Source organism: Leguminivora glycinivorella, chromosome 22 (genome assembly GCF_023078275.1).
Source record: "Leguminivora glycinivorella isolate SPB_JAAS2020 chromosome 22, LegGlyc_1.1, whole genome shotgun sequence".
Lineage (NCBI taxonomy): Eukaryota > Metazoa > Arthropoda > Insecta > Lepidoptera > Tortricidae > Leguminivora > Leguminivora glycinivorella.
In genome coordinates, this window is record NC_062992.1 from 13,995,256 (window position 1) to 14,139,434 (window position 144,179).

The window sequence follows — 144,179 nt, forward strand, 5'->3', positions numbered from 1 at the left end:
CTTTTTAGAGAAATTTTCTCGGAAACTAGGCAACATATAGAAAAACGGAAAAAAGTGGTCGATGCAGCTTAACCTGTACATTACGAATATTACAATAAGTCAATTTCGGCAAAATGTCGAATAGCTGCCTTTTACCTTAGGACGGCAGATTAGCTTTCTGGCGCGGGAAATATATTCACCCATCCGAGGTCATACTCCAACCAAAGAGGATCGAGATTATAGGGAGTTGCTGTCGAAGTAAAATGTGTATTCACAGTGACTTCTTGACACAGGATTAAAACTTATGAACCTCAGTTTTGACAATGTGGCCCATATTCTTAGCTTGATATGTTTTAAAATGTCAAATATTACTATTAGCGCCATCTCGCGCGTACCCCAAAGGTGGTAATGCCATCTAGGCCACCGTACCTTTTTCTGTATGGTAGGTACTGAGGTACGTTTTCTTCTTAGACTTTATCTGTCTATACGAAGTTATACAGAGTGGGGCCTGTAACAAAGGCGAAGAATTGAACTGTAGGCTATTCTCCTTATACTGATCAACATTTGTTCAGTGACTTTTAAAAATTATGAAGTCTTTAAATTTTTAATTTTTCATACAAAATAAATATTAGCTTCAATGTACGCCATTATTGTTGTCATTGACGTTGTCTGTCACACTTTAGACTTAACAGAATTCGCAATACATTACCTCTTAGAAAAAACTTTCAAGGGTGATAAAAATCAAAATACAAGTTATTTTTAAAAGTCGCCGAACAAATGTTGATCAGTATAAGGAGAATAGCCTAGAGTTCAATTCTTCACCTTTGTTACAGGCTCCACTCTGTATATGTCTTTGCTCCAACCAACAAGGTTCCATAAAATGAGGGAGGGGAGGGCGGGGGGGGGGGGGGGGGGGGGGGGGTTGTATTTGAAATCCTGCAAATAGCGATTTTTAGTTTGTGATTTAGGCTGATTTTAGTAATTATTTTATGTCCATACATTTCATCATATGGGTTTCACAAATAGTGTAACCTTAAAACCTTTCTAATAGTAGTAAAATTTTTCATAAAAAATTTCATAATATATTTCTATAAAATATAAGATTCAGCATATTTAACTCCAGTGTTAAAATCGATGTCAAATATTTTCTTTAATTATTTTTCCTAAAGTCAGAAACCCATTGTATATCACATAATAATTAATTCTCGAAGAAAAAAGCAGACATTTAAGGGTTTAATATATAATTACCTATATGCATGTGCAAAATTTTAGATTTAAGAGCTGTGCCATACAAATTAAAGACAGATGAATGGAGACTGCCTAAGTCGAGCGGTATGCATTTTACCACCGATGTAGTACTGTAGCACTGCACGGACGAGAAGTTTCCAAAGTTGCACAACTTTCCTCATGAGAATTTTCGGTAACTTCTGAGAATGTTTTCCAGAACGAGAATTTAGCAGAATACTTAGTAACTTCGTAGTTTATACCATGATTTCGTCGGACTCAGCAAGTCAAGACGTAGTCCCGTGGTAGTGCGCTGGCTTCGTATGCCGATGTTCTCAGGTTCGATCCTGACAGCGATCTTTTTGTTTTTTTTATTTTATATTTTGACATGACCAAAGACAGGCATCACGAAATAATAGTTTGGTATCTAATTTAAAAAAGTCAGGACTAAAACTGTGAAGTCTGAAAGTCAAAATGTTCCCTGAAGTATAGTGAGAATTTAAGCAACTTATTGGTAACTTATCACTTATCAACAAAATAGCTAACTGTAATAGACAAGACAATATTATATGTATTATAACATATAGTTTTATATGATGCCCATTTAAACTTTATTTCAAGTATATTCTCTCGTTTAAACAATAAATTTCATGTTGCAGGAATGTTTTGCGAACATTCTCAAGAATGTTTCCGCTTTTTGGGAATGTTCTGCAATTTCTACATTACTATGTAGTATATATTTTTTAAACCCTCGTCGATAGCAAAAAGCATACAACCCTCCTGATAGTAACAAATTTATGTAGTACATATATGCATGTCTGCAACGGGTCGTAGGTACCAATGAGTTTTTCGGAACTTATGTGCAAAATGTCATTTGATATTTGCCAGTCGCACGAAAACATTGTGAGGAAACCTGACTAATTCCAATAAGGCCTAGTTACCCTTCGGGTTGCAAGGTCAGATGGCAGTCGCTTTCGTAAAAACTAGTGCCTATGCCAAATCTTGGGATTAGTTGTCAAAAGCGGACCCCAGGCTTCCATGAGCCGCGGCGAATGCCGGTTTAACGCAAGGAGGATGATGATGAACTCCAGAGGCAGAAAAAAAAAGAAATTTAACCGTCTTTTTCGCCCGGACTATACTTAAACTGGCCATATATAAAAAGTTAGAGTACAATAAAACAAAAGTTAATCCATTTGAATGCGGATACGAGGAATCCAAATTGCCCCGCTGTTCAGTTACAACTCGATTTTCGTACCTTGCGTTATCCCGGCATTTGCCACGGCTCATGGGAGCCTGGCGTCCGCTTTGACAACTAATCCCAAGATTTAGCGTAGGCACTAGTTTTACGAAAGCGACTGCCATTCTGCATGACCTTCCAACCCGAAGGGTAACTAGGCCTTATTGGAATTAGTCCAGTTTCCTCACGATGTTTTCCTTCACCGAAAAGCGACTAGCAAATATCAAATGACATTTTACACATAAGTTCCGAAAAACTCATTGGTACGAGCCGGGGTTCAAACCCGCGACCTCCGGATCGAAAGTAGCACGCTCTTACCGCTACGCCACCAGCGCTTGCGGCTCAACCCAAGCGGTTCAAGTCAAGTTATTGACGTACGTGTATTACATAAATTGTATAATTTGAACTTTACCGCAATTCAAATTGTGAAGACATTTTAATAGTTAGGTATTTGTTTTACACGGGGGCAAAGTTGTTTAACCACACTTAAATAAATAAATATTATAGGACATTCTTACACAGATTGACTCAGGCCCACGGTAAGCTCAAGAAGGCTTGTGTTGTGGGTACTCAGACAACGATATACATAATATATAAATACTTATATACACAGAAAACATCCATGACTCAGGAACAAATATCTGGCCCCGTAGCCGAATGGCATTTCTCCGACGCCAAACGAAAGCGATACGCCGCTGGCTCTGTCGCGCCAATACGCAAGCGCGATAGAGATAGATATCTACTAGCGCTTCGTTTCGTGAGCGTTTCGTGAGCGATTGTGCCATTCGGCAAGCCACCCTGTGCTCATCACACAAATAAATGCCCTTACCGGGATTCGAACCCGGGATCGCGGCGTAGCAGGCAGGGTCACTAATACCGACGGCGCCAGACCGGTCGTCGACTTGCCAATATTGATGCCCGAGCAAGCGAAAGATTACATTATTGAACCGCGAGCGTAGCGAGTGTTTCAAGAGGTGGAATCTTGAGCATTGGAAGGGTTACAAGGCATGAAGGTTGAACAGACTTTGCCACCGAGTGAAACCCAACATTTTCCACCAGACAACAGCACGGATTGACTAGCACGTTATTTTATTCGCGGATTTACAAAGTAATCTTCTATTTGATTGCATTTTCCGTAGTCAACTAAACCCCTTATAATTTCGCCATGTCTGTCTGTCCGTCCGTCCGTCCGTACGCGGATAATCATATGTTTATCAATCACGCCGACAAAGTGGTAAAATAAAAAGTGGAAAAAAATGTTTTGTTAGGTCTAGGCTGTTTGTCATGACTCACTGTCATAATAAATGTAACACCTACCTATTATGTACATGACAATGCAATACTGAATAAATGGAATGAAATGAAATGAAATAAAAAAGTTATGGCTTTCGGACGCATCTTAATCTAATAGTTATTTGTTATACAAGGGGGCAAAGTTGTATTTTAACGCCGCCGAGTGTGGAATTGAAAAACGAGCAAGTGAAAGGATTCTATAGTTGAACCACGAGCGAAGCGAGTGGTTAGAGAATAGAATCCTGAACTTGCGAGTTTTTTAACACACGAGAAGTAAAATACATTTGCACCCGAGTGTAACACAAAACTTTTCCCCTCACTATAGCGAGGAAACTACAACGCAAAAAATGCGTTTATCACTGCTTCCAGTAGTTCCACAGGTGGTAAATCATCTTTATTACTAGATTCACCTACTTTTATCAATTTTAAAGCAGTTAATTTGACTTTATTCAAGGTCAAATTACTTTACCCACTAGTGGATAAAATGCGTTTTTACCCGCTGGTATTAAAGGACAAAACACGTGTTTCCGAGCTAGTGAGGAGAAAAAGATGTTTGCGGTTAGGTAGATTGTGTATGTATGTAGGGTAGTCATAAAACTGTATTATAATTATGTATAACGTATTTATTTATATGATATAACGTCTATATTGCTTTAATTTGTAGGTTAGGTATAGGTTTAGCTTAGGAAAGTCTACCATCTCCAATTCTCCTTTAACTGCTCTAAGGTTAACTGGAAGAAATCCCTTAATGGGATAAGTTCGCCTTTGTACAAATGATGTGTGTGTTCTTTTTTCTTTACTGTATGTGTTCTTATCTTTGTAGGTACAATAAAGTGTATTACTACTACTACTACTAAATACATAACTTCCGGTTATATTCAGATTGTAATCAAACTTTAATTAATAATACTCCAATCGAAGTAAAACAATGCAAACCCAAGTCGCCCAAGTCAAGTTATTGGTAAAGTTCTATGTAAATACCGATATTAATTCACAGTCAATTTTCGACGACTGGGCTGGCATAGCGCGTTCCTGGGTTCGAATCCCGATAAGGGCATTTATTTGTGTGATGAATACAGATAGTTCCTGAGTCATAGATGTTTTCTATATAAGTATTTCTAATATTTCTTAACACGTTCGCGGACGCTCAGTCACCCCTCTGGGACACCAATATTTTGTATGGGAATTTTTCGACTGCTATAGCATACCTGTCCTTAGACACCTTATATTAGGGTTATTATGTGACGAGGAACGCTATAGCATTCGGATGCTATAGCATACCTGACAAAATACAGAGTTAAAATGTGATCTTATGTGACACCGTATGCTATAGCATACGATGCTATAGCATACCGTGACACAATACTGAGTCAAAATGTGATCTTATATGACACCGTATGCTATAGCATACGATCCATAGATGGTGATACAGCAGATTCATTCTGTAGAATCATATCAAATAAAACATTTAGTGTTTCTGGCTGCGGGGATGATGCCCACAAATAAAAGTATAAAGCTTGTTCACGAATACAGAGTTTTTTGGTACAAGAAGAATTGTCTAAATGTGTATCTCCTACAGACTCTTTTGGAGTACCTAACTTTCGTCAGAACTGTAGTCACCCGTTTCGTCATTGAGACTAGAATAATGTTTGTTAAAACCTGCTGTTGTATAGGTGCTAAAGGCCTTCATTTGGTGTGATGATTTCTGGGTAGAACTTATCCACTACCTCTCACTACGCGATGATTCGCCCAGCTTTATATGCTATTTTACAAGCATCTAAACCAAGTTCAAGTAGTTAAACACCAACAAAATTCACTCAAAAAGATATAATTTAACGTAAACAGTCAGTATCAACCAGAAATAGGGTTTATTCACAATTATATGAGCAAAGCAATGATTAAGTACGAAGGAAATTACTCAAATAATAGGTGTAAACATGCTTCGGTTTTCTTAATTTATCGTAACCAAAATCACGGTGTATTATTATAAAACGACAGTGGACATGTTTGTTAACAAAACCGCAACACAAAAATATATATAAACTGTAAAAATAATTACTTATGATTTTTTAAACAAACCGTAAAATTGCGTTTGCGCTCGAAATTTGGCCACATTTCACGGGCCAACTCCCGGTGACACTCGCGGGGCTACTGCGCAAATTTCCATACAAAGAGGTATTCTATAGCATACGCGTCACAAAAAGGTGAACTCGATCTGTGACGCCACAGCATATTTTTTAACTGCGATAAAACTATGTAATGTTGCAGTATGCATACTATGATTCTAGTGAATGGTAGAGGAAATGTTGGTGAATAATATTATACTGTGAACAAGAAGATTACTAAGCAAACAGACGCAGAAATTCAAACCAAATAACGTATTCTATAGCATACGCGTCACCAGAAGGAGTACAAAAACGTATGCTATAGAATACGCGTCCGCGAACGTGTTAATATACGATATCCATACTAATGTTATAAATGGGAAATTGTGTGTGTCTGTTTGTTTGTCCGTCCTTCACGGAAAAACGGAGCGACGAAACGCCGTGATTTTTTAAGTGAAGATAGTTAAAGGGATGGAGAGTGACATAGGCTACTTTTTGTCTCTTTCTAACGCGAGCGAAGCCGCGCGAAAGAGCTAGTATATTATATATCGTTGTCTGAGTACCTGCAACACAAGCCATCTTAACCTTAGTGCGTTTTCACATTATCCGATCCGATATCGGATATCGGAAGGATTTCAAAGGCAACAATCAAAGATGGCGGCTTAAAAGTATGGGATATCGGTCCTACATCCGATATCGGATCGGATAATGTGAAAACGCACTAACAATGGGACTCAGTCAATCTGTTCAAGTTAATTAGTATGTTTTGACCGTATATTAACTATCTTGTCCTAATACTCTTAATTTTGCATGTAAACATTGTGAACCTACCTATCGATCTTATGTAATTAGAACTTATCACTTCGGATAGATGGCGTTACGGGTCTCAAAAATCATAATGTGTAGTTGTTTACTTGAATAAATTGTCTTGCACTACCTATCTGCATGAACGGTGCGTTTTTAATTCTCCCACACCTCTCATCGAACGGTACACAATCTGTGTAAGAATGTCCTATAATATTTATTTATTTTTATTTATTTATACAGTCCAAAATCGCGTATATTTTCCAATTAAGCCAGAAGCATACAAGAAGCATTCATTTCCATACAAGAAAACCAATTTCCCAAAATAACCTTTAAAACATCCATAAGATATTGCTCACAACCGAAAGGTAGCAACTTTTAGAGCCGTCGCTTCGCCTACGATGTTCGTAATGTAAGGCCTGAGCGCATGCTCATAGCGGAGCGGGGCGGAGCGTGCGGCGTGCATGTCAAACAATGGGCGAGACGACTAAAAAAACTAATTAGTCCGTCAATTAGATTATCAAAGAATATTAGACACGTATTTTTTTCTTTTTTCTGTAAACGAAAAATTACGACGGTACAGTGCGTTGAAGTTCGTGACGTCACAAGCCATCACTCCGGAACTTTGATGATCTATATCTTTGTATTTTTTTATTAATTAGAAAAAGCGAAAAATATGTGTTCAGTATTTTTGGACGATCTAACTGACGTACTAAACAGAATGCCATTTTTAGGGTTCCGTAGTCAACTAGGAACCCTTATAGTTTCGCCATGTCTGTCTGTCTGTCTGTCCGTCCGTCCGTCCGTCCGTCCGTCCGTCCGTCCGTCCGTCCGTGCGTCCGTCCGTCCGTCCGTCCGTCCGTCCGTCCGTCCGTCCGTCCGTCCGTCCGTCCGTCCGTCCGTCCGTCCGTCCGTCCGTCCGTCCGTCCGTCCGTCCGTTCGCAGATAATCTCAGTAACCGTTAGCACTAGAAAGCTGAAATTTGGTACCAATATGTATATCAATCACGCCAACAAAGTGCAAAAATAAAAAATGGAAAAAAATGTTTTATTAGGGTACCCCCTTTACATGTAAAGTGGGGGCTGATATTTTTTGTCATTCCAATCCCAACGTGTGATATATTGTTGGATAGGTATTAAAAAATGAATAAGGCTTTACTACAATAGTTTTTTGATAATATTAATATTTTCGGAAATAATCGCTCCTAAAGGAAAAAAAAGTGCGTCCCCCCCATCGATCTAAACTACCTAGATGCACCATCATGGCTTAGAATGTGTCCGCAGCAAATTGTGCTTGAAAATGTTCTAAGCACAATTGGGCGGTCAGTAGCGCTTCATCCGCCGTGTCGGCAACATGCCTAAGTGCTCCGTAAAAAAGTGCAAAAATAACACCTTATATACGTTAAAAAAGGATGACGTATCGTATTTCCGGTAAGTAATTGTTAATAATTTTATAATGTTATGCATTTGTGGCCAAAATGGCTTCCTAACTTACTAAAAACATTTATTTTCTAGAATAATTAAAGTAAATTCCTTGATTTGGTCTTACGCAGTTTGTCTCTTTCTCTCGCGCTATACTAGTAATGAGCGGACGGCGACAAAAGATGGATGAAGTGGAACATAGTTAAAAATGGAATGATGGAGTCGCTAATTTATATTTTTTGTAAAAGAAGCCTATTTCATATTATTAGTGTATGTATTTATTTATTATTATGGACCAATAAGTCTGAAATAAATGATTTCAATTCAATAATATTAATACATATCTTATAAATTACTTTAATTATAAAAAGAAACAACCCGGGAATAGCAAATTCGTTTTTAAGTAATAAAAAAGGTTTTTATTCCAGATTCCCAAAACAAGACGTTGAAAGGGAAAAATGGCGCAAGATTATAGCTGAGGAGCGGAGAGAAGATTTACCCACACAAAGCTTTGAAAGAAATTACGTAGAATAATAAATTAATGTCATCATTCAATTCTTCTTTGTTTTAATAGCTACTTAATTCATATTCTCCAAGTGCACCATCCCTCACACACACCACATACAATACCTCAACTGTTTACCTTCACATAATTGCTACACATACACTCACTACACGCACACACACACATATGTTATATATATTAGACGATCGGTCTGGCTCAGTCGGTAGTGACCCTGCCTGCTAAGCCGCGGTCCTGGGTTCGAATCCCGGTAAGGGCATTTATTTGTGTGATGAGCACAGATATTTGTTCCTGAGTCATGGATGTATCCTATGTATATAAGTATGTATTTATCTATTTAAGTATGTATATCGTCGTTTAGTACCCATAGTACAAGCTTTGCTTAGTTTGGGGCTAAGTTGATCTGTGTAAGGTGTCCCCAATATCTATTTATTTATTTATAAAGATACATAAACACACACACACACACACACACACACACACACATATATATATATATATATATATATATATATTTAAACAGTTTTTCACAAAAATACCGCAAATTTCCTCATTCTCGCCTTTCATCTCATAGCGCGACTCCCATGATGCCTCTGTCCATCCTCGTTCCCAATTTAAAAATGGCGTTTAGATTGTTGCAGCGCGAACGAAATTAAACTTATGTTGGTTGCAATAAGACGTAGATTTGTTTAAAAATATGCACACCTGCGATCTGCGGTCATAAAATTTTATGGCTTTCGCGATGATCACATTCATTAATGTCATAACCGCCAATTGCTTGCATTTGAGATTGAACTCTAAGTACTAAGAAATAACGTTGTTTTTGTAAAAAAATTAAAGTAGTTTTTACTACATTGCGAAGTTTTCGTTTCTCAACTAGACGCACACATTTGCAACTAAGCGATCGGACACTTTTGAGTGTCGAATTTGTAGGCGATAGTGTATCTAGGGAAGTTTAAATCGATGGTCCCCCCCCTCAAACGTTTGAACCATATGTTTAAAAAATATGAAAAAAATCACAAAAGTAGAACTTTATAAATACTTTCTAGGAAAATTGTTTAGAACTTGATCGGTTCAGTAGTTTTTGAGAAAAATACGGAAAACTACGGAACCCTACACTGAGCGTCGCCCGACACGCTCTTGGCCGGTTTTTTTTACGTAGTCGTCACTATTGAAGCTCATTCAAGTGTCCTGCCGACCTAGCCGAAATGACAACCGCTGACGCTAGACGCCGATCAAAACGCAGTCACAGTATAATAAAGAGCACCTTCTATCGTACAGTATGGCCACTCCCGCTCCCCGCTGAAAGTGCCGCCCACCCCTCTCGGTTACCTCACAGTTAGTATCAAAAACGCGAACAGTCGACCTGTCATATCTCACTCATAATACTAGCACGGTACGCGTTCACCTACACGAGCTTAGGCCGTTTTCACATTATCCGATCCGATATCAGACTTCGGAAGGTTTTCAATAGAAAAAATCCAAGATGGCGCCTGTAATGTATGGAATATCGGTCTGATATCCGATATCGGATCGGATAATGTGAAAACGCACTTTGACTGTGCTAAGGAACGCACCTCTTTCATGTATGATCGCCAGTGTCCGAGATGTGACGCAGTCTAGCTCTGTCGCGCCAACACGGGAGAACGCTAGCTACGATACCGATATTATCGTCAGCGTTTGTGCATTTGGCTACGTACAATGAGTCGACGCTGCATACGTTGAACCAAAGACATATGTAACTCCGTATAGACAGATAAAGTCTAAGAAAAAAACGTACCTCAAAGCCCTAGAGAAAAAGGTACGGTGGCCTAGATGGCTTTATATCTTTGGGGAACGCTCGGCTAGATGCCGCTAATATTAAGACGATACGGTAGGGGTCAATTCTCCATACAAACGCTCTCGACTATTTCCTCCCTGGTTTTTGAAGATAGAGCAATGATTTTTTTATTTTTTTATTTATTTTAGTTTATGGAGATCCAACAGCTACTATTACAATATAACACTACTGAATAAGAGATAGAAAGCCAATTACAGGATCACACTTATAGAAGCAATACATATTAATACATTTGAGTACATATTACTCAAAGAAAAGCATGAACGCACGGACACAAACACATTGACGTAGTGGTATTTCAATAGTGGTGGAGTTTTAACACAGATTGTTGTTATTTTTATCTGTGTCGGACCGTTTTGATTTTTTTGATATTTTGCTTTTTAAAGACTCTAGAGCCAATCAAAAATTTCCAAAAACGGCCTTTTTAATTGTGGCGCAAAAAAAGGTGTGATACTCAAGATTGGTTACAATTAACCAAAAAAGCTAAACGGTCCGACATAGATTATTTTATTGTTATTCAGATTCTCAAATTTTGTTCCGATTAATTAAGTTCTGAAGGAGGAAAGAGTCGAGAGCGGAACCTCGATTTGAAAGATTTTTTTGAAATATCTTTTGACTGAGTTGTTCTTAATGGACAATTTTTTTTTCGATAAATCTAATTAATAACACTTGTATATTTAACTAAAATTCCCAAGTTGAAAGGGGAGCCCCCTTTCCATTTTAGCATTTTCGCTACCGTATCCTCTTAATATTTGACAGTTTAACACATATCAAGCTGACAATATGAGCTAAATTGTCAAAACTGAGGTTCAAAAGTTTTTAGCTTGTGTCGAGAGATGGCAGTCTATGCACTGTGATTACACATTTTACTTTGACAGTAACTCTCTATAATACTCGATCCTCTTTGGTTGAACTCACGCCCGCCCGCTCCGCTACACGCCCCGCCGAACGCTCCGCTCACAGCGTCCACTCAGACCTTACACTATGAAAGTCGTTTCCCCAGAGTGGCATCCCTTATCGCTACAAAGTCTACATTACGCGAAGTAAACGATCAATTAGCTTTAATGCCGTGCTTTGGAAGTATAAACATTTTGGTAAATTTTTAACGAATACCCGTGGGTGTTTTAGAAGTCGACTGTGATTGAACCTATATATTCAATTATGGCGTAGGAGAGATGAGCAACCAGTTGCTATTATACCAGTAAAGTTGCTATAATAATCGTAATTCCGTTTTCTGTCCACACTTTAGTTTTTTGTTTTTTTAATTTATCAGAAAAGTTAGTATAGTATGGATGGAGGTGGGTATTGATAAATTATAGTACATAAGCACCTAAAACATAATAAATAATAAACTAAAACTAACACTAGTATATTTAACTGAAATTCCCAAATTGAAAGGGAGACTCCTTTCCATTTTAGCATTTTCGCTCCCGTAGCGTCTTAGCTACAACCTAACTTAAATTATAAATGTTTCAAAAGTACTTACACACTAAAAAAACTACCGCAACTCAATCATAAAAAACGCCCCATCTGTTCTGCCCTTTAATTGCTAAGCGTTGTGCCTGACTGCCTGTGTCCGCGGATTTCATGTCACGTCCGAAACGTCGGGCCAAATATAACGTAATTGTTAAGCGATTAAGTCCCGTTTGGCTTCAAATGGCTTCAGTCCATTGGGACTATTTCGCCAGTGTCAAGGTGATATGAGCTAATTATTAACAATTTTTGTACGGTAAGTACGACAGTGTACGGTGAGTTAGCACTTGTAAATTGATAGCTAGATTTTACGAGAGCACGTGGACTACCGGCCGTTGACGACAAAAAAGAGGCTAAACGCGTTTCGAGATTAATTATTCATCAGCTTCTCACTACAATATTAGTTTATTGCATAATAAGCTATCGATATTACACTTTAAACAATATTAATGAGTAAAAGAAAAATAAATTATTCACGACACGAGACCGCTAAGATGGCGTTCGCACCGGAAGACCCCCCATAAACCAGTAAATGTGGGTTATTTGTAGTGACATCTAGCGACAATCACGCGTCAATTATGCGTCAAATAGCGTAAATTATCAGTACCACTACTCGATACTAGGTGTCAACAGTGTCTCGTCTGCCAAAAATGTAATATAAGAACAGTTTACAACTTATATTACAATCAGAAGGAATTGAAAACAGAATACTGATTAATACTATTGTATAATATTAGCTAAAAATTAGTGAGCACCGTTCGTTCGTCGCGACATCTATTGACAAGTAGCAGTACTGATAATTTACGCTAGTTGACTTGTGATTGTCGCTAGATGTCACTACAAATAACCCGCATTTACTGATATATGGAGTTACAACTTCACTTATTCCTCTATGGTTTTAATTTAATTTTCCCCTCACTAGCTCGGAAACACGTGTTTTGTCCTTTAATACCAGCGGGTAAAAACGCATTTTATCCACTAGTGGGTAAAGTAATTTGACCTTGAATAAAGTCAAATTAACTGCTTTAAAATTGATAAAAGTAGGTGAATCTAGTAATAAAGATGATTTACCACCTGTGGAACTACTGGAAGCAGTGATAAACGCATTTTTTGCGTTGTAGTTTCCTCGCTATAGTGAGGGGAAAAGTTTTGTGTTACACTCGGGTACAAATGTATTTTTCACCACACCAACTGATAAAGGCGTTCTTTGCTATTCGAAAGCAGATAGCAAAATTGAATTTTATCCACAAGAGTGCAAAGTAATTTCATACAAATTTTAACTTGATTTCTAAAGCTGAGTGTTGGAATTCACGTATAATTATGATGATTTTGAATCATAAACGTTAAATAAATTGAAGTATTTTATTTATTTTGATGTTTTACAGTTCATATTTTCATAGTGTTGGTGAAAAATGTTGTGTTTCACTCGGTGGCAAAGTTTGTTTAACCTTCGTGCCTTGATATCCTCGCAACGCTCAAGATTCCACTTTTTGAACCACTCGCTACGCTCGCGGTTCAATATTGGAATCTTTCGCTTGCTCGGGTATCAATATTGGCACGTGCGGTTAAACAACAACTTTGCCCCCTTGTAAAACAAATAACTATTACTTCACGTGTGTTAAAAAACTCGCAAGTTCAGGATTCTATTCTTCCTTTCACTTGCGCCTTTTTCAATTCCACACTCGGCGTTAAAATACAACTTTGCCCCCTTGTATAACAATAGTTATTTGTTATACAAGGGGGCAAAGTTGTATTTTAACGCCGAGTGTGGAATTGAAAAACGAGCAAGTGAAAGGATTCTATAGTTGAACCACGAGCGAAGCGAGTGGTTCGAGAATAGAATCCTGAACTTGCGAGTTTTTTAACACACGAGAAGTAAAATACATTTGCACCCGAGTGTAACACAAAACTTTTCCCCTCACTATAGCGAGGAAACTACAACGCAAAAAATGCGTTTATCACTGCTTCCAGTAGTTCCACAGGTGGTAAATCATCATTATTACTAGATTCACCTACTTTTATCAATATTAAAGCAGTTGATTTGACTTTATTCAAGGTCAAATTACTTTACCCACTAGTGGATAAAATGCGTTTTTACCCGCTGGTATTAACACTTTCGCTACCAAGAACCCGACTGTCGGGTACACCGCTCGTAGAAGCGTAGCCGATTACATGGGTTTCCCCGTATGTAGCGAAAATGTCGTAGCGCCGCGTAGAGCCCGGTTTCGAAAGTGTTAAAGGACAAAGCACGTGTTTCCGAGCTAGTGAGGGGAAAATAACTATTAATAATACCTATGTGGCGTTGAACCTTGAGCAATTTCATGCGCGTCTCTGGAATTCCCTGATGCTAATTGCACGTTGTTAACATTAATTATGCTTAGCCAAGCACATTCAATTTCGGGATGTGTGATATGAATATGAACATACGGTGAGTAAGGCTTATACGGGGAATAAATCAAACCAGACATAATTGTTTAGTGTTATCATTAATTAGGTATGAGGTATTTGGTGTTTTTGTTACTCTTAATTTTCATTTAATTTTTAAATATACATACATACATACATACAATCACGCCTGTATCCCATAAAGGGGTAGGCAGAACACATGAAACTACTAAAGCTTCAGTGCCACTCTTGGCAAATAAGGGGTTGAAAGTTGAAAGAAAATGAAACTGTGACATTGCAGTGACAGGTTGCCAGCCTCTCGCCTACGCTACAATTTAACCCATATCCCAAAGTCGCCTTCTACGACACCCACGAGAAGAAAGGGGGTGGTGAAATTCTTAACCCGTCACCACACAGGCTTTTAAATATACGTATATAATGTATATAATTATGTAATCTAACCATAAAATTGAAATTTTGAAATAACCCCCGATATAGTGGACTGATTTTCATGAAACATGGCTAAGAACACTCCCGACTAACTCAGCTTTCAAACAAAAAAAAAATCTAAACCGGTTCATCCGTTCGGGAGCTACGATGCCACAGACAGACACACAGACAAACCGTCGTTTTTGCTTCGGGGGTTAATTATCGTAAAATATATCCCTGCATTCCTGAATAGGGCAAACATTTTAGTAAGTATATCAGGGATCGTCAACATTTTCTTTCTCGGAATAAGTTATAATAACAGTGGCACGCATTCTTCCGTTAAGCAAATATATTGAACGCCAGCTAAGAGAACATGGGCGGTTCTCCATAGAAACGTGGTATCTGTTATCCTTTCTGTGTAAATAAATAAAATAAAACAACCTACTATAGCTATATATAATATATACTCTGACAAACAAGTCTGTCAGTTAATAAGAACAAAGAAAACTATATCCATCCTTTTCTTTAGGGTGCTAGAGAAAAGGATACCTATAGTTTTCTTTGTTCTTATTTACTGACAGACTTGTTTGACAGAGTATAATATATTTGTATATGTATCCATGATTCGGGGACAAATATCTGTGCTTATCACACAAATAAACGATTTAAAAAAGACGTAAATAAAAAAAACGAAAGAGCCCAGCTATGGTCAATATAGACGGTCAAACAAGTGTCCCAAATTGAAAATTTTCTATACCCTGTTTTTATTGAATTCCGTTAACTTTAAGGGAAGGTTCTTTAGGTCAAATACTATTTAATTTCTTAAAGAAACAAGTGTCTTGACTTTTACGGTTATCGAGTTATTAAAAAAAAATAAGATAATTACTGAACACGTGTGTGACAGACTTTACCGATTCCTAATGTTATTTGTTTTGACATGTGCCGTCAGTCACTTGACACTAACTTGAATGTAATTGTTAATGGTCTCTCACACTAATAAGTTTATTTATTATGTATGAAAATATGAAAACGTTTTTTTGCGAATTTCACTAAAATACAGGGTGGTTCTTGATAAATGAACCTAACTACGTGTCGAATTTAACGGAAAACAAAAAAAAACGGTGTAAAGGACGATAAACATTCGCAACTACATTTTTTTTAATTTGCCGCATTTTTCTAGTGACTGTAGGTAATGTTTTGATACTCTTGATAGACCTTATTACAAATTTATAAACAAACACCAAAGGGGAAAAGCGGATCTAAGTTCTTACACAGTAGCCGCTTCCTTTTTCCTCCTAAGGCAGGGGTGCTCGACATTCCCAGTTTGTAATAACTTGTATGACAGGGGTCGGCAACATTTCCCCATTGTTATAGATAATATTACGCCAGCTGAAGTTATCTGCTAAGTAAGCTGGTTTTGTGCTCAGGGGTCCTCAAGAGCGAATTGTATTGAAAAAGTAGACAGCGCCTCAAACGGTTCGGTTTTTACTTACTTTTAGATTTAAGAACAAATCAAATAGTTTTTATGAATTTTTGAGTAGTTACACTAATATTTATAAATTATAAACTAAAATAGATTCCATAAACTAAAGAAAACCTCCTAGAAAACTCGAGCTTTGTTATAAAAAGTAGGTACTTATTTTAAAAACGTGAAATATAAAAAAAACAACCATCTGGATGGAGTCACAAAAATATTGAATCCGGTATAAAAATGAGTTCATAAAAAAACTTTTAATAAAACCAACAGGGGTGCTCAACATTTTTGTAACGCAAACTGATTTTGTAACCGCTGATTCAGCTTCCTCGGATTAAGTTGGGGGCATTTGAATTCCAATATTTTGTGAACTGGAATTCATACATTATATGTATTAGTTTTTGCGCGCGACTTCGTTCGCGTTAGAAAGAGACAAGAAGTAGCCTATGTCACTCTCCATCCCTTCAACTATTTCCACTTAAAAAATCACGACAATTATTAATATTAGTATGGATTCCATACTGTCAGGAGAGTCGGTTATATTAGGATATAGAACTGCGACCTCAACAAATACTGAATGCTGTCAACAATATCGATTGTGTTAGGTTAATAATGCAACATCAATATAATAGTAGTATTGTGATAAAAAAATCTGCATGGTTCGAATAAGCTATGTTATGCATAAAATCATTCTGCGAATAACCTTTATGCATAACATATATTCGGACAAAACTTGCTTAAACAATTTTATGCGTAACTATACTATGCCATAACAGATTATGCGAAATGTGAATGATGCCAATATAGATATGCTAAATAGAATTTTTCGTTATAAAATTACTAACTTTTGCCCGCGGCTTCGCTCACGTTAAATTCGAATATTGCGAATGACTCCATACAACCCCCCCCCCCCCCTATTTTAGAGAAGTGAGGGGTTATAAAGAGACAAAAAGCAGTTTATGTAACTCTTCATCCCTTTAACTATCACTACGTGAAAAATCACGTAAATTCGTCGCTCCGTTTTGCCGTGAAAGACGGACAAACAAACACACACACTTTCCCATTTATGATTAAGTAAGTATGGATGCCAAAACAAGGGGAACCGTATAAGATAGCACACATCGAATCAACATGAGCTTTCTGAATATCGAATACCGCTTCAGGGGTGCAGAACATTTTTTACCGAGTCCGGACATCGCTTTGGCAAACCGCTAAACTATCAGATTTTTCCAACGATACCTTTACTGCCGCTTCAAGGAGAAAAACCATAACTGACAAAAAGTAAGTTTCGAAAAAGGCCAAAAAACTTTGCCCTCTTTTTAAAATAGGATAGATTCAAAAGACAAAGTTGAAACTTTTGTGTATTAACGTATCAATAGGGCACATATTTTCTGCTTTGTGAATAATTCGAATATCTATTTATTTAAATTAATTATTTAGAAAAAACTGTTTCTGCCTCGTAACATAAAATAATAAAAAATATATTTACTATTATAAAAGACACAAGTGCACACCTTGCTTTTCGTATTCATTTTACACTGCGATATCTAAGAAATAAAAACACAAGTGCACAGTTGTGGCTCTGTCAGTGATCGACCTCGAAGCTGAAAAAGCACAATTGGGTTAGTTGTGTTTTTTTCTCTTCGTTAAAGTTTGGTTCATCTCGTTATAGGGATTGATAAAGAACATGTAAATATATATATAATTATTTAAAATTATAATATAAATCTCATCTCATCTCTTCGTGCATGACTACACAAAACTAAAATTAACCACATTTAGATTGCACTTACTTATAAAATAATAATCAAAATGCAAGTACAGGTTGTAACGGGTGTACTTACAGGCCATTACGGGGTGAAACTAATCTAGGCTGATTGTCGTACGTGTAGCAAAGAAAGAGGGAATGTTAGATAGCTAAAGAGAGAATGTTATGCCCTCAGCAGACAAAGTGTAAAGAATTTTAGAGCAGGTTACCTGGGACCAAAAGGAATTCAGAACTAGCCATGACCCTCATCATTTAACAAGAAGCTCTCGAACAGCTGAAAAATCTTAAGATTCTAGGGGATAATTGCATAGAAGATCCTCATTGGTCAAAGAGTATCCGAAATAAACCCCACAGATATAAACTAAAAGAAAACACCTCACTGATCTCACTGAATAATAAGAATTGAACCGTACCAAGATTGCCCTGCCGCATCATTTTCATTATTTTTTATCATCCGTTTGGTAGTATAATTATATAACAAACTATATATTTTTGTAAACGACATAAATGTGGCTTTTTGCTGCTGTGTTGTGTGGCTGTTGCACATAAAGAAAAAGATAAGTTATTTGACAAAAAAGTATCCCCTTTTTAGGGTTCCGTAGTCAACTAGGAACCCTTATAGTTTCGCCATGTCTGTCTGACCGTCCGTCCGTCCGTCCGTCCGTCCGTCCGTCCGCGGATAATCTCAGTAACCGTTAGCACTAGAAAGCTGAAATTTGGTATCAATATGTATATCAATCACGCCAACAAAGTGCAAAAAAAAAATGGAAAAAAATGTTTTATTAGGGTACCCCCCCTACATGTAAAGTGGGGGCTGATATTTTTTTTCATTCCAACCCCAACATGTGATATATTTTTGGATAGGTATTTTTTATTGCGGTAATTTGTTTACGTTTAGAATAGGTACAATAAGTCCTTAATTTATGCGAAAATTATAACTTTATTACTTGCAAAGGCTCTCGATGCCTCCCGGTTCGAATCTACGCAAAACTATAACGCTACAGTCCCGGGTTCGAATCCCGATAAGGGCATTTATTTGTGTGATGATATTAGTTCATAGTTATTTATTCATTAACAAAATGATTGTGTATGAAACAAATACTTATACAAAAGAAAATCACATACAATATTTACATTACTTAACAATAAAATATCTGAAGATTATTCATATTTACAATTCTATTAATATTATACATAATGCCAAAATAATTATAAATCGTGATAAAGAATCGTGTAATTTAAACAATTTAATTATTAAACTAAAAAGTATTAAATTATTATTTGTTCCTGTCATGGGTGTTTTCTATGTATATGTATAAGCGTATATATTATACATATAGTTGCCTGCCCACAAGACAATCTATCTTGGGCTTACCGTGGGACTCCATCAATCTTTGTAAGAATGTCCTATAATATTTATTATTTTATTTTATTTTTTTCTATTTTAACACCAACCAAAGAACAACTATGCCAAGTTTCAGAGCTTAATAAAAAAGTGCTTTGCAATAGCATCCCTACTAATACGAAGCAGACAGGAGTAATAAATACGTGCGACGTACGCGCTACTTACTCCTGCAGACGAAAGTAATCGATCGAGCCTCGCGCGCCGAAAAATCCGACCAAAATCTGCACTTGAGGGGCGCGGAGGGGGCTACCTACTAGCTTGATAAAGCAGAAATGACTGTCGCTTTTAAGAAATAAACCACAACTTCCCGTTTTTGAAACCGTCGCTAAGCAGGAAAAGCATAAAAAAGAGTCAAACGAGTTAGAAAAGACATAACGTGCAAGTTGTGTTTTTTTACATTCCGAGAGGTAAATACAAATAGAAATTTCTTTACCAAACTGACCCTTTGTTTTGTTCCGTAGGTTGTCAACAAGGCGACCCTCTCGGTCCAGCAATATTCAGCCTCGCCATTCATCCCATAATTAAAAATCTAAATTCTAAATTGAACATATATGGTACCTAGATGATGGCACCCTCGGTGGTGAAGCGATTTCAGTTCTCGGTGATTTGGAAAAATTAAAAACTGACCTAAAACACATTGGCTTATCCCTGAACTTTTCCAAATGTGAACTCTTTGTTACAGAGACTTGCCCAACAAAGGAGCATATAATACAACAGTTTGAACAAGTAGCTCCAGGAATCAAAATTATTAATAAAGAAACGCTTCACCTCCTTGGTTGTCCCATCATGGACCAATCTTTTAATCATTTCATAGACACGAAAATCGAAATTTTTAAAGCATCCTCACATCGTCTGGCTAATATTAACATACATTCGGCATATTGCATCATAAAACACTGTTTATTTGTACCAAAATTTACATACATACTTCGCGGCTCACATCTTTGGAAGCATCCTTCTCTAATCTCAAATTTGGACAATTTAGTTTTGGAAACTCTCACCACCATCTTCAATATTTCCTTTGGCGAAAGATCATGGACCCAGGCTAGCCTACCCATCAGGTTGGGCGGCTTGGGCATCCGTAAAATTTCTAGTGTGGCGCTGCCCGCTTTCTTGGCTTCGGTACATGGTGCACAAAACCTCATCGGGAAAATTTTAGCCCCATCCATTGGGGTCCTAGAGGCTGCGCACTGTACCGAGGCCAAGAATGTTTGGCAGCTAACATGCCCCAACACAGATCTGCCCGTCAACCCATGTTCGCAAAAGCAGTGGGACGGGCCTCTCTGTCGTCTAACAAGGGACCGCCTCCTAGAGACGGCCCTTGATTCGGCAGATCGGGCTCGCCTCCTCGCTACCGCGGAATGGGAGTCGGGTCTGTGGCTACAGACGCTCCCATCCACAACAATTGGAACATTGCTGGACAACACTACATTCCGGTTGGCTACCTGTCTGAGAATAGGGGCATCAACAAATATGCCCCATCGCTGTCAGTGCGGAGCTATGGTGAACAGTCTTGGCCACCACGGCCTCTCGTGCAGCCGAAGTGCTGGTAGGTTTCCTCGCCACGCCAGCCTCAATGACGTCATCCGGAGGGCCCTTGCTAGTGCAAAAGTGCCGGCCGTCCTCGAACCCAACGGCCTGGTCAGGGTTGATGGCAAGCGGCCTGATGGAATGACGCTGGTGCCTTGGAGTATGGGTCGGCCACTTGTCTGGGATGCTACATGTGTAGATACCCTAGCGCCGTCCCATATTCCAAGCACCAAAGTTGTTGCTGGTGCGGCTGCATCCTCGGCTGAAGACCTCAAACGTCGCAAGTATGTCACCCTCGGCAGCAGCTACGTGTTTGCGGCGTTTGGGGTTGAAACCCTGGGGCCGTGGGGGCCTAGTGCGTGTCGCCTCTATGAGGAGCTGTCCAAGCGCCTCATAGAGGCGTCTGGCGACCAGAGGGCTGGCCAATATTTTGCTCAGCGGATCAGCATTGCTATCCAGCGGGGCAATGCGGCCAGCCTTCTGGGCACCTTACCTGCCGGCGAGGACCTAAGCCAAATTTTTTATTTATAAGGTTTTAGCATTAGTGTTTATATTTTATAAGGTTTTAGTATAAGTGTTTTTATTGTTTTAATGTGTTATTGATTGTTTTTAATATTTTAAACCAGTTCATTCTAATGTAATACTAACTTTAATAAACACATAATGTACATTTACGGCTTTTTTGCATAGAAATTGAATAAAACGACAATATATGGTTTTTCTTCTTCTGAATTGAACGTTGGACTTGAGAGTAAGGTATGAGTAAAATAGCACAAGAGCATCACTTAGTACCTTTCTGTCTATGAATATACACTTATGCTTTTTCTTTGCCAAAAATTAGGTAGTTTTAACGAAATAGCATGCAGTTATGCTTGTCTAAATCGTGATTGGTTAGAGATATCGCTACAGCGACTAGATAGAAAAATCACATTTCTCTTCCTGATCTCAAGGGTGTCAATAACTCAATTTCGTAAAAAATGTCAGTTATGGTTTTTCTCCTTCAGACGGCAGTTTAGTGCTTAATATTCCATTTCTAGGAATAGCACATTACATCAGAGGCCGGGAAAATTAGGATTTCTGGCCAAGTGGGTATATACGGCCGAGCGAGCGTGCGAGCGAGGCCGGATAGGGATACGAGGCCGGGAATCCGTTTTCACGCCGAGGCATGTATTCTTTTCTCAAACATACAATGAAATAAAAAAAAAATGCTCTAAAGGACAATATTTTATAAAAAAAAATTACTTTGCAGGCCTAGGCCTGAAAAATAATATGAAATACCTTTACAGTCCTCTCGAGTTGTTGCGCCCAAAAAGCGATACTTCCCAGCCCATTTTAAGGAACGTAAAGACAATATTTCATTGCATGTTTGAGAAAAATGCTTTTTCAGTACAGATGGTGTTTTATTTACGCACTAGTGCGAGAAATGGTTCATTATAATTATGCTAGGTCAAAACTTTGGAGGCTCATCTGTACTGAAAAACGTCGTACGATACACGTGCGAAAAGGAAATTCGTAACTCGTGTCGATTTAAAACACTCCCTTCGGTCGTGTTTTAATTTATCGCCACTCGTTTCGAACTTCCTTTTTTTCGCACTTGTATCGTAATGTACTATTACCGGGATTCGAACCCAGGACCGCGGCAAGCAGAATAACTACGCGCTAAGCCAGAACGCTCGTCATATATTACAAGGGTATAATTTAAATGTAATTAGTTTTAAATACGATTTTCAGTACAGATGGTGTCTTTTTTACGCACTAGTGCGAGAAATGGTTCATTATATGTCAGGTCGAAACTTCGGAGGGCCATCTGTACTGTACTGAAAAACGTCGTACAGTGAACAACACAGCTGTGAATACAGACAAAGAGCAAAAAATATGTATACCACTTTAATGCACAGGCAATAAAGTTCTGTATATATATTGTTGGCACTTTGTCTGTATTCCAGCTGTGTTGTTGACTGTACGATAAAAAAAAATATTATTATAGGACATTCTTACACAGATTGACTGAGCCCCACGGTAAGCTCAAGACGGCTTGTGTTGTGGGTACTCAGACAACGATATATATAATATACAAATACTTATATACATAGAAAACATCCATGACTCAGGAACAAATATCTGTGCTCATCACACAAATAAATGAAACACTTGCGAAAAGGAAATTCGTAACTCGTGTCGATTCAAAACACTCCCTTCGGTTTTAATTTATCGCCACTCGTTTCGAACTTCCTTTTTTAGGGTTCCGTAGTCAACTAGGAACCCTTATAGTTTCGCCATGTCTGTCTGTCCGTCCGTCCGTCCGTCCGTCCGTCCGTCCGTCCGTCCGTCCGTCCGTCCGTCCGTCCGTCCGTCCGCGGATAATCTCAGTAACCGTAAGCACTAGAAAGCTGAAATTTGGTACCAATATGTATATCAATCACGCCAACAAAGTGCAAAAATAAAAAATGGAAAAAAATGTTTTATTAGGGTACCCCCCCTACATGTAAAGTGGCGGCTGATTTTTTTTTCATTCCAACCCCAACGTGTGATATATTTTTGGATAGGTATTTAAAAATGAATAAGGGTTTGCTAAAATCGTTTTTTGATAATATTAATATTTTTCGCTCCTAAAGGAAAAAAAAGTGCGTCCCCCCCCCTCTAACTTTTGAACCATATGTTTAAAAAATATGAAAATAAATCACAAAAGTAGAACTTTATAAAGACTTTCTAGGAAAATTGTTTTGAACTTGATAGGTTCAGTAGTTTTTGAGAAAAATATGGAAAACTACGGAACCCTACACTGAGCGTGGCCCGACACGCTCTTGGCCGGTTTTTTTTTGCACTTGTATCGTAATGTACTATACGTTTGAAAGTGTGATAATGGGGATAACGCCTTTCTATCGATACAAGCATTTTGTACAAATTTAATTATTATTGTGCCGTTCTTTTTTATCAGGCACTATCCAAATAAAAAAATCTTAGTCCATCCATACTAATATTATAAATGGGAAAGTGTGTGTGTCTGTTTGTTTGTCCGTCTTTCACGGCAAAACGGAGCAACGAATTGACGTGATTTTTTAATTGGAGATAGTTGAAGGGACGGAGAGTGACATAGGCTACTTTTTGTCTCTTTCTAACGCGAGCGAAGCCGCGGGCAAAAGCTAGTTTTAAATAAAAGTAAGAATGTTTACTAATATTTTAGTAAACTAAGTCTAGGCCGATATTGTACCCTTTACATGACAAATGTTGACTTATCTCAGCAAATATTAGCTAGCTACCAATGTATGACATGACATGACATGTCAACATGTCATGCGTTGGATTAATAGCAGAGCCATGTCAGCGATGCTAATATTTAATCTGGAATCTTATCTTTCCTTTTAATGAGTCATAGAAAAAAAGATAGCTGGTGGCCTAGCGGTAAACACGTGCGACTTTCGATCCGGAGGTCGCGGGTTCGAAGCCCGGCTCGTACCAAAGAGTTTTTCGGAACTAATGTGCGCAATGTTATTTGATATTTGCCAGCCGCTTTTTGGTGAAGGAAAACATCGTGAGGAAACCGGACTAATTCCGATAAGGCCTAGTTACCCTTCGGGTTGGAAGGTCAGATGGCAGTCGCGTTCGTAAAACTAGTGCCTACGCCAAACCTTGGGATTAGTTGTCAAAGCGGACCGTGGCAAATGCCGGGATAACGTAAGGAGGATGATAGAGAAAAAGATAGGAAAGAGACATCTGATAGCGACTGTAGTTATGTAGGTACAGTCTTTTTTTTTTTTTTATTGTAGACTGATCAGCGATTGACCCTAGTCACACCTGATGGAAAGTGAAGACAGAGTCTAAGATGGAGCTCGCCGATTCAGTAATAGCCCATTCACTCTTGCTTTAAAGAGACCGAGGTCGTATTTATCTGGGAACACAGATGGTGGGAGCGCATTCCATTCCTTTGCAGTCGAAGAATGAGGCAAATCGTTTTGAGTCTGACCATCAACATGTGTAGAAATTAAAAACCGGCCAAGAGCGTGTCGGGCCACGCTCAGTGTAGGGTTCCGTAGTTTTTCGTATTTTTCTCAAAAACTACTGAACCTGTCAAGTTCAAAACAATTTTCCTAGAAAGTCTTTATAAAGTTCTACTTTTGTGATTTTTTCATATTTTTTAAACATATGGTTCAAAAGTTAGAGGGGGGGTACGCACTTTTTTTTCCTTTAGGAGCGATTATTTCCGAAAATATTAATATTATCAAAAAACGATCTTAGTAAACCCTTATTCATTTTTCAATACCTATCCAACAATATATCACACGTTGGGGTTGGAATGAAAAAAAATATCAGCCCCCACTTTACATGTAGGGGGGGTACCCTAATAGAACATTTTTTTTCCATTTTTTATTTTTGCACTTTGTTGGCGTGATTGATATACATATTGGTACCAAATTTCAGCTTTTTAGTGCTTACTGTTACTGAGATTATCCGCGGACGGACGGACGGGCAGACAGACATGGCAAAACTATAAGGGTTCCTAGTTGACTACGGAACCCTAAAAATGGCAACATTATAGTCCTTCCAAGTCAATGTGTGAAACAAGACGAAATATCGGGTCAAATATAAACGTAAGTCACTCGATAAGCACTGCTTTAATTTAATAACATGAGATGAAGGTTTTTATAATGTCTTATATTATTATGTGCACCTGTACGAAGCAATTTCTTAATAAATGTAACACAAAATGTACTACCAAATTTTCGGCATTCGGCCAAAAGCACTAATTTGGAGCATCTCTAATCTCTAATAAATAATAATGACTAGCCCCGGAGATGACTCGTCATAATTTACTTCAAAAGCGTTCAGCCGTAAAAATTGGCTAAAATATGTCTTTTATTAATAATGGCGGCTCGGTGATCAATCAAAGTGTTTTCTAAACAATATTAAATGCCCTATAAAGAAATATTGAAATTTGTAACCTTTTAGTAACCACAAAGTGTATATTGGATACAGTAGGTCTTGCCGGAAGTTTGATAGAAGAGTAGCTACTTACCTTTATCTTCGTATCTGAAAAAAAAAACCGAACTTTTTAGTGCCTGTCTGTCCATCTGTCTGTCTGCCTGTCTGTCCGTCTGTCGGTCACAAATTTTTATAAAAGCAGTAACGCCGTGGCTTGCGTGGGCGACGGTCGCGCGATGGTCGCGCGACGGCGATGCGACGCATACGAAATCAAACCTTATCGATATGGAAGTATGAGACGCGACGGCGACGGTCGCGCGACCGTCGCCCACGCAAGACACGGCGTAATACAAATATACTAGCTAAATTAGTTCTAATTAAGCACCTTTACAGAAGTCTCTCTTACTTATAACTTGTGAACCGCATGTTAGTTTTTAAGTATTAAGTTGTTATTTTTTCATACGTTCTTCGTGAGATTCGTACCTATATGGAAGCATCTGTATCTAAGGATATTTGTTATTTTAAGTCTTTATGTTCCTTAATAAATAAAATATTATGTTGTACTAAAAATTAATGAAATTAAATTAAATTTTTCAAATTTATTGTGTAATGCTTTTTCTTTCTTTCTTATCAAACATTTCCTATCGAACGTCACTAATGTCACTATCCAGTATCAAGATTGTCTCTTGGCGCACTGTCATTGTCTCTGGCACTGTCCTTTAATGGCGGGTGACGTGCGAAATATTCCGACCATAAACAACGAATACGCTAATGGCCGAGGGAATTAGGTACAGTTTGGCCGCGTTTAGGGTCCTGTACTTAATCAGTGGCAAACGGAACCTTATTAAACGTCACAATCGCTTACGCTCACAACGCGAGTGTGGATTCGATACGCAGAAAGTTCGCGGCTTCGCGCCGACTTCTCGGCTTTTTGTCGATTTTTCGGCCCGCGTCAAAGGAGACGCGAAGCGCGAAGTTGCAAGGCTCCACATTACACAGTATTATGGCTCCTGTGTGAAATGAAAATATTAATTATACTATGTATTTATATTATATTAGGTGGCTTCTTTTTACGATTTAACAATAAAAACAAATGGAAAAACAGCTGAATTCTGTATGATGCCGCCATTTTGGCGAGATACGAAAAGCGAAATCCGCGAAGTCGCGACGTGATTCGCACGCATAGTCTGCTTTATGCTTCGTAATCGTCAGTAATATATAGGTATATATCTGGGCGACCGAGCTTCGCTCGGTTCTATTTTATTATATCACGTCTTTACACAAAAAAAATCTCTTATAAGTATTACAAAAAAAAACCTTAATTTCTGACCGGGATTCGAAACCCTGACATCTGCGATCTGTCTGTCTGCGAACATTAGACCGACCTCGTACGACTGCGCTAAGCGGGCCGCCGCGCGGGCGGCGAAATTAACGACCATATTTTGTGTTTACTAACGCGAAAGAAAAACGCATGAAAACACGAAAATTCGCGTTTTCCGGAATCTAAGGCTACGCTAGATCGATTTTTCACCCCCGGAAACCCCCACATAACAAATTTCAGCGAAATCGTTAGAGCGGTTTCCGAGATCGTCGGTATATATAAATAAATAAATAAATATACAAGAATTGCTCGTTTAAAAGTATAAGATATATGCTACCTAGGTATATCAAATAACGATTTGTTAGACCTGTACCCCAAAAGCATAAAATTGTTGTAGTAATTCACCGAATCGCATTTCACCTTGAATGAAAAAGATATCACTAGATTTTTTACTTGACGCACTTTTTCGTGTAGCTTTTGACATTAGTAGAACTAAATTGTAGTAAGTATTACATTTTTTGTATAGTATGTTACCGTAGACGCATTTCGCCGTGATCGACTTTTTTGCGTAGCTTTTGACATTAGTATAATTAAATTGTAGAATTAAATTTTTTGTGTAGTATGTTACCGTAGACGCATTTCACCGCGATCGATGTTTGTTTGGGACTCTAATTAAATTGATACGTTAATTTACGTTTAATACGTTTTCTGTTGTGTTTTAGTTTAAGTAGTAACAAAGCAGATTTGTATTAGTTTAAGAAGATAATTAGGTTTCTTTTAAGGAGTAATAAAGCAGCTTTGTGTCTTAGATCATTTGTTTTGCTTTCTTTAACGCCAAGTATCCGAAATTAAGAATTACACCCAAGTCTACAGAATCATCAATCTACTCAATCTTCACACTGTTGCGTTGAATCACGTCGCCAATACAATACACGATCGAGGTGAAATGCGACTAAAGTAATTAACGATTGAGTCATAACGCGAAAGTTAAATGCACGGTCGAGGTGAAATGCGACTAAAACTAATAACGACTAAAATAATAAACGATTGAGTCACAACGCGATATTTAAATGCACGATCGAGGTGAAATGCGACTAAAACTTACAGCCACTTGAAAAAAAAACTATTAAGACACAATGCGAAAATTAAATATGAGATTGAGGTGAAATGCGATTCGGTGAATTACTACAACAATTTTATGCTTTTGGGGTACAGGTCTAACAAATCCAAATAACAACCATAGAGAGAAGTAATAGTATTACGATTATACTATTAGCTACAGAACCTTCATATAACTTCCTACTAGCTCTTGACCAGTTTTTCAACACATCAATAGTTTGACCTCCAGAACCCTATAGCCAACAGTGGCTAAGAGGTCAAGTAAGACTGGGATCGAAAACAAAGTTGAAATATTTTGAGACTGACGCTTGATTTTGCGACACTGTAACCAGTTAATATTTTTAAATGACACTGTCTCTATAACATTAATACACCGTGTTTTGTTTTTACTTTCATTAACTTCGACAAATATAATAGTTAGGCTCCTTAACAGAAACAACCTGGTATATAAACTAGATTTTTAATAAATTCGAAAACAAATTATTTTATTTTTCATTCATAAATGACCGGTCTGGCCTAGCGCGTAGTGACCCTGCCTGCTAAGCCGCGGTCCCGGTTTCGAATCCCGGTAAGGGCATTTATTTGTGCAATGAGCGCAAATATTTGTTCCCGAGTCATGGATGTTTTCTGTGTATATAAGTATTTGTATATTATATATATATCGTTGTCTGAGTACCTGCAACACAAGCCTTCTTGAGCTTACCGTGGGACTCAGTCAATCTGTGTAAGAACGGCCTATAATATTTATTTATTTTTATTTATTTCTTTTTAATACCTGTGAGAGAACATAGATCCTTAAGAAAGACATAAAAGTTAGGATCAAGAAGTGTATCTGACGGCACTTATACAAATAATTAATTATGTTGGACGGTCAGGCAGTAACTTTCGTAAAACTAGTGCCTACGCCAAACCTTGGGATTAGTTGTCACAACGGGCCCCAGGTTTAACCGGGAAGGCTGCCGGGATAACGCAAGGAGGATGATGATTTTTAAGCAGAACTGTCGTCACATCGATTTGAATCCTGGACACCCTACTATAAGCAAATAATGGCGTCCATCCCTCTGCTAAATTGAGCGGAAAAAACCTATTTACGCAAATTGGGAAAAACGCCTGTTCATTTCAATGAATAAAACCTATTTTGCTCATTAGGAACTAAAACTGAATTAATGACCTTCTGAGTAAGAAATAAGAATTTGTTGATGATATTTCTTTTTTTATTTACACGGGAGCCACTAATTTTTAGGGTTCCGTAGTCAACTAGGAACCCTTACAGTTTCGACGGGTCTGTCTGTCCGCCCGTCCGTCCGCGGATAATCTCAGTGACCGTTAGCACTAGAAAGCTGAAATTGGGTGCCAATATGTATATCAATCACGCCGACAAAGTACAAAAATAAAAAGTGGTTTTTTTTTATTTATTAGGGTACCCCCCTACAGCTAAAGTGGGGAGTGTTTTTTTTTTTTTTTCATTTCAACCATAACGTGTGATAAATTTGTGAGATAGGTATTTAAAAATGAAAAGTAGTTTACGAAAATCATTTTTTTGATTTTGTTAATATTTTCGGAAATAATCGCTATAAAAGTTAAAAAAATGCGTCCTTCTAAAAGTTAAAAAAGTAGAACTTTATCAAGACTTTCTGGGAAAATTATTTTAACTTGATAGGTTAAACAGTTTTTAAAAAAAAATACGAGAAACTACGGATCCCTACACTGAGCGTGGTCAGACACGCTCTTGGCCGGTTTTTGTTCGTTTTTATCGCTGATAGCTCACACACACAGCACACGTGTCTAAAAAAAATTACACATTTTGTAATAAATAAAAGTAGCTGTGATTAAAATATATATTAGTACAGTGATTGTAAATATACATAATAGGACAAAATCCATACTAATATTATAAATGGGAAAGTGTGTGTGTCTGTTTGTTTGTCCGTCTTTCACGGCAAAACGGAGCGAATGTATTGACGAGATTTTTTAAGTAGGGACAGTTGAAGGGATGGTGCTCACCCCCCACTTCCCAAGAATGGGGGGGGGGGGGTGGAAGTTTGTATGGAGCATTCCGAAATTTTCGAATTTAACGCGAGCGAAGCCGCGGGCAAAAGCTAGTACTGAAATAATTCTAACACTGACGCGTCACATACGGAAAATTAATGTCATAAAGTTCTTAACCATATTTATATATTTACCCTATTTATGCGTTTAGGGAATATTGTCATTTAGAGACACAACAGTGTGTCTGCCAAGTTCGTAATGTGACATTAGAGGTTACTTAAGATAAGTAATCATTTTTGGATATACGTACCTACTTTGGAAACCATTAAAAAATATATATTCTTAATATGTATAAACAGGACTTAATCACGTATAAATAAGTTTATAACTAAACTGCGACGTTTCAAGAACGGCGTTGTTCCCGTTAACTCTGAACAGACTCAATATTAAGTATGTATACAAATTGTCACAGTTTATATCAATCTTAATAAAATAAGTAATCATTATTTTAAGAAGAAAAGTTTCCAAAATTGCAAATGTTCCAATACAAAATTCTCACAGACATTTTTCGGGATTTTTGTATGATTTTAAAAACTTGGCTTTAATTTTCCAAAATCGCACTAATTAATCATATTTACCCTGTATACCAACCGACAATAAACTTAGTAAATGATGGACTAAACTATTATTAATTTATTATAAAATTCCGTGCGGTCACAGCGACTGGTGTCTCACAGGGAATAGGAAAATATTGAATATCCTCAATAAAATTGTAAGTTAGCTTACATTTTACAAATTATTTTTCATTATTATCCATATTATTATTTTTACTCGCACGTCAATTCTAAGTAAAAGTCATCTCATTGCAATTTTTGTTTCTTATTCTAACCACCTAGATTTCCGTATTAGATTTACACACTGTATATCCGATTATCCATACAGACAAAAGTAAATCTAGGTATGAAACCTTTTTCAAAATTTCTTGGGTTTATATGATAAGTACAAGAAATTCAAAATAAATGTATCTTTCTCACTATCGGAAGATCAGCGCTGGGAGTCACCAGCAACTCGCTGAGATGAGGTCATTTCGTGACACTCTTCTTGCCTGTCACGAATAAATAATATATACATTTCATCATCATCATCATATCAGCCCTTTATCGCCCAATGCTGCGCATAGGCTTCTCTTCTGATATGATAGGGCTGATATGATATATTTATTCGTGACAGGCAAGAAGAAGTGTCACGAAATGACCTCACCTCAGCGAGTTGCTGATGACTACCTTGTCCCGGTCCTGAGCTGGTCTCATCCACTTGTGATTTTAATAGGTAAATATATTCCATTCTATTCTATGAAGTAGGTATGCAGTACCTGTCTTAATTAAAATGACACCTTCTATACTTTTTAATTTTAATTTAAAGAAAGTTTAAAACAAGATAAAACAGCATATTTGCAATCCCTGCTGACAGGCCGTGATCTGATAGTCAGGAGACTAAGATTCAGATTCAGATTCAGGGGGGTTACCATGAAGTGCTAAAGCCATTCACTTTAGGTTGAGAGAAAAGGACGAAGCTACAGCAGTTTCATAGCTCCGTCCCTCTCTCTCAACATAAACTGAACGGCTTTAGCACTTCACGGTAACCCCCCAGATGCAGACCTCTAACCCAAGTGCTAAACGATGAAACTCTGTTTCCAGATACCAGAATGTTCCAGAAAGTCTTGATCCTCTCCATCAGAACTATGATGGTTCTCATCAGCCTCACCCAGTCTTCGGGCGAGGCCTTAATCACACCCGATTACACCCAAACGACATCACACGAAGCCTTAGTTACACCTAATCACACCCAAAGGACGACACACGAAGCCTTGGTTACACCGACTCGCACCCAAATTAAGGCAGGAGAAGACTCAGTCACATCTAGTCACACCCAAATGAAGACAGGCAAAGTCATCTCACCTAGCCACACCCAATCGATGACCGTCGAGACTTTACTCTTCATCTCAAATCTAGTGCTCTCTCCCTACCTGTCCACGGATCCCAATGAAGCTGGCAACATTTATGGACCTTATGACGTCTGCCCAGCAGAGAAACCTGTCAAACGTGCGATTAAGAACACAAATAAATATATTTGCACGAGAAAGTAGCGTAGCTGTAAATAAAGGGTGTTATTTTCTAATATACAGGTTGAAATAAAAAGGACGTTCAAACTTTGCTTAGTGACTTTTGAGGTCATAATGATCAACTTTTATTATGGGACCAGGTGCTGTAGCCGAACGGCTTTTCTGCGACGCGAAACGTTGAAAGAAAACGTTGAAAGAAAACAAACCCCTTTTTGCCAAGAGTGGCACTGTAACTTGAGTAGTTCATGTGCTCTGCCTACCCCTTTATGGGATACAGGCGTGATTGTATGTTTGTATGTAATAAATAAAAAAACTAGTCTTTAGTTTTTAGTTTTTATTTATTATTATTATAAATGGGCTTACTCTTGGCCACAGACTAGCCAAATGCATAGACGTGGCCTATGATGGAGTGAGCTCGCCCAGAAGATGCCTGGGTGCGTAGCCGAATGGCACAAACGCTCAAGAAACGCTCATGAAACGAAACGCTAGTAGATATCTATCTCTATCGCTCTTGCATATTGGCGCGACAGAGCCAGACTAACTGGCGCTTCGTTTCGTTTTCGTTGTACTATTATATATTCTGTGGTTTGGCGTCGGAGAAATGCCATTCGGCTACGGAGCCTGTTCAGTCTATAAAAGTATATGGAGTATATCAATCAAACGACAAGATCGAGCAATGACTGATTCTTTATTTTCAAAGACGGGTAAATCACACCAATACAGCTTCGATATACCCACATAATATGACACAGTCTTGATTTGAAGGTTAAAAAAAAAATATATTGCCATAATTCACATGCAATGTACGAACTAGGTATAAACACAGTAGGTAAATTATATTTTACATTTTAAATAAGTGACAATTAAAATAAACTTCAACTTTACTTGTTACCAGGTTATATGAGTTCAATATTTTGACGACCGCAGTGGTGGCGCAGTCGGTAGTGACCCTGCCTGCTGCGCCGCGGTCCCGGGTTCGAATCCCGGTAAGGGCATTTATTTGTGTGATGAGCACAGATATTTGTTCCTGAGTCATGGATGTTTTCTATGTATATAAGTATTTATATATTATATACATCGTTGTCTGAGTACCCACAACACAAGCCTTCTAGAGCTTGCCGTGGGACTCAGTCAATCTGTGTAAGAATGTCCTATAATATTTATTTATATTTATTTAATATAAAATTATCAATTTATGTAGTTGTTACGGAAAACTTCGTTAAAAAACTACAGTATCGTCGTATGTAAGTGTACGTAAATGGTACTTGTACTGTAAATGTGTCATGCGGATAAATATCTGCATTAATCAACAATTTCCCTATAATAAATACTGCATAATATGTATATTAGAGTACACTGTTGCCATAGACAGGAGACGTAACGCAGGAAACGTTAAACTGTAAGTACATATACATTATTAAAATGTATATAATATAAATAATATACATAAATATATTTAAATTTAGGATTAGTTTCTATAATTATGTAAATATGTTCATTGTAAATAAAGAGATTATTTGAAGTTGACATAATACACATAAAAAAAAATTAAAATAATATACTAATTTTAAAATATCGCCCGTGTGGTGACGGGTTAAGAATTTCACCACCCCCTATCTTCCCGTGGGTGTCGTAGAAGTCGACTGTGGGATATGGGTTTAATTGTGGCGTAGGCGAGAGGCTGGCAACCTGTCACTGCAAAGTCACAATTTTCGTTTTCTTTCAACCTTTTGATTGCCAAGAGTGGCACTGAGACTATAGTAGTTTCATGTGCTCTGCCTACCCCTTTATGGGATACAGGCGTGAATGTATGTATGTATGTAATTTTAAAATATTTATATTTTTTACCCTGCAAAGAAGGGATACATGATGTACTTTTATTATCGTCAATTGTAATGTGTGTTGATTTTTTTTTACAATTATTTATTAATGTAAATGCGGTTCTGGGTTTGAAACCCGGTAAGGGCATTTATGGGTAATTCTCAAAATAGTGGCATCGTACCCTGCCATCACGTTTTTGAATAGAAAGTATGCGAAATATATAATTTTCACATATAATTAAAATTTTCATAAGTAGGCATTAACGTGACACATCGAGGCCAACACATATTTTTTCTATAAATATAATAATTTTGTAAAAAAAAAAATAAAGAAGACCGTTTTCTACTGTACCCTGCCTTGTCACAACGCGACACTGCTCAAGTTTTCGCTCTATAAATTATTAAATTGCAGTTTTATGATAATAAAATATCGTTTTTTGTAGAGAATAGACTACTATATTCTTAAATATACGTTGCACGGGATGTTTCGATTACTTTTGAACACTAATTTTCACCTTCAAAGTTTGTCCAGCGATATTTTCTCCATATCCTGTGCGTCCGCGGTATTGCACCTCACTCACACACAGAAAGTCTTATTGAGGCCCTAATATACGTAAAACACGTAGCCAGTATGGTTCTAGCCGCCGGTGTAAAGGTTTGTGTGTGAGGTGCTGCGGTCTTGTGGTTAGAAGTTTTCAAAGTGTGACGTTCGGAGTTTGTAACAGGTATGTCCACTTTATTCTGGCATGATTATTTTAAAATATTAATACGGCAGTTTTTTTACCAATAACATTTTAATGTTGTATTGAAGTATAACTATGTATATTAAAATTATGACAGTTGTATTATCAACAGTTTCGGAGATAATATCTAGTTAATCGGATTTTCACTACACCCTGTGTAACTTTATCCTGCCATCACTCTGCAGGGTAAAGTGACTGTTGACAGGATAAAGAAATACAAGTAAAAAAAAGCTATTTTGACATGGTTTTTACTAACTTGCAATGTATGCATGTATGTATGTTTGTATGTATGTTGAGGTCAAATCTTGCAACCCAATTTGAAGCAGAAATATTCAACCGACTGAGCTGAAATTTTGTATACTCGCTGCGGATGACGTTCGCATATAAGCGCCGATATGGGGCATTGGGTCCTTCGATATTGGGCAATAGTCTGCTCAGCGCCGAAGCAGTCCCGTCGAGGCTAGGAACCAATTTGATAAAATGTTCCTCGGAGTACCAATTTTGGTTTGAATTTAAGCCCAAGTACTTAATTTGGGGCGTAAGAGGGACCGCCTCACCGCCAATAGGCAAGGCAACATCCCTATCGCTCTTGTATATAGGCATTACGGAACCAGATTGCATTTCGATCGGCGTATAGCGTCAACGATTATCATTTTGGCTAGGTCGGCAGCAATCACTTTCTTCGGACAGAAGCCAACCTTTCCTTCGAAAACCACGTCATCGGTCGTGGCAAGTAACACCGCAAGCCCAAACAAATTAATGCGCCTAACTGTGAGCTCAGTTGCCACTGTGGCTCTTCTTATTATCCTGGTACTTTCTTCCCCTCACGGCTACTATTGTGTCATCGGCATAACAAATGGTGATCATGCGGAGAAGTTGGACTACTCTGATAGCCAAGTCAAAGCCGATGCTCCAGAGCAGGCGCCCAGTACCGACCCCTGTGGAAAACTGTGGGTAGGTTATGATTATTATGAATATGCATGTGGGTAAGAAGAAGAATAAAGAAGTCAGTCTTGATTTGAGCACGTAGTCTCATTGACCTGTCCCTATACGTTTATATGGCGCAGCCGGTAGGAACACCACACTCCATTCGTCTTTCTAGGCATCTTCCTCCTGATTCATTGAGCAGTACTCTATCTGCAAGGTAATGCCCTATGGTGAATGATGATCTTCAAATAGAAAGGCGCATCGTGGAAGCAATGCGCCTATTTTATTATCACATAAGGAAGAAAGCCGAAGTAATTGGCAATGTCAAGAGATACTGCGATAGCTCCCTGCCTTTTCTCTGCTACTAGACCGCTGTATTTATGCAGCGCATCAATTGCGTCTATCGCTTCTCCCAGAACCCGATCTCTGATGTTTGGGCACGTGTCTTTCAAAATGCGTGCACAGCAGTAGATGAGACTTACGATGATGCGCTCAACATCGTGCCAGTTTCATCTAGGAGGGCAATGGGACGGTATCCTAAGGGACAGTCAGCTGGACTACCCTTTTTCGAAAGACACAGTCTGCCCACCTTCCAACGAGAATATATACCCTCTCGGAGGCAGTCGTCAATGTGGCCACGTAATCTACTTCCAAGATGTTTAAAGAGCCAAGGCACACCGTCCGGCCCTAGAGTGGCCCTCATTTTAAATACTGACCTCATTATCTCGACATATGTTACCAAGGAAACATCAAGGAGAGGAACCAACTCTTCCACTGGGGCAGCCATTGCAGGCATTACATGCACAAGTACAACTCACATTGTGAATCATGATATGTGCTTTGTTGTTTTACAAGACTGTGATTGTAGGTACTTATTTATTTATTCTTTATTGCACATAAAAAAGTACAAAATGGTGTACATAATGCCTTAAGGCATTCTCTACCAGTCAAACACTGCAGGCATCGTGACTGAAAATAATAATCAGATATCACTTACTGTACTTCAACTGTTTTGAATAAAAAATAATGGATATTGTTTAAAAAAATACTTTTTTTTGCTTTTGTTTCTACTTAAAGAAAAAAAATTGAATCCTAACGAAATCATAATAGTCGATATACGTTGAATTATTAGTGGTAAACTTGTTTTTTTATTCAAACTCTCTTTATCCTGCCACGTTTTCCCTGCTACCCTGTCTATTCACTTTCTCCTGTATGTCTAAAATTTCAACTCGCTATAAGTTCTACGTTTTTACGACTATTTCGTTCCCTCCTGAAAATTCCGTATCATTGATGCACTCAAAAACATATTTAAATCCAAAAAGGTACAAAAAACCATTTTCATTTTTTTTCATTCACTTTACCCTGATGGTGCCACTTTTTTGAGAACGAACCTTATTTGTGTGATGAGCACAGCAATTTATTCCTGAGTCATGGATGTTTTCTATGTAGGTATATTTAATTATTTATACGTATTTGAATATTAATCGTAAACTAGAACTTTCCTTTGCTAATCCGCGAATAGATAACGTGCAAGTCAATCAGTGCTAACCTGTTATAATTACTTGCGTATTTTTTACATGCAATTAATTTTCCCACCCTCCCACCGCAAAAATAAAAATAAATACGCAAATAAATATAACAACCCACCACCAAAAATACAAAACTCGATACGTGTTTCGCCTCTCTACGAGGCATCCTCAGGAGCTGATGTTGACGGTCCGAAGTCCCGCAACTGAGACTGAGTCTCGTAGAGAGGCGAAACACGTATCGAGTTTTGTATTTTTGGTGGTGGGTTGTTATATTTATTTGCGTATTTATTTTTATTTTTGCGGTGGGAGGGTGGGAAAATTAATTGCATGTAAAAAATACGCAAGTAATTATAACAGGTTAGCACTGATTGACTTGCACGTTATCTATTCGCGGATTAGCAAAGGAAAGTTCTAGTTTACGATTAACATGGATTTCCGCAAAGTAACGCCTGATTCCATCGAGTATTTGAATATTATATACATACATGTGAGTGTGCACGGGAAAACGTCCCACTTTGTCGATTGCTATAATCTATAAAGCCGATTTGTCAGGTTATTCATATAAAGATACAAATATAAGTAAATCTCACCTTAATGGTAAACGACAAAGTTGGACGTTTTACTAAACACACTCACATATCATTGTCTTAGTACCCACAACACAAGCCACCCTGAGCTTTACCGTGGGCCGTGGGACTCGGTCAATCTGTGTACACATATATGAATGTCCTTTGATATTAATTTATTTATTTACTAGCTTTTGCCTGCAGCTTCGCTTGCGTTAGAAAAAGACAAAAAGTAGCCTATGTCACTCTCCATCTCTTCAACAATTTCCACTTAAAAAATCACGACGATTTGTCGTTCCGTTTTGCCGCGAATGACGGACAAACAGACACACACTTTCCCATTTATAATATTAGTATGGATTTCCAGGACTCAGAATGTTCCAGAAAGCGCTACTCCTCGCCCTGAGCCTGGCGTCAGTCCTGGCCTTGACTGACAAGGACCTGGTCTTCATCAGTAACCTGGTGCTGGCACCTCACTTCTCCACCGACCCTAACGACGCTGGTGCCAACTATGATCAAGTCAATGGCTGCCCGTCGGACAAAGTAATATGTTGTTTCAAGGGCACTAATATATGTTCTTGCTGTAAACGTAGTGGGTAACGATCAAGAGACTGAATACATGTGATATTGCAATGGTGGACGGTATTTAGTGTTACCATATCACAAAAAAATACTCTTAGTTTTTCAAGATTATGTGCCATGTGCAAACACCATCATCATCCTCCTTGCGTTATCCCGGCATTTGCCACGGCTCATGGGAGCCTAGGGTCCGCTTTGACAACTAATCCCAAGATTTGGCGTAGGCACTAGTTTTTACGAAAGCGACTGCCATCTGACCTTCCAACCCGAAGGGTAACTAGGCCTTATTGGAATTAGTCCGGTTTCCTCACGATGTTTTCCTTCACCGAAAAGCGACTGGCAAATATCAAATGACATTTCGCACATAAGTTCAGAAAAACTCATTGGTACGAGCCGGGTTCGAACCCGCGACCTCCGGATCGAAAGTCGCACGCTCTTACCGCTAGGCCACCAGTGCAAACACCATATAAAACTAAAATAACTCTGGTCTAAAAAAGTGCTTCATTTTAAAAATTAATAACAATTCTGATAAATTTAATGTCTCGTTTAATTTGTCACCCGTATAAGTGAGTTTTCACATTATCCGATCCGATATCGGATGCAAAGCCGATATCCCATATATTTAAGCCGCCATCTTTGTTGTTTGCCTTTGAAATCCTTCCTACATCCGATATCGGATCGGATAATGTGAAAACGCCCCAAGGCTTACACAATGTATAGAATAGATAGGCTTAAGACGCATAGACGGTCAACCAAATTTTGGCAATAAATAACTTCGATGTAGGGAACAAATCAAATTATTTTATTAAATATTTTCGACGGGTACCTCGGCGGTCGGGGTGGTGTAGCGGTCGAACACGTCAGCCGCGATAGCTGGAGACCCGGGTTCGATTCCCGGCTTCGCCACCAGTGGGCTTGATCGCTTTTTCTTTAGTGTATGGTATCTATTTCAGTTTATAATAAATAACTTAACCACATAATTAAAATTTTGAAACAACCCCCGACATAGTGAAACTTGGCTAAGATAAGATCACTCACGACTAACACAGCTTTCAAAGAAAAAAAATCTAAATCGGTTCACCCGTTCGGGAGCTACGATGCCACAGACAGGCACACACGCAGACAAGACAGACACGTCAAACTTCTGCGTCGTTTTTGCGTCGGGCTTAATAAAAAAGACGCCAAATTTTAAAAATGTAGGGCTCACTGGAGTCCAATTGTCTTCATACGTGTTTTCCTAAACCTTGACATCAAATTGACGAGCCATGACACTTAAAATGGATTGAAAATGTAGTAGTAGTACATAGTAGGTAGTAGTAATCACTTTATTGCGGATTTATATACAGTTTACAGAAACAGAGGTACAAAGGCGAACTTATCCCTATAAGGGATCTCTTCTAGCTAACCTTAGATTAGATGAGAGGAACATTAAAGTAGGCAAATGTAGGGGCAAAAGTGAAATTCCCATATAATAAATAAATGACTTTAGGACATCAGTATTTTGTAAAATCGTGTATTGAATAAACACTTATTGGATAGATAGGTACTAATAGTTACATATCACACCTAATTTAAAATTAAATTATTTTCAAAATTAGTTTACAGATAGTTAGCACACTAAAAATATACATAACGAAATAACCTAACCACAAAATTAAAATTTTGAAAAAACTCCCTACCGCGACATAGTTGACCGATTTTCATGAAACGTGGCTAAGAACACTCCCGGTCCCGACTAACTCGGCTTTCAAACAAAAGAAACTAAATCTTAATCGGTTCATCCGTTCGGGAGCTACGACGCGACGCTGCAGACACACACACAGAGACAGGCAGACAGACAGACAGACAGACACGTCAAACTTATAACACCCCGTCGTTTTTATAGCGTCGGGGGTTAAAAATGGATTGAAAATGAAGGAACAAAGTAACTAATTCCCATAGAAAATGTAATTCCGCGCCATTTCTACTTATAAGGGCCAAGATTTGGTTGATCGCCTTTTAAAGAAATTAATTTAGGACATCAGTATTTCGACGACCTGTTTGGCCTAGTTGGTAGTGACCATGCCTGCTACGCCGCGGTCCTGGGTTCGAATCCCGGTAAGGGCATTTGTTTGTGTGATGAGCACAGACATTTGTTCCTGAGTCATGGATGTTTCCTATGTATATAAGTATTTGTATATTATGTATATCGTTGTCTGAGTACCCACAGCACAAGCCTTCTTGAGCTTACCGTGGGGCTCAGTCAATCTGTGTAAGGATTCCATAGGAAACATCCATGACTCAGGAACAAATGTCTGTGCTCATCATACAAACAAATGCCCTTAAGGACATCCTTACTAAGGATGTCCTTATAATATTTATTTATTTATTATTTATTTATATAAATAAATAAATAAACTAAAATAAAACTAAAATGATGTATTTAATGAACACTTATTGGATAGATACTTATAGTTACATATCACACATACTTAATATTAAATTATTTTCAAAATTAGTTCACAGATGATTAGGATACTAAAAATATACATCACGAAAAAATAATTATTAGAAACTTTATATACGAAATTACACCGAAGGGAAACGACAAACACGTCAAATATACTCTGTCAAACAAGTCTGTCAACATAAGAACAGTCTGTCTAAATAAGAACAGTCTGTCTAAATAAGAACAAAGAAAACTATATGCATCCTTTTCTTTAGGGTGCTAGAGAAAAGGATACCTATAGCTTTCTTTGTTCTTATTTACTGACAGACTTGTTTGACAGAGTATACCTACGTTATAACAAGGACCATAATTTATAATAACGGGACAGACAAAGCCGTACAAAAGCGTACTCCTTAAATGTAATGGGTCTTTTAAGTTTGAAACTAGATGGCGCTGTTTCGCAGCCTGGAACTGGCCAAAATCATATTTCCCCCAAATATTTTTGCGTTTTTATTTTTATAAGAACAAATGACATATCGTCACTACTTTTAAAAAATCTCGTATCTCATGCTTCTCCTCAAAGTTAAAGCGTAGTTAGTCTATATGCATTCTATACATACTTACTACAATTTTCTTTTCATTGATAGAGGAAGATACAAGTTTTTTTTTAAAGTAGTGACGATATTTCTATATTTTAATATCATGATATCACGTCGATGTACATTTTGAAAAAAAAAAATTGTAGGCATCATCAGTGTAGTTATGATAGTATTTGATAGGGGGCGCTAAAAAATCGAGGTACGATTCTTAGTATGGAGATTCTAAATCCTATATACATAATCCTTGGTTTCTAAGCGGATGTCAAACAAAGCATAGTTGATCGATTTCATATTTCTGTTAAATTGGTAGCCTATTAAATGACCTCAACATTCATCCTGTATAACAATTGGTATTCTCAAACCTGTGATAACATGACGCAAACTAAGAGCGCAGAAATAGCTAAGATACTCCTTGACCTCTGTGCATTTGCTCTTTTTTCATTCTAAGGAGAAAAGGGCTTAACGGCCATTATATGTACATGATTTACCTAATGGCCATGTAATTTACCTAAATAAAATAGTAAGTACAATGTTTTCAGTACAGATGGTACTTTTTTACGCGGTATGTGTCAGGGTACATAGCCGAATGGCACAAACGCTCACGAAACGAAACGCTCGTAGATATCTATCTCTATCGCTCTTGCGTATTGGCGCGACAGAGCCAGACTACATTTCTGCGGCGTTTCGTTTTCGTTTCGCGTAGTACAAATGCCATTCGGCTACGTGTATTTACTACTGGCCCCATAGCCGAATGGCATTTCTGCGACGCGAAACGCCACCGAAACGCCGCAGAAATGTAGTCTGGCTCTGTCGCGCCAATACGCAAGAGCGATAGAGATAGATCGCTACGAAAGAGATATTATCGTGAGCGTTTCGTGAGCGTTTGTGCATTCAGCTACGCACACAAGTCGAAACTTCGGAGGGCCATCTGATACCTACTAAATAACGTCGTACGGTAATTCGTTTCGGAGTTTCTTTTTTTCGCACTTGTATCGTAATGTACTATTCTAAGATATTTATTATATACCTACCTAATTACTTATTGTACATAAGTAGGTTGACATATCGTCACTACTTTTAAAAAAACTTGTATCTTCGTCTGTCAATGAAAAGAAAATTGTAGTATGTATGGAATGCATATAGACTTATTGCGTTTTAACTTTGACGAGCAGCGTGAGATACGAGATTTTTTTAAAGTAGTGACGATATGTACCTACTATGGTTTATGTTACATATTACATGAATTGGACTTATATTGACCGGGATATAGACCGTGATTACCTTTTTGGTTTTTGTCGAGCTCCCGACATTTCGACGCAGTTGCATGCATCATGATCACGGACAAAAATCAAAAACGTAATCACGGTCTATATCCCGGTCAATATAAGTCTAATGAAAATAACCGTGAATCATTCAAAACTCTTACATGAATTGGCAGTGGGGTTAAATATCAGATAAAAAAACATTATTCCAAAATACATAATATTGATGGAAACTTTAAACTGTACATTACATTAGAAAGAAGGGGGGGGGGACCGACCTATGTCAAATTTCAGAGAAAAATGTATACTTTTTATGGAAAAGAGACAAAACGAATACAATACAATGTGAGGTTTAGAAGAAACATTTTTTTTTTTTTATTAAGCAGACGTTTCTGCTTAATAAAAATTAATTTAGAAGAAACACTTAAGAACTAAAATAATAGCTAATATCACAACCGATAATAAAATTAGAAGAAGTTAATTCTATGGGATAATCTATTAATTATAATATAATCACAAGTTATTTTTGGATTAAAACTTACTTAAAACTAGTTTATTTTGTTAAAGATAATACCTAAAATTTTCATTTGGTATGGAATACCTAATAATCACAATATAATTCACTACATTACATATCATACGTATGTGGGCTCAAAAGTACAAACCTACCTATATAAAGACACTACCCGCTTAACTGACGGTTAGTGGGCAGTCAACTTTACTGTCAAATTCCATATAAAATGGTGGGTTAACCTCGGGTTCGCCCTTCAGTTTCGTTGGTGGAAGTGACCCTTAAGGGGTTGAAAGAGCGGAAATAACGTAACGTATAAAGTAAGTGGTTAAAATTAGCACACATCATCATCCCCCTTACGATATCCCGGCATTTGCCACGGCTCATGGGAGCCTGGGGTCCGCTTTGACAACTAATCCCAAGGTTTGGCGTAGGCACTAGTTTTACGAAAGCGACTGTCATCTGACCTTCCAACCCGAAGGGTAACTAGGCCTTATTGGAATTAGTCCGGTTTCCTCACGATGTTTTCCTTCACCGAAAAGCAACTGGTAAAATTTGCAAATATCAAATGACATTTCGCACATAAGTTCCGTAAAACTCATTGGCACGAGCTGGGGTTCGAACCCGCGACCCTGGTCGAAAGTCGCATTTACCGCTAGGCCACCAGCGCTTCTGGGCTGGGCTTTGATTATGGGCGCTTAGATAAGGATTTTAAAAGTCACGTGAAACGGTTGCCTCTCGGAAAAGATATATTATGGTGAGGCAAACCTTTTGAAACCTGACATATAACAGAGATATCGGGCCGGTGCCTGGTATGGACTCATTTTATATCAAGTTAGCCTGTGTTACATTACATCATCATCAACACACAGCTATTAACACCATTATCTATAAAATGCCTCTTCAAGCTACAAACTCCTCTTCATTCAATTTCTCCACAAAATTCGCCGAAATATCGGTCCCCTTCAATGCTTCTTTACCCCTATAATAAGGGAACTCATTTGACGTCGACAAATAATAAATTCCCGGTTTACTAAAATCAGTTTCTAATCCGACGACATTCGTCTCTGTACTGTTGCACTCATTGTATCTCGCAGCTTGTACTGAGTCGCACTTCTGTCCTATGAATTTGTTGGGGTGTTCCAAAGCTTGCCACCAGTAGAAAACTGATTTCAAGTGGCTGCAGACAACGAGGCAGGGTATGTAGGGGATGTCGCTTGGCTGGTACTCTCCCCCGTTTGCGTAGAAGTCTACGTGGCCGAGGGGTTCAGGGGTTCCGAAGCCGTCGATGTTGGTGTGGACTATTTCGATGTGTTCTGCGTCGGAGGGGTTGAGGCGGTGCTCGAGGGGCATCGTCTTGAAGCAGGGACCGGAGGGATCGAGGCCGGTTAACCTGAAATGAGAGGGGTGAAAGTTAATAATGAAACTGAATGTTAGTGTGGGATGCTACCTGCGTAGACACATTGGCACCGTCTCTCCAACGGCCCAAGATAAAAGCGGGCGCAGCGGCAGAAAGTGCCGAAATTTTGAAACGTAATAAATACAAAAGTCTTGGCAAAGAATACCTTTTTGTACCCTTTGGCGTAGAAACTCTAGGTCCATGGGATCCCAGCGCGAACAAGTTGTTCACAGAAATCGCGAAGCGTCTGGTTGAGGTAACTGGTGACCGAAGAGCTGGCGACTTCCTCGCACAACGTATCAGCATTGCGATACAGCGAGGAAATGTTGCCAGTATCCTTGGTACAATGCCTCAAGGGCCTATTTTAGACATTAGCTAGCTTTTAAATTTAGTCTTAGTTTCTTATATAATTATGTAAATATGTCCATGTAAATAATGAAACTTGAATCCGTATTTCTAAAAAAACGGTTGGCAAACATGACGACAGACGCGCGCTGATAAATATTAGTTTTCATGAACTCTGACAAGATTTTTTACAATGTCGCGCTACACGATAGGCGTCCTAGGGTAACATTTAATAATTTATTCACAAAGATAGCTCCATAAGTCACAGTGTGCGCGAGTCACTATAACATTGACAAATTTTGTAGATTAGTGTCGTATAGTTAATAGTCTTGCTGCGATATGTACATATAATCACGCCTGTATTCCATAAGGCTGGTGGGTAGGCAGAGCACATGAACTACTCAACTTTCAGTGTCACTCTTGGCAAAAAGGGGTTGAAAGAAAACGAATTTGGATATTGCAGTGACAGGATGCCAGCCTCTCGCCTACGCCACAATCTAACCCGGTATGTATGGGAAATCTACCCAGATCCCACAGTCAAACTGTTTAAACAGTTTTGGGAGACATTGTATTTACATTTAAGTTTTTATGTAAGATGTTTTATTAAATAAAATAAATAATAATAAATTTATATATACCTGCGAATCCTGCGATACTCTCTGTATGCAAAAAAAAAGCCATGATACTAAGAATGTTTTTTGTACGTCTTTTATTCAACTACACATATTAAAGAACCCAGATGTCCGAGATTTTGCTAAAGGAATGAAGAGCAAAAAGAACAGCAAACTCTCCGTAATAGCAGCCAAAAAAAGAAATAAAACACTTACTAGAAGATACAAAAATAATGAGCTATTTTACCTGGAAGGTTTCTTTCCAGTGGCGTTGTAGAAGTGTTTAGCAGCGTAACTAACAATATGGGCCCCCAGGCTGAGCCCGACGAGCTCCAGGTTGTCGGGACTCAGGCCCTGCTCCGTCAGCTTCACCAGGAATTCACCCATCTTCTGCCCGATCACCCGGGTTAAGCGGACAGATCTGGAAATAGGGATGACGACTACATAAAACAATGGCATTCTATCACTTCATGGACTTCATGTCCGAAACGTCGGGTTAAGTATAAACATAAAAAAACCCTACTTATCCCTTAAAGGGATAAGTTCACCTTTGTCTTGTAATAAGCTCTTTTTCCTGTGTGTTGTATTATTTTCTGGTACTATAAAGTGTTTCCGGACATGGAAGAGAACAATCTCTCACCTCAGGATGCCGAAGACCGGGCAAAGTGGAGAAGGCTGAGCAGGAAAGCGGACCCTGGCGCTAGGCCGGGAAAACGCTAGGTTGAAGAAGACAATAAAGTGTTTTACTACTACTACTACTACGTAAGTTTTACGCAATTAAGTCCCGTTTTAATTTAACTTATAAGTTATAATTTTATTGAAAATGTAAAGGCGAAGATTTAATTTCCATAGAAAATTTGAAATTCGCGGGATTTTAGTGCCATAATTTTGTAGTCTTTATAAAGTAACGCATTTTAAACTCTTGGTAGCTATACATATATACTATTATTGTTATTTGTGTGATGAGCACAGATATTTGTTCCTGAGTCATGGATGTTTTCTATGTATTATAAGTATTTGTATATTATATGTATCGTTGTCTGAGTACCCAGAACACAAGCCTTCTTGAGCTTACCGTGGGCCTCAGTTAATCTGTGTAAGAATGTCCTATAATATTTATTTATTTGTTTATTTAATACTGGGATATATAAATGAGGGAGATGGACTGAGGAAACAAAAAACGTCTGTAAAAATCTCACAGTCTGCATGAGATAATAAATGATAATTATTATGATTATGTGGTTATAAATAATTGACATGTGAGGAAGCTAAACGTTGTAATAAACACTTAACTGCAAAGCATGCCCGTAGTGTATCCATACTAATATTATAAATGGAAAAGTGTGTGTGTCTGTTTGTCCGTCTTTCACGGCAAAACGGAGCGACGAATTGACGTGATTTTTTTAGGCGGAGACAGTTGAAGGGATGGAGAGTGACATAGGCTACTTTCTAACGCGAGCGAAGCCGCGGGCAAAAGCTAGTAAGATAATAAAGATTAAGTAGGGCTATGATTATCTCCATACATACATACATATAATCACGCCTATATATCCCGTAGGGTAAGCATAGCACATGAACTACTAAGTTTCCGTGCCACTCTTAGCAAAAAGGGGTTGAAAGAAATCTAAACTGTGACATTGCAGTGACAGGTTGCCAGCCTCTCGCCTACGCCACAATTTATCCATACCCATATCCCATAGTCGATTTCTACGACACCCACGGGAAGAAAGGAATAAATGTCATATACAAAGAAAAAATTACCAAGGCCTCCAAGTGTCCAATTCTGAAGTGTCCAGCATTGGACACTTGGAGGCCTTGGTATATTTTTTTGTATATGACATTTATTTCAATTTATAGTTAAAATAATAGTAGTATGTCTACTAAAAAACACAAATTAAAATATTTCATATGAAATAATTTAATTTGGTCTTAGAGTGTACTAAACTCATGTCGAATTCGGCACAATAAATGATTATTTTACATAAAAAACCAATATTTATAGATTTCAATTAGCCTAATTCCCAATACCTAGTTGTTGACACCCCTCTGTCACATTTAATGGCATTGACTTAAGACTGAAAGTGGCATATATACTAGGACACGTTTTTGCGTCGGGGGTTAAAAAATAAACTTACTTGGGGTAGATATAAGTGAGAAAGCTGAACGTCTCAGTGATGAACACGTTGTATCCGCGTTTAGCGTAAGCTGTCCCGACTGCCTGCGTGTGGGGCCACACCGCACTGTCCAGGAAACCAACGGCGTATAACACTGTCTTCTTATTTGTGAAATCTGGAAAAACATAATTTGTCATCACTTTTTGGTGTCATTGTTTCATGCTTGTACATTTTTTGAGAGAGGAAAAGCATTTGCATGAACAAAGTCATTTTCACCACACCAACTAGTAAAGGCTTACTTTGCGAAAACAGATACCAAAATTGCATTTTATTCACAAGAGTGCAAAGTAATTTCATACAAATTTTAACTTGATGTCTTAAGCTGGCTGGTAGAAATTACCTACAAATGATGATTTTGAATCATAAATATTGAATAGATTGATGGATTTGATTTAGTTTGATGTTTTATAGTCAGTATTTTGTTCGTGTTGGTGTGGTGAAAAATTTTGTGTTTCACTCGGTGGCAAAGTTTGTTTAACCTTCGTGCCTTGAAACCCTCGTAACGCTCAAGATTCCACTTTTTGAACCTCTCGCTACGCTCGCGGTTCAATATTGGAATCTTTCGCTTGCTCGGGTATCAATATTGGCACGTACGGTTAAACAACAACTTTGCCCCCTTGTAAAACAAATAACTATTTCAGGGTCGTGCATAGACCTTTAAAACCCTACATAAAAGTCTATTCCCCAAAGCCAGCATCCGCCGGCTTTCCGCGCATGCGCGCAGTATCGAAAAAACTGAAAACGCATTGCTTGGCTTTGTAACCATGGCAACGCATTGTTATAACGATACTGCGCTCGTGCGAGGGAAGGCTTTGGGCAGCTGAGCTGACAGTGCAAACCTTTGCGTCAAAATACAGGAAATAGTGTGAATTTCACGAAAGTTATTCAAGAAAACTATTAAATACTAAGTGCATGGTCGTAGAAAAATTATTGTATGCAACGGTGTTTAACTGAGTCAAAAAATACTCGTGGCGTCATTTTCGGCTTCGCCTCAAATTGTTTGTTATTGTTACCCACGCCGCACGTCTTTTTTGACCTCCTTTAAACGCCTGTTGCATAAAATACTGTACCGTAAACTATAAAGTAAGTATTTAAAAAAGTCAAAAAGTCTTGGTAGGTATACACGTAACTGCCGATGCAGTCTATATAAGTAACATTATTATAAGTAATTATTCTATGATTCTGTTTAAATTTCGTCTTTGGATCCCTCCACGCGTTCCCGAGAAAATGTCTTAACAGACAAACAAACTGTTCCGTTTATCCTTTGAGACAGACGTACATACAATTAGGGCTATATCCCATAAAGGGGTAGGCAGATCACATGAAACTACTCAAGTTTAATATTGGAATGTTTCGCTTGCTCGGGTATAAATATTACCGCGAGCGTAGCGAGTGGTTCAAAAAGTGGAATCTTGAGCGTTGCGAAGGTTTGAAGACACGAAACTTAAACAAACTATGCCGCCGAGTGAAACACACATAGTTTCAGTGCCACTCTTGGCAAATAAGGGGTTGAAAAAGACGAAAATTGTGTCATTTAGACAGAACCCTAAAAATAGAGCTTAATGTAAACAATAACATTTGGTTGTAAATAACCGGCGAGCTCGATGAATTTAAATGTCACAGTTCTGTAAACTGGGGCTCTTTCGTGAATTATTCATGGACTTTGTAGGCCGAGAGCTTGATTGGATACAAGCAGAATTCGCAGAAATCACAAATCTCAATCAAACAGAAGTTATGTTATCTGGAGGCCTTGGTCACTTTTCTTTCATATGTGTGACCGATTCAGGTTCGGTCGCCTTCAAAACGTAAAGTCCGTCTAGCGATTATTCTTGTCATGTTTTTTATTTTAATTTGCTTTTTTGTTCCTTGTGTTTTTTTAGTTTTGTCTGTTGCCTTCCGTGATTTTTCTCACTTAATGGTCTCACCGGAAGACCAGCGCTGGAAGTCGCCAGCAATATGCTGAGGTGATGCCATTTCGTGGCACTTTATTACTATTCTATGTAAGTGTAAAATTGTTTATTATCTGTGTGCTTTCGAATAAAAAATATTCTATTCTATTCTATTCTATTCTATTTATTCTAATTTATTTCGGTTTTAATCACAAATCTTGTTATATCTCTGACGTCACATACGGGATAATAATTATTATGCCCGATGCGATAGGAAATTAAAAATATATACACAATGCAAATAAATATCTACACTTCGTATTCACGGAATATTAAACGTGAATTTTTATGCTTTTACAACATACCTAATACTCAAATATTTATCACTAAATATACATGTTAAATTACAATATTCCAATCAAAATTATCATTTCTGTTATATTTACCTAACAACGGAGCCTCTAGTCTTTACTTCGATTTTCGAATGTACACTAGGGGTACCTATATGTGGGTAGGATGAGTTTTAAATTAGTTAAAGGTCACTTAAAATGGCATTAATTTTTTGTACAAAATGAACAATTACTAAAACCAAAACCCACGGCGTTTATCCCATGGATAACGTATCCTAAAACGTCATAAACTAATAGGAAACAGATTTGTTTCTTGTTTTTATCAAGCAGAAACGTCTGCGAGCAATATTACATATTTTTAAATTAAATAAAAAATGGAAAAATTCACACCTCCGGCAAAACTTGAACCTGCGACCTCTGGCCTTGCCTGGCCCCGCAATATATCGCACATATCGCAAAATGGCGAGAGGAGTCGGAAATGAATCCACCTATTGAAAATCTAGATTTGTAATTCAGATTAGAGGAAAGTTGCACCACATTGCCATTCATAAGGGCGCTGATGCTAGGGCGCCGTAAAAGGAGGATTCTAGCCCTTGACGAACCATGTTTTTGCGCGGCGAACGGCAAAGTTACGTCGCTATCCAAATGCAAAAATATGTGTCTACCCGATAGTCCAAAGCGGAGTTCCTCATAAAGCCAAAGGCGCAAAACGTCTCAGAGAGGCGCAATTTTGTGAGTCACAGCAGATGGTGAGTGAATGTCAAAGCAGCCAGATCACTTTAGTGGCAAAATACCGAAATGGGCATCCCCACGGTGACGATCGAGTCCGCAGTTAATCTCTTAATTAACTCTTAGTATTATAAAAATAATAGTAATGGCGAAATATAAGGCCTAAAAGTCGGGAACATAGGCGCCCTGTGAAGTCAAAATACCCCAAAATATGTCAAAGACCGCAGCTCTGCAGACGATAAAAGCTTGAAAGTTCGCGGATTCCCCGCTGGCGGGGAATAATTAATTGAGTCAATAGGAAAAAAAATCGCGCTCGCTTCGCTCGCGCTTACTGTTTATAATTTATCTTCTCTTTTAGTTAGGACAAATTCCGAATCTGCCTTCCTGACTTGGCCACTATAGTGCTCCATTTTGCTTGTTATTTCACACGTAACTATACTAGGGTGCGACTACGAAAGTTCAAGCATTTGTCCCTTTCGCACTCTGTATGATGAAATCCATAAATTCGGTATTGCGTTAATCTTCAAATTACGGCATTATTATGAAAAAAATTTCGCGCTCGCTACGCTCGCGATTTATTTTCCTACGTACTGAGAATTCTTCCCAAGGGCGCCGAAACTCAAACTCGCTCTACCCTGATCGAGTGCACGGGCCGGCGCTGAGGGAAGGCATGGATAAATTCGCACACATCCAGCAGGCCTCCGTGGCGCAGTTGAGGTCGCAAGTTCGAGTCCTGTCGGAGGTGTGAATTTTTCCATTTTTTCTTTACTGTAAAAGTAATAGGACACAGCTCTCGGACTATATCTTCGAACGGCCGCCGGCCGGTGTATGCGCCTGCGGTGAAATATGGCGGTCAAAGGCATTTTTACGGCTTACGCCATCTAATTCTTCCAAGCCTAGCTTATTCCGATTTGTGAAATATGAATATGATAAGGAGTGGAATTCCTTGCCGGCGGCTATATTTCCGAGCTCATATAACCCGGCAACCTTCAAATCAAGAGTGAACAGGCATCTTCTGTGCGAGCTCACTCCATCGTAGGCCACGTCTTTGCCTTTGGCTAATCTGTGGTCAAGAGTAAGCCCATTTATAATAAAAAAAAAATATATATATATATATATATATATATATATAAAATGTAGGATGTAAAAAAATATTGATTCGCACGTGTCTGTTATTGAGAAGTGTCAGATTCTTTCAGGTTTTACATCGTCACAAGTATTTGAGCCCTGATCTCTTGGAAAGCGCTTAGCCTAGCGGTAAGTACGTGTGACTTTCGTTCCGGAGGTCGCGAGTTCGAACCCCGGCTCGCACTAATGAGTTTTTCGGAATTTATGTGCGAAATGTCATTTGATGTCATTTGATATTTGCCAGTCGCTTAATTTTCGGTGAAGGAAAACATACCAATTCCAAGACTAATTCCAATAAGGTCTAGTTTACCCTTCGGGTTGGAAGGTCAGATGGCAGTCGCTTTCGTAAAAACTAGTGGCTACGCCAAATCTTGGGATTAGTTGTCAAAGTGGACCCCAAGCTCCCATGAGCCGTGGCAAATAACGCAAGGAGGATGATGATCTCTTGGACGCCTCGGGCTTCCTACGCGGAGCTCGGTCTTCGGTCATGATCTTTCGAAACTTATACTTTTCTTCTGTTAGTATTAATAGAGCCCTGAACTCTTGGACGACCACCTCCTGGTGAGCTGGCCGTTGATGAGCTGATGATGAACCACCTGGAGCTTATACCTTCCTACCCACTCCTAGCCATCATGACACGAGTACCCTCTCAGTTGGTGACCTGAAACATATGAAGCCTGAAACTACTTACCCATTCGTTTATCCTTGGCTAGCATCACCAAAGCATATACCTGGTCATCTGGCCATTGACCGGCTGATGATGGCACATCTGCAACTTGGAACTGCTTATCCACACATGGGTTTCCTCTCACCTGGTGATATTCTGATGACGCACACCTTCAGCTTAGAACTGCTTACCCATTCGCTTGCTCTTGGCCATCATCCTCAGAAAACTTAGCATCAGCACATTCTTTTGACCTACTCATCGACTTGATTCTCAGTGCTGAGCTGATGATGAAACATATGGATCCTGGAACTTCTTACCCATTCGTTTGCTCTTGGCCAACATCCTCGGAGCGCTGAGTACCGGCATGGATCTCCTGGTAACCTGCCCGTTGATGAGCTGATGATGGACCACCTGGAGCTTCGGCATGCTGCGCTCGCTAATGCTGGAGTTGGTCATGATGCCTGGACCTGGAATATCAAGGAGAACGGTGAAAGGAAAAGGTGAGGAAAATTGTAAATAGCCCGCTTTTGTGCGTTTTCACATTATCCGATCCGATATCGGATGTCGGACCGATATCCCATACATTACAGGCGCCAAAATCGCACGCTCTTACCGCAAGGCCAATTATCCATACTATACATATATTAATATTATAAATGGGAAAGTGTGTGTGTCTGTTTGTTTGTCTGTCTTTCAAGGCAAAACGGAGCGACGAATTGAAGTGATTTTTTAAGTGGAGATAGTTGAAGGGATGGAGAGTGACATAGGCTACTTTTTGTCTTTTTCTAACCCCCCACTTCCCTAAAATGGGGGATGGATGTTTGTATGGAGTATTCCGCAATTTTCGAATTTACGGCGAGCGAAGCCGCGAGCAAAAGCTAGTATAAAAAATAAAAAAAGACTTCAACCGGATGACTTTTTTTTTATAAACTCATCATCACTCATTGTTGTAAACGCATTTACTATCTAGTTGAGAAAAAATGTACCCTTCCTATTGTCTTATCTAAGTGGCAATCATAAACATGGCGGTCATGTTATATAATGCCAGGACACGGTGGGAAATAATGCGAAACGATGCTATAATGACGTGTTATTTAATTATAGTGATTATATGACGAGCAGGTCAAGTGCAGCGTGAAGTTGCAGTTAGTAACAGCATTTATATAAATGCATGTATACTTCGTTTATATTGTATATAGAATTAGAAAAGAAAATAGATATAAGATTTTTTTGCAAAAAAATCATTTTTGGCACAAGCTTTTATCGCCGACCTACCTTTCTTTCAACAGTCATCTACTGCTCTCCGAGACGTTTCTAAAAACCCCTTACTCGATGGGGATACGACGTTTCATAACAGAGTTCCTATGACCACCTTTCTGCTCCATCATCAGATCAGCTCCATGATACCATAATATTGCATTGTCACGTGATTTACACACGTGTGCAAAATTTCAACTCAATGGGAAACCGGGAAGTGGGTCAAATTTAGCTTCTACGTTTTGACGCGCACTAAGGCACACGCACAAGGCAAGTTGAATAAAATCTTGTAATAATTATAGACGACTAGCTTCTGCTCGCGGCTTCGCTCGCGTTCGAAAGAGACAAAAAGTAGCCTATGTCACTCTCCCATTTATAATATTAGTATGGATTAGAAAAGAGAATAGATATTATAGACGATTTTTGTCAAAGTGTAATTTCGACAGTCAAAAATCCAATCCGCCAAACGCCGCAGATAGTGTCACAGCGTTTGTGCCAGAAAAATATCTAGGTATGACAAGCAACTAGGGATAGACTAGTGTGTACATGCAGCGTTATAATTATACTTATTATATTTATTCAATTACAAGAACTGTGACAACTGTGTCAAAGTCGACCACTCTACCCTTTTTATTAATAGATGCTATTGAAAAACAATGATACTCGTACTAACCTTGTACAGTGTGTTTACAATACGGGCATTTGTTTTAATCGATAATAATTTGATCCACCGGAAATGTATAGAAATCTGGTATCAATTAAATTTTTGAAAAACCCCCGACCGCAACATAGTAGACTGATTTTCATGAAACATGGCCTAAGAACACTCCCGACTAACTCCACTTTCAGACAAAAAAAAGTCTTAATCGGTTCATCCGTTCGGGAGCTACGATGCCACAGACAGACACACACAGAGAGAGACAGACAGACAAACAAACAGACAGACAGACAGACCGTCATTTTTGCGTCGAGGGTTAAAAAAGGAAGGTTTCATTCATACAAACTACCTGGGACATTTTGAGATCTTCCTCAGCATCATGGACTCCATTATTTAGCCTACCAATTTTTATCAAAATCGGAGACGCGATCCAAATTTAAAACCTTTTCGGGATTGACTCAACTACGATACAGCGTAAGCGATAGTGAGGTTGGCTAGGTACTAATTAATGGGTATAGGATTCAATTAATGACTTAGAGCTCAAATTAGTACTAGCCTTATCGTTAATTACTAATTAAATGTAATATGTTAATGAAATACCACTGCAGTATTATAATGTTAGCTGATTAAGTGATTACCATCTGGGTACCTACGCAGCCAAATGCACTAATAAAAGCTCACGAAACGCTCAATATTAGTTATTTGTTATACAAGGGGGCAAAGTTGTATTTTAACGCCGAGTGTGGAATTTGTATTTTAACGAAAAGTTGTATTGAAAGTTGTATTTTAACGACGAGTTTTTTAACACACGAGAAGTAAAATACATTTGCACCCGAGTGTAACACAAAACTTTTCCCCTCACTATAGCGAGGAAACTACAACGCAAAAAATGCGTTTATCACTGCTTCCAGTAGTTCCATAGGTGGTAAATCATCTTTATTACTAGATTCACCTACTTTTATCAATTTTAAAGCAGTTAATTTGACTTTATTCAAGGTCAAATTACTTTACCCACTAGTGGATAAAATGCGTTTTTACCCGCTGGTATTAAAGGACAAAACACGAGTTTCTGAGTTAGTGAGGGGAAAAATATCTTTTTCGTAGCTATCACGCATCAAATAGCGTAAATTATCAGTGCTGCTACCTGTCAATAGATGTCGCGACGAACGACGAGTCTAATGCTCACCAATTTTAGCTAATATTACAATAGTATTAATCAGTATTCTGTTTTCAATTCCTTCTGCTTGTAATATAAGTCGTAAACTGTTCTAATATAAATTTGTTGGCAGACGAGACACTGTTGACACCTAGTATCGAATAGTGATTTTTTAAGTATTGAATAGTGGTAATTTCCGCTACTTGACGCGTGATTGTCGCTAGATGTCACTACAAATAACCCACATTTACTGTTGTATGGAGTTACAACTCTTCCGATACTTATTCATCTATGGTAAAACGTATTCTAAAATATCAAATCTCATGCTAGGAATACTGTGCAGGCCCATTTATTATAACCTAACCACAAAATTAAAATTTGGAAAAAACCCCCGACTGCGACATAGTGGACCGATTTTCATGAAACATGGTTAAGAACACTCCCGACTAACTCAGCTTTCAGACAAAATTTTTTTTTAAATCGGTTCATCCGTTCGGGAGCTACGATGCCACAGACAGACACACACACAGACAGACAGACAAACAGACAGACAGACAGACAGACAGACAGACGGACAGACGGAAAGACAGACAGACACGTCAAACTTATAACACCCCGTCGTTTTTGCGTCGGGGGTTAAAAAAATATTACTTACAATGTGGTAAAAAGCCTGCTGAATATCCGTACTGTGGGCGGGGAATCGAACTGGCTACCCCTACCGCTGCTACAGCCAATACTGCCAGCGGTACTAGCGCCATGCTCTGAAATAAAAGGGTCTAGTTTACTTATATAATTTTATACATTTTCTCCCAAAGGAAAATTGATTTCTGAGGTATACTGTATGAAGTTTTAAAAATCTGTTATTGGAGGCAAATAGGTACTTTAAGTACGTTGTTTTTCCCACTACCTATTGAAGATTATTGAGCTATTCATTGCTAGTAATAGAAATCATAGAATTAATATAAGAAGATCATACAATCCCATACATTAAAATGCACCGCCTAAGAACGCGCATACACTACACCACACATAGATGGCGCGATATCGAGAAACGGATCCCAAACTACGTTACGTAAAAAGCGACAGTTTTATATCATTAGGTTTTTAAATAATCTCAGTTATAATTTAATGATCATAGTTTAACGGTGTAACAGACCGACATCTACAGTCAATTATTTAACGTTTTAATTCAGTTAGATAATTTAACTTGTCAATATTGAATTTCGCGCGTTATCTTGGGATTGTAGACGTGACGCTCAATTGAACGCCATCTATGAATGGTGTAGGGAACTATTAGGTAGATTCGTTTTGATTCATTGATTGCAACCCTGCGGACTTAACGTAAACATTTAAAATAAATTATTTAATCTAATCTTTGTTCAACAAAATAATTAATGATCTATATGATTTTCAATTTTACTGACTTTCTTATTAAAGTTATGCCGGGAGATCGATTAAATTGCGCGGGAAACTATAACCACCAATCTTATGTTAGCATCGAAGATATTGACCAATCAGGACACGGTATTTTGATAAGACCGATGAGGGATTGGTAAAAAACAACGAGGGGAAGCGGATGTAAGACGGAGTGAGGAATCGTTAAGAGAGAAGGCATAAAACAAAGGGAAAGGAGATTTTAGGGGCTTTTTCCGTCGGCAGAGCGTCGAGACAGTAGGGAATTCTGTGAGTGTTAGTTTGTAAAGAAAACGTGTAATAAGCTTGTTCACAGATACGAGGTCTAGCTGCCGCCTTCAGAAGATTCAAAAAGGATGAAGAAAACCAACGGCTGTGATGGCCGAGTCATTGGATGCGGCATGTCGTGGTGGGCTGAGCGTTGGCGCGAAGGATAGCGTGATGCCGCCATGAGGTTTCAAAATATCTACGTTTCATTGGCTCCGGGATTACTGTGAGTGTTCAGGTTCTTCATTTATTTCATTTACAGCACATCATCTGTAAGAGCTGAATCGCAAATACATTGAATAGTCTGCAGCCATGTCGGGTGAAACGTAAGTTACGTAGTTAACTATGGGCGTAAATATCTACTTGCTACCTATCATCATCGTGAGGAAGGCCAAAGACAGCATGGCTATCGTGGCAGCTTCCACATCCACAACGATTACTTATCACGAGTGTCATGATTACTGTGAGTATTCATTATACTCAAACCTGCAGGCATGCTGATCGAGACGCATCATATAGTCTTAATATGGGCGTGAGTATCTAAGAGCTATCGCCATGTGAGGAGGACCATGTCAGAGCTTGTGACAGAGATGGACGGCACATGGTTGAGGCTTCTACATTCACGCGGGCGAGTGGAGCCACATAGATTGACCTATCACGGGCGGTGGACGTGATAACGAACAACATTGTCACGGTACGTTAATTTAAATATTTAGTTGTTGGTTGATATTCAAATTTGCGCACATCCATAGCACACCTCGGACACTGGCGATTAAATATATGAAAGAGGCGCGTTCCTAGCACACAGTCTAAGCTCGTGTAGGTGAACGCGTACTATGCTTGTATGAGTGACATATGACAGGTCGACTGTTCGCGTTTTTGACAGACGGTAACTGTGAGGTAACCGAGAGGGGGTGGGCGGCACTTTCAGCGGGGAGCAGGAGTGGCCATACTGTATGATAATACTCTTTATTATACTGTGTCCATAGGTTATAGTGACAGAGTCGTCTCGCTCGAATCTAGAGCAGAGCCCAACTGGGGTAGTACCTCCGCCTTACAGAAGACCGCAGCCAAATAGCACTAGACCCTACTCATAGTGTTGTGTTCCTGTCGGTGAGTAAGGCTGCCAGAGCTCAACGGGGGTGCGGTGTGCTGATGACGGGAGGACTTACGGAACTAACTTGTTCCGTTTATTGTCCTTTGAGTCGTCGGCAACCCGAACCCTCCTTAGAACTTGTACACTCCTTTTTGCTGTGTACTTAACACAGCAAAAGGGAATGTACAAGTTTCTAATGGGGTGGCAACGCGCATGTGACACTGTTTGAGTTGCAGGCGTCCATAGGTTACGGTGACCGCTTTACATCAGGCGGGCCGTATACTTGTTTGCCACCAACGTAGTATAAAAAAAAAAAAAAGACCCTACTCATAGTGTTGTGTTCCTGCCGGTAAGTAAGGCTGCCAGAGCTCAACGAGGGTGCGGTGTGCTGATGACGGGAGGACTTACGGGACTAACTTGTTCCGTCTATTGTCCTTTGAGTCGTTGGCAACCCGAACCCTCCTTAGAACTTGTACGCTCCTTTTTGCTGTGTACTTAACACAGCAAAAGGGAGTGTACAAGTTTCTAATGGGTGGCAACGCGCATGTGACACTGTTTGTGTCCATAGGTTACGGTGACCGCTTTCCATCAGGCGGACCGTATACTTGTTTGCCACCGACGTAGTATAAAAAAAAAAAGAGTACTTATTAGTAGGATTGTCATTGGTTTGATAGAATTCGAAGTAGCATAAACAGAATATAATGGCGTAGTAAAAACGGAACGTAATATTTGTCTTGAATGAATGGCGGGTAGTTCTATAGGTCACGTTAGCTTATACCTTGTATTGTGCAATAAATTAAATCTTGTTGATTGTTTTAGTTTGCCAGCTATGCTATAACGTTCGAAGTAAATATTTTCAGTTTAGTTCAATTCTTTAACAGTGTAACGGATACTTGTGTGTGTTTTGACGATTTATAAATAATATACATTGGGTCGGAGTTCGGGAACGTTTACGAAGAGTGAAAACGGATTATTGGGTTAGTGCGTACAATCTGAGTCGGAAGTAAGTTTCAACGTCATCATTATCCTCCTTGTGTTATCTCGGCATTTGCCACGGCTCATGGGAGCTTGGGGTCCGCTTTGACAACTAATCCCAAGATTTGGCATAGGCACTAGTTTCACGGAAGTAAGTTTCAACGTCATCATTATCCTCCTTGCGTTATCTCGGCATTTGCCACGGCTCATGGGAGCTTGGGGTCCGCTTTGACAACTAATCCCAAGATTTGGCGTAGGCACTAGTTTCACGGAAGTAAGTCTCAAAGTATGTATGTTTATAGTAGTCTGTCCCTTATACGCGTAAAGGCTGTAGAATAGTACTATCATAAAAACCGGTCATGTATTTGCAACCTTTTTAGTATTACTAGCGATATGATTACCCGCGTGATTTTGTAATATTTACCAGGCCCCTATTTCAAAAAGGCTACAATTGTCAGTGACATATGTCGAGCGACAATTGTCGATGACAGGTGACAAATTACAATTTTATAAAATATTTTCTATAGAATTGCTTACAAACATGACAGGCATTTTGCTACAATTGTATGTATTACAATTATGTTGTGAAACAATAATTATTATTTCTAGGCGACATATTTGTAGAATTGTCGGTGAATCTCGACAGGAGGATTAAGATGTGTCGAATTGTGTGACAATTGTAGTAATTTGTGGTTGACATACGCGTTGTTCAAAATGGCTGCCCATGCGAGTGGTATAGTGACACTATTAGTGATAGTGATAGTAATTCCTTAGGTTTTCGTACTTAGTTAGGAGTTCCTGTTACTTCGCCGTCGATATAAGTTTCAATAATGCTACGTAAATATGAAATTAAAATTGTAGCAAACTACGGATATCTCAATTTATTTTTATCATTGTACCATCGGCAGCAATGTTAGTACCTTATTACAAGGGCATAAAGCCTACCGATGATTAGTTAAGAGTGTTGCTGTTAGTAAACGCTATTGGCCCCTTCGTAACATTATTAGTACTTAGGTATATTTTTGAGATTTCTCTGCGTTAATACATATTATTATACTAAATTGTGTTTTTAAACTTATGTATCATAAAAAATACTACATACCTATGCACCTAAATAGTTATCATTAATATTATTTTATACAAATACCCTCAAATTAATTTGAGCGTTTTTAAATGAACGAGTTACCTTCGTATTTAGGTACACCGAATTCCAAATTCAAATATTTTTAGTTTAGTTAAGCATTTTAACTATTAGTTTAGAATAGTTTTAATTTGTTTAATTTGTTATTTGTATATTTTTATTGTAGTACCTAATGGTCAATGTTTTTACTTCTTCTTCTTTTATTCACGTTTATAAGAAATAAATTTTATATATCTTAATAATTCAAACTTATTAAATACTTAGTATAGTGCCAAGTTAGGTATATATCTTAGATATTTCTATTTCTTTGCCATACACCCGTTTCAATCAAACGTTGAGCTATTCCTTTATATTTAAGTAGGTATTAACTTTCATTGCGGATATTAATTTGTTATCAAATTTATTAAATAACACGAATTTGCGGTCGGAAATCACTTTTAAGATAGTCATCTTTCTTATTATATCCATACTGAAATATTGTTTTTGAAACAAAATACTAACACATAACCAATGCCTACTTGATACACATAAATAATGTTACCGAAAAAAATTATATAATGGTGGGAGAGGATTTAGGTAATGAATAGTTTAAAATAAGTTTTATCGAAGTTAACAAAGGCATTTAAATTTATAGTCAGCCAATAAATATAAAAATATCCATTAAATAAATTTACTTATTGCCATTTGAGTCAACTACTATTCATAATTTGATACATTTATCCCTATGGTTTCGTGACAATTGTATTCTACAATTGTCGCACCTGTCAGCGTGGTGAAACCAATAATTCTACATATGTAATATTTTGTGACAATTGTCGCACCTGTCACCTATATGAAATTGGGGCCAGGGTTGTAGATGTAAATTGCAATTGCGTGTATGTTATATTCGGTAATATGTTGTAGGATACAACGTGCCTATTACATAGTTATATGTAGAAACGGTAGAAGTAGGTGTAGTCTATAAATAGCGGCCTTGTGTTTGCAACCTTTTTAGTACTATTAGTGATTTGTTTATCTGATGATTATTTATAATGGTTACGACATAATTATTACATTCAATTTGATTATAGAAGTGAGTAGTGTATGTATGGTTCTTGGTGGTTTATTGAAATTGTAGATGTGTCCGATACAGTTTCAGGTAGCATTAAGTTGTTTCATTCAAACGTCCATAAATTTATCAAGTAGTTACTTTAATCGTAATATCACCTAATATAAATAAACGTAAATAAATAGTACCTATAGGATTTGAAATAAACGGACGTTGTAGGTAATTGTAATCCTTTATTTACTATATTATTTAAATGGTTTATTTCTCAAATTCTCGGTCCATGGGCGAGGAGAATCGACGAGCACCTCTGTCAGCGGATTACAAGTTCTCCATTCTACCAGTGTATCGTCGAGGCCTTGAGGACCCTTCTACATGGACATGCGAGTCTACATGGATGTTCCTGGGTGCTCCAGCCTGCGTCACGTTATCGTCCTCTTGGGCCGCCTACAAAATACATCAGGCCAAGGTGCTCCCCGTCGGCATCTAGCCAAGGCGCCGTGACTAGGACGTATAAATGCAAAATGGAGTATTACCGAAGACAATACAAACGGTGCGTTGGTTCTGAATTGATATTTATCTTAATCATGATTGATTTGATTTCATATTTTGTGTAAAATTTGACATACTCCCCTAGGTCGTCATACTGAGCATAATCTAAGCCTGGATCGTGCTGTAAACGGTAATTTATTATTTATTTAATTAAGAGAAGTAATTTAATATTGACGTCCCTTTTATAGTATGATTATAATTTATAATTAAATATCGAAATGATGATCACTCTAGGGTGTAAAGGTAATTCCCATATTCTTAACAATCTTATTACATTGTGCAGTATTTATAGGTTTCACGTTTTATTTTAATCGGAACTATTAAACTAAACTAATAAAATAAAATAAATCCATACTCCATACTATACTACTATACTAATATTATAAATGCGAAAGTAACTCTGTCTGTCTGTCTGTTACGCTTTCCCGCTTAAACCACGCAACCGATGTTGATAAAATTTGGAACAGACAATCTTTAGACCCTGAGACAGAACATAGGCTACTTTTTATTTCGAAAAAAAGGGATGAAGGGGTTGAAAAAGAGGTTTAAAGTTTGTATGGGATTTCTTAATTTTAAAAGATAAAACCATGAAACTTTATATTTTAGCACTTGATAAGAAATCATTAAACATCTTGATAAGGTCGAACGCGATTAATTAACATTATTTTTACCTTTTTTTTGTGTGTCGTGCGGTGGGAAATAAACATTAACTAAAAGCGGGTAGATTATATTTATTTGTCTACCCCGAACATTTATATAAATTAATATCGGGTAGTTTTGTGTTGTTTACATCTCCGGTGACATTTTGCTGGGACGTCAGTCTTCCGCGACCACGGCCAGTGCAACCTGGCCGAAACGTTGGGAAAAAAGGTAAAAATAATGTTAATTAATCGCGTTCGACCTGTATGTGACTTTAAATATGTGTACAAAGCGCGAGAACTTAAAGTGTTATCTTGATAAGGGATAGGGATAGGGATAGGGATAGGGATAGGGATAGGGATAGGGATAGCGATAGGGATAGCGATAGCGATAGCGTTAGCGATAGCGATAGCGATAGCGATAGCGATAGGGATAGGGATAGAAATAGGGATAGGGATACGGATACGGATAATATGGGTATCGTTAGAGGGATACGGATAATCGGTCGGCGGTCTCTTACAATCAATGTGCTCTAAGACGATCGTTGTTTGCTTGCTTGAAGATTACGTTTGCGATAAGTATAAGCAAAATGTAAAAAATTGTAAGGGATAATAGAAAAAAGTACTTTTTACCCACCGATCATAGTGTCGAAATACGGGCTATGTGGGATGTTTATAAAGGTTTCCCCAGCGTATATAGAATTACCTACGCTGTGGTCGATGTGTAATATTTCTACAATCATTGCAAGCAAAAGTATTATGTGCAATCGAAATAATCGCAGATAAATATACCTACAGAGAAACCTACGGATCCAAATGAAAATCTTAATGAATACTTTTATTACGCGGGCGAAGCCGCGGGTAAAAGCTAGTAAATAGATATTATGGTACACTTTTACAGATTAGTCCTGGTCTCGGAGGAAATATAGACTGGAGTAGCCTTTCAGTTACTTACCCCTCTGCCAAAAAACTTGAACAAATGTTCATAAAGTCACGTAAATACAATTTCACAATCGATTCATGCTCATTCACAGAATCGCCACGACACATATCACTGGTAATTAAAAATGGCCGTGTGTGCTGTGAACACTTGTAATAAGCGCTCAAATACCTCAAGTTTGCAAAAAGATGGCATAATATTCCATTTGTAAGTAATTTTAATATTGTTATATTACTGTTTTTATTATCTAAATGATAATATTTTTGTCATACGTCATCGAATATCGATTTATTTGATCGAATGCAATCGATTTGAAATTTGTTGGTGGGTAGAAATTACGTCACGAACACTCCCCACGAGACTTCGATTTTTTGCTGTTTAAGAAGTTACCTAATGTGGTTTACAATAGGGTCGATATTTATGTATCAATTTATTCATAAAAAGACGCACTCCCCACGAGACTTCATTTATATATTTTGTAAGAATTAACCTAATTTCAATTAGAATAGAGCATATAATAATATTGACATCGTAATGAGACATTGATCATCATAATGAGCATGTGTTATTTTTTTATCATAATGTGCGTGTGTATTGACAATAATATTGTTTGCATTTGTGAGTACTCCTTTACATGTGTTATTTCCTCACCTCCCGCGAATCTTGGCAGAATTATTTGTACGTAGACGCAACATGAAGGCTACTCCAGTCTATATTTCCTCCGAGGTCCTGGTAGGTCGAAGAATTGTCTTGTGGGAACTCAGACAATGACTTATATATATAATATAAATACTTACATACATAGAAAATATCCCCGACTCAGTAACAAATATTTAGATATGTTATAAACACAATTATATTTCTATTTCCGGTTCACGAGCGGTTGCGAGCCTGATGCCATCGGCGACATGCAGAGCTTCACTACGGCGCTACGACGAGCCTCCTCTGCCACGGCGGGCGTCAGACGCAAGCTTCTTTACGACGAGCTACGTGCGAGCCACTCGGTCTCCATCGTCATGAGCCGTGAGATCTTCGGATAGTCGTCAGCCGATGCTAAAGTCCATGTGGTGACTTAGATGATTTGATTACTTGCGTAATAATTATATTGCGTGTTCCGAGATCTTAGGCGTGGTAGTTTTGACGTTAGGTACGTTTTATTTACTTAAATGATTAAATTGATTGCGGCATATTTGTTTAAAATTAAGACACGTGTTAAGCATATTTGTATATTTCCATTATTGCGGTTTAGCCACACACTTATTTATTAATGATAATTATTGATTTACATGTCTAGTCATTGACTGTGAAAGTAGACGTTTCTCATGACAAATTAAGTTATTCCTGACTCTATTTTGATATTACGAGACCTTTTGATCATCTGGTAAAGCCATCTGTTTGATAATTTATAATAATTGACACCTACTTCTTAATGATCATGATGACGTATTCATTTTAGATGTAAGATGTTAGGTACCATATAGTTATGTAGGCATTTACCCAAATATAATATACTTGAATACGAAATATTATTTCGTATTCAAGTTCTAATATAGCAATTCACGTCTATTTCACTATAAGAACAATATTCAAATACACACGAGTACATACATAGCTTCAAGCTATTCATATATCTATATTTCGCACACGTTAATTCAGCTTTGGCTGGTTGCGAATCATGAATCATTTGCAGTGCATTACAATGACATTGCTAAGGTGTAATGTTATATTTATTATTAACGCATCATTCATTAAACAGATTGGCATAGATATTTATGGTCTTACGTAAAATTCAATTTCGAGTCAGCATGATTCGCAAACAGCTATTATGCTATGAAATTCAGGAGTCATGAAATGCTATTGTGGGTGTGATATTCGATCATTCGAATTTTATACGTACCCAATTCACGTGTCATATTGAATCGTCATTTGACTGAGACTATGTTTGATACATATTTGATATAATTTTAGTACGCCCGATACGTACATTCGAAAAGTATATTATATTTATTTACTAACTAATTTGTAGTTGTTGAAACCGGTCACAGTGGCTTTATTAAACACGTGGCTGTTTTAACATGAGGTATTTTAGTCGTTATTGGAATTGTCCTTGAGTTGATTTATTCCAGCAATGACAAGGTTTTGAGATTACCCATATTTAATTATTTAATGTTGCTAAGCAACGGTTTTCATCCACGTTGATGGAATACGTCATGTGTTTTATAATAGGGCCCGTCCTAGATGTCTAATAAATGGTCAAACCTTTGGTCTGTCCTCACAGGTATATCCTGTGCATGTGTGTGTTATTAGGGGTGTCAAGTATATTGTTTGTGTAAATTTAATATTCATACAAAACGTATACATGGCTCTCCCCTCTAGGGACTTGCTCCCGCTGAGGGACATGCTACGAGTGTCAGTATTGCTGCTCATCGGGATCTGGCGAGATCCGTATTAAAATGACGGCTATGTCTTTCTAGATCCTTCTGAGACGTTTATTGTCCTCACAGGACGAGAAGTTTGGGTATTTCATTTGCTGGTATAAGCTAGCTTGTATTGGAGTCAATGTAATACTCAAATGATTGGTGGTCTGTTTATCTTAAATTTTATTAGACAACTAAACGACATTGAGGATTGCTTCGGTATGACTCGGTGTTGGGGACAACCAACCGTGTTTTATTTAGTATGATTCAATCTGGACTTAAACCGTATTTTACATGCTTAGCCTTTCTTATTTTATTGGGTAAAGGTAATAAATCCCTATTCAACTGGCTCGTAGCTATTTAGTGTATCTAAATGATTTGCAATTCGTATTTAAGTGTAAAGAAATAAAGGAATCGTTGGTTTCAGGATGTTATAAGTCAGTTTTCTATTATTGTTGTGTTTATGGTCTCTCTTGGGCACTATTTGTCTATTAAAAATTTACTATAGTCACTGTTATTGTATCTTACTGGTTTGACTTATACGTGAGATGCTTCACCACGCAATTAAAGGTTTGGGTTTTGGTGTGGTTTTGGTTATTTACCGAAAACTATTGTAGCCAAGTACACGCCTAAAAATATTCGCACCGTCGAGTAAATGGCGAACTCATTATGGTTGCATGATCGATATTATCACCCAAGGGTTTGCAAAATTGCAAGTTACTATGTAACACACCCGGGTTAGGTAGGGCCCATGATGATTGTATTTTTATATAATATCTTTCTGGTAGCGTGTGGAGTGATTCACGTAGGACTTTGCTTGACATACTTGTCTATAGAGATGACGTAGGCATAGTAATTTTATAAGAATCACAACCTGGCTTTATGGTAGAATGCAATCAACCATTCTTTTGTACATAATATAATTACAAAGATTGAATTACGGTCAGTCCCCTTCCATATCGTCCATATATTTATATGCACATTTTCATGATATTAATCATATGACCAATGTAAACATGTTATTGATGTTGATATTAACATTTAGATTCGATAACAATTTAGTTGGTTGAATTTCTATGGTTTTATTTAATTTATGGTTAAATAACATCTAAATTTCCTACAATAGCATTTTATAAGCAGGAATAATGGTTTATAATATTATTTTGTCCTCAAATTTCATGAAATATTATGAAATTCCGTATTAACGTCTTATTCAACTGGCTTAATTTAATAAACAGTTGTATTTTACTTTTGCGCGATGTTACAGGTGCATAATGAAATGGCTGATCTCATGATATCAAGGGCAACGCTTATATCATTGTCTTGTTTATGATCGTTTATGGGTGCTCATGTCACATACTTACTTACTTATTTGGTCCCAGTTTCAGTACTCGATAGTCTGAACCTTGCGTGAAGTATTCCATGTAGGCGACGGGTCTACGGTATTACAGACGGTGCGAGTCCGAGTGACTATAATACCATGCGTATGGAGACGTTCACGCTAGGGACTTGCGGCTAGACATATTCGTAATGCCCATGAACGACTTATGCATGATAATTTTATGAGATTTCAAAGCTTGCCTTAACGTTGACTGCAACCAGCTATTTTATTTTAAGATATAAATGTTCGTTGGCCTAATAGTGATGAGCCAGATTTATTCGTCGATTTTATCGACATTATAACATACTTATATGTTATTCAACTTCAAACTCAACAACGCTAACATATTTTATGTATTATCTGCGTAATTTCACCTAATTTAATTTATTTATTTCCCAATTTGTCTTCCCAGGTTAATTATTTAATATCTTCATGGTTTTCTTATCATAATATCTCCCATAATAGCATTTTATAGGATCTTAGTTTCGTTGATTATGCCATACAGTTAGGAGTATTGAATTATATTTTGTTTGTAATTAATAGTTAATTAAATCACCTTTAAGATACGTATTATGCTTGTTAGAACATATCATTGTCTATATCGCTAACATGTCTCACACCTCAGGAACTTGGTTACTAGTTGCCATAACGTTAGTCCATATAACCCTAGATGATTTTGCCATATATTGTTTGTGTATTTTAATATGCTTTACTTCTTTATCCATAACATATTTTATTATGCTTGTGTACAGGTTAAACTTGGGCAGTCAGGTTTTTGTTTCCGTCTACTTTTCCTGACGTAGGGACTTGGCCCTAGTAATGAAGGCGGTGTATTCAAATAGGTCCTAATCAGGTGTCATACTTTCTAGCGGTGACATGGTATCGTATGGAATCCAAAGCTACATCAAAAAATTGTACGAAAATTGTTCTAAATTGTACGCTAATTTTAAAAAAAAGTACTAAACGCATTTACAAGAAAACAATGATGAATATGTCACCGCTAGAGAGCATACTTTCTGGCGGGCGCTATCTATTTCACTATGTAACAGTCCAGTTTTCAGCTTTTTTATGAATCAGAAAAAATGTACGAGAATTGTACTAAGCTGTCCGATACTTTAAAAAAAATTACTACGCGTATTTACAAGAAAACAATGATTTTATATGTCACCGCTAGGAAGCAAACTTTCTGGCGGGCGCTATCTATTTCACTGTGTAACAGTCCAGTTTTCAGCTTTTTTATGAATCAGAAAAAATGTACGAGAATTGTTCTAAATTACACGACAATCTTAAAAAATGTTCTTCACATATTTACAAGAAATTTCACCACGCCAACTGGTTACGGTCAGCTACATAAGGTAAATATATTTATAATTTACCTTTATTCAATTTTGACCTGCGTTCTTCCCAAGTAATAAGTTTCGATATGTATAGATATTTTTATACGAGACTGTAAAGGTGCATTTGATTCTTCGAAAACAGATAGCAAAATTGCGTTCTATCCACAAGAGTGCAAAGTAATTTCATACAAATTTTAACTTGACGAAGATAATTATATATATAACCATTATGCAATAGGTCAATGGTGCCCCTGACATGCGTAGAAATAATTACAAGTTTGTTCTAATAAATTGTTATAGATTACTGCTATATTACTATGCAACAAAAACACACGCACGGTAGCACTGTGCAGGCCAAGTTCCAGCAACAGGCGGCGCACATGCTGTGCACTATTTACACGAACCGTTTCGACCCACTTTTGACCCCCCGTAGCTCAGTTCCTATCGGCTAATTATTCGCCTAAATAAGTCTTTAAACTTTAAAATCGATCATAATCATCTTCATCAACAGCCGGGTCCACTGGTAAACATTTGCCATTCTCAAGACTCGCCAGCGCTACCACACGCAGTCTTCCATTCCTGAATACTTCTAAATTTGAACTTTGCAGGTTAATTTAATTATTTGTATAAATAGATTCATTTAATTTTATAAATAACTAGCTTTTACCCGCGGCTTCGCCCGCGTAATAAAAGTATTCATTAAGATTTTCATTTGGATCCGTAGGGACCGTAGGTTTCTCTGTAGGTATATTTATCTGCGATTATTTCGATTGCACATAATACTTTTGCTTGCAATGATTGTAGAAATATTACACATCGACCACAGCGTAGGTAATTCTATATACGCTGGGGAAACCTTTATAAACATCCCACATAGCCCGTATTTCGACACTATGATCGGTGGGTAAAAAGTACTTTTTTCTATTATCCCTTACAATTTTTTACATTTTGCTTATACTTATCGCAAACGTAATCTTCAAGCAAGCAAACAACGATTGTCTTAGAGCACATTGATTGTAAGAGACCGCCGACCGATTATCCGTATCCCGCTAACGATACCCATATTATCCGTATCCGTATCCGTATCCGTATCCGTATCCGTATCCGTATCCGTATCCGTATCCGTATCCGTATCCGTATCCGTATCCGTATCCGCTATCGCTATCGCTATCGCTATCGCTATCGCTATCGCTATCGCTATAGCTATCGCTATCCCTATCGCTATCCCTATCGCTATCCCTATCGCTATCCCTATCGCTATCCCTATCGCTATCCCTATCGCTATCCCTATCGCTATCCCTATCGCTATCCCTATCGCTATACCTATCGCTTTCCCTATCGCTATCCCTATCGCTATTCCTATCCCTATCCCTATCCCTTATCAAGATGTTTAATGATATAACACTTTAAGTTCTCGCGCTTTGTACGCATATTTAAAGTCACATACAGGTCGAACGCGATTAATTAACATTATTTTTACCTTTTTTCCCAACGTTTCGGCCAGGTTGCACTGGCCGTGGTCGCGGAAGACTGACGTCCCAGCAAAATGTCACCGGAGATGTAAACAACACAAAACTACCCGATATTAATTTATATAAATGTTCGGGGTAGACAAATAAATATAATCTACCCGCTTTTAGTTAATGTTTATTTCCCACCATGTTTATTTTAAAGGTAAAAATAATGTTAATTAATCGCGTTCGACCTGTATGTGACTTTAAATATATGTTTAATGATTTCTTATCAAGTGCTAAAATATAAAGTTTCATGGTTTTATCATTTAAAATTAAGAAATCCCATACAAACTTTCAACCTCTTTTTCAACCCCTTCATCCCTTTTTTTCGAAATAAAAAGTAGCCTATGTTCTGTCTCAGGGTCTAAAGATTGTCTGTTCCAAATTTCATCAAAATCGGTTGCGTGGTTTAAGCGGGAAAGCGTAACAGACAGACAGACAGACAGACAGACAGACAGACAGACAGACAGACAGACAGACAGACAGAGTTACTTTCGCATTTATAATATTAGTATGGATGGATAGTATGGATTACGTGCAGCATGAAAACCTGCCAAGGTCAAATTTAGAAGTATTCTGAAACGGAGAACTGTGTGTGGTAGCGACTCTTGGGAATTTCATACATTCAGAACGCGCAAATGCATTGTCACTTCATAGTTCATCCGCCATTAAATTTTACAAACGTCATATCGGTCACTTAAAAAAAGAGAATTAATAAATAATAAAAAATAAAAACTAACGAGCCACGTACCTTTCCAAGATAGTTATAAACGTTATAAAGTATTCTATCAGGAAAACTTTACCTACCCAATTAGCCGATATGAACTTGGCCCCCTTTTTAACAGGTAAGTATGTTTTTGGTGGGTAGCACGCCGCCCTTACTCCTGTGAGTTTTACCGCTTACGTAAGCGACTTATGTAAAACTTTCAAATGTTAATGGTTTTTGTAAGCAGCTTACGGTAAGTTTTAACTACTTTCGTAAGCTGAAAACTTTCAAGTGTATACGAGTTTGCTTACAGAAGCGACTCACAGCTTATCGGAATAAACTGATAAGTTTTGGCCTTACGAACTACGGCGGCCGTTTTTTTTTTCATTTCATTTTTGCTTGCTTGGAACAATGTAGCCATTTATTAAGTTGAAAACCACAAAAATTCCGTAAGCAAAACTTACGATAAGTTTTTCATAGGTGTAAATGGAACCATCGGTCGCTTACCAAAGATTTACGTAAGTAACTTACAGGTGTAAAGGCGGCCTAAATGAAATCCATCAATTTATTCATAATTTATGATTCAAAATCATCATTTATACACACAGGTAAATTTTATCAGCCAGCAGATATCAAGTTAAAATTTGTATGAAATTACTTTGCACTCTTGTGGATAAAACGCAATTTTGCTATCTGTTTTCGAAGAATCAAATGAGCCTTTACAGTCTCGTCTATAAATATCTATACATATCGAAACTTATTACTTGGGAAGAACGCAGGTCAAAATTGAATAAAGGTAAATTATAAATATATTTACCTTATGTAGCTGACCGTACCAGTTGGCGTGGTGAAATTTCTTGTAAATATGTGAAGAACATTTTTTAAGATTGTCGTGTAATTTAGAACAATTCTCGTACATATTTTCTGATTTACAAGAAAGTTGAAAACTGGACTGTTACATAGTGAAATAGATAGCGCCCGCCAGAAAGTATGCTTCCTAGCGGTGACATATACATCATTGTTTTCTTGTAAATACGTGTAGTCATTTTTTTTTAAGTATCGGTCAGTTTAGTACAATTCTCGTAGATTTTTTCTGATTCATAAAAAAAGCTGAAAACTGGACTGTTACATATTAAAATAGATAGCGCCCGCCAGAAAGTTTGCTTCCTAGCGGTGACATATAAAATCATTGTTTTCTTGTAAATACGCGTAATTATTTTTTTTTTAAGTATCGGACAGCTTAGTACAATTCTCGTACATTTTTTCTGATTCATAAAAAAGCTGAAAACTGGACTGTTACATAGTGAAATAGATAGCGCCCGCCAGAAAGTATTCTCTCTAGCGGTGACATATTCATCATTGTTTTCTTGTAAATGCGTTTAGTACTTATTTTAAAAATTAGCGTACAATTTAGAACAATTTTCGTACAATTTTTTGATGTAGCTTTGGATTCCATACGATACCATGTCACCGCTAGAAAGTATGACACCTAATCAGACTTAATTGAATACAGAGTTATAGTAATTATTTCTGACAAAATATAAATGATTATAGATACAATAAATCGAAATGTTTTAGTATCCAATCTTTTGTTTATTTTATACTCCATCCTCGTAGCTTACACCCTCGTAGCTTACATATCTAATTAATATAATTTTAACTTTGAATTAATGGTAAGTATTAAAGCTTGAGTAGAGTCAATAATTTTATTGAAGTAGCTTTCTATTAGTTCTTTGAGCTTACCCTGGGTAAGATGTTACAACGGTAAATCTTTAGGTGCACATTATTACATCATTAATTAATTAGAAATTGAAGTGGGGAAATTTTGAAACGTAATAAATACAAAAGTCTTGGCAAAGAATACCTTTTTGTACCCTTTGGCGTAGAAACTCTAGGTCCATGGGGTCCCAGCGCGAACAAGTTGTTCACAGAAATCGCGAAGCGTCTGGTTGAGGTAACTGGTGACCGAAGAGCTGGCGACTTCCTCGCACAACGTATCAGCATTGCGATACAGCGAGGAAATGTCGCCAGTATCCTCGGTACAATGCCTCAAGGGCCTATTTTAGACATTAGCTAGCTTTTAAGTTTAGTCTTAGTTTCTTATATAATAATGTAAATATGGTCATGTAAATAAAGAGATATTAAAAATTAGAAATTATAGAAATTAGTTAGGTACCTACAACGTCATTACTTTTATATTCCTACTAATTTATTTAATTTAATGTAAATGCGAAAGTAGGTTTTGGCGTTATCGAGTTCGTTGCTCTATAACTATATAGACACAATACTACCCCAAAAAATGATTAAGGTGCATTAGGGTAATTCCGAAAGTCGTCTTATTACGAAAATTGCATAAAAATCGCCATTATTTCCATCATATCAAGATTCCCCATTCAGAATTTTCAGAGCATTTCAGTTATTCGGAATTACCCTAATGCACCTTAAAGATATTGGTTTAGTTACATATAGGCACATCCATTAGCAACTCGCAAAAGTTTCATTTAAGCACAGGTAAATAACAATGTCAATAGAAAATCTGACACGCTCGGGACCACAAATAGATTAACTTATTTCTATCTTTTATATTTTTGTCTTACTTACAAAATATATGTGACGCGTGCGCCCCATGGCTCTATGTGAACTATTAAAATCCGATAAAATCGATGCGCCATCAAAGCCATCATCCTCATTACTTGTAGCCATTTCATGCTAATTACTTACCTACTATCATAATGAGAGAAATGAAAATGAGAAATGAGATTTTTATTGATAAAATTATAAGTAATTTTACATGTCACTCCAATAATAAATAATTCTTATTAACTAAACAGACTAGTATATTGCTAGGCCCAATTAGTGAGTTAGGTACATCTTTTTATCTTATAGTTAAGTTAATGAGTTAGTTTATAGTTACAGTCGTTACAGAGTTTTTTATTTTGCAACATTTATGTTGAAGAGAAGAGTTAAAGAAGTCATTTTAGTTTGACATCCTAGTAGTTCTTAATATAAATTCGTTTATTGTGTAAGCATAAGTACATAGATTTGATGCAATACTGTCTGTACGTGCTATTTTTACAGGATAGGCTAAAAATTACGTAGATGATGAATTTTTACTATTTGTATGTAAATACATAAACTCACGCCTGTATTCCCAAAAGGGGTGCCTAGGCAAAGCACATTAAAAAAAAAAAAAAAAAACATTTTTCCTTTAATATAAAATTGTTTAGAATCGTTAGCAGACGTTTCTGCTTGTTAAAAATAAATTTAGCACATAAACTGTTTTAAAACTAAAAATTATATTTATGTATATTGCTATTGCAATTTAGACCTAAGTTTTCATTTTTAATTTTAAAATCGTGCACCAAACTAACTGTTTCTGTTTAGCCCGATGGTTGACTGGTAGAGAATGCCCCAAGGCGTTAAGTCCGCCATTTGTACTCTTTTTTTTGTAAATTTGTGCAATAAAGTTTAAATAAATAAATAAATATTTTCGAACTTGGCCCCGTAGCCGAATGGCATTTCTGCGACGCGAAACGCCACCGAAACGCCGCAGAAATGTAGTCTGGCTCTGTCGCGCCAATACGCAAGAGCGATAGAGATAGATAGCTACGAAAGAGACATTATCGTGGGCGTTTGTGCAATGATTGGAATCACAGTATCAGCCGGCCTAACCGAATGTCAATCATTGACGTTATACATATATCGTCACTACTTTGAAAAAAATCTTGTATCTCACGCTGCTCCTCAAAGTTAAAACGCAGTAAGTCTATATGCGTTCCATACATACTTACTACAATTTTCTTTTCATTGACAGACGAAGATACAAGTTTTTTTAAAAGTAGTGACGATATGTAGACGCCAATCGAAACGCAGTTTGGCTCTCTCGCGCCAATACGGAAGAGCGATAGAGATAGCTATGATAACGATATTATAGCACTAAATATATTATAGTACAAGTACAGAAGGCCCACTGCTTTGATGTTCACGAAATGCCGCCTTTTTAAATACCTACTAAATTCTTACAAAGAAACGAGCCGCACGCGCGCGGCGTCCGACGATAGGGTTGCCTATGAATTAAAACGAATTAATACTCAGATAAAATGTTATAGGTACTATTAAATTCAAGTCTTGGGTACTTTCTTATATTTTTTTGTTTAAGTTCTAACATCACAAGCCTTATTAAAACATTTCGTGCGACTTAATCAGTAAGTAGATCTGTGTAAGAATGTTCTATGGTATTTAATTTATTAATTATTAATGATGTTTATTTAACTAAGCATTATTAGCCATTCCACACGCGGACATCGCATATGAACCTTAAAAAAACTCGTGACGTAAAGTAACAATAGAAAGTGCGAACGTGCATTCCGTGAGAACGCGCGCCACCCCTGAGTAGGCCGCGAACTCGCGGCCGCCAGCATGTACTTGTAGCGCGTCGATAAAATCGCGGAGTGTGAGCCGCCCCTGATTGTAGTAAGCATTTTGTGCGTTTGGATTTTGGCAACGTACCCAGGAGGCATAACTATGGTTTAAACTACTTGATCACAGTATCAGAATTATCAGATGTCAGCGTACATTTTAAATGGCAGGAAATAAAGTTGATGGGCGTAATAATCACTCGCCGTGCTCGAACTGTTCGTAATTATTGTAATGGAGATTTTAAAAGCGATAGTCATTCGATGGGCATTCGATGATGTTTTGTATGGAGTGTTTAAAACAAAGTGATTAAAAACCGGCCAAGAGCGTGTCGGGCCACGCTCAGTGTAGGGTTCCGTAGTTTTCCGTATTTTTCTCAAAAACTACGGAACCTATCAAGTTCAAAACAATTTTCCTAGAAAGTCTTTATAAAGTTCTACTTTTGCGATTTTTTTCATATTTTTTAAACATATGGTTCAAAAGTTAGAGGGGGGGGACGCACTTTTTTTTCCTTTAGGAGCGATTATTTCCGAAAATATTAATATTATTAAAAAACGATCTTAGTAAACCCTTATTCATTTTTAAATACCTATCTAACAATATATCACACGTTGGGGTTGAAATGAAAAAAAAATATCAGCCCCCACTTTACATGTAGGGGGGGTACCCTAATAAAACATCTTTTCCATTTTTTATTTTTGCACTTTGTTGGCGTGATTGATATACATATTGGTACCAAATTTCAGCTTTCTAGTGCTTACCGTTACTGAGATTATCCGCGGACGGACGGACGGACGGACGGACGGACGGACGGACGGACAGACAGACAGACAGACATGGCGAAACTATAAGGGTTCCTAGTTGACTACGGAACCCTAAAAATGAAATACTGAAATATTACTACAAACTTTTGAAATGAAATACCAACTTTCATGATAAATGATCGATTTTTCTTATATCTAAGTTATCTAAGGGTCACTTGTAACTCCGAAAACGGAGGGTTAACCCGAAGTTAACCCACCATTTTATATGGAATTTGACAGTTGACAGCCCACTAACCTTGAGTTAAGCCAGTGGTGCAAGTGGCCCTAAGTATCTTCCTTGAAATGTACATTTTGCAAAACGTTCTCAAATTTTCTGTAAATTATTGGAATCGTACATAAAAAAAAAAAAAATATTTTACATGAGAAAATTCTTATGCAAGTTGCCTTTGAGATCACTTTCTTCAGGATTATTATGTATTAGATAACTAGCTTTTTTCCGCGGCTTCGCTCGAGTTAATTTCGAATATAACCAAATTTTCCATACACATTTCTACCCCCCCCTTTTAGGGAAGTGGGGGGTTAGAAAGAGACAAAAAGCCTATCTCACTCTCCATCCCTTCAACTATCTCCACTTCAAGAATCACGTCAATTTGTATCTCCGTTTTGCCGTGAAAGACGGACAAACAAACAGACACACACACTTTCATTTATAATATTAGTAAGGATAAGGATGTTCTCAACAGGTTGACGATCACTTAATTTGAAAACCTTACTGATGTTTTTAAAAAGCGCTGGTGGCCTAGCGGTAAGTACGTGCGAATTTCGTTCCATAGGTCGCGGGTTCGAACCCCGGCTCGCACCAATGACTTTTTCGGAATTTATGTGCGAAATGTCATTTGATACTTGCCAGTCGCTTTTCGGTGAAGGAAAACATCGTGAGGAAACCGGACTAATTCCAATGTCTACTTTACCCTTCGGGTTGGAAGGTCAGATGGCATTCGCTTTCGTAAAAACTAGTGCCTACGCCAAATCTTGGGATTAGTTGTCAAAGTGGACCCCAGGCTCCCAAGAGCCGTGGCAATTGCCGGGATAACGCGAGGAGGATGATATTGATGACTGATGTTTATTTTCCTCATCAAGAGCCGTAGAAATTGACCCTAAAAACTTAGCAATAAATGTACAAAGAACAATACCGAGAAGTTTTCATACGAAAATTCTCAATTTTGGAAACATCTCGGTGCATTATTATTGCTTCCGAACCTTAGTTGACCCTGACGTAAGAACGACGGGGTGTTATAAGTTTTACGTGTCGGTCTGTTTGTCTGTCTGTCTGTGTGTGTCTGTCTGTGGCATTTTAGCTCCGGAACAGATGAATCAATTTTGATTACATATTTTTTTGTTTGAAAGTTACATGAAAATCGGTCCACTATGTTGGGGTTTTTTTCAAAATTATAATTTTGTGGTTCATCATAAGCCACGTCAACTATTATTGCAGATCATCATCATCGTCATCTATTCGTGATTCGTCCAGTAAATCATGTTGTAGGGAGGTTGATAGCAACGTCTTACCAGAGCGGCTTCTTCTGACACAGCTGCAATTTAGTGGTTAGGTTAGTTATTATTTTTATTTTAGAATGTTATATTATATTATGTACCTATATTCAGAAAGCTGGCTTTGACCGCGTTCTTGAGATTCGCCATGCGTGTGTAATAACAATTAATATTGAACAACTTCATTCACCTATTAAAAAGTTTACCATTCCTGATCTATGTTAGTAACGTTTCGTAATCGTGATAGTGTTTTTTATGCTTTAAAGATTTTAATAGGATCTGGCAGTTATCAATATCTAACTGTGAGTCATAGTGTACTCAACTCTAACGCAGAATACAGGATGTAACATTAATGCTGGTGATCCATTTAAGAGCATAACCGGTATCGAATAGCGGTTACGAATACCACTTCCTTTTTTTAAAATAAACACCATGAAAATTAAAGGTACTATAGAAGGTAATGTATAAGCCGTAGGATTTATCTTCGGCAATTATGTTACATAGTGTATTACATACAGTCATACATAAACACACTCCTATATTCCCTAAAGCAAGGGAAAGGTAGACAGAGCACAAAGCTGCTCAAGTTTCAATATCACTTTTAGTATGGGGTTGAAAGAAAACGAAATCATGATATTGTAGTGACTCAATTGAATTGGTGCTGCGGCCACAACGGCGGAACAAAACAAGTGGCGCAAATATCGCCGTCCTCGGCGAGGGCTACATATTTGCTCCGTTCGGTGTCGAAACTTTGGGACCGTGGGGGCCCAGTGCGAAATCTCTTTTCAAAGAGATATCCCACCACCTGGTGGATGCCTCTGGTGACCAGAGAGCTGGCAGCTACTTCGGCCAGAGGTTAAGTCTTGCTATCCACGACTTGGGGAGCATTTTTTACTTATTAAGTTAATGTTAAGTTAGGAAATAGATTACTTTTTTATCCCTACTGTATATGTATGTATTCCTCATTACTTTTAGTGTTTTATAATTTTATGTAACAGAAATAATGTGTTTAGTTATACGTTTTAGACAGTATCATTGTAGACATTTTTGTATATGACCGTTTGTTTCTTAAAAATAAATAAATAAAAAATTAAATAAATATTCGGTATCGGTACCCATACTCCGCGATTTACTACTACATTACCCAGAAAAGGGGGTGATATCTTAGCCCGTACCACATGGAAATTAGGTCGCCGAAATTTCGGCATTCGGCCGATAGATGATGCCGATTCGATTCTAGATCGAAACCGCTATTCGGGGCATCTGTAATAAATAAAAACCGGCCAAGAGCGTGTCGGGCCACGCTCAGTGTAGGGTTCCGTAGTTTTCCGAATTTTTCTCAAAAACTACTGAACCTATCAAGTTCAAAATAATTTTCCTAGAAAGTCTTTATAAAGTTCTACATTTGTGATTTTTTTCATATTTTTTAAACATATGGTTCAAAAGTTAGAGGGGGGGGACGCACTTTTTTTTCCTTTAGGAGCGATTATTTCCGAAAATATTAATAATATCAAAAAACGATCTTAGAAAACCCTTATTCATTTTTAAATACCTATCCAACGATATATCACACGTTGGGGTTAGAATGAAAAAAAAAAATCAGCCCCCACTTTACATGTAGGGGGGGTACCCTAATAAAACATTTTTTTCCATTTTTTATTTTTGCACTTTGTTGGCGTGATTGATATACATATTGGTACCAAATTTCAGCTTTCTAGTGCTAACGGTTACTGAGATTATCCGCGGACGGACGGACGGACGTACGGACGGACGGACAGACAGACATGGCGAAACTATAAGGGTTCCTAGTTGACTACGGAACCCTAAAAACGAACAATACAATGTTGATTGAAGAGGAACCTATGAACTTTTTGTACAAGTTTTGCTTTATCAACCTTGAAATACGAGTATAACCTTTTATAACTATTAAAATTAGTTTAAGTATTAGCAAAGAGGATCGAGTATTATAGAGAGTTACTGTCAAAGTAAAATGTGTAATCACAGTGCATAGACTGCCATCTCTCGACACAATAAAACTTTTGAACCTCAGTTTTGACAATTTGGCCCATATTCTCAGCTTGATATGTGTTAAAATGTCAAATATTAATATTAGCGCCATCTAGCCGAGCGTCCCCCAAAGGTGTATCGCCATCTAGGTCACCGTACCTTTTTGTTTGGAGTTACCTACGTTTTTTTCTTAGACTTTATCTGTCTATACGGAGTTACATATGTCTTTGGTATTAGGGATCCGAATGATCCATAAATAGATCATTTGATTATGATTACCACAGTGATTACCTAATTATTGTACAGGATGATTACAGTATTATACTTATACAGCAACATCGTATCGTTCAAAATAATATTTTCGTAGTAATATATAATTTACATTCATAGACGTCATTGGTCATATTTTGTTGTATGTGATTTTTAACCCCCTACGCAAAAACGACGGGGTGTTATAAGTTTGACGTGTCGTTCTGTATGTGTGTGTCTGTCTGTCTGTTTGTCTGTCTGTCTGTGTGTGTGTCTGTCTGTGGCATCGTAACGGGTGAACCGATTTAGATTTAGTTTTTTGTCTGAAAGCTGAGTTAGTCGGGAGTGTTCTTAGCCATGTTTCATGAAAATCGGTCTAGGTACAGGTAAATGCAAGTTATTTGTTGTGACATTTAGCGTCATTCACGCGTCAATCACGCGTCAAATAGCTTAAATTATCAGTACCACTACTCGACACTAGGTGCCAACAGTGTTGCGTCTGCCAAAAATGTAATAATAAAACAGTTTACAACTTATATTACAAGCTGAAGGACTTGAAAACAGAGTACTGATTATTACTATTGTAATATTAGCTAAAAATTGTTGAGCATTAGCCTTTTTGTTCGTCGCGACATCTATTGACAAGTAGCGGTATTAATTTACGCTAGTTGACGCGTGAATGACGCTAGATGTCACTAAAAATAACTTGCATTTACTGATGTATAGAGTTACAACTCTTCCCTTACTTTGCCCTTTTGGAAAAATACTTTTATGTAGTGTGTTTGTGTGTGTGTGTGTGTTTTATGTGGTTCCGTGTGGTGACGGGTTAAGAATTTCACCACCCCCTTTCTTCCCTTGGGTGTCGTAGAAGGCGACTATGGGATATGGGTTGAATTGTGGCGTAGGCGAGAGGCTGGCAACCTGTCACTGCAATGTCACAGTTTCGTTTTCTTTCAACCCCTTATTTGCCAAGAGTGGCACTGAAACTTGAGTAGTTTCATGTGCTCTGCCTACCCCTTCATGGGATACAGGCGTGATTGTATGTATGTATGTACTTTTATGTAGATTATGTAGATATCGACAGATATCGACACATATGTATCGTTGAATCACCTGATATGAAACTGGAAAGGGAACTGCGAGCTATTGTCAGGGTCGAATGTAAATACAAAGCTATTATAGTACCAAAAGTGTCTGTTCCATGTCTTACATTATTTATTTATGTCCACAAAGCTTACACAAAGAAAACAAAACAAAGTAAGCGTACCAGCAATGCGCCGAAGAGAAGTTTCCAAAAGGCAAAAAAAAAACCCACGATGACTTCATTTAATAACCTAACGACAAAATTAAAATTGATTCAAATAAAAATAAAAAACCCGACCGCGACATAGTAGACCAATTTTCATGAAACATGGCTAAGAACACTCCCGATTAACTCAGCTTTCAGACAAAAACAAAGTAAATCTAAATCGGTTCATCCGTTCAGTAGCTACGATGCCACAGACAGACACACATACAGACAGACCGACAGACATGTCAAACTTATAACACCCCGTCGTTTTTGGCAATCGGTCTAATAGTTTAATGAGATAATCGCCGATTATCAGTAACATTCGTTTGCAGAAACAAATACACAATATTTCACCCTAAACGCATATATACTAGTGATGTACCGACTAGTGATTTGACCGACTACCTAGTCGGCGCTTGGGTGGCCGATTAGTCGGCCGACTAGCCGGCTAGTCGGCCAGAACATAATTATCGACTAATTTCACCAGAATTATTGAAATGTCATTTTTTGGGTTCTATCGCGCTTTTCATATTTTGTTCAGGTTCAAATGTCTATAATAATAGTTATACACATTTTGCATTTTTTAGCTTAAAATAGATAGTGGTCCTGCCTATAAAACCAATTGTCTTAGGTACAGTCAGCAGCAGAAGTTCCGTAGCGGGCAAGGTGTTCAAAATGAAATTGACACTATCTTATTTTTAAGACAATAAGAGCGTGTTAGGATCATTGTGAACACCTTGCCCGCTACGGAACTTCTGCTGCTGACTGTAGGTCATTAATTACTGTGATGATTACAGATATTTGTTCTTGTGACTAACAAAGGCATATAACGAATACGTATACATATAACACGACCATAAATCATCCGATAATTTATTTTTCTACTATTTTCCTATCACTTATCAAGTGCCGACTAATTGGCCTTTTTTGCCGACTAGTCGCCGACTACAAATGTGGCCGGATAGTCGGCTTTCCCGACTAGTCGGTACATCCCTAATATATAGATACCTTCTCCGTGCCGTCGTGGATAAAATTGCCAATGTTCTCATTGAAAATTCTCGGTATAGTTCTTCGTACAATTATTGCTAAGCTTTAGTGCGTTTTCACATTATCCGATCCGATATCGGATGTCGGACTGATATCCCATACATTACAGATCTTGGATTTTTTCCATTGAAATCTTTCCGACATCCGATATCGGATCGGATAATGTGAAAACAGACTAAGCGTCCATTTTTCTATGGTATTTGATGAGTTGATAATACATACAAATGTGTAACTCAATTAAATATCAAATGAAGCGATCGTCAATTATTGATAACATTGCGTAATACAGCCATTCTCAAAGTGTGCTCCGCGGACCCCTAGGGCTCCGCAAAGCCTCTCTGGGGGCTCCGTGTGAATTTTGGGTACCTGATATGCAACTTCAACTCTCTTCCATAAAACCAAATATTCACCAATTGTTAAAAAATAAAAAACAGTTTCATGTAATACCTCACATTAGAATCGAGTGATTAGATTTGACTATAAATAAAAATAAAATAAAATAAAATAAAATGCGTTTATTTCAGACTAACATGTGTCCATAGTTTGTTAGTAACAATAACAAGAACATCTTAAATAACTATATTAGTACCTAATCCTAAATGAAGTGAGGACCAATGCCTGATTAGGCCACTGTCCCACCTCTCAGCCACTACGCTCAGGAGGCTGTGGCGGCTGTCGCGGACTCTGCGGAGCACTGCGGCGCAGCGCTTGCGCAGCGTCGCGTGAAAACCATCTACGTGCGCGTCCGCGAACATGCCGGATGCGCTGCAGTGCCGCGGCAGCCGCAACAGCACCCTGAACGCATCATTATATTGAACCCGCAATGTATTTAGCGAGCGTTGCGTAAAATTTGTCCACAAGCTGCAGGTATACAGCGATGTACAGTACGCACGGAACAGGGTAATCTTAACTTGAGCTGTGCACCGACTGAACCTGCGAGCTATCATATTGGCTCTAACAGCAAGAGCCCTTCGCTCCCTCTCGATATCAGAATCATCACGCAAATCATCGGTAACCAAGTGCCCAAGGTATTTAAATGAATTTACTCTCCTGAGCTGCTCACCGTTCAAGAGAATCGGCGGGACATGAGACGGGCACTTGGTTCCCGCCTTGAAAACCATATACTCACTTTTCGATACATTATATTTTAAGCTATGTCTTAAAGCATATGACTCACACTTTTCGATAAGGGTTCGAAGTCCTCCAACCGATGGGCTCAACAACACCATATCATCTGCATAGCTTATGTTGTTAAATGCTACCCTGTTAACATGGCATCCGACATGCATGCTGCTGAGCTCATCGATGAGATCGTTAACATACAGATTAAATAATTTTGGTGAGCTCAATCCGCCTTGCCTGACTCCACAATTTAATCCATACTCATCTGACAAAACATTTCCCCATCGGACACTATTTCTCTGGCTGGCGTACCAGTATCTAAATATGCGCGTTAATTCTTTAGGAAAACTGGTCTCTCCCAGCTTCTGCCATAGCAAATCGTAATTTACCAGGTCAAAGGCCTTGGAAAGGTCTAGAAAACACGCATAAATAGGTGTCCTACGCCGGGTATAGTACTCAACAGTGTTCTTAAGACAAATGATCGCACTTTCCGTCGACAGGCCGGCTCGGAAGCCGAACTGTGCGTCATGTAGCTGCAAGCACTTGTCCAATTGCATGTTAAGTAAACTATCAAGTACTCTGGCTACGATTGTTGCCAGAGAAATAGGTCTGTAATTCGTCACATCAGATATATCGCCAGTTTTGTTTTTAACAATAGGTACCACTATAGTTTTTGTCATATGATTGGGTAAATAAGAGTGACCGATACATAGGTTAAAAAACATTGCTAGGATTCTAGGCAAGTGAGGGCCAGCAAACTGCAGGTGCTCAACGCTCAGGCAATCATGACCGGGAGACTTTCCCCTTTTCATATCCTTCAGTGCCTTAGTTATATCTCTTGCACTATGACGAATCTGCAAGTCACTCCCTACCTCATCGTCAGGCACCACCAGTTGAACTGACCCTGCAGGTACAGACTTGTCATTAAAATTACTTTTAAAATGGTCCTTAAACGTGTCAGCGATACCCTTGGCGTCAGAGACGCCATTGACACTAACAGAAAGCCCAGTCTTCACTTCCACTTTCTTTGTAAGTTTCCAGAAGTTACGAAAGTCACACTTTTTATGATGGGCCGCCAGCATATCCATCTTGATCTGGTCTTGGTGGTTTTGTACCCAACGCAGCCTAGATTTAAATATCTTTCGACTAATTCGCATTGAATTAAAAACATGACCCGTATTTGGCTTACCGCACAAGATCCAGTTTTGAAAGTGAAGTCTGGCCTCCCTGTGGGCCTCGCTGACATGCCTATTCCATCCCACAATTTTCCTATTTCCACTACCCCCTGCACTCACTTTACTGTAAACAGACGCCTCACTCAATGCGTTAATAATGTTTAGATACATGTCGTCAAGAATATTTAGGTGAAGTGAGTTGTTTTTACAGCACTTGCCACAACAGTCTCGAAGTTCACTAGGAAAATCAATACATTTTAACAGTTTGTTACATTTATCTGTGTATTTATCAATTTCACATGGTGTCCTATCTCCCCAAATAATTTGTTTACATTGTGATGACAAGTTAACATTTCGTAGCTTAGGTACCACTAGATTTAAATTGCACTTAATGACTAGAGGAAAGTGGTCAGAGCAATACACGCCATAGTCCACAGAAACGTCAACTATCGATTTCCAACCCGCGGCCGTTGTTATGCAATGATCTAACCAGCGTTTACTCCCGTGTGAGTCACTGAGGTACGTAAATGTATCAGAATCGATGCCAAGTTTATCTAAATCGGCACAGATCCAGCCTTGCTCGGCACAGAAACCCAACAATTCGTCACTAAATAACTCACTCGGATGCGCGTTGTAGTCCCCTAACATATATACAGTTTCAGTGCCACTTTCCTTAACTATGGCATTCATTGCACTAACACACTGCACAAATTCAGTTAAATTGTCGACACAGCTGGTCGGCAAATACGCGCTAAATACCAATAAATCTTTATTCCCGGCCGATATCTTAATGGCACTGAGTCTAACGTTATCACACGAGATTACCGAGACACACGGAAACGTTTTCTTTCGCCACAATAGCGCGGTCCCTCCATACGGCCTACCACGCAGTATTCCTTCCGACGTATCCACAGCTGACGTACCGGTGCTGGCAAACTCGTCACTAATACTATTCAAAAACGACAAGTCGTGGGGCAAAAGCCATGTCTCCTGTATGGCTATCACGTCAGCGTATGAGCATATTCGCCTAATGTCATCAATGGATCGCTTTAAACTCCGACAATTATATGTACACAACACTATATTATTAACACTACAATTATTCATTTAACTTAAGTTTATTTATCACTCTGACGTAACGTAACAGCTGTCGGCGGCAGCGTAGCATTCGTAGCCGTCGTAGCGTCACGCGTAGCACTGGTACTCGCCGACGAGGCGCTCGAATAGTTTTTATGCTTGGATGGCACAAAACGTCTAAAAATAATGTCCTTTGGCCACAAACTTTCGTTAAGAAACAAATCCACTTTTGATTTAGGTACATAACATTTGTAAGCATTATGTAATTTCCTGTTGTCCTTCATAGTAATTTGTTCCATGTTGACACTGATCGCGGTTTTAGCTCGTATATAATCGACGATATCCGATTGTAGTGTTTCTTTATGAACATTTGTAATCAGAATAGGTATCCATGCTTCTGCTGCCTTAAACTTGCAGTTGACATCAGTTGACGCGATTCCAGATTTACCTATAAACAAATTGTTTGCAGGAGGTTTCTTCCGACGCTCGGCTGTCTTCCATTCGCCCTGTTTTGCCATATCCGAAAACGACATATTTTTCTCGTTTAATCTCACCGGCGATTTATTGGTAGCTTCAAGACTAGGTACGCAAGTTAGATGATTTGTTATCGCACGGCCGGCAGCGCTGTCGCTAGCGCTCACAGTTTGTTGTTTACCGGTTTGCGCTCCGGCGTTCGAAGATGGCTGCCGCGGGCACGGGGGAGGGGAGTGGGGCGATGCATGTGATGAGTGCGGAGGCACAGCGATGTCGTCGTGTTGGACAACCGAATCGTCTATTCGTTGAAGCGATGACAGCGGAGATGGCGAAATATTACGACTATCTGAGTTAGAGGGAGACGGAGTTGTTTTGCTCTGATCGTCAGTTGATTTATTCAACGATGACAAGTCGATATGCGCCAATCCTATTGGCCCGCTGTCCAAACCTGCACCAGCGCGACGTCTTATCGTGATATTTGAAATGCCAACGTCTTGATAACAACGGTCAACATTTGTACACAAAGCTGGCGGTGACTCTTTTTGGATCTTGGTAAAGGTTTCCAAGTATTCCATGGTGACATATTGCGACTTAATCATTCGTAAATCGTTCTTGAGTGACACTATATCCTTTAAAAGTGAAGTAACATCCACCGAATCGAAGTCTATTGGCGGTAATTTCTTCAGATCACGAGCCACAAACACGGGCATAGAATCTGGTTCCGTAATCTTTAGTAAGTCCAGTATGTCGTCTATATCACGGCGTTCCTGGCCCTCTTTCCTTCTAATTATTTTTCGCTTACGCGCCGGCACTGATTGAAACAGCAAGTCCTTGGCGGTTTTGATGTCACGCGTAGTGAAAAATTCAACGCAGATTCGGCACATACTATCGTTGTCCATAACATGAAGTTTATTGACCATAAAAGCCAATAATTCGTTCACTACTAGATTACAATTGTTACACTTTACGATGTCAGCCATATTGCAGCGATTAGCGGTTCGCGCCGCACCCGAGACGCCCGAATGCGCGCGAGCGACTGAATACTGAATGAAACTATCATGATTGCTTATTAAAATAAAGATTGCAATAAAAAAAAAATATTTAAGGGTTCCGTCAGATGTTTTACTTTCTAAAAGGGTTCCATGGGAAAATAAGTTTGAGAACCGCTGGCGTAATACATCCTAATCTTTAAGAAAATAAAAATCTTCTCAATAGCACTTAACTTACATTGAGAAATTTATAACACTTAAAAATTGATTGAAAATTTAGGGGTGAAGGTTTAACTCCCATAGAAAATTTTAATTTCGCGCCAGTTTTCAACCCCCGACGCAAAAACGACGGGGTGTTAATAAAAGTTTGACGTGTCTGTCTGTCTGTCTGTCTGTCTGTATGTCTGTCTGTCTGTCTGTTTGTCTGTTTGTCTGTGTGTGTGTCTGTCTGTGGCACCGTAGCTCCCGAAAGGATGAACCGATTTAGATTTAGTTTTTTTTGACTGAAAGCTGAGTTAGTCGGGAGTGTTCTTAGCCATGTTTCATGAAAATCGGTCCACTATGTCGCGGTCGGGGGTTTTTTCAAAATTTTAATTTTATTTTATTTTATTTTTTATTTATTTAATCTTTATTGTACACAAAGAAAGAAAAACTTATAGTACAAAAGGCGGACTTAATGCCAGACAGCATTCTCTACCAGTCAACCTTTAGGCAAAGCAGAGATATTGTGGGCGGTGATATTACTAAAACTTTACATAAGAAGTTACATAATAAATATACATAAACCTAAATATATATTTCCAAAAATACATACATACATACATACATACATACATATATAAAAACAACTAGGAATCCTTCATTCTACCAGCAAAGAAAGAACGTACAGATTTCTTAAAAGCGAACTTATTTGGAGCATTTTTAATATGTAGTGGAAGGCAGTTCCAAAGGCGCGCTACATGCACGCGAAAAGAGTAAGACATAAAGCCAGTGTGATGCGGTGGGATGGATAAGGTCATATTGCCAGAAGAGCGGAGCCGGCGCTCGCGAGAGACACCATAGTACTGAAAGAGGGACTTGAGGTACACAGGAGCGTGTGGATCATTAAGCACAGAGTATAAAGAGCAAAGCATGCGGACACTGCGTCGTTGACGGATGGGAAGCCAGTCAAGCTGGGAACGATAAGAAGAGATGTGATCATATTTGCGTAGGCAAAAAATGAAGCGTATGCAGTTATTGAGAAGGCGATCCAACTTATTTAGAAGTTCTTCAGAGATGTCCGGATAGCATACATCACCATAGTCAATTAAAGGTAGAATAAGAGTATTTACTAAAAGAATTTTGGTCTTAATCGGCAAAAAGTGCTTGAGTTTATTGAGAAAGTGGAGAGAGCTCATAACTTTTCGGCTGATCTCGTTAACTTGCGCCCTCCAGCTCATCGTACTATCCAACAAAATACCAAGGTCTTTGACGCTATGACCAAAATGAATAGCTGTACCATTGAAGTTTACTGGAGCAATATCATTGAAATCTAGTCTAGCAAGTTGCCGAGAACTGCCAATGACAATGGCTTGGCACTTGGAAGGGTTTACAAAAAGGCCATACTTCTCAGACCACTTCTGAATGTGTAAGAGGTCCAGGTTAAGTCTGTTGATAGTGCTCGGAAGTTCAGTAACAGCACAATGATCGTAAAGTTGCAGGTCATCGGCATACAAGTGGTGAGAACAGCGGAGGCCAGGTGTGATAAAATTAATAAAGGTGGAGAACAATAGTGGAGATAAAATACCACCTTGGGGCACGCCAGTCGCAAGATTACACCAGTCAGACAGAGACCGATCAACCCTGACTGCTTGTTGGCGGCCACAAAGATAAGAAGCGAACCAGTTTAGGGCAGTAGGAGACACATTCAAATGTTTCAGCAGAGCAAGAAGTATGTCATGATCAACAGTATTGAAAGCGTTGGAAAAGTCTATTAAAACAAGTACTGTGACCATTTGATTCTCCATGCCCTGTCGAATGTCCTCTGTGACTTTAATAAGTGCAGTGCAGGTGCTGTGACTGGGACGGAAACCTGACTGTACCGGGCTCAACAAGTTGTGCGAAAAAATGAACTGAGATAGTTGCTTGTGCACCGCCGCTTCAGCTACTTTAGAGAGAAAAGGGAGTATGGAAATTGGTCGAAAATTACTGAGGGCGGTGGGATTGCTAGTTTTCGGTAGCGGAATAACGAAAGCCTTACGCCAAAGGGAAGGGAACTCACCAGTAGCCAGAGAGCAATTGATGATGTCAGCTATTACGGGAAGCATACAGTCAAGGACTGATACAATCATGTAGCGGCTGACATCATCACAGCCCACGGCTTTTGACTTGATGGCTGCAATTATGGATTTAATATCGGATACGGAAACAGGTGAAAAAGAGAAAATATCAGTGACAGGAGATGGCAAAGATGAAATGTTAGAGAGGGTGACGGCCTTAGTTATATTGTCAACAGAAAGGGCAGAAGAAAAATGACAGTTAAGGTCATTAAGAGAAAACGTGCTATCAGATGAACCGTTGGCAGGTTTTCCCATGCCAAGCGATTTGAGAAACTTCCAGACATCGGCCATAGAAGAAGATGAGACATTGTGATGTATAAACCGTCGCTTCGCTGTGCGCACCACCTGATTGCAACGATTACGAGCAGTCTTAAAAAGTCTAAAGTTCTCGTCGGTACGGTTACGCTTAAAAATGGTAAAAGCTCGGTTCCTTTTCCTCATAGCATCGCGGACAGTCTCGGTGATCCAAGGAGCCGGTGGACGTTTGACACGCACGGTGTGTATGGGTGCATGTTTGTTAAAAAGTGTCAGAGTAGCAGCGTTAAACAATGAGACTTTGGTTTCGGCTGATGTAGCCGTGAGAACAGGAGACCAGTCGATTGACTTGGCATCTTTTAAAAGAGCATCAGAGTTAATCTTAGCAAAACTTCGTATGCTAATAAGAGCGGGCTTATATTTAGGTGATTTAATTTTATACGATGCAAATATAAGATCATGGTGAGAGAAACCAGGTGCCGAGAACTGACCATGTTTAGCAACAAGACTAGGTGATGAGGTCAGAATGACATCTAACCACGTATCTGAAGAAGAAGTGTGATGGGTAGGCTCCAGGGGAAGAAGACCAAAACTAACTGAATTAAGTAGAGATGTTAATTTACGAGATTGAGGTGTGTCTTTGCATAGATCAGTGTTCAGATCACCCATGATCAGGTGGTGAGTGTAGTCTGCGCTCAAGGTCTCAAGAATGCGTTCAAGGTCGGAGAAGTAATCGACGGTGGGGGGACAGTAAACCACCCCAAGAACGGCCCTAACCCCTTTGACATTTATCTCAAGAAATATCCATTCCGCAGTACCAGAGTACAGAGATTGAGAAACAGAAAGGATTTTATACGGAATGGAACTCTTGAGATAAATGGCAACACCACCACCACCCTTGCCAGTTCGGTCAATTCTGATTAAAATGTAACCAGGCAAGGAATAAGACGTTGAACTAAGGGTGGGTTTTGTGGTTATTAGTACTAAGATTTGGTTGAACGTCTATACACCGTGTTTTTTTTGTTTTCCGTTAAATTCGACACGTAGTTATTATCAGGAACCACCCTGTATATCACTTTTAGTTAAATTCTCAAAAAAAAATTTTTCATCATTTTCATACACAATAAATTAATTTATAGTGTGAGAGACCCTAAACAATAACATTCAAGTTAGTGTCAAGTTATTGACGGCACATGTCAAAACAAATAACATTAGGAATTGGTAAAGGCTGTCACGCACGTATTCAGTAATTATCTTTTTTTTTTCTTAACTCGAAAACCGTAAGAGTTAAGACGCTGGTTTCTTAGATAAATTGTATTTGATCTAAAGAACCTTCCCTTAAAGTTAACGGAATTCAATAAAAACAGGGTGTATTCGCTTCACTTGCTCGTTCGATTAAAATTAAAGTATAATATTGTACCTACAAGTATTCTTTATAAGGGCAATGATGCGTCAATGGTCATGGCACCAAAGCGAATCCATGTCACCCGGTGAAGGTAACCATAGACCTGGTTGACCTTAGACTTACCCTCAAATTGATCGTACTTTATCCATTGTCAGGGCCTGTCAATAAGGTAAACTTAGCGATGCTCGACGGTGACTCTATTTCATTATTACAATATTGTTTGTACATGGCAGTTTTGTACCACCTAATATAGTCTGGCAAAAAAAGTACTTGAAAATTAAAAAGTAGCAATAGAGAGTTCTATGATATGCTACGTATACGAAAAAAAAGCATTCAGCAAGCAAGCTGTCACCAGTCATAGCATTGTTTTTTTTTTTTTTTTTTTTAATTTCTGGGAATAATCTAACCATAAAATTAAAATTTTGAAAAAACCCCCGACATAGTGGACCGATTTTCAAGAAACATGGCTAAGAACACTCCCGACTAACACAGCTTTCAAACAAAAAAAACTAAATCGAAATCGGTTCATCCGTTCGGGAGCTACGATGCCAGAAACAGACACATACATACACACAGACAGATAGACAGACACGTCAAACTTATAACGCCCCGTCGTTATTACGTGGGGAGTTAAAAATGTTGGGTTAACCCTCCATTGTCGTTGGTGCAAGTGGCCATTAAAAAACCAACAAGAACCTTTTGCATGGAGTTCGTCGCAATGCATATTTCCTACCGTACGTCATACGTAATCTATATACATATATAAAATGCTAACGCTAATGTACGTATGTCCGGGGTTTTCTCTATCACTATCAATTCCAATCAACCCCCTGTTGGGGTGCTAAATACCCCTTGGTCTCTAGATGAAAGTAAGGGAGTTTGGTCGCGGTGGGTGGAAGTGGGTGGCTGTGGGTGGCGAAAATGTTAAAAAAATATATATCTGTCCTTCTTCTGTATTGTACATCTCTACTTCTGTATCACGCAATATAATTTTAAATGTGTCACGCAATATAAAAAATGTGGGTAAGTGCATCTGTACTTATATATCTGTACTTCTGGAAAGTTCTAGAAATTTCTGAAATGATCTAGAAAAGTCCAGAATGTGTGTAAATGTTTCAATCGATATGGAATGTTCTAGAAAGTTCTAGATACTTCTGGAAAGTTATAATATTTTCTAGAATAATCTAGAACGTTCCAAAATATGCAAAACTGAATGTAGTTGATATAGAATGTTCTGGAAAGTTCTGATATTTTCTAGAATGATCTAAAACGTTCCAAAATGTGTAAAACTGAATGTATTTGATATATAATGCTCTGGAAAATTCTAATATTTTCTAGAATATTCTAGAACGTTCCAAAATGTGTTAAAGTGAATGTAGTTGATATATAATGTTCTGGAAAGTTCTAATATTTTCTAGAATGTTCTAAAACGTTCCAAAATGTGTAAAACTGAATGTAGTTGATATAGAATGTTCTGGAAAGTTCTAATATTTTCTAGAATGATCTAGGACGTTCCAAAACGTGCAAAACTGAATGTAATTGATATAGAATATTCTGGAAAGTTCTGATATTTTCTAGAACGTTCCAAAATATGCAAAACTGAATACAGTTGATATAGAATGCTCTGGAAAATTCTAATATTTTCTAGAATGTTCTAGAACGTTCCAAAATGTGTTAAACTGAATTAAGTTTTACATATTTATGAAATTTCTACATTATTCCATAAGTTTTCAGAACTTTCTAGAACATTCCATATCGATTGAAACATTTACACACATTCTGGACTTTTCTAGATCATTTCAGAAATTTTTAGAACATTCCCGAACATTCTTATGAACAACATTAAGTTTTACACGTTTTGGAACGTTCTAGAACATTCTAGAAAATATAAGAACTTTCCCGAACATTCTAAATCTAAATATATAAAAGAAGAAACTGACTGACTGACTGACTGGCTGACTAACATATCAACGCACAGCCGAAACCGCTGGTCCTAGAGATTCCAAATTTGGCACGTAGGTTCCTTATATAATGTAGTCGCTACGGGACGAGACGGGACGGGCCGGGACAGGAATAAGGTTAGGGATAAGGATAGGGATAGGGACAGGGACAGGGACAGCGACAGGGACAGGGATAGGGATAGGGATAATATGGGTATCGTTAGAGATATGCAGGCAGTGTAAAACGCAGTGCAAAAAGCAGGCGGCTCAGTGGGAAGGGATCGTTGTTGTAAGGGATAATGCAAGAAAGTACTTTTTACCCACCGACCATTAGTGTCGAAATACGGGCTATGTGGGTTGTTTATAAAGGTTTCCCCAGCGTATATAGAATACATACCTACTCATACCTGCTACCTACGCTGAGGTCGATGTGGTAACATTTCTACAATCATTGCAAGCATTTCTTTAAAAACAATAGTATTATGTGTAATCGAAATAATCGCAGACAAATGTACCTACAGAGAAACCTACGGATCCAAATGAAAATCTTAATTTTTGTATACGTTTGAATAAAAATACTTTTAGTACGCGGGCGAAGCAGCGGGTAAAAGCTAGTTATGATATAATGCAAAATACCCTATAATGGACGGTGATGCCATTATGGACAAAAAAACACAAATCCTTAAAAATAAGTATCTAAAATAACACTTAAATAAAAATTTGGTACAATAAATATTATAAACTAGGCAATAAATAAACAATATTTCCTTAGTGTACTCATAGGATATGTATCGCGCACTTTTGATGCGTGGACACGCGCATCGGATAACATATTACCATAAACAATACCATAATATGCACTCAGTGCACTAGAATCATTGTTGACTAGCGATTCGCCGCGGCTTTGCACTGAGTATGAAGCATAAAATTGGATAAGTAAATATAGCAAATTTTTCGTTAATGATAGGCATATAGACGGTCAACCTAACCACAAATATTAATATTAGCGCCATCTAGCCGAGCGTTCCCAAAAGGTGCGCCAACTAGGCCACCGTACCTTTGGGCTTTGAGGTACGTTTTTTTCTTAGACTTTATCCGTCTATACGGAGTTACATATGTCTTTGATTATAGTGGTGTGAGGTGAGCTATGATTGGTACACAATAGATTTTATTTTACATATATATTGCGTCATAACATGATTTACATTCCAATAAGTCAATATTTAATTTAATTCCAACTTGATCCAAAGGGTTTTCCAAAGTACAAGATACAAACATAGACTTTAACCCATTGGAATAAAGGGGAGTATAGTATACATAGTTTTGACGTTTGACTATACTTACGCCATTTTAAAAGAAACGACGAATCATGAATTATTAAACCCACAGGTTTAGTATGATCTAGGATACCTTATTAGCGGAAAAACCCAACGGGCTATATGACTCATAGTACCGTCACGCTAGAACGCGACGGGACGGGCCGACCAGGGGGCCGATTTTTAAGTCTCACGGCGTTCGAATTCAGAAAATTGTCACTGAAAATAATAGGCAATTCACCGTTTTCAACCGGTATTTTAGTGACAGTGAGACTCAAAAATCGGCCCCCAGTTATTTAACTGTTGAATGGACTGTGAAAGGGATGACGACTACATAAAAAACCGGTTAAGAGCGTGTCGGGCCACGCTCAGTGTAGGGTTCCGTAGTTTTCCGTATTTTTCTCAAAAACTACTGAACCTATCAAATTCAAAACAATTTTCCTAGAAAGTCTTTATAAAGTTCTACTTTTGTGATTTTTTTCATATTTTTTAAACATATGGTTCAAAAGTTAGAGGGGGGGACGCACTTTTTTTTCCTTTAGGAGCGATTATTTCCGAAAATATAAATATTATCAAAAAACGATCTTAGTAAACCCTTATTAATTTTTAAATACCTATCCAACAATATATCACACGTTGGGGTTGGAATGAAAAAAAATATCAGCCCCCACTTTACATGTAGGGGGGGTACCCTAATAAAACATTTTTTTCCATTTTTTATTTTTGCACTTTGTCGGCGTGATTGATATACATATTGGTACCAAATTTCAGCTTTCTAGTGCTAACGGTTACTGAGATTATCCGCGGACGGACGGACGGACGGACGGACGGACGGACGGACGGACGGACGGACAGACAGACATGGCGAAACTATAAGGGTTCCTAGTTGACTACGGACACACATACATACCACAGTTTGGCCAGTGCCGTTCTTATCGATATTAAAATTATTATTACACCGTAGATTTAAGGTGCACCCAGACGGTACAATCAAATTGGCAATTTGATATTTTAATCAATATACCAACTTTTTTTGTGATTTCGACAGATCGAAAGGTCTGTAGACCCCTAATTAGATATAAAATGTTAATTTCAAACCAGCAATAATGTAAATGAAATTTATATATTTATTATGATAGTTTATTGAATCTTTACAAATGAATTATTACAATAATTATTGTGTTACAGCCGAAAGATGAAAAGATTGTGTAAATCACATAATAAAAACCGAGGACAAAATGTTACAACTCGACCATTTAGTGGACAATGTCTCGGATCGTTTTATTATAAATGTAACTGATGATGATGATGAAGATGACGAAATAACGGAGCTTGGAAATGAATAATATTTTATAATAAAGACTACTCATTGTCGGACAACATATTTTTTTTACTTACTGGTTCGGATACCTTTTTATGCTATAAAACTAGTGGGTAAAAACGCATTTTATCCATCCACTACCTCGAAAACCGAACAAACCAAAATGTTTACCTTGTATTTAAAAGTAACATTCGTATTTTTTTGATTTAAACTAGTCAGTTATTTGTACTTTACAACTTGTCGATATATTGTTATCGACATATACCCTTCACTATTTTTATTTCACTGTTCCTGGTAACATTTCATCTGTCAGTCATTTGTCAATTTAGTCCGCAGAATTGTGAATTTTAGTTTAATCGTGACGTCACGCGAAACTTAAACGCACTGTACCGTCGCCATTTTTCTTTTACGAGAAAAAAGAATAAATATGTGCCCACATTTTTTTGATGATCTAACTGATGGACTAGTTTTTTTTAGTCGTCTCGCCTATTTTCTGGACCAATATGACCTGCAAACCTTCTAGAAAAAAAATCCTTCTAGAAAAGAGCCCAGAGTTAAAGGTTGGCAACTTGCAAAACATTCACGAAATTTCCGTAAATTGGGTACTCGAAATTTCATTAGTAAATTCCCATGCAAGTTGCCATTGAGAACATGTTCTTTAAGATTAGGAGGATTTACAAAATATTCTCAACAGTTCGAATTTTGAGTTACACACTGGTGTTCAAATACATATGAACATCATATGAAAGAGGCGCGTTCCTATAGCACACAGTCTAAGCTCGTGTAGGTAAACGCGTACCATGCTTGTATGAGTGAGATATGACAGGTAGACTTTTCGCGTTATTGACAGGCGGTAACTGAGAGGTAACCGAGAGCGGAGAGCGGGAGTGGCCGTACTGTACGATAGTACTCTTTATTATACTGTGACAATACCGAGAACTTTTCATTAGGGCATTCGTAATTTTGGAAACTTCTCTTCTGTGCATTTTGCTACCTATGATAGTAACTTACTTACAATAGCAGGTTACTATTACCTCGTACATACATACATACAACATACAATCACGCCTGTATCCCATAAAGGGGTAGGCAGAACACATGAAACTACTGAAGCTTCAGTGCCACTCTTGGCAAATAAGGGGTTGAAAGAAAACGAAACTGTGACATTGCAGTGACAGGTTGCCAGCCTCTCGCCTACGCCACAATTTAACCCATACCTCGTAATTAAGTAATTATAAGACAATCCGTCTTAATATAGGCGTAAGTATGATTGATAGATCAATTACTTACTAATTGTTCTTTTTCTGCTTCCAATATCATTAATAATAAAGACAAGTGGTTCGTAAAGACTGCCTATCTTCGTGCAATAAGTACCGTCAAACGAGGTGGGTAAAGTGGATTTTTTTTAAATCAAGATTTCCACTTGAGAACTTATCTGCGATGAATAGCATTGTTCTCTTTTGGTGGCCCTAAACCGCTAATTACCTGTGCGAAATAAATACAATACAATACAAATACTCTTTATTGCACACCTCAATACACGAAACAACATAGCAAGTATAAACAACTACTTAAGAGGTAAAACAAGAGGCGGTCTTATCGCTAAAGAGCGATCTCTTCCAGACAACCTAAGTAGTGGAGAATAATAAATTTAACCTTGTAAGCAGGTGTACTAAATACCATAAACAACAAAAGATGTTTTATGAATAACAACAGTATTCCTTTAGTAATAAGGGTCAAAAATTAACACAAGTTACAATAATCAAAGCATATTTTTAACTAAAGTACACGGACACCTGGGTGACCACGGTTCTTAATTTTAAAAGGTTGTACGTTGAGTGTTTTGAAATTTGAACTTTATTATGCTACTGTCTTTTATAAAACATCTTTTGTCGTTTATGGTATTTATTTCACACAAATAATTAGCGGTTTAGGGTTAACAAAAGAGAACAATGCTATTCATCACAGATAACTTCTCAAGTGGAAATCTTGATTTGAAAAATAATCTACTATAATAGGGATGAGAGCAGTAGGCCTAGCACATGATTGCCGCGAGAGTATGTCGCCGCGAGATAGATAATACGTCTTATTCTATTACTTCTGCCACACTATGCCCCTCGCGCTACCGCGATGTTGCCCTCTCCCGACCACACACTGCCCTACTCGCGCGATTAATCCCACTAAGTTGTTGCCGGCCCTTTGACTCGCGCCAAAAAACCGACAAAATAGGGAGCGGTGGGCATGACGAGGAGCATGACGAGCGGCATGACGAGTAGCGCGGACACACACACTCTGCCTACTTCCCTCGCTTCTTCCCACACCGCTTGTCGAGTGTATTAGTGACATAAGGACGTGTAATCTATCTCGCGGTAATCATTGTGCTAACGCCGTGGCTTGCGTGGGCGACGATCGCGCGACGGCGATGCGACGCATACGAAATCAAACCTTATCGATATGGAAGTATGAGACGCGACGGCGTATGAAAAGCTTACAAAGCGCAAGCGATCGCGACGTTGGCTAGACCTATTTTATGAATCGTCTTATTATTATGCTATAAAAATATTAAAAACATTATTTATAAGAAGTAAGTATTGGCTGTACACATTTATGCTACAATACGAAATACCAAAGTCAAATCGAAATATTTATGTTTTTACTGTACATGATGTATTTCATTATTTCAAAACACCGTTCAATTGATCTGTGACAGTCCTCAGTCCTTATTTGTACTTATCTCTGGCCTCTACTCATATTTCTACTTCATTTTCCACTCTATAAAAACTTCAGACGATCTTAAAATTGCAGATTTTTTTATCCCGGAAAAGATTTTATGAACAAAGAAATCTCCATTACAACGTATCGTTAAATAATTGTAGGTCAGAGTATGTAGCCAAATGCCAAGCGCTCACGATAATAGATATCATTATCGTATCTAGGGTTGCAAATAGAAAAAAAAATGTTTTTTTTTTTAGAATTATGAAAAAAACATGAAAAAAAACCAAGCACCATGGTTTTTTTTTTCTAAATATGTTTTTTTTTCAGGTAAAGAAATAATACGACAATAACGGTTTTTGTGATTTGTAACGTTTTAATAACAATAACGTACATTTTAATTCGATAAACATTCAGTATGCAAACGTTTATTGGGGAATCCCCGATGCAGCGTGGAGCGTGGAGAGACGGTGGTGTTGCCAACAGTAAATAGCGACAACTACTAACTACAGATTGTGTAAATTTGTAAATTAGTTTTATAAAATCAGAAATTAGAGGTAAAGTTATTACTTAAATTAAATTAGTTTAATAGTTAACTTAAAATCTAAAAACCATATAAAAGTATTAACTGTTTTGCAAAATTTTGAGATTTCGTCCTTTAGAAAAAAAAACATACTCCAGAAAAAAAACTGTTTTTTTTTCACTGTTTTTTTTTCATGTTTTTTTTTCAAGCCAGAAAAAAAACTTTTTTGCAACCCTAATCGTATCTCTATCGCTCTTCCGTATTGGCGCGAAAGAGCCAGACTGTGTTTTGATCGGCGTCTAGCAACGATTGTCTTCTGGCTACGCCGGCAGATGTCCTGTAATTATTGTTCATTTGTTTGAAATTGTTAACTGAAGGTTTTTGTGTTTAGGCTTCGTCAAAATTCAAGGAAACATATTAGAAATAAGTAGACACCTATTCAAATGTTCACTGTTACTGATTGATTGGAAGTCGTTAAAGTAATGAATGTGTTAATTTTACCTGTGTACAAAAAATTTTGACGCTTAGTTCATGGATTTCTCATTTTGAATTGGTAAATCCCTCCTTGCGTTATCCCGGCATTTTGCCACGGCTCATAGCCTGGGGTCCGCTTTGACAACTATAGTCCCAAGATTTGGCGTAGGAACTAGTTTTACGAAAGCGACTGTCATCTAATTTTCCAACCCGAAGGGTAACTAGGCCTTATTGGAGTTAGTCCGGTTTCCTCACGACATTTTCCTTCACTGAAAATCTACTGGCAAATATCAAATGACATTTCGCACATAAGTTCCGAAAAACTCATTGGTACGAGCCGGGATTCGAACCTGCAACCTCCAGATTGAATGTCGTGCACTCACAAAACGAAATCATGATATTGCACTGACGTCACATACGAATTTTACGTCACACGGGAGGAGGTAGGGTGGTAACATTCTAACTCGTCACCACAAGGGGATATAAAAATTACGTACTTATGTACGGTAGAAGAAATTAATTCTTTAGCAGTTAGCGGTTCACTTTACGTTTGACAGCTCTTAGCATTAGTATGTGTCAACCAAATCTACTTGAACCGCAAATTGCTAAAGAATCAATTTCCTCGACCGTACCTACTTTAAATTTATATTTTACACACAGCGGTTCTAAGTGTTTCATCAACAATGTAAATCCACAAAAAATCTTTGACGCTTAGCTCAAGCATTTCTCATTTTGAATATTTAGGTAAATACCTATATTTAATTAGACTCTTGATCAGAAGCGAAATTACTATACCAATGCTAATTGATAAAATACTCTATGTTAATCCATGTATTTTCCGACGTTTTTCAATTTAATTATTTTATGTATACTCTCAGGCATTGCTCCCACCGCGAGCTATGAGCTTTGAGCTATCGGCTATAAAAACGAACAAAAGATAAGCACTCCCGTGTAAATAAAAGAGACACGGCGATATTATTGATAGCTCACCGCTGGGCAAGTAACTATAAATTTTATAATTTACACGGGAGTGATCATCTTTTGTTCGTTTTTATAGCCGATAGCTCATAGCTTGCTAGCTCGTGGTGGGACCAGTGCCTCAAGTTTTAGGCACTGGTCCCACCGCGAGCTAGTAAACTATGAACTATCGGCTATAAAAACGAACAAGAGATAATCACTACCGTGCAAATAAAAGAGACACGGCGATGTTTATAGTTACTCGCCCAGCGGTGAGCTATCAATATCGCCGTGTCTCTTTTATTTGCACGGGAGTGCTTATCTTTTGTTCGTTTTTATAGCCGATAGCTCATAGCTTACTAGCTCGCGGTGGGACCAGTGCCTTAAGCACTAGGTAGGTACGCATCCGTGAAAATAAGATCCGTCGTCCGATTTCTTTAAGTCATTCATTCGGTTCTTAATCTACCATACAAATGGACGTAGTTACGCAGAAACGTTCCAATCCATGAAATCCATCTGAAATTGTCATTGAAATTAAGACTTTTGTTTTTCATACAAGGTGTAAAACTTAATGACAATTTCATGTGAATTGGAACGTTTACTGCGTAACTACGTCCAAATAGTTCTACACCGTCTATGACGGATCTTATTTTCATGGATTTGGATCGCACGTAGTACGAAACCGCTCTTACGTAGCGTAAGTTACGCTAACGTACCGAACGAACGCAAGAGATAGAAAGTGTTTCGATCGAAACACAAGCAATTGTCCCCCTAGCCCCGTAGCCGAATGGCATTTCTGCGACGCGAAACGCCACCGAATCGCCGCAGAAATATAGTCTGGCTCTGTCGCGCCAATACGCAAGAGCGATAGAGATAGATAGCTACGAAAGAGATATTATCGTAGGCGTTTCGTGAGCGTTTGTGCATTCGGCTACGCACCGCACGATACCGGAAATAAACGAAATTAAATCGCGATATAGAACCGCTAAACTAATGAGTAATGATACTAATGATTTCATTCGTGACCTTAACAGGCAGTCATATTAATGTATTATTCAAAATGGAGAAGCTCCTTGTGCATCTCATATTTACGTAGAAGTCGCTCAGTATAACATAATTATTCATCCCATAATAATTATTTATTTTATGAGGGGCAAAGATATTGCTTTAACCGCATGTGCCAATATTGATACCCGCGCAAGCGAAAGATTCTAATACTGAACCGCGAGCAGCCTTGAGTGGTTCGAAAAGTGTAATCTTGAACGAGGGTTTTATTTAAGGTACGTGGATTAAACAAATTTTGCCACCCGGTTGAATCACAACATTTTTCACTCCACTAACTCGAAAAAAATATTAACCGTAAAATATGAAACTATAAAACCTATCAATTTACTAAACATGTATGATTCAATATCATCGTTAAACGTGCCAATTCCACCAACCAGCCATCAAATTTGTATGAAATTAGGTACTTTTCAGTCTTGTGGATTGTGGATAAAATGCTACTTTATTATATGTTTTTGCACAATCCAGAAAGCCTGTACCAATTGGTGTGGTGAAAAATATATTAAATAAGTAACTCCAAAGACATTTATGTACGTTCGTATAGACAGCTACAGTCTAAGAAAAAAACGTACCTCAGAACCATAATATAGAAATAGGTACGGTGGCCTAGATAGCATTACACCTTTAGGGAACGCTCGCCTAGATTGCGCTAATATTAATATTTGACATTTTAACACATATCAAGCTAAGAATATGGGCCAAATTGTCAAAACTGCACTGAGAGAAATTTGCATTGTGAATTTAACAAGTTCGACTTGTTGCGGTTTATCCGTTTGAATCAGCCAAACGTATGTTTAAAACAATATGTGTCAGATTGTTTTTATAAAATCGACTTGTTGATTCAAACATATTGCCGATTCAAATGACAAGTAGCTTGTTGTTTGAACCAAAGAGCACGTAGGCGCTATTTTAACCAAAAAACTTGTTGAATGAACATGAAAACTGGTTGTATTTTCTCTCAGTGTGAAGTTCAAAAGTTTTAAGCTTGTGTCGAGAGATGGCAATCTACGCACTGTGATTACACATTTTACTTTGACAGGAACTCTCTATAATACTTGATCCTCTTTGGTAACTCGTATTAAGCATGTCTTTCAAACTTGTATACAAAGCCAAAGGACGAAATTCAAATATCAGTTTGATTTTAGTATAGTTTGAGTTGGCTTGAAGCTCTCAATGTCAAGGTATACCCTTCAACTTGACACGCGCTGCGCAGCGCCGCTCAATAGGAGTTGCGAAACAGTAGACCGTATAGTCTGCTCTGCGCATGCGCACGGGCACCGTCTGACGCATGTCTGACTGCAATGTATGTAGTGTAAAAGGATTGCATTCCGGCCCAGCGGCGGCTTTTGAGAGCTGCGCTGCCGGATTCAGTTGAAATTAGTAGGTGCTTATTTGTATAGGCGGTCAACCAAATCATGGCACTAAGCAATGGCGTGAAATTCAAACTTTCTATGAGAATTAAAACTTCGCCCGGCGCCCCTACATTTTTAATCAATTTTTAAGTGTATAATAGACGTCGCTTTTTGATGATTCCGCCAACATCGATGTTTAGGAAGGCACGCGTCAGTGTGCCCTACATTTTTTAAATTTACCGCCTTTTTTAGTGCCAAAAAAGTTACATTTTATCCTCTTTTTAGGGTTCCGTAGTCAACTAGGAACCCTTATAGTTTCGCCATGTCTGTCTGTCCGTCCGTCCGTCCGTCCGCGGATAATCTCAGTAACCGTTAGCACTAGAAAGCTGAAATTTGGTACCAATATGTATATCAATCACGCCAACAAAGTGCAAAAATAAAAAATGGAAAAAATGTTTTATTAGGGTACCCCCCCTACATGTAAAGTGGGGCTGATATTTTTTTTCATTCCAACCCCAACGTGTGATATATTGTTGGATAGGTATTTAAAAATGAATAAGGGCTTACTAAGATCGTTTTTTGATATTGTTAATATTTTCGGAAATAATCGCTCCTAAAGGAAAAAAAAGTGCGTCCCTTTTGATTGAACATATGGTTGTTCAAAAAATATGAAAAAAATCACAAAAGTAGAACTTTATAAGGACTTTCTAGGAAAATTGTTTTGAACTTAAAGGTTCAGTAGTTTTTGAGAAAAATACGGAAAACTACGGAACCCTACACTGAGCGTGGCCCGACACGCTCTTGGCCGGTTTTTATTAAGCTAGGTATCTATTTGCGCTATCGAGTGGGTAACGTAAAAACTGATGGTAGCCATAATGACCTTAAAGCAATCTTTTTGAATAATTTGCTCACTCGAGCCCCACAGCAAACAACAACTTTGCTCCCTTGTTAAACAAACTTTATATCCATATCATCACAACACTTAAATCCGCAATGTTATAAACAAACATAAAACGCGTTTTGCAGAATATACCGTTTTACGATCAGTAAATATTGACGCGATAAACACGGATACCATTATGATCATTATCATTATCAATAAAGATGTTTGATCGAGCTGTGTGTATGGGAGCTTAAGTAGATTAAATCTGCACAAGCTGACAAAAAAAAGAAGAATAAGAAGTAATAAGAAGAAGAATAAGTTTTTACGCCTCTCCTTGCGTTATCCCGGCATTTGCCACGGCTGATGGGAGCCTGGAGTCCGCTTTGACAACTAATCCCAAGATTTGGCGTAGGCACTAGTTTTTACGAAAGCGACTGCCATCTGACCTTCCAACCCGAAGGGTAAACTAGACCTTATTGGAATTAGTCCGGTTTCCTCACGATATTTTCTTTCACCGAAAAGCGACTGGCAAATATCAAATGACCTTTCGCACATAAATTCCGAAAAACTCATCGGTGCGATAAGTTTTTACGCGAAAACATAAAAATTTTTTGGCACAAAAAAAATCGAAATACGATGCGATGGTGGAGTGGGTGGATATTTGTTAAAATAAGTAATTTGATTTGATCCCATAGTTGCTTATTTTTGGCACAAGTTTTATCGCCGACTGTACTTTCTTTCAACAGTCATCTAACTGCTCTCCGAGACGTTTCTAAAAACCCTTACTCGATGGGGATACGACATTTCATTACAGAGTTCCTATGGCCTTTCTGCTCCATCATCAGATCAGCTCCATGATATCATCGAATCGAATATTGCATTGTCATCGTAATTTACATGTGTGAAAATTTTTAGCTCAATCAGAAAAAAAATCAGAAAAAGTGGGTCAAATTTAACTTGCAAGATTCGATTACAGACAGTTAATGGGACAGGTAAAAATAAATAAAAGCTTGTAAACCGTTTTGCATGTGCCCAAGCATCTTCTGGGCGAGCTCACTCCATCGTAGCTCAATCCGTCTCATCTTTTCCTTTGGCTAGTCTGGTGGCCAAGAGTAAGCCCATTTGTAATAGAGTAATTCCTGAAAAGTTTGTACATTTGGATCACGTCTCCGATATTGATAAAATTGGTAGGCTGATAGAGTCCATGATGCTGAGCAAGATCCACTAGGTTTCCCAAAATGTCCCAGGTAGTTTGTATGAAACCTTCCTTGTTTGTTACCAGATTTCTATACAGTTTCGGTAACAAAAAAGGAAAGTTTCATACAATCAGCTTAGGACATTTTGGGAAACCTAGTGGATCTTGCTCAGCATCATGGACTCTATCAGACTACCAATTTTTATCAAAATCGGAGACGTGATCCAAATGTACAAACTTTTCGGGAATTGCTGAATAATAATAAAAAAAACTATTGAGTAACTTTTGTATGAGAACAGAACTTTCCTATGATTAAACGTTCCATTTCTACACTTTTTTTGCAAAGCTGTAAAAAAATCCTTAAGAATCACACAATCTAGCTGACGTCATACGAATGAAATGATGAAAACTACAATTGCCACAAGTATTACACAGATTGTTACGTAAATGTTCATAAAATTATCATTAGTACCAGTATTATATGATCTGTGTCATTATCATTAATAAGTACACGTCACTTTGCGTGTCATTTCATTCTGAAATAAACTTCAATTACAGTACACGTGGCGCTGTATTACCTCACTAGTGCGATAATAGTACATTACGATACGAGTACCTACGAAAAAGAGCAAGTCAAGAATTTCCTCTTCGCACGTATGTTGTTCGAAGTTTTCAGTACATATGGCCATTTTGAAGTTTCGACATACATAAAACCACTTTTATCACTTTTCGCACTAGTGAGCTAAAGTAGCACCTAGTACCATATGTACTGAAAAACACATGGCAAAAATCTAAATGGCCAACATGTGCGGATAAGTCATTCGCAACTCGTTTCGATACACGTACATCACTGTTTTCATTCGTGTTTTAATTTTTTTTTTTTTTTAATAGCCTATATGGTGTCCCACTGCTGGGCAAAGGCCTTCTCCAGTCCTCACGGTTTGATGCCCGCTCTTGCCAGTCCCTGCAAAATACGTCGAGGTCGTCCCGCCATCTCTTCTTTGGTCGTCCTCGGTGTTTTTTTTATTCTTTATTCTTTATTTCATTGTAGTCATGTGCATGATACAGTAGGTGTTACAAGTATATATAGGTAGGTACATGACGCCCTGTAAGGACACACAATATTCTTAAAGCTATACTTAACTTATGACTTATACAATATATTATCTAATTAATAGTTCTATTGCAATTTTATTAAATAATTGAAATGAGTAACAGTTAGTTTTATTTATTTCTTATTTAGTTTGAGTCAATAGTTTTAATTAAGATACAAAAATAAATGTGAGCGAGTTTAGTAAAACGTCCCGCTTTGTCGATTGCTATAACGCCGCTTTGTCAGTCTATTCATATAAGTATACAAGCAAGTCTCATCCTTATGGTAAGCGCCAAAGTGGGACGTTTTACAAACTAGAAGACAAAAGTATAGGCACTAATGAGTATTATTGTGTATAGCGCCATCTCCCGGTCAATTTGCTAAGTAATTTGCGCGACCTGGTTTTTCAGGGATAATTCTTTATAATGTTAACCGATTTAAACAGTTTTTACTTTATTGGACAGAAGATGGTTTACGTAACATCTCGTATTAATTTGAAGTACGATATACATCCGCAAGGGTGGGTAAATTGAAAGTAAAAATCTGAAAAGTTTTTTGTGAATTAAAAAAAAAGTATTAAAAATACAAACACGATTATATTTTTCCTGTAATATTTAGCATAAAACCAATGTTTACTAAAATTTTCATAATTTTTCGTTGGTAAACTTCGGAGATAAGGGGGGGAACGGTATTTTTTTTTACATTTTCCTTCAAAATTCTTTTTTTTTTTTTTCACAACGAAAAAATTATAAAAAATAGCTTATTTACGTTCAATTTGAGCTCTTTCCAACGATACCCCACTTGACCTAGTAACTTGAAATTTACAGTTTGCCCCCTTTCATTTTGGCCATTTTCTACAATTAAAATTAATATATTTAAAAAAATTATACTTTCTATTTGTAGAGGTTTACAATGTTCATAACTATTCCAAATTTCAAGTTGATAGCATTAGTAGTTCTCGAGATATTTAGGAATGTGACAGACGGACAGACAGACGGACAGAGTCGCACCATAAGGGTTCCTGTTGTACCTTTTTGGTACGGAACCCTAAAAAACTAACACAAATATTTTTCCTTATACATACAATACAAAAAATCAAAACTTACCAACAACTTATATGACAGTTCTTCTATGAAACAGCGTATCTCAAACTACAGGTACTGACTTCACCACAATACACTATCAAATATAATTCACACAGAATTATTACAACCACGATTTCCTTTACTAAAAAACTCGTCAACTGTTTGACATAAATTTTTCAACATTAGAATTAAACCGTCAACACTGACTTCAATTTCCCACTATGTAAAAGCACAAGATAAAAACAACCTCACTTTAATACGTAAAAATTCCAATCTGAGCTACAGGAATCAAACCATATGGCCGCGAAAGCTGTAACGCAGACTGTGCATAAAATCTCTACGCAGCATGCAGCGCGTGCGCATGCCGCCGCGATACTGTCAAGTTTAAGGGCACGCGGCCGGGGTCATTAATGGGATTAATAAGGCAGATCAAGCGACTAAGGCCGGCCACGACTATGGTCTAAGCGCGACAGCGGTGAGCGGCAGACGTGCGAATGAAAAGTCCCATGGCTGTGTCTCGCTCCAATGTATGGCCGCCGCTCACCGCTGTCGCGCTTAGACCAATGTCGTGGCTGGGCCGCGAGTGGACGCTCAGAGCGGAGCATTCGGCGGGGCGGGCGAGCGGCCAGCCTCCGTGTGCATAGCCGAACACACAAACGCTCACGATAATATATTTTTCCCCTCACTAGCTCGGAAACACGTGTTTTGTCCTTTAATACCAGCGGGTAAAAACGCATTTTATCCACTAGTGGGTAAAGTAATTTGACCTTGTATAAAGTCAAATTAACTGCTATAAAATTATCTGAATCTAGTAATAAAGATGATTTACCATCTGAGGAACTACTGGAAGCAGTGATAAACGCATTTTTTGCATTGTAGTTTCCTCGCTATAGTGAGGGGAAAAAATTTGTGTTACACTCGGGTGCAAATGTATTTTACTTCTCGTGTGTTAAAATACTCGCAAGTTCAGGATTCTATTCTCGAACCACTCGCTTTGCTCGTGGTTCAACTATAGAATCCTTTCACTTGCTCGTTTTTCAATTCCACACTCTGCGTTAAAATACAACTTTGCCCCCTTGTATAACAAATAACTATTTCTTAGTTATCTATATCTATCGCTCTTGCGTATTGGCGCGGCAGAGCCAGACTACATTTTTGCGGCGTTCCGGTGGCGTTTCGCGTCCCAGAAATGCGATTCTGCCAAGGGGCCAGCCAGCGTATCATGCTTCCAATTTTATCACTTGTCCACGTGGATAAGACAACTGTCACTCTCACACTGACATACTTGCCAAAGTGTGACGGATGCTTTATCCACGTGGACAAGTGATAAAATTGGAATCATAATACGCCGGCGACACTTGTATGAGCTTCAATTGTTCGACAAACATTCTTGAACAATAAGCAAAATTTTATGCGACGATAACATTCAGAAATTTTGCAGATTATCAATTATGTGATTCAAACTGTTTGGGCACTGGCCAGCCTTACATCAGCCTAGCACAAAAGATCAGAAATGGAACATTTTTTTATTACTGTAGGTACTCATACAAAAGTGTTTCAATAGTTGCCACACGCAAAACGGTTTACATAGACAGTGGCGTCCCTATTATTTCCTACTATTTTCTGCCAAGCTGTTTCTGTGTTTCTGTACACATGCGGATACGATTTGCTAAATGTATTACTAAAGTATCCTATTTTTAGATATGTAAATTATATCTGTAATTAAAATACATATATTTGAATGAGTATTCTAGTAAAAACCGGCCAAACCACAAGTCTACATGCACGTACAGTTTCAATGTCAAATATCAAAATCTAAATATCGCATGCCGCCGTCCCGGAGAGTCACTCAGGCATATCATTTCCGGTTGTTCTCATCTTGCTAACGGCGAGTACCTGCACAGACATAATCTCGTAGCCAGGATTATTCACCAGCAACTTGCTCTTCAATACGGCCTTGTGGACCGCGAAGTACCGTACTACAAGTACTTGCCTGCGCCAGTTCTTGAAAATGGTCGTGCCACGCTCTATTGGGATCGATCTATTATCACTGACAGGACTATTGTAGCCAATAAACCTGACATTGTGATAATAGATCGACCGCAACGCCGGGCCGTGCTCGTTGACATCACCATCCCCCATGATGAGAATCTCGTGAAAGCCGAGGACAAGTCCAGTAAGTACCTAGACTTGGCTCACGAGATAACCGCCATGTGGGATGTTGATTCAACGATCATTGTTCCGATAGTCGTTTCAGCGAACGGTCTCATAGCGAAGAGTCTCGACCAACATTAAGAGACTCTCGCTAGGTGGCTGGATCAAGGGCCAGATGCAGAAGGCGGTGATCTTGGACACGGCGCGGATAGTCCGACGGTTCCTCTCTCTGCAGCCCTAACCACCGGCAGCTTGGGCCCTGCCCCGCTGCTGGCAGCACCCTAGGTTAGGTTTTTTATAATGTGTTTATATGTTTTTTATATTGTTTTGTATGTGTTTTTGTATTTTACTTTTATATTCATATTATAAAAAGCTTAACCTAAGAAGCAAAATAAATAAAGGAAATAATAATTTATATTTTGAAACGTAATAAATACAAAAGTCTTTGCAAAGAATACCTTTTAGTACCTTTTGGCGTAGAAACTCTAGGTCCATGGGGTCCCAGCGCGAACAAGTTGTTCACAGAAATCGCGAAGCGTCTGGTTGAGGTAACTGGGGACCGAAGAGCTGGCGACTTCCTCGCACAACGTATCAGCATTGCGATACAGCGAGGAAATGTCGCCAGTGTCCTTGGTACAATGCCTCAAGGGCCTATTTTAGACATTAGCTTAGCTTTTAAGTTTAGTCTTAGTTTCTTATAGGCATATAATTAACCGGGAAACTAAAATATTAAACGGGAAGTTAAGTCGGGCATACAATAATATAATTTGGCTGTGTTTTAATATTGTGGCGACAAAAAAAATATATGAGCCTCAAATATTAAGCATCATTATTATTGAAAAAACGGCACCAAATTTCAAGCGACAAAAATATTGCCGAGGAACATTAAATAATACTTTGGCGACTAAAATAATAATTGGCACCTAGTATTGTAAAGCGTAAGATTTTTAATATTTGTAGTCATATAGATGTTAGCACCTAAATAATTATACTTAGCTCATCGTTTAAAGTAGTATTTAAATTGCGGAGGCAACTAAAAAAATTACTGGGAAGTAGGTTTTTTTAAACAAACATATAAAATCGTTTCTTTATGGAAACGATGGTCCCATCGGAAAATCAGCGCTGGAAGTCACCAGCAACACGCTGAGATGAGGCCATTTCGTGGCACTTCATTCCTTTCCGTCTTGTTGTTATTATGTGTATTTTGTCTTGCCTGTGTTCACGAATAAATGTTTATTCTATTCTATTCTACTTATTCTATTCAAACATCGTATTTGCGACCCGTAAACCACGAGTAGTATTTAAATATCTCTATAAGGGAACGCGTACCAAATCATTTTATAATAAATACACAGCAAAAAGGAGTGTATAAGCTTCTAATGGGTCGGTAACGCGCATATGATACCCCTTGAGTAGCAGGCGTCCATAGGTTACGGTGACCACTTTCCATCAGGCCGATCGTATGCTTGTTTACCACCGACATGGCATTTAAAAAAAAGTACCGTGTTAATCGTATAGTATAATATTAGAGGTATAGGAGCAGAATTATTTTCTGCTAGCAGAAAAGTGGGTTAGTGTTAGGTTATTTTTTAGTAGAACGATAGCAAAAAGGAAATGAAATACAGTCCCAGAGGCACCGTTAGGTACGACGACGAGCGAAGCGAGGAGGAGTGTTAGGTATCTTGCATCCCCAACACACAAGACTCGCTATCAAAACAGAAATAGGAAGAAGATGGACAACTTTTTACTGCCTAAATATTGTGCAAAAAAAAATCTACGGAAGTACTCTTAATTTAGAAGATTATTTTGCTCATTAACATTATGCCAGCATAAGATTGGATATTATAAAATCTGCGGAACGATTTATGCCAAGGCATATTCTGAGTAAGGTTTTCCTGCCAAAAAATGAATCTTTCAGAGTGACGTTAAGACTACGTAAGACCGGCCTTAGATTCGATAGAGTAAACGTCATGAAAAGTTAAATTCATTGTATAGAGACGAAGTTGCCAGCACTCCCAAACACCTAATTTCATACCCATAAGTACAATATTTTGTCGACCATTATATTTTATAAGAATCCTTTTTTTAGGGTTCCGTAGTCAACTAGGAACCCTTATAGTTTCGCCATGTCTGTCTGTCCGTCCGTCCGTCCGTCCGTCCGTCCGTCCGTCCGTCCGTCCGTCCGTCCGTCCGTCCGTCCGTCCGTCCGTCCGTCCGCGGATAATCTCAGTAACCGTTAGCACTAGAAAGCTGAAATTTGGTACCAATATGTATGTCAATCACGCCAACAAAGTGCAAAAATAAAAAATGGAAAAAAATGTTTTATTAGGGTACCCCCCTTACATGTAAAGTGGGGGCTGATATTTTTATTTCATTCCAACCCCAACGTGTGATATATTGTTGGATAGGTATTTAAAAATGAATAAGGGTTTACTAAGATCGTTTTTTGATAATATTAATATTTTCGGAAATAATCGCTACTAAAGGAAAAAAAAGTGCGTCCCCCCCCCTCTAACTTTTGAACCATAAGTTTAAAAAATATGAAAAAAATCACAAAAGTAGAACATTATAAAGGCTTTCTAGGAAAATTGTTTTGAACTTGATAGGTTCAGTAGTTTTTGAGAAAAATACGGAAAACTACGGAACCCTACACTGAGCGTGGCCCGACACGCTCTTGGCCGGTTTTTTTTATTAAAATGACAGCTCATGTGATGAGTGCCGATGTATAAATTTTAAATGTACTTTTTATGTTAATTTGCTATATAAATATTTTAAAAGAACTGTATATTTTATATTAATAGATAGCCGTTTTCCTATTAAACTGTCTCTCTTAAATTGTTTCCAATATAATAATTCAGTTGCCAAATAAATAGTTGGTACTCGCATCTGAATAAACCGTAGCCGTAATGACATTAAAATGCTACCTCATATTGAAATAATTTGAGGCCCCATTTTAGTCGCCAAACTATTATATTTGATACCCATTTCTATGGTTATTTAGTTAGCTACTTCGTAGATGAAAAGGCAAGGCAAAGTTAATATTTGATGTTTTAGATACAAGGGTCGGTTTATCGCCCTTATTAGGTTTACGCACTGTATACGTACGTCTATATGCATTTTATAAACAAAATAACTAAACACGATAAAAAAGTCAATATTGCCAATAAAAACAAACAAGCAAATAATGATAAATTGGAAACCTACTCTTTTTTAATCGCTTTAACCGGAGACAGGACGTTCAAAAAAGGGGTCAACGTTACTAAATACATGACAAGAAAATAAATAGGCACTGAGATATATCAGTAGCAGAATAACTTTGTTTACATTAAGAAGATCAATGATCTTCAAAGGCAAATAAAGGGTACAACCTATTTATATTGATATTTGACAATCAATACCTACAGGGTGAATTACAATGACCGACCGAAACATGTTTTTTTTTGACCGAAACCGAATCTTCGCTCGGACACTAGTAATTCATGAACCGTGAGTGGACTTATTTTCTTTTGACAAATATCTACATATCATACTTACCTAATTACCTACACCATACACGCCTGTATTCCCAAAAGAAATACCTAATAGGCAAGGCGAAACTGCTTAAGTTTCAGTGCAACTCTTAATAATAAAGGCGTTGTAAGAAAATGTAGGTAATCGTGATATTGCAGTAACCACAGCACTAGATTTAGATAGAAGAAACAACATCTATTTGTATGGCGGCCGAGCGTGTCAGACTTTGTACTAAAGTTGTTACTTGCCCGTGATTTTAAAATATGCCTCAGGCCCTTGAGTGTTCATAATTTTTGTGTTTTTGCAATTAAATATCACGTAACGAGGCATTTTTAATGTTTTTGTTGACTTCAACTTACAAAAATAGACGCCCGAAAGCTGCAAGCTGCGATTAAAGATGGACAACGCAGTGGATTTTGCTGAGTTCATTTGACACGCTGTGGTAGTAACAGTTTGCTATTTGTCAATTACTCAGTATATTGTATTGTGTACATATTGTAGAAAAGGTATTAAATGGACGTGTATTCAATAAAACACTCGTATTATGTTATTATGAAACTGGTGCCTCTCATTTTGTACCAGTCACATAAATAACTATATTAAAAGCTTTTTTTCCAACTAATGAAAAAAATACAATAATTAGTACCTATCTCAGCATTACGAATGGTATGAAACAGTTGCGTATAATACCTATACCCTATCCTTCTTGCTAATCCTTCATATGTTCTCTTCTCATGAACCATCCTGTATATTAACACAATACGGTTTGATATCGTGATTAAACATTTATTTAATGGTAATAATAGCTTCATAAAAACTCCGAGATGCATTCGGAAACCTTGCGAAAGATCTCGATGGTAGTGACAGGTATAAGGATGTTTTTAGTTCGACGACCTCAGATTATCTGCATTCAAGGTGAAATGTGCTAATCTAAATTGAATTTATGGGTATATTTTATAAACTGTTTAAATTTTACTTCCTTACTTTGATCTTTTTACAAGCTTTTATTCAACTTGCCTTGTTATAGTATGTTAGTGTGCGTCAAAACGTAGAAGCTAAATTTGACCCACTTCCCGGTTTTCGATTGAGCTGAAATTTTGCACACATATGTAAATCACGTGACAATGCAATATTATAGTATCATGGAGCTGATCTGATGATGGAGCAGAAACTTAACAAAATTCGCAATACATTACCTCTTAGAAAAAACTTTCAAGGGTGATAAAAATCAAAATACAAGTTATTTTTAAAAGTCGCCGAACAAATGTTGATCAGTATAAGGATAATAGCCTAGAGTTCAATTCTTCGCCTTTGTTACAGGCCCCACTCTGTATATTCCTTGAACGCGACATGTCTGGTGATTATGGTTATGACTTCGTATTAATAGTATACATTACGATACAAGTGTGTAAAAAAGGAAGTTCGAAAAGAGTGGCGATAAATTCGTCGACACGAGTTAAGAATTTCCTTTTCGCACATGTATTGTAAGACGTTTTTCAATACAGCCGGCGTATCATGCTGCCAATTTTATCACTTATCCACGTGGATAAGACATCTGTCACACTGACATACTTGCTAAAGTGTGACGGATGCTTTATCCACGTGGATAAGTGATAAAATTGGCAGCATGATACGCCGGCAGATGGCCCTCAGAAGTTTTGACCTGACAAATAATGAACCACTTCTCACACTAGTGCGTAAAAAAAACACCATCTGTACTAAAAAGATACATACCTATCACTCTTTTCTTACCGGTAACATATTTTGCACATGCCTATTTGTGATACTTGTGAGCGCACTGCAGTTATGATGTGCCGACGGAAAGTTTCCGAAATTCTGTAATTACCACATAGGAAAACTTCGCAAACTTTCCATACTTTGTATGGACAAATGTATGTATGGAAATTTTCCATTTCATGAATTTAAATTCCCATTATTTTTCGTGAGTTTCGTAAATTTTTCAAGAAATTTAAGTTTTTTTTGGAAAGTTTCCGCAACTTGCACATCACTAATTCCAGTACATAGGTATGACAATTTCGTTTTCTATCAACCCCTGCTATGAATGTTACTGAAACTTCAGCAGTTCATATGTTTTGCCTACTCCATTTGGGATTACAGGTGTGTGTTTTTGTATGTTTGTTTGCGTAAAGGTTTAAGACACTTTCTCCCTGGCCCGTTAATATTTACAAACTGCATATAAATAATATCTCTGAATTCAATACTTCGAAATCTAAATAAATATAAAATAACGTGTTAATTTAATAATCCTTCTTCCTGTCGTAATTACCAACATATAAACATATTTACATAATTATATAAGAAAGGCACGTATTTAACCGGGCGACTAAATAATAGGGCTCTGGATATTCGTTACTACCCGCCGATCCGTGCGTCCGGCCCCTTAGCCCCGGCGGTGCTAAGCGTCCGAACTACCCGAACCCGCCGAAGTCCGTTCCCGTGTAGTGCCGTTCGCGCGTGTAGTGCCGAATCGGCGTTCGGGCACAGAATATATAATAGTAAAAGTACAGAAGGCTCACTCCTTTGATGTTCACAAAACGCCGCCATTCTAAATTCTTACCTACATTAACAAACGGACCGCACGCGTGCAGACGACATTGAATTCTATTGCGCCGCGCGAAGGTCGTCGCCACTGAATGGGCCGCGAACTCGCGGCCGCCGACATATACTTGTAGCGCGGCGAAAGGATCGCGGAGTGAGCCGCCCCTGGTTCGGGGCCGGACGGCCGGACGCACGGACTTCGGCACCGTTCGGGTATTGAACACACGAGGCGGCCGGCGGACCGATCGACTTATTGCCGTGCCGGTTTGTATTTAAAAAATAGGTGAATTTTATAATTTATGTTAATAAAGCGAACGAATACGAATTGGTTTTATACATACTCATTTTATTTGAGTCAATAACGTGTTAATTATATTTTTTTCACTTATTCCCGTTACGTTATAGGCTATACAAATATTACAAACGTATTCTTATAGGTCCATAATTTCGCCAGGCACACTAGTCTACTGGTTTTTTTTTCAATAAAGTTGCTTAAGGCAAATGCGAGTTTAATGGACTTTATTTGTCTCTAGGTTAACTAATAGAAGGGTATTGGTTTGTGTGAAATATACTATATTAGTCCTATTACTTGATTGTTTTATGATGTTCATGGTGCCTTACTAACTACCTATAGGGACCATACCACCTATAGGTACTTACTATATGTACAGATGCTGACAAATATACTTCAAAATATTGTCTTCGGTTACCGCGACAGTTTATAGTTATATCTATGTCTCATAGCTTTAAAATAAATAAATAAATATTGGGGACATTACACAGATCGACTTAGCCCCAAACTAAGCGAAGCTTGTACTATGGGTGCTGCGCGACGATATACATACTTAAATAGATAAATACATAACTATGGAAACGGATTATATCGCGTATACTAAATGAAATGTATTTGAACTATTGAGTTATTAGTTTTTATCTAAGAAGTTAGTAGAATTAACGTCGCATGAGAAGACAAAGGTAATAATGACTTGTGGGCGGCACAATAACCAATACCCGTGGTGATTTTTACTGATAATAATGACACTCAAACCTCACACCCGGCTTCCCTTTGACATGGACAAACCTTTTGTTTGAAAAGTTCTAGATGTAGCCGCGCTGTTTTACAAATACCTAGTTAAGAATGGTATATTTTTTTGTTATTTTGGAGGGAACCACCTTGAAGTGAATATGTATCCATAGTCCTGGTTCTTAACTTGGCCTAGTCGGATAGGGTGTGACAAAAAGCATGAGACTTGACATGTATATAGGTAACTTACAAACACAACAGAAAAAAATAGAAGTACGCAGACGCCGAGGTGTCAATGTTTCCCCTCTTTTCCCTCATTTTTATATCACTATTTTCAGGTTTTTTATATTGTTATGAAAACCGTGAAAGCTATAATCACGATATTTAGGAATAGTATATTCTCCATAAAATTTTCTACAATACTGTCTTTTAAAGTAGGTGTCTTTTAAGGTGGGTAGGTAGGCTTTAACTCATCATTTTCAAATTATGCTTAAGTCCCCCGCATAATATTTGTTTTAACTACTAGTGGGATGAGTAGGGGTAGCACTATCGACTGTTAGTAGTATACTTTAAATGGAAGTATTGTAGAAGACTCCTCGGCGTGTTTCTACTTCTATTTATTCTTATGAACGTCAAAGCTATGTGCATACCAAGTTTCATGCTTTCTGACATCATACTAATTTAGGCCACTGAAAACGCGTGCTCTATGTAATAATGCCTAAAATGTAAAGCATAGAAAAAATCGAGTAGTTAAAATTTGTCCCCCAGTCACAATTGCTCCGCTGTCCCTTTTTCATTTTAGTTATTAAGGTTTTATCATTTTTGGTTGTTTAAACTGATTTTCATATTCGCTTGAACCAATAACGCGAACGATCATCAAGCATCACTATACGTCGAGAACGGATCGGACCCGCGGGTTTTTAGAGTCCGTCGATCCGGACACACGGACTACACGGGTACCCGGACCTTAATTACACGGTCCCTAATTACCCGTTCCAAACGGGCCAGAAATCCGGATTCGTGTAACACGGGAACGGATACCCGGCAACGGGTACACGAAACACGGACGTGACCGGGAGCCCTAGTAGCTATATATGTAAAACTTAACATAGATCTATTTACAAAACTTAATAGCATTAGACATCAAGGAGAAATATATGTGAAACCATTCAAAACTGCTTTACTTTCGAAAAGTGTATTTGGTATGGCACCCAAATTATATAATAAACTTCCAAAATCCATCTTACATTGTAACAAAGTACAGCATTTTAAGAAAAACTTGTATAACTTTTTATCAGAAAAAGCCTATTACTCCATTCAAGAGTACCTCAGTGACACATTTTAACTAAATATATATGTATGAGTATGTAAGATGTAAAAATCGTAGTATGCAGCTAAAAATGTAAATGTGCATGCCTTATGTAGTTATGTTATTAAGTAGGTTTAAGTTTCACTGTTTGTACGCCTATTGGCAAGACCATGGTGATTCTATGTATTTATTGTTATGCTCCATCATTGTATTTACCCATGTTCTACAGACAATAAATGAATTATGAATTATGAATTATGAATTATAAATGAAACCAGGCATATAATTCAATATTGTTATCATTAATTAAGAGCCGTTTTTGAGTTACTTTTAATTTTCAGCCCATAATTAATTTTTGAAAAATTTCCCAGCAGCAATGTACTGTAAACGTGGTTGCAGTGACAATCAATGACAACTGTCAACGAGCGTTTAACGCGAGTGTGTTTGCATTACGTTGCGGGCCGAATTAATTTGTATGGATAAAAAAAATATTTCAATTTTAAGTAAAAGTTATCTAATTCCATTTTTAGGGTTCCGTAGTCAACTAGGAACCCTTATAGTTTCGCCATGTCTGTCTGTCCGTCCGTCCGTCCGTCCGTCCGTCCGTCCGCGGATAATCTCATTAACCATTAGCACTAGAAAGCTGAAATTTGGTACCAATATGTATATTAATCACGCCAACAAAGTGCAAAAATAAAAAATGGAAAAAAATGTTTAATTAGGGTACCCCCCCTACATGTAAAGTGGGGGCTGATATTTTTTTTCATTCCAACCCCAACGTGTGATATATTGTTGGATAGGTATTAAAAAATTTATAAGGGTTTTCTAAGATCGTTTTTTGATAATATTAATATTTTTGGAAATAAGCGCTCCTAAAGGAAAAAAAAGTGCGTCCCCCCCCCTCTAACTTTTGAACCATATGTTTAAAAAATATGAAAAAAATCACAAAAGTAGAACTTTATAAATACTTTCTAGGAAAATTGTTTTGAACTTGATAGGTTCAGTAGTTTTTGATAAAAATACGGAAAACTACGGAACCCTACACTGAGCGTAGCCCGACACGCTCTTGGCCGGTTTTTATGTCCTATACTCACCACCGTTAAGAGGTTCGCCCGTATTAGGTTTACACCCTGTATAGTACTGACCCGTAATTTGCCAAATTGTAAGAAAAATAAATAGTCCATTTATAAAGAGTAAACTTTTATAGCTGCAACTTTTTTTTTAAATATGTAAATTAAATTCATTAGTATTATATCATCATTAATTAAGATGTGTTTTAAATTCTACCCGATAAATAATTATTGCTTTTTTTTTCAGCAGCATTTTACTATAAACATGGTCACGATGGCAGTTAATGATATTACATACGCGTCAATTTTAAGTAAAACGTATCTTTACTAAGTAACCATCCATAACCATTAACTATATTTCTTATGTCCTATAGTATAGGACCTACTAACCATCGTTAAAAAATTCGCCCTTATTAGCTATACACAATGTATACATGCTCTTACAAAAAATCACTAAGCGTGATATCGTCACTACTCACTACTTTTAAAAAAACTTGTATCTTCGTCTGTCAATGAAAAGAAAATTGTAGTATGTATGGAATGCATATAGACTTACTGCGTTTTAACTTTGAGGGACAGCGTGAGATACGAGATTTTTTAAGGCTGCTTTCAAAAAAAACGTCAAAAGAATGTAAAATTGATAGTTTTAGTCGGTGAAATACTACACTTTCCGTTATCCAATAGATTTATTTAATTCAAGTTCCAGTTAGAGCATCTTATTATCTCGATTTTTATAAGACTGGATTTTTGAAAACTAACTCACTAAATTAATTATGAATTTTTCTCTAATGCACGTTTAGAAAAACGCACGTATAGAGCTGAATCAGTTGATCTTATTTGTAAAATTTGGACAATTTTGAATATTAAAACGGGTAAATTTATAATTCGTATATCCTGTACCACAATCATTTCAGACTAGATTTTTATTTTAAGTTTTTGAAAAAGAGTAAACTAGCCTAAGGCGAATTCAATTTTTTTCAGAAATTACCTAAAATTAAGTGACAATTTCTTTGAAAATCTACATCACATAGAAGTAAGTTTTGTACTAAATTAATCTGCAACGTTTACTTAAATTGCTGTTATGCCTTAGTGATTATAAATTGCTATTATTGATTTTTGCCAATTTTTTGAAAAGGAGCCTTCACCGGTACAATTATTACCACTTTTGGACATTTTCTCATATTTTGTTAGACCAAGTAGAAAAAGTCCTATAATGTGATATATATTTATAAACTACTCGCAAAGCCCTTTAATTTGATACCACACACGGTACGATCGAGCGCTCGGTTGCGATTTCACTATTTTTAACACGAAAGCCCTCTTAAAAGTAGTGATGATATCATGTTACATTATTGGCCGGCCGACCGGCCAGTTTTCGTAATATAGCCCTTGTTGATTGAATTAAAATTCTAATTACAGTCTGGCAAAAAACAGTAGAAAATATTAGGTTCACCGCCGTCTATTGAACCGTTTTGCATGTGGCAACTACTGAGTCAACTATTGTATAGGTATTAGAAAAGTGTTGCTATAATTTAAAAAAAATGGTTCCACTTCTGCCCTTTTTTGTCAATCTATATAGCCCTTTGTTGCTTTAATTAAAATTCTAAATAAATAGAGCAATTTTATGTCAAACAATAAATCGGTAAGTAGTCGCTTGACCTTTGATCATAATCCGTTTAACTGTGTCGTATTTAGACTGCTTAGAATTAAGTAAACTGCGCACACGCAAGCGATGGGTGCCCTTATAGAGACGAAATACTGGAAGTGGCCTCAGGAAAAACACACATCATAAATACGATTGGTTACTTTTGATAGGCTACTAGATTCATATCGAATTTGGCACAATAAATGATTGTATTCTGTAGGATTTGACATAAAAAAAAAACAATATTTATTGATCTTGGGTATTAAAAGTGTATGATGACTGCGTATTTTCGATTAAAAAATGTGTATTTTTTTGGCCACCGAAAACGCTGTCAGCGTCAGCGATATAGTGACGTCATCGAATAGGAACCTTACTTCATGTCAAAACAATCATTGATATAATGAAATTTATGCGTCACACTTAAATGTCAGAAAATGTTGTTTTCGAGTAGAATGACACGGCCCCTATTTCTCCATCGTGACAATCCGACATATGTCAAGAAAAATTGACATTGACATATTGTTTTGGTTTCACCAAAATCTACAATTGTCACACGATAAATTAACCCGTAGACAGAAAAAACCGGTCAACTAAGTAGGACCGCAATGTACCTGCGTCGCGTCGTTCTAATTATACGCGCAAATTATTAATGCGAGACAAATATAGTAATCGCGCTCTTCTTGCTGCTATAGTACAGTCAAGTGCAAAAATAGGTATCGAAATAATCGTCTCATAAATATGTCTCATATACTACGCTCTTATCACACCGGACTGAGATGCTATGGGACATATTTTTGGGTAAGATGTGTACAGTCGAGTTTATTAATAATAATATGTGTACATTTCTTCACCTTAACTCGTTGCAATAAGGTGAAAAATGTGCACATATTTATAAACTCGACTGTATACCCATATTTTTTTTTACGCTTGACGTTACGTGTACAGTACCGGGTTGTATCAAATTTATGACCGGTAGGTATATAATATAATAAATATAATGTTATTTATCACATTTTTTGATTTTTTTTTATGAACGTGTAACGCCACTTTTATCGCCACTCGTTTTTAGAATTTCTTATTAATCGCACTTGTATCGAATTATATTACACTACCGCACTTGTGTTACGGGTATTGTATGATAACCCGATAGACTTTATATTGAAACTAGGCGCTAACAACATGGATACGGCTCCATTTAAAATTGGTCACACTCACATTATATCCGTGGAGCAAGCGCCGGGTGGGGCGGACAACGTGTCACATTTTGGACTTTTACTAACTGTTTTAGCCAATAAAATCTAATTAATATGTAAATTTTGTTTGTTTTTTCGTAAAACGTATGAAACACATGTGCATTGGTCATTTACTTAGATAGGATTTGTTGATCTACGAACCACATATTCATAATTATGTTTTAAACACAGGTTTTAAATAAATAAAAATTACACACATTGGCTCTCTTATGCGCACTCGCTTCGCTTGCACGCACAATATCACTTCATGTGTATTGACATTGACCAAACTAGCACATTTGTGTCATACTTAATGTACTATCATTGCCCGGTACTTTATACCTATACTAGCTTTTACCAAAAGTAGCCTATGTCACTCTCCATCCCTTCAACTATCTCCACGTGAAAATGGCCCCATGCTCAACCGATGGCAAATGCTGCACGCTGTCGCTATGTAGGTTTTAAGTTTGAATTGTTTTAGTTTTTAGGGTTCCTTAGTCAACTAGGAACCCTTATAGTTTCGCCATGTCTGTCTGTCCGCCCGTCCGTCCGTCCGTCCGTCCGTCCGCGGATAATCTCAGTGACCGTTAGCACTAGAAAGCTGAAATTTGGTACCAATATGTATATCAATCACGCCGACAAAGTGCAAAAATAAAAGGTGAAAAAAATGTTTTATTAGGGTACCCCCCTACACGTAAAGTGGGGAGTACCTTTTTTTTCATTGCAATCCTAACGTGTGATATATTGTTGGATAGGTATTTAAAAATGAATAAAGGTTTACTAAAATCGTTTTTTGATAATATTCATATTTTCGGAAATAATCGCTCCTAAAGGAAAAAAAAGTGTGTCCCCGGGCCCTCTAACTTTTGAACCATATGACTGTTTAAAAAAATATGAAAAAACACAAAAGTAGAACTTTATAAAGACTTTCTAGGAAAATTGTTTTGAACTTGATAGGTTCAGTAGTTTTTGAGAAAAATACGGAAAACCCTACACTGAGCGTGGCCCGACACGCTCTTGGCCGGTTTTTTAAGTCTTCATTAGGAAATGTCTTACTAACACTAATATTAGTTCTTGAGAGTTTTAATGTTCTACTAACCGTTTATGGACCTTGAGTCTGAAATAAATGTTTTTTTTTTTTAAATCAAGACAATTTGTCGCTCCGTTTTGCTGTGAAGGACGGACAGACAAACATACACACACACTTTCCCATTTATAATATTAGTATGGATTCGCTATAGGTAACATTCGGCATCATGAAAATCCATTTCAAATTCGTCGTGTTATGTCTGCGGCGAGCGGTTATCTTAGCTATTCTTTTTTCTTGCCATCAAAAATAATAAATCATCCATACCGGCCATATATAAAAGCAAATGTGTCGCTACCGAAGTGCCAAAATAGTAAATATCTATTAGCTAACGGGTACTCGTCGGGTAGTCTCATGGAACTTTTAATAAAAAAATATTTTTACTTTCTTAAACGTAGACGCGTAATGTTTTATAGGTATAATTATAAATAAACTATCTTTTCTTTTTTAAATAGTCATATTTTTGTAACGTGAACGTGTTTAATTTATAACATTAGGGTAATTTAATCACGGACGTTTTATATGTTATCAAATAACCAAAGAGTACGCTAAACATAAAATAAATAATACTTTAAACCCCACCAAAATATATATCTTTAAACTTAGGGATATTAACTCAAAAACGACTAAACACATTTTCTTATGGTTTTCATCTATCACAAAAGTATTTGAATAAGGAAGGTTTAGGTACTAATATAATTTGTTAATTTTTGTGTGAATTGGTTGAAAACGATATTGTACGAGTAAGCAAGAAAAAACCTAAGCTGACTAGAATATTTTATCGAAAATACTACCTAATCCATTTGAACTAATAACCACAAAGTATAATATATAGTATATAATATTTATACCTAGATATTTTTCTGGCACGAACGTCGTTGTTAGTATTCGACAAAACAAAAACATCGACAATCCGTTTATCGACAAATAGCCTTACATAACATAAGGTTATTAATTACCCCCAATGATAATATCTATACATAAAATCTTGAATAATCATGTAAGAAATTATGTAAACTATTAAAATGTGGTTCTTTTTATTATTATTGTCAATTTATTTACAAACATTTGAAATTTGTTTTTAACCTTTTATGTTATATACACATAAATTCAAGCCCATATTCCCTAAACGGGGTAGGCAGAGCACATAAAACTACTCAAGAGTCAGGGCAATAATTAACGACATAATTTTAATAATTAATGACATATTATAATGTAAGTTATCTATGGACTAAATATCGGAAGGAAGCAAATTTATACTAAAAGCAAGCAAGCTTATACTAAAAGTCACTAGTGTCACTTCGTTCGTGCCAGAAAAATATCTAGGTATAATTATATAACGCCATTTTGCAACTATCCCTAAAACTCGACAATTGTCAAGAAATTCTCGACCGCTCTCTAAAGTCCTGTCAAGAATTAGCGACATTTCGACAAAAGTGTCAACTTGGAAAAGTTGACCTCTGTTTCACGAAACATTTGTCGGGGACAACTGTCACAATTTTTCTATGAGATTGTCACATGTCGTCGACAATGTGTCGGATTGTCAGCCGACATATGTCGCCGACATTTGTCAAGATGGAGAAATAGGGGCCTGATGCACAGATAATTTATAGATATAGTGATTACATAAAAGTATACTTTAAAAATATTTTTTTGCTGTTTTTAAGTCATAATAAAATATGGTAATATCTTATTGCGGTTAATTGGACAGTACTTAATCATATAAGACAGACTTTAAAAAAACGTACATTGTATGACTCTTTACTTTCCGTACAAACTCATCCTACGAATGTTACCTATAATTATTTTTTTATATCCTATAATAAAAACGACTACGATATTTCTGGATTTTTCTGTCAGCCATGTAGTGACGTCATAGAACCTAACTTCATGTCGAGTCAATCACTGACGTAATGAACTTTTTCTACTCCCGTGTTGTTATTCGTCATTTACCGTGTCGTGCATAGATCGTTAAAACCCTACATAAAAGATGCCCGCCCCCGGCCGGCGCCCCGCGTACCCACGCATACGATATAGCTCTTACAGCATTGTTAGGTAGCCGTTAAGGGATATAGCGGGCCGCGGGGCGCCGGCCGGGAGCGGGCGGCGGCGCGGGGGAGTGCGAGCGACAGGGTGAGTGCAGAAACATTGCAGAGGACAAGTCAAAATACTTGTAGGAAACAGTGCGAATTTCACGAAAGTTATTCTAGAAAACTATTCAAAAGTATGTGCATGGTCGTAGAAAAAGTATTATATGCAACGGTGTTTAACTGAGTCAAAAAATACTCGTGGCGTCTTAATAACAATTTTCGGCTTCGCCTCAAATTGTTACCCACGCCACTCGTCTTTTTTGACCTCCTTTAAACGCCTGTTGCATAAAATACTATTATGCCTCATACTTAAATGTCAGAAAATTTTGTGTTAAATTTGATTGACGTCATGCACAGACAACCTATAGATTAATATGGCTAATGTTGTTTTTGCGATTACCGTCGCCCTTGGACCCCTGTGTCACCTACATTGCCGGCCTTTAGGGGTATCTCGTAAGGTAAGTGTAAAGATGTACCTCTGTTAGTCTTTTCCAGCAATTTTATATCAACAAATTAATTGTCCATTTTATAGTAAATGCCCCATTTTTCCTCCAAATCGTGGTCCAATATTTCCTGGTCGTCACACGTAGGCCGTTAAGGAAAATTCTGTCAACAACGAGCCCGTACATACATAATACGGCAGCTAGTTGGCAAAAACTGTCACGTAAACGTAGCACCGGCGGGGCCGATTCTGTCTTTGCAATTTGAACAAAAAACTCTTAGGTTTAGTGAAAAAAGTTTGAGGTTCTGTGCGGCCTACGACAGTCAAAATGTGATGTTTATTTTCTTTGCGTTTGTGCATTAAGCTACGCACACAGGTAGGTACTGCCGCCTACGATGGCCCGGTTCTAGCAATGTAACAGCGATTGTTTATATGAGTTTATTGAATGTGAGATACGCGTCATACTCGTGAACGGGTGCCGTCTGTGAAGACTGGTCTGTTTAAGCTTACTGGGGCTGGTATAGCTTAGTAACTTTAATTCTAATTTTTATTAAATTAGGACACTTTGTTCGGTTGTCGTTTGTTTCCTTTCTTTTAGTGAATATTTTAAATATATGATTTTGACTCTTGGAGACCATATACATCTCTAAGGAGAATTAGATTAAATATACATTTTATCTTTAGTTGTGACATTTAGAGTCATTTGCACCTCTAAAGTAATTTTAGACTTTTTTTTGTATTTGTACTTTTTATATTTAGTGTAGTTCTTGGTTGTAATTCGACATTTAGAGACCTTCTACATCTCTAATTAATTGTATAGAGTTAACTTTAGAATTAGTAATATTAGTATATAATAGTATCAATTGTAATTTCAATTCAATTTTAAATATTTTCTAAATATGTACATGTGACGTGTAAAAGTGCCCCTGTGGCCTATTTGCTGAATAAATTATTTTGATTTTTAGATTTTTTTGTAAATCATATAAAACATCGATGGGCCGTCTTAGGGGTCCCCAACTCCCCATTCGAGTTGTATTGATTGTGCAATTTTTAAAAATAATATAATAAAACACAATCGGCCACAGGTGTTACGGATGCGCTGCTCATATGTTTGCAATCATCATGACATGTTGAGCATATTTATAGAAAGTAATAAATATTCCACCCGGTTTGAACTCCAATGCACGTCTAAATTAGCTCGTGATACGGATCGAACAAAAATGGCGTTTATTTATTTATACTTAAGATATTTTTCAGTACAGATGGTGTTTTTTTTACGCACTAGTACGAGAAGTGGTTCATTATATATCAGGTCGAAACTTCGGAGGCTCATCTGTACTGAAAAACGTCGTACGATACACGTGCGAAAAGGAAATTCGTAACTCGTGTCGATTTAAAACACTCCCTTCGGTCGTGTTTTAATTTATCGCCACTCGTTTCGAACTTCCTTTTTTACGCACTTATATCGTAATGTACTATTTTAATCAATCAGTCTCCTCAACATTGTACTTACCTATATGTAGATAATAAAATAATAAACAAGTGATGCACTGACTAGGTATTCTAAATTTAAGTAAACACTTGATTTCGACCTTGACTGTCGACATTTTGTTTACGCGCTCACCGCATTCCGTATCAGTTGTTTTATTATTTTTAATTTTTATTGAATACAAGCTTTTTCCCGCGGCTTCGCTCGCGTTACATACGAAAATTGCAGAGTACTCCATACAAACTTCCACCTCCCATTTTAGGGAATTGGGGGATTAGAAAGAGACAAAAAGTGCCTATGTCACTCTCTATCCCTTCAACTATCTCTACTTAAAAAATCACGTCTTTTCGTCGCTCCGTTTTGCCGTGAAAGACGGACAAACAAACAGACACACACACTTTCCCATTTATAATATTAGTATGGATAAATGGGTGTATTGTGTAAATTAGGGTTCTACTAAACATAAATGCATTATTATTTAAACATTTTCCTCTAGACTGAATAATAATACGTAGGTCATTAACTTAATACAGGATGTATTTTAACAGTGGGTCAGTAAGGGCAGCTAATACCAGATCCTGAGCTGCTACGCCAAAATGGTATTAGAAAACTTTCCTCGATTGTTAATCAAAATACAAACTTTTTCTCGGTTTCTGATTCTTCTAAAAGCATGTATAGTGCCAAAATAAAATATTTTTGGTCCGATCCTAAGCCTTAAAGGCATTTAAGCATTGAGCGAGGGCATGAAAGATGTTCAAAAAACTCAATTCAAGTCCTAGTATGCTGTAGTGTGTAGGTTTAATTTCTGTACTTACCATAAAGTACCTATACAAATGGAGATGGATCGGTCATACCCTTCGAAGAGGAGCTACCAACAGCGCCAGTATCGCGTTTGAGTGGCGGCCTCAAGGAGGAAAGCGGGCCCGCAAAAGCCCCGTACACACTTGGAGGCGGAGCGTTGAGAACGAGCTGAGGGAATATGGACTGAGCTGGAACGAGGCCAAGGTGGTGGCTCAAGATAGAAAGGCGTGGAAGGATCTTGTGGAGGCCCTATGCACCTATGGGGTGCCTTAGGACATACAACAACAACAACAACCTATACAAAATTTATGTCTGATTAAATTATCTAAACAACTAGCTGTCAGTCTAGATCTAGATAGCAATCAAAATTAGCGCGGAACCCTTCATTTCTACACCCAAGGCCAACTCGACAAAAACATAATAATTTCTACCTACAATCTCTTACCATCTGTCTCCAATCTTCCGGGTGACCGGTTCTAGGACCTTGTCGAAGTAAAACAATGTTACATTGCAGTTGAAATGTATGGCACCGGTTAGAGTGACAAGGTCCGAAGTGCGAAATATTTTGGTCAGGTCGATGGCATTGCTTTTACTTCCCTAAAATTTATTTGGTGAGGTTCAGCTTGCGAATATGAATTGAGAATTTAAATTAGTCTTTATAGTCCTGAATAACCTTGGACCAGTTGGACCATAGTTCTAAGATTCAGGCAAAATTCAATCTGCAGTGGATTTGGCAGCACAGTGTGGTAACGTTATTTTCATCACACTCACTCGTAAACGGTGTAATTACATCCTGCATACTGATACAGCTAGGAACATACTATTACGCGGACGTCCGCCGTCGCGCGACCGCGGACGCGGATCTAGACAATGAATTGAATGAATATACATTATACACCCGGGCAAACTATCGGTCGTCGGTCGTGGACGTGGCCTTGAGCGCACGAGCGTCCGATCGAAATCTGGGTCGCTAGATGTTTTAGTCTGCCGAAGCCACGTCCCGAAGACTGTGCACACTGATCGGTCGCGGTCGCGGTCGCCTGGGTGGGGCCTTCTCCGACCTGTCAAAAATTACAAGATGGTGGACAATTGGACATGTCAGCGTAGGTATTTAAATACATTTAGTTTAAAATTTAGCTATCAATTTACAAGTGCCAACTCACCGTACACTGTCGTACTTACATACATACATATGAACACGCCTGTTTCTCATACAGGGGTAGGCAGAGCACATGAAACTGCTAAAGTTACAGTGCCACTCTTGGCAAATAAGGGGTTGAAAGAAAACGAAACTGTGACATTGCAGTGACAGGTTGCCAGCCTCTCGCCTACGCCACAATTTACCCCATATCCCACAGTCGCCTTCTACGACACCCATGGGAAGAAAGGGGATGGTGAAATTCTTAATCCGTCACCACACGGGACGGGACTGTCGTACTTTCCGTACCAAAATCAATAACAATTAGCTTATATCACCTTGACACTGGCAAAATAGTCCCACCAATGGACTGAGAGAATTTAATTTTAAAAACTTAACTTAGTTTAAAATTTGGTTATTACTTCGCGAGTGTGATGAAAAACATTGTGTATATCACGGGCAGCCGCTCGAAGCCGAAGGATTACAAACTCGAGTTTTCACTTTCCGCCCTTAATACTCAATGTACTAAAACGTGAAACTTCTGTGAAAACATGACATGAACTCCTAAGATTTTTAGATAGGTCAAAATAAAGAATCAATTTAATAAGAAATGATAAAAAGTTATTTTGGTTAAAAATGGCACATAATGTAAGACTTAGGCACGAATAGTGCGTTATCAATAAAGGTACAGTGGGCCAAGTAAGATTATTATACAATCTAGGTGCATGCACAACATTGTTTACAAATGATTAAACATCATTAAAAACACAGCTGTAAGCGATATCAAATACCTACACTATACTCGCAATAATAGAAAACCCGCTTTAATCTCAAAGATATAAAGATGTTTATTTAATGGATAGTACATAAGAAAGACAAGCGAAACGCAAACAATATGAATTCATTACCTCACGGAAAGATACAACGAGCGCACGTCAAAATGGCGGAAAAAATAGCGGTCGTTACCGGATCAAATAAAGGTCTAGGATTCGCTGTAGTCAAGGGATTGTGCCAAAAATTCAACGGAATAGTCTACTTAACAGCAAGAGACGAGATCAAAGGAAGAGAAGCGGTGAAAAAACTAGAAGAAATCGGATTAAAACCGAAATTCCATCAACTCGACGTTAGTGACGAACGCAGTGTAGAAAAATTTGCAAATTATTTAAATTTAGAACACGGAGGTTTAGACGTTTTAGTCAATAATGCGGCTGTAATGGATCTGGGTAACGTTTACCCGGACTATGAAGGAGCGAAGCGAAATATCGAAGTGAATTACAAAAGCTTGTTGACGATTGAAAAACATCTCTTCCCGCTTCTTAGAGATGGCGCTAAGGTCGTGAATGTTTCCAGCGCTTGCGGGCACCTGTCAAATTTGAGAAACGAGAAGTGGCTGAGCAGACTGCTGGATAAAAATCTGACTACTGACCAGCTGAATCATTTTGTGGATGAATATTTGGATAGCGTGAAAAACGGGACTTTCAAAAAAGAGGATTTTGTTGATGAAGGGAAGCATGCTGAGCATAGAGTGTCTAAAATCGCGGTGACAGCTTTAACTATGATACAGCAAAGGAAGTATTATGATAGGAATATTTCTATCAACGCGGTGCATCCGGGGCATGTGAAGACGGATATGGCGAAGGGCGGGGGAGTTACGGAACCGGATGAAGCTGCTAAGGTCATTCTTTACTTGATTCTGGAGGCGTCCCCCAACTTGAAAGGGACGTTCATGTGGCACGATGGGAAGCTTGTTGACTGGACTGATGTAGATGGTGATTATTACTATCAATGCGAATTTTAATTGGTTTATTTCACGATTGTTTAACCCTTCGAGTCCCAAGAATTTGAACCTCAGAAACTTAATCTTCTTCTGTAACACTGACATCATATGTCACTTGGACTCGAAGTTTTAATTAATGCGATCAACGGAATAGGCTAGTTTCCTACTAGTCAAATCAGTTTTTCTTTTTAATTAAAGTACTGTCAAACCGATTTGCTAATATGGAATTAAGTACTATGAAATACTGAGGAGTGACGTCACGGTCATTCATTTACTTTATATCTTTCTCTTTGAGTTTATTAAATAGAAATTATGTTTAAAAAAAACTACTGTCCATATTTTTCTTCTAATTATGTGGTTATTTATTTCGTGCACTACTTAAAATATTTCATTTTAAGTATAGGAAACTAGCCTATTGTGACACGGCTAAGTAACGGCAAAGAGTAGTCGTTAAAGTGGCAATATTGTAGTGCCGTCTCGTTTTCTCACATGGATTGATTTGAAAGGGACGACATGCAATTTAGCCTTTTTGATTTCTACTGTTTTTTTTACCGGACGTGTTCTATGCCATGTCTATTATTAAACGATTTTCTGTAGCTTTCTGGTGTTATTGCGTCCCATTTTTGAAAATTGTTCAGGGGCACTCCACGAGTCGCTTACATGCTTTTGCCTTGTATGGCAGCTATATCAATCAAATCCGTAAAGCTCGAGACAGTGTTTTCTCTCAATTGGTTAACTAAGTCATGAAAAGTTGTCAGACACAACTTCGCTTTCTTAGCGTCTTCAACGTATTAGAAGAATAATAAACCTTTATTGAATAAATAAGCAAAATAAAAAATAAGTACAAAAAAAATCCACAACATACAACTAAATCATACAACCTGGCTCAAAAGCCCCCATTATACCCGCCGCATTTCCCCGCTGAACTGCAATGGAGACCAGATACGACCCAGAACGAGGATCGCAGCCCCTCTCCCGCGAACGACGCCCTAATTCCCTGAAAAAGGAGCGAGCCTCTGAACCCCAAGGCCCCGCTGTCTCAATTGCCACCGGCACAAAGTCATAAGTGGATTCCAACGCGGAGTACTTTGTGTTAGAAGAATTGCATGTCGTAAGCGACATTCTCGTGGAATGCCCCTCCAGATTCTTGGAAAATTCCGAGAACGTTTCCGGTATATTTCTCTGTTCTCGGGAAAATTTCAAGAACGGCATATCGCCAGTTTTAAGTCAAAATAGTTACCTGTGGTTCACGAGCAAAGGTATCACATTATAAATGATAAATGATAAATGATATAAATGATAAATGATATTTATTTTGCACGATTTTAGGTACGTAAGTACAATTGGGTGTTAAAACAAAAGAAGTGTCCTCTAAAATCTGCCGTTCATGGCATGCACAATTAATTCCTTATAAAATAAGTCTTAACATAATATCTCAAAGTAATATTTACAAAACATGCAATAGAATTAAAATAATATTTACAGTAAAATTAGGAACATTGATTACGGCATTGAATTAATTTAATAGGAACTATGTCAATAAAAAATAAGATTATTAAAACCATTCACTCAGTTTCAAATGAATCATTGAGATATTCCTTATACACTGGTCAAAAAGAGAAATAAAAAAACAAAGTGTGATGTAAAGCTGCATTTTTGATATATTATTTAGGGTCCTTGGAGGACTGTGAAACTGTGTTTTGCAAGCAAAAAAGGGGTGTGCTTTTTTTTTAATTTGCAAAAAACTGCAAAAAAATCGGACTTTTTTTAGTTTTTGCAGTGTCATTTAAAAATTGGAGATTTTAGGCAATAAGTTGCTTTACAAAGTTGAAATTACATTAAATTTAAAATCATTTGAGCCTACTCGCAATGCCGTATCTCAAATAGTTTTTGAGATATGACGCTTCAAAAAAGGATATTTTTTACCCTCTTTATGAAAATTTTCGTTTTGCCAATATTTTGAGACAGATTTCAGGAAAATATATCACGGTATTGTATACTTTGCGCAATAAAGTTATAGACAATTTAATTAGCTTTCATTTAAGAACAAAAGAGAGCCAGTTAGTAAAATAATCAAATTTTTAACCTAAAAAAATAAGATTATATAGCATAAATCTAGTATAACTGGATCAGAAATGAGTGGTGGAGGGTAATGGCCAAACGGGATAGTTTACATAATATATATTTTAAAACACGTAAAAAAGAAAGAGTTATTATTATTTGGGGGCTGTTCAAGTATTACGTAAGCATTATAATAATAATAACCATTATACGTAAGCACTATAACTATAGGAGGCCAGGAGGTGATTGCTCTGCTTATTTTTGATAATGTGGATGATACGGGTGATGATTTAGAGCTTTCCTTACTTTTTTGCTGACAAAGGGAATGGGGAGAGGGTATATATTTGTAATAAATTAGCATAAGTACACTTGAATGTACTTGAACTTGTCCTTGAAGTAGTCCCATTTTTTACTTCCCTCTATACTTCGCCTTTGTACACCATGACTATACTGTGTTTCTATGTTCTAACTTGTCTTATGTACATAAAGTGTTTACATACATACATACTTTTTGTATGCGAAACACAACAATGTATTCTACATCAGACATATATTGACGGATATAGACTGTGATTACTTTTTTGATTTTTGTCTAGCTCCCGATATTTCGACGCAGTTGCATGAATCATAATCACGGAAAACTGCAGGCGGGTGCGGGTGTAAATCCAGTCCCATTCATACTCGATGGTCTGTCCAAACACACTACACTTACAGTGTCACTACGTTTCTGCAATTCTTCACTTCACTTACACCAACAAATCACTGGTTCCATACATTTGATAGTTTGAGGCCATCCTCACTCAATCTTGGTAGTTGGTGGCGTTCCGTCGACATTACCATAGGACTATGCAACTCGACCGTCGCAACCCTCGGCTATGAGGAACAGAGGAAGAAGAAGAGTGTCATTATTTTTGACTGCAGCAATGTGTTCTTTAATTCTGCAGGCAATAGTGCGCTTGGTCTGCTCTATCATAACTCTTAATGTATAATAAGTATACAACATGTTTGACGTATGTTGTCTGGACAGTCAGTGGCCTTTTTCACCGCAGTGATGTTGACACCTTGACACGTACAAATCTGTACCTATTTCTAGTGTTCATTTTTATATGAGGTGTTTGAGTGCTGTTAAAAAGTGACCATTTCAAACACAAATTCTAGTATCGCAAAATACCACTCGTACTCGGCCACTGAAATAGTCGAGCCACATTGGTGTCGGTGTTCACAACTTCACACCAATGAAGGTTTTCTGAATCGTTTTATCGCCAGGCGGCGATACTGATGTGCAAGGTTTTTCTGACATCAAAATTCAAAATCCAGCAATAATATTAAATCGGCACTCATGTTATTTAGTTCCATTATTTCAATGGCCGAGTATGACTGATATTTTGTGACGCTTGTGTTTGTGGTCATTTTTTAAGAGCACTCACACACTATACAATAGGTAATAGCCAATATAGAAATCTAAAATTTAATACCATAAGCTATACACAGAAATAAATAAAAAAACACACACTTTAGGATACCTGACAATATATGAAACATAATATTAAATACATTGTTCTACATACCATGGCCCATACAAAATGTATAGAGGGAAGTAACAAGTGGGAGTATGTCAAGGGCAAGGGGCCGTTCAACTATTAAGTAAGAAAATGTACAGTAAAATATATAAAAGACAAAATGTATAACAAGTATTAACCCTCCCCCATTCCCATTGGTATTGTCAGCAAAAGTAAGAAAATTTGTACGGATTACGTAATTATCGCCCTCCATGACATCAAAAATAAGTTACGTAATTCCTGAACAGCCCCCAAATAATAATAATAATGCCTTCTCTGTTACGTCTCTTGAAAGATATATTATGTAAACTATCCCGTTTGGCCATCACCCTCCACCACTCATTTCTGATCTAGATATATTAGATTTATGCTATAATCTTATTTTTTTAGATTTCTGATCTAATTTATTACAAATATACACCCTCCCCCCTTCCCTTTGTCAGCAAAAAAGTAAGGAAAGCTCTAAATCATCACCCAAATCATCCACATTATCAAAAATAAGAAGAGCAATCACCTTCTCGCCGCCTATGGTTATAGTGCTTACGTATAATGGTTATTATTATTATAGTGCTTACGTAATACTTGAACAGCTCCCAAATAATAATAACGCCTTCTTTGTTACGTCTCCTAAAATATATATTATGTAAACTATCCCGGTTGGCCATCCCGGTTGGTTGGAGGGTGATGACCCTCCACCACTCATTTCTGATCCAGTTATACTACGAGGGTGGTTTGATAAGTAACTTGGTTTGATATGATAAAAAAAGAATATATGTGTTATATATATTTTATTTTTCTACGTAATCTCCCCGAAGTTCAACGCACTTATCCCAGCGCTTCTGCAACTTATCGATGCCTTCACGGAAATGGGTTTCTTCCAGGTCTTCAAAATATGCGTTTACTTCTAGTATCACCTCTTCATTAGACTGAAATTTTTGGCCTGACAGAAAATTTTTGAGTTTTGGGAATAGATAATAGTCTGAAGGAGCTAAGTCTGGCGAATAAGCAGGGTGCGGAAGCATTTCAAACCGTAATTCCGCCAATTTTTGTTCAACGAGACGACATGAGTGGACCGGAGCATTGTCATGGTGAAACATGACCTTTTTTTTTGCCAACCCTGGACGTTTTTCAGCTATCGCTGCCTTTAATTGGTCCAAAAGGGACGCATAATATGCCCCAGTGATAGTTTTTCCCTTTTCAAGATAGTCGATTAAAATAATCCCTTTTGCATCCCAAAACACTGACGCCATCACTTTTCCAGCTGATGGGACGCACTTCGCCTTCTTTGGAGCCGACTCACCATGGCTAATCCATTGTCTCGACTGTTGTTTCGTCTCTGGAATATAGTGATGAATCCAGGTTTCGTCCATGGTCACAAAACGTCGAATAAACTCCACGGGATTTTTATTAAACACCTGCAAGTTTGCAGCAGATGTTTGCATGCGGATACGCTTTTGTTCTGGAGTGAGAAGCCGCGGCACCCACCTTGCACAAAGCTTTTTCATGTGTAATTCATTATGCAAAATAAAATGTACCCGCTCCGTCGAGATGCTTGAGACTTCAGCTAACTCACGTATTTTCAATCGTCGATCAGCTAAAACTAGATCGTGGATTTTATCTACGATTTCTGGTAAAACCGCCGTTTTCGGAGCACCTGGTCGGGGTGCATCTTCAATGCTTGTCCTGCCACGCTTGAACTCATTTACCCACAGTCGAACGGTCTCGTACGAAGGACAAGAGTTGCCCAACGTAGGAGAAATCCTTTCATGAATTTCTTTCGCCGTTTTCCCTTCCAAAAAAAAGAATTGAATCACACCACGAACTCCAATTTTCTCCATTATACCGATTTAACTTGATAACTTTTTTCTAACAGCTGTCAAAACTAAAATTCCCGCCGACAATTACTTTGATGCCACAGATTAAATACAGTTAGTTATCAAACTTTATGAATAAAAAGATAGTTACCACTAACGCCATCTTTTAGTACCCGAAACAAGTTACATGTCAAACCGCCCTCGTAGATTTATCGTCGCTGCGCGTGCAAATTTCGCTATGTGTTTTTAACCTACTTTACAGGAGACACAAAAAACTGTTTATTTCGGCAATTATTGAACATAAATAAATCAATATTTTTATGGCATAAGTATTTTCACTTTTGCATACATTAAGAAATAACTTGAAATTTTTTTTCAGTTATTATAAGGTTAAAAAAATATTTTTTCATAAATATGTTACATAGCGATTATAATTTGAGTCATAAAAAACCGGTATGTGTCTTACAATCACTTAAGTAGATTTTATTCTTAAGGAACAAAATACAATTTGTGCACTTTATCGTCACATGGTTATTTAATCATATGATTTGAATTAACTATGTTGTTGTTTATTTGTAATTTAGCAATTCATTTTCGAATTAATTATTTCAGAAAAAACAAGATTTAATACTATAAGCTTAATACACAATACTATAATAAAAAACTCGATTAAATTAATATATTACTACCAATATATTACAACTATAATAATATATTTTTTACATTAATTTTTATGAATGGAGGTTATTTCAGTTACAAAGTTGCTCAATGTGGTATTATGTAAACATTTATGTATTGAATAAGGTTTCATTATACATTTTTTAACTAGAAAAAACTGGATAATGCTAGTCTGGCTCGAACACCGAAGGTTACGTGTATATTTTACTATTTTTTTTTCTCACAACTATATTAATAATCATGTATGGTGTAATACGATTTATTTTCCAAATTTCATAGTTTAGGTCAACCGGAAGTACCCTATTAATTTTGACTTCCTTGAGAGTGTAGTTTTTTTTCAACTCAATTAACCTATGTTGTATTTACTTAGAAATAAGGTTTTTTTACAGCTTCAAGGAACGGTACAGTACACTTGAGTATAGGGTTTTTCCGAAATAAAGAATATTGACAAATTGATAAACGGATTGACAAGAAACTACATAATTGTATAAGGGTTCCATTTTTCTTTTTTGATCCGAAAACGATAAACAATCTTTGTCACTCAAAACTTTGTGTGATTTCTCAAGTCAGCTTTTTTTCATTTATTAAACATTTTATTTTCATTTATTTATTTTAAAATGTTTCCAGAAAGGATAGATAGATCTACAACACACAAAATTTCATACAAAACGATGTCTTACCAATGCAATGTTAAATCACTTGCTATTTTTTTGAGTTACTTAGCATAACTTTATCGTATTTCGATAGTTTGTAATATACGTTTACACGCACTGAACCCTACACGAAATTTGTCAGAATACTAAACACTAATAAATTTCTGACAGTTAATCTTAAAAATCAATTTGAAATGATTTATTTTTAACAAATATTAAAAAATAACTATTCGGTTAGAGTGAGTACTTTCAGACATAGTCTCAATAAAAAGGGAAACTACACTCTTTGTCTCATTTATAGAGGTTATACTTGACTACAAACCCACCTACCTTACACCATTTAAACAAGTTTTAAGAGAGTAGGCTAGATTTTTATAAGAAAAGCCTGCTATGTGACGCAAAACACACGATCTGGAAACATTCACGATTTCTACAAATAGTACAAAATTATCGCTGTGTATGAGATTGTACAAATCGGGCACTAACATCTAACACATCTTTTTATACAATATTTCCGAAAATATAGCTATGTGTCATAATTCACATAGCAGGCGCAATTCCAAAACTGCTGTTATAAGAAGATAATGTAGTTATGTGATTTATTGCAGTTAGCGATTATAGGAGGAACATTCAATGTATGGGCATCACATACCTACTTTTGATAAAACCTGTAATACTGAAATGAGCTCGACGCTGTTTTTGGAGCATATGTATTTAGAAATAAGGTTTAAAATGGCATTGAAAACGAAAAATCGTTAAAAATCACATAGCGAATTTTGCACGCGCAGCGACGTTATGCTATATAGTCTTATTTTTTTTAGGTTTAAAATTTGATTATTTTACTAACTGGCTCTCTTTTGGTCTTAAATGAGAGCTAATTAACTTTTCTACAACTTTATTGCGCAAAATATACAATACCGTGATATGTTTTGCTGAAATCTGTCTCAAAATATTGGCAAAACGAAAATTTTCATAAAGAGGGGAAAAATACCCTTTTTTGAAGCGTCATATCTCAAAAACTATTTGAGATATGGCATTGCGAGTAGGCTCATATGATTTTAAATTTAATGTACTTTCAACTTTGTAAAGCAACTTATCGCCTAAAATCTCCAATTTTTAAATGACACTGCAAAAACTAAAAAAAGTCCGATTTTCTTGCAATTTTTTGCAAATTAAAAAAAAAGCACACCCTTTTTTTGCTTGCAAAACATAGTTTCACATTCTTCCAAGGACCCTAAATAATATATCAAAAATGCAGCTTTACATCACACTTTGTTTTTTTAGCAGATTTTCGTGTAAGATTTGACCGGTCTATTAGTACTATAATAACATTTATTTACTAACATTTTTGTTAACAAAGACTTAAATTTATTTAAATTGGCATCTTTTATTTCAACGGGTAGCTTGTTGTACAGTTTAGGTGCCATGACACATATACTGTGGCCCATTAATGCCGTTTGATATCTCTTTATAGCAATCATCGGCTCCCTGGGTCGTAAATTACCCATAGGATTGGGCTCAGTCATTTTAAATAAAGATGGATTATTTTTTACAAAACTACAGCATTCATAAATGTACAGACAAGGTAGCGTGAGAATCTTTTTAGACTTAAAATACGGTTGGCAGCTCTCCAGTTGATTAAGATTATAAATAGCTCTAATACAGCGCTTTTGGGCTTTAAACATCTGATCTTTATAGGTTGAGTTGCCCCAGAATATGACACCAAAGCGTAAGTTAGAGCTGACAAATCCATGATAGGCCGTCAATACATACATACATAAATAGGTTTTCTGGTCAGAGATCTTCGCTAATTTACCTAACGCATATGGGAATGTGTATAGCCTTTTACATATTTCTAAGGAGTGTGCCTCCCAAGACATGTTGCTATCAATGAATATACCTAGAAATTTGGTGACAGAAGTTTTAGTTATTATCTCTCCGTTATACACCACGTCTAATTTTGGCACAGCTTTTCTCTGAGTGAACTGCATAACATTAGTTTTACTAATATTTATTTTTAAATTATTGTGGTCTAGCCAGCTTATTATATTTGTAATGGTAGAATTAACATTTTGTTCATAATTTGTATTAGTTTCAAGTTCTATAAAAACTGTGCTATCGTCAGCAAAGAGTATCATTGGGTATTGGCTACTTTTTACGATGTCATTGATGTAAATCAAGAACAACAGAGGTCCTAGTACACTCCCCTGAGGCACTCCATATTTTACGTGTCTACGTTCTGATTTATATGTCTTTTCTTCTCTGGAGGAGGTACAAATTTGCGTTAATTCTGTGTATTGTTGTCTGTCATCTAGGTAAGATTTTAATAAATAGTATGCATTTCCTCGGATACCATAGTATTCTAATTTTTTTAATAGCGTATTATGATCGACGTGATCAAATGCTTTCGTCATGTCCATAAATATGGCGCATGACGGATTTCTTGAGTCCAGATTGGTATAAATTTTGCTGACCAAGTCATATATTGCCATGTTAGTGGTGTTATTTTTCCTAAATCCTTTCTGTTCTTCTATTAATATTTTGTATTTATCAAGAAATGTATAAATTTTGTTGTAAATAATTTTCTCAAACACTTTAGCAAATATAGGTAACAACGTTATTGGTCGGTAGTTTTGCACATTTTGTTTGCACCCTTTCTTATGCAAGGGTTTTACAACTCCTATCTATATTATCGGCATAAAATCAACGTTATTCGAAAGTTTCTGTCTGGATTATGGTAAGCGTTAACCTTTTACTTAAAAACTATCTATCTAAACTAAATAAAGGGGTATAAAATGCAATAAATACCTTCGAGAAAGGGATGGTCTAATTGAGAAGCGAGAGAGATCTAATTCGGATTAATTGCTATCTCATGAAACTTTCTCTTTTTTTTAACCCCCAATACAAAAACGACGGGGTGTTATAAGTTTAACGTGTCTGTCTGTGCCATCGTAGCTCCCGAACGGATGAATAGATTTAGATTTTGTTTTTATTGCATGAAAGCTGAGTTAGTCGGTAGTGTTTCATGAAAATCGGTCCAGTATGTCGCAGTCGGGGGTTTTTCAAAATTTTAATTTTGTGGTTAGGTTGTCTCATCCTTCCTTCGCCAAAGACTGATTCAAACTACTTAAAAACTCTTAATATTACCTGAAAATATTTTGACTCTTCTACTTCCGGTCTTCACTCCAAGAAATTATCTTCTAGGGTAACCGTACCCTTGTCTTGTATACATTGAGACCATTCAGGGATAGTTATTAATTTATTATAAAAATAAAACACAGAAATTGATTTAAATCATGTACTGATGTCCCACAGTCTATCACTTACCTCGTATCGTAAAAACTACATATATGCATCCTCAAATTATTTTTCTGTGAAAAACGCTTCCTACATTTTTCGCACCTATATGGTTTGTCACCTTTATGTATTCTTACATGCCTGTCCAAGTTGCTTCTGTTGGCAAATTGCTTATCACAGTCGTCGCAAACAAACGGCCTTTCCCCAGTATGGATTCGTCTATGCCGTGCCAAGTTACCTTTTTGTGTAAATTGCAATTTACATTCTTCACAGGTGTATTTTTTCTCCTCGTTGTGTATGAGTAGATGTCGCTGTAAAGCCGAGGGGGATAACAGGGTTTTGTCGCAAATCGTACAGGGATAGTCGTCCCGGATAGTCATGTGGATTTTAATATGCCTGCCTAGAAGATATTTTTCCTTGAATTGTTTGCCGCATCTATCGCAGCTGTATAGTTTGTTTTTCGTACTGGTAGTTTTTGTACTGGAGGCATTATCATTACCGTTGAGCATTTTAGTTTCTTTCTTTCGTTTCACTTGTTTTTTTCTTGAGAGTTTCTTGGCGTGCGATGAGAACTCTCCCAGCGGGACTGTATATATAAAAAAAAGATAATAAATGTCTATCTATAATAGGCTAGTTTCCTACTAGTCACATCAGCTTCTTTTTAAGAACTGTCAAAACGATTTGCTAATATGGAATTACTATGAAATCACAGATTAAATATAAGAAGATCATACCATCCCATACATTAAAATGCGACCGCCTAAGAACACGCATACACTACACCACACATAGATGGCGTCACAAAGAATGCCTTGTTGCCATCGATTATTTGTAGATTTAAGTGTCACTTTCGAGCCATAAATCTATGTCAAAAGTGGCACTTAACGCCATCTACAAGTATAATCGAAAGCTACAAGACATTTTTTGTGGCGCCATCTATGTGTGGCGTTCTTAGGCGGTCGCATTTTAATGTATGGGATGGGAATCACTACCGACTGAGCCAAACCGGTCGTCACAGCTAAACTGCGGAATGAACTGTAGCCTGCGGTTTTTCCGGGCCGATACGACCTTCAAACCTTCAAGAAAAGAATGTACACCCATATTAAAGGCCGGCAACGCACTCCCAACCCTTCTGATGTTTTCACTGTTGTCACTGATCGCTAGCGGTCGACTGTTCATAGGTTCAAGTCCCATTCACATACATACATACATATCATCACGCAGGCAGAGTACATGAACTACTAAGTCTGAAGAACTACTCAAATTTCTGGGTTTAAATATAGACCCTTGCTTAAATTGGAAGGGACACATCGAATTTTTGTGTAATAGGTTAGATCGTTTTATCTTCGCATTAAGAAAACTTAGACAATGTGTATCTAAAGAGGCAGCGATTACAGCCTACCATGGACATGTGTCCTCAATTCTCAATTATGGCTTAATGTTGTGGGGTAATTCTGTGGACGTTGAGAGAGTATTTTTGTTACAGAAAAAATGTGTACGCGCGATAACAAATACCTGGATAGGGCACAGCTGTAAACCAATTTTTAAAGAATTAAATATTTTACCGTTAGCTTGTATGTATATTTATAAACTTTGTACTTTTGTTAGGAAATTTCCAGGATATTTTCAAAAACGGTCAGATGTACATTCGAGAGACATAAGAGAGCAATATAAATATCTTTTATACCAGCCACGCTGTAATAATAGTGTTTATAAAAGGAATAGCTACAATATGTGCATACTGATTTTCAACCACTTACCAAATAAAATAAAGTCACTCGAAGGTAACATATTCAAACGTAAATTAAGATCTTGGCTCCTTGAAAACTGCTTTTACAGTGTGCGAAACTTCCTTAATTACAAAGATACCTCAGATACCTAATAGTAGGAAAGGATTTTGGAAATAATTTAATATAAGGTTAAAAACAAACTAATGTTTAGTCTCGGCTTATAAAATATATACTTAACACTGATGCACATTGGATTGGCTATCCGCAGACTTTCACTGTATTATATGTATATAGGTAAATTAAGGCACTATTAAGTTATTATTTTAATTATAGTTAAATTTAGTATAATACATTACTAAAATCTCTACTCTAAATACATTTGCATGCTGTATGAAGACAGCTGGAAAAGGTGGAACTTTATCTAACATAATATTAAGACATGTAACTAACCCTTTTTCTGCAAATAAATATTATCTTATCTTATCTTATCTTATCTTAAGTTTCAGTGCCACTCTTGGCAAAAAGGGGTTGAAAGAAGTCCAAATTGCGACATTGCAGAGACAGGTTGCCAGCCCCTACGCCACAATTTACCCCATATCCCACAGTCGACTTCTACGACACCCACGGGAAGAAGGGGGGTGATGAAATTCTTAACCCGTCACTACACAGGAGGGGGGGGGGGGGGGGGAAGGGGGTACAAAATGTTATGTACCTTCCAAAGTCCAAATGTCTCCGCTTTGATCGGGTGCAGTCAATTTCACTAGGGGATCTTCATCTGAAGCAAAAATCGTAGAGTTAAGTACAAACAACAGACCACATGAATATTATCTTCGGTTACCGCGATAGTTAGACCATTTTGTTCAGTTGTCCACCCCACTTTTTTTTAGATGTGGAAATTTTTATTCGGTTTTCACTCAGAATCGTGAGCTCTTTCAATTCTAATTGGAGAAAAAGTGTCCCAAGGTTTTTTCCCATTCCGTTGCCATTTTTCCATACATTTTGTATGGCGGTAACGGAATGGAAGGTTCTAAAAATGTATGGAAATCTTGGGACATTTTTTTTCTCCTATCAGGATCTCGCGGAAAGAGCTCGCGATTTTGAGTATTAATCGCGTAAAAATACCCATGTTACAAAAAAAAGTGGGGTGGACAACTTTGAAAAAAAAAAAGTCCCAGTTACTCATGAAATAAAACTATGCAAACGGACCGACGTTTCGAACACTTTACAGCATTCGTGGTCAACGGGTGAATAATGTAAAGTGTTCGAAACGTCGGGATGAGTTGTAAATTCATTATACGCGATATAACCTTGTAACGCTCACCATACAAAAAATTTGCTAGAGAATTTTGATCCTAGTTGCTTTTTAAATTGAGTTCAGTTTCATTCGTTCGAAAAAATTTAGAGACAAAAGAAATGCTACTTTATTTATTCATATGAAAGTTAGAATTCCATTGAACCAAAATGTACATCTGATTGCACATTGGGCGGCAAGAGGTTCCGTTTCCATAGTTTGTTGTTTAACCGGCCTAAACAAACCTCTGAATCGGGGGGCGGGTAAAGTACGGCCCGCGGGCCAAGGCCGGCCCGCGAAAGGAGTCCTTCCAAATATTGTGTGATATGGCCACCACTTTTTTGATGTAAATCTGGTTTGTCTCTATTTTTTTGGGCCACCTTACACAGATCAATCTAGCCCCAAACTAAGCAAAGCTATGGGGGGTCACTATCAAATTTACCTTATCGCTAAAAGACTATAGCTGACACGTCTGGATTGTGTTATGTCTTTGTGGCTACGTAGACATGAATGCTAAATGAGTCTTTAGCAAAACGTCTGGATCTTAAAACGTAACAATTTAAAATGATCTAACTGCAAAACATCTTCATCTTCGAATGTCTG

The 144,179-nt window shown here is 37.6% G+C and overlaps 4 protein-coding genes, 1 long non-coding RNA gene and 1 other non-coding gene across 9 annotated transcripts in view; 4 read left to right on the forward strand and 2 right to left on the reverse strand.

Annotated features, from left to right (window-relative positions):
• The first annotated feature begins 30,939 nt into the window (after positions 1-30,939).
• Positions 30,940-32,477, forward strand: LOC125237730. The gene is made up of 2 exons (XM_048144899.1): positions 30,940-31,011; positions 31,937-32,477. Exon 2 carries the CDS (start codon positions 31,945-31,947, stop codon positions 32,383-32,385), a length of 441 nt encoding a protein of 146 aa, XP_048000856.1. The 5' UTR covers positions 30,940-31,011; positions 31,937-31,944; the 3' UTR covers positions 32,386-32,477.
• Positions 32,478-39,357: 6,880 nt separating this feature from the next.
• Positions 39,358-39,431, forward strand: Trnas-cga. The gene has a single exon. It is a non-coding gene; the product is annotated as a tRNA-Ser (tRNA).
• A 4,448-nt stretch (positions 39,432-43,879) lies between these two features.
• Positions 43,880-107,595, reverse strand: LOC125237725 (phospholipase A1-like). 2 transcript variants are annotated; one of them, XM_048144890.1, is made up of 7 exons: positions 107,188-107,595; positions 56,344-56,449; positions 52,935-53,084; positions 47,816-47,969; positions 45,928-46,101; positions 45,708-45,728; positions 43,880-44,718 (listed from the first exon to the last, which is right to left on the reverse strand). In XM_048144890.1, the coding sequence occupies exons 2-7, from the start codon at positions 56,444-56,446 to the stop codon at positions 44,229-44,231; spliced, it is 1,092 nt and encodes a 363-aa protein (XP_048000847.1). In that variant the 5' UTR covers positions 56,447-56,449; positions 107,188-107,595; the 3' UTR covers positions 43,880-44,228. The 2 variants fall into 2 exon arrangements, with proteins under 2 accessions (XP_048000847.1, XP_048000848.1); XM_048144891.1 differs by lacking the exon at positions 45,708-45,728.
• LOC125237733 lies at positions 67,671-72,695 on the forward strand. The gene is made up of 2 exons (XR_007178368.1): positions 67,671-68,406; positions 72,608-72,695. It is a non-coding gene; the product is annotated as an uncharacterized LOC125237733 (long non-coding RNA).
• Positions 107,596-129,656: 22,061 nt separating the features above from the next.
• Positions 129,657-130,514, forward strand: LOC125238120 (carbonyl reductase [NADPH] 1-like). Its single transcript, XM_048145408.1, has one exon. It carries the CDS (start codon positions 129,657-129,659, stop codon positions 130,512-130,514), a length of 858 nt encoding a protein of 285 aa, XP_048001365.1.
• Positions 130,515-140,548: 10,034 nt separating this feature from the next.
• Positions 140,549-144,179, reverse strand: part of LOC125237728 (gastrula zinc finger protein XlCGF7.1-like) — a 7,892-nt gene continuing 4,261 nt past the window's right edge. For all 3 annotated transcript variants that reach the window (XM_048144896.1, XM_048144894.1, XM_048144897.1), the window contains exons 5-6: positions 142,998-143,060; positions 140,549-141,141 (exon numbers count right to left, since the gene is read on the reverse strand). In XM_048144896.1, the coding sequence (XP_048000853.1) occupies positions 140,582-141,141; positions 142,998-143,060 (623 nt within the window). In that variant the 3' untranslated portion in view covers positions 140,549-140,581. The remainder of the gene's footprint in view (positions 141,142-142,997; positions 143,061-144,179) is intronic.

Excerpts from the sequence above, each read along its gene's own strand:
- LOC125238120 (XM_048145408.1), top strand. The coding sequence starts at position 129,657 with ATGGCGGAAAAAATAGCGGTCGTTACCGGATCAAATAAAGGTCTAGGA.
- LOC125237725 (XM_048144890.1), bottom strand. The coding sequence starts at position 56,446 with ATGGCGCTAGTACCGCTGGCAGTATTGGCTGTAGCAGCGGTAGGGGTA. Across the intron at positions 47,970-52,934 it reads GGCCAAGAGCAAACGAATGG|ATTTCACAAATAAGAAGACA; the intron begins GTAAGAAGTTCC and ends ATGTTTTTCCAG. Across the intron at positions 44,719-45,707 it reads GAGTATCGCAGGATTCGCAG|GTTAACCGGCCTCGATCCCT; the intron begins GTATATATAAAT and ends CTCTCATTTCAG.
- LOC125237730 (XM_048144899.1), top strand. The coding sequence starts at position 31,945 with ATGTTCCAGAAAGTCTTGATCCTCTCCATCAGAACTATGATGGTTCTC.